The 140240-nt window shown below is 55.4% G+C and overlaps 1 protein-coding gene across 3 annotated transcripts; it reads left to right on the forward strand.

The window, feature by feature from the left end:
* Positions 1–7206: 7206 nt before the first annotated feature.
* On the forward strand, positions 7207–116509 carry ARHGEF10L (Rho guanine nucleotide exchange factor 10 like; the record flags this gene model as incomplete). 3 transcript variants are annotated; one of them, XM_079697396.1, is made up of 27 exons in its annotated part: positions 7207–7243; positions 12544–12735; positions 13522–13555; positions 27150–27241; positions 29014–29097; positions 32893–33062; positions 37911–38027; positions 40910–41018; positions 43531–43637; positions 45909–45986; positions 46975–47154; positions 48153–48269; positions 49581–49673; positions 50418–50591; positions 55223–55368; positions 57384–57565; positions 60442–60557; positions 61084–61211; positions 62563–62663; positions 71786–71907; positions 77953–78039; positions 79227–79453; positions 81086–81240; positions 88122–88270; positions 106665–106839; positions 114039–114161; positions 115437–116509. In XM_079697396.1, 27 exons carry the CDS (start codon positions 7210–7212, stop codon positions 115973–115975), a joined length of 3831 nt encoding a protein of 1276 aa, XP_079553522.1. In that variant the 3' UTR covers positions 115976–116509. The 3 variants fall into 3 exon arrangements, with proteins under 3 accessions (XP_079553522.1, XP_079553521.1, XP_079553523.1); XM_079697395.1 differs by lacking the exons at positions 7207–7243; positions 12544–12735; positions 13522–13555; ... (3 more) ...; positions 37911–38027; positions 40910–41018 and adding exons at positions 42590–42761; positions 57131–57145; XM_079697397.1 differs by lacking the exons at positions 7207–7243; positions 12544–12735; positions 13522–13555; ... (5 more) ...; positions 48153–48269; positions 49581–49673 and adding an exon at positions 42590–42761.
* Between the last annotated feature and the right edge of the window lie 23731 nt (positions 116510–140240).

The raw sequence follows: 140240 nt of genomic DNA on the forward strand, positions 1-140240 counted from the left end.
CCACCATACAGCTTGCAGACCCTGCTCTTCCTCCTGGCCCCGGGCTTTCCGGGCAGGGCAGAGGACACCTGGGCTGAGGTTCCTATCTGGGCCTGTGCCCCTCCTCCACTGGTCAGGAAGCCCCATACCTGCAGCCACCCCAGGTTCAGGGATACGCCAGCCTCATGGTCTCCTCAGTGAGTGGATCCCAAGCAGATGAAAGTTCTCAGGCTCTGGGCTTAGTTCAGTGAGGCTCAGCTGTTGTCTAGCGTGTGGGTCGGTGCTCTGGGCACTGAGACGAAAAGAAGAGTCCAGTCTAGGAAGGGAGACCGTTCTAATGGGGGCTGTAGGTATCCCAGAATCACCTATGCTCTTTGAAAATAGACTTTCTCAGGCTGCACCCACAAGCTACCAATTCAGAATTGTGGGCCTGGGACACAGGTTTCTTTCTTTTTTTTTTTTTAACATCTTTATTGGAGTATAATTGCTTTACATTGTTGTGTTAGTTGCTGCTGTATAACAAAAGAAGATGGAACGCTTCATGAATTTGCGTGTCATCCTTGTGCAGGGGCCATGCTAATCTTCTCTGTATCGTTCCAACTTTAGTATATGTGCTGCTGAAGTGAGCACAGATTCAGGTATTTTTTAAACCAGGCTTGGGAACCACTGCATGAGATGGGTCTGGGGAGGCCTCACAGAGGAGAAGGGTCTGGGTTTTGAAGGTTGAGTAGGAGTTTGCTTTTTGGTTCTGAGAGAGAATTCTCCCTGGAGGGAACAAACAACCTGAGCAAAGACCCAGAGATATAGAACAGGTCGGCAAAGCGATGGGCCTGAAGCCCTTCATGAGGGCTGGAACAGTCAGGCCGGGCGTGGGAACCGCCCAGACCAGAGAGGTCGGTAGGGAGGGTGGTGTGGCAGGTCAGGGAGGGCCTTGCTGAGGACCTGCATTCCGAAGGCGAAGGTGACGAGGACGAGTCTGAGCCTGTGTGTTTTGGAACCCTTGCTGTGGCAGCAGAGGTGGGCGTGTGTTGGTCAAGCTCACATCTGGCAGGGGCCGAAACCTGGAGAGGCCTCCCGGAGGCTGTGGTTGCAGGAGGAGCTCTGGTCCACACCCCTGGTCTTACCTCCCGTCCCGCACTTTTTTCCTGGCTTCCAGGAGACAGATAGGGTGCCTCTGAGGCCAGAGTTGGAGGTGGGGGCCTGGGCCAGATCCCGGTCCGTTTCCCTCTGTGCAGAACAGCGTGGCATCTATCTTTCCTCTGGCAAGGCTGCCCGACTCGGTTATGCCAGCATCTCCCTCTGGGACTGCCTGCCTGCCTACCTGGGCCCCTGCCCACCCTCCTCTCCCCTCCCCTCCCCTCCCCTCCCCGCTGAGTCCCGCCTTCCCTGTCCTCAAACTCCTGGCCTGGTTTGTGCAGCCTCCCTGATTTTCAGGAGCCTTCCTGGTGTATTTCTCCAAGGCTCATTCAGGGGGAGCTGATGGGGCCATTCACTTGAGTGGGAGGTGGGAGATGGTCAGGGATGGCGTGAATCTCAGGAACTAGTGAGGAGGGGTGGGTGCGTGCAGGCTGGAGGAGGGTTTCCTGCTGGGCCTCTGGGCTGGATGGACCTTGATCTCTAGAGGAAGGAAGAACTGATAAGGGTCTGATTCAATTAGAGCCTGGAAGACACCTGCTGTGGTGAGCAGGGCTGTCCAGGGTGGAGGGAAGTGCTAATCTGGCCGCTCTTGGGTGGTCCCAGTCACTGAACTTGACCTGCTTGGGGAGCACACCCGGAGCTGGGCTTGCTCCTTTGCTTCTCGCTCTGTCTGAACGCACTTGAGAAGTACAGCCTGCTGCTGGCTGTTCTGTGTAGGGTCACGGGCAAGAGCACCGTTCGGGGGTCTGCCTGCCTAGCCAGTCTTGGCAGTCGTTTTTAAAGAGATGAACCCCCAGAGAAGAAAGTCTCCATAACCCTACCACCCACGTGGAGCACTGTGAATTTCACTGTGATAACAGTGGCCACTGTAGGCTGAGAGCTACACCACCACACGCCACGGTCCCGTTTCATGAGCACAGGACCTCTGTGAGGCGGGTGCTGGGGAGAAGGGGGTGAATTGTAACAGCTGGAAGTGGCAGAGATGGGATTCAAACTCAGATCTAGCAACAGATCCCACCCTCTCAACACCATCTTGCAGCTACTGTCTGGTCCGACCTGTGATGTTTTGCCTTAGTCCTCTTTTTTTTTTTTTTTTTTTTTTTTTGCGGTACGCGGGCCTCTCACTGTTGTGGCCTCTCCCATTGCGGAGCACAGCCTCTGGACACGCAGGCTCAGCGGCCATGGCTCACGGGCCCAGCCGCTCCGCATGTGGGATCTTCCTGGACCGGGGCACGAACCCATGTCCCCTGCATCGGCAGGCGGACACTCAACCACTGCGCCACCAGGGAAGCCCCGTAATCCTCTTTTTAAAAGTGAGAATGCTTCTTTTCATCTTCCATCCTTATAATACTCACCGTAGAAGATCTGGAAAATTCAGAAAAATGGAATGAGGGTCAAAAGAAAACCTTCTGGAGCCCTGCCACCCAGGCAAACACTGTTCATATACCTTAGTGAGTTTCCTTCTGTCCTTTTCCTCTCTGCACTTTAGAAACAGTTGGAATCCCTGAGTGTAGATAATTCTGTAGATAATCCTGCTGGGCCACTCTTGGTTTTCAGTCAACGCTCCTTCCCCAGCCAGACTGCCTCTTTTGCCAGAGACCGCTGTGGCAGGAGTGTTCTGGATCGCTTTTAAGAGCAAGGCTCATTTCAGGGGCGTCACAACACATTTCTTCCAGCTTAGCCTCCGACCTTGAAGCTTCCAGACCATGCATAGCTCAAGGAAGACTTAAAAAAAAATAAAAAAAGGAAATAGCCGAGCAACCCCACCTGTTTGCTCATGTTCACACCTATGCCCCGGCTGCTGGCTGTGGCAGCCTGTGGCATCCTCCGGGCGGGTGCTGTCATGCCCACTTTACAGAGATGTAGCCTGGAGCTCTGAGAGGCCAAGGGGGGGGGCCTGGGGTCACACCGAGAGGAGGAGGCAGAGCCTGGCCTGCAGATGGATTTGGCTGCCCCCAGACCCTCACGGCTTGGAAGCCCTTGGGGTTCTCCTTTGAGCCTCCTCCAGGGTATCTCACACTCCTGGGATGCAGAATCCAGACACATGGTCCCATTTGCTGTTTCCCATTTTGGTGGTGACATGTCAAGGATGGGCATCTTGGCACTGACTGAGCCTGCTAGGGCTTTGTGGTTGACCTCAGGGATGCTGCTGGGAGTCCCATGGGCCAGGTAGCAGGAACCCCATTTTACAGATGAGGACACCAAGGCTCAGCTCACCTGCCAGTGGAGATGAGACTCCAGCCTGGATCCCTGACTCCCAAGGTAGAGCTTGGTCATCACAGTCTGTGCCCTGGGTGTTAAATGACAGCCAGAGACTACCGTGTCCCAGGGACCCCTCCAAGAGTGTTGCATGTATTTACTTTTAATTTTCTTAAGAACCCCATGAAATAGGTACTTCTTAGAAGTATTTTTAAAAATTTATTTATTTTTGGCCGCATTGGGTCTTTGTTTCTGTGCGTGGGCTCTCTCTAGTTGCGGCGAGCGGGGCTACTCTTCATTGTGGTACGCGGGCTCATTGCGGATGGCTTCTCTTTGTTACAGAGCACGGGCTCTAGGCACGCGGGCTTCAGTTGTTGTGACACGGTGGCTCAGTAGTTGTGTCTCGCAGGCTCTAGAGTGCAGGCTCAGTAGTTGTGGCACACGGGTTTAGTTGCTGAGCGGCATGTGGGACCTTCCCACACCAGGTCTCGAACCCGTGTCCCCTGCATTGGCAGGCAGATTCTCAACCACTGCGCCACCAGGGAAGCCCCAGTAGGTACTTTTTAATCCCCATTTTGCAGATGAATAAACTGAGGCACAGAGACGGGGGTTAAGTAACTCATACAAGGTATTATGGCTACTGAGTAGTGGGCCCAGGTGGTATCAGGTAGCCTTGAATTCTTTTCTAATTATTGTGCCGTGAAGGTCTAGCAGGGAGTTGCGCTGTTCTGAGCCATGCCTATTCTCTCACTCACATCCTTCTGAGCCTTGGGGCACGTGTGTGCAAAATGGTGGCCACAGGCCTGTGGGTGTGCACGGGGCTTGCTGGCCGGGGCCCTTGCCCGGGGACCTCACTGCCCCCAATTAGTCTGCAGCAAACGCCTCCCAGATGCCAGCCCTGAAGTCCAGGGAGGCCGTGTGATTAAGGGGTTGAGACTAGGGTTTGGGGTCAATACCCCTGGATTGAATCCTAGTGTTGTCACTTTGTTCACTTGCCTCTGTGACCTTGGGCAAATCCTTACCTCTCTGAGCCTTGGTTTCCTCATCTGTTAATGAAATAATGCAGATAAATCTCTGGGCTCCTTATATGTTGATGTCTCTGTTCCTTTCTGGGAAAAGCCTTGGGCTTGGAGGGGAGGGCAGGAATCATCCCTGAAAATGAGGAAAAAGGAGAGGACATTGGACTTTCTGGCCTAGAGGGAAGGATCCTGGGCTTCTGCTTGATCAGAAAACATATATATATATATTTCTTCCCACAGGATGTTTATTAATTACAAAGGAAAATAGTAACTTTACAGTGGAGAAACCTCAGGGAGACATCACTTTAACTAAGTGATCAAAGTTACCATGACTAGTACAGGCGTACCTGGGAGATATTTTGAGTTGGGTTCCAGACCACCGCAATAAAGCGAATACTGCAATAAAGCGAATCACGCTTTATTTTTCCCAGTGCATATAAAAGTTATGCTTATACTATACCTTAGTCTATTAAGTGTGCAATGGCATTATGTCTAAAAACACAATGTACCTACCTTAAAGTAAATATTTAAGGAGCAGTTTGCACATGAACCTGGGCTGGGTGCCTTCCTTTTTCTTCTTGCAAAATGGGTATGTCTCCCTGCTCCTCCTTCAGTGGTTCTGAATGAGCCCACAGGGAGGACGGACCTGCAGGGGGACTGCTATGCAGCTGTTGTTTGACTTTTCAACTTGCAAAGTGATTTGCAGACATTTTAGTTTGCTTTCCCCAACCCTTTGCTGAGAGTTTTCAGTGTGGGTGAAAGACACAGTCACACACTTAGTGGAGAGCAGTTTGCATTCAGTCAGAATGAAAAGTGCAATTCTCTGACCCAGCAGATCCGGCCTAGGAGTGTGACTGACAGGTTCATGCATCCATTCGCTCAAGGCCAAGTGTACGGAGGAAGGCTTTATAACACCAAAGCCTGGAAACAACCTCAGTGTCCCTTGATAGGGATTATGTCAATCACGGTATAGCCCATCCGCCCCAAAATACTACGCAGCCATTAAAAAGGTGAGACTGATTTCTGTGTACTGTTCTGAATTGATCATGGAGATTCTTAAGCAAAAAAAGTGGTTGCTAAGTGAAGTAAGTCAGACAGAGAAGACAAATATGTGACATCACTTATATGTGGAATCTAAAAAGACTGATACAAATGGACTTATTTACAAAACAGATAGAAAACAAATTTATGATTACCAAAGGGGAAGGGGTGTGTGGAGGGATAAATTAGGAATTTGGGATTAACACACTACTATGTATAAAATAGATAAACAAGGACCTACTGTATAGTACAGTGAACTGTAGTCAATATCTTGTAATAAACTATAATGGAAAAGAATCTGAAAAAGAATAGGTATACGCACACGTGCCCGTGTATAACTGAATCACTTTGCTATACACCTGAAACATTGTAAATAAAGTATACTTCAATTAAAAAAATTTTTTTAAAAAGTGGTTGCACCACCGGGTGTGCAGTGTGCTTCCTCCTGTATAAAACAAGGCATGTATATGGATAAACAAGTTGGTGCATACATGGCATAGTTCTGGAAAGATTCATAAGAAACCAGTAATAGTGGTCACTCCTGGGGGATTTGAGAGACTGACTTTTCATTGGACATCTTTTGTATTGTTTGGACTTTGAGAGACAGTAGAGCATGGTGGTTACATAATGAGCACACACTGGGGCCCATGGCCTGGGTTCACACCCTGACTCTGCTGCTTACTAGCTGTGTGATCTTGGGCTACTTACTTAACCACCCTGGGCCTCGTTTTCTCATAATTTGGATTTTCATATTTGTAAAGTGCTCAGAATAATGTCGGAGATATAGTAGGCACTGCGTAGATGTTTGCTGTTATTAATTAATTGCCCTTTACATGCATTCTATTTTTATTTAGGAAACCAGCTAATACAAATAGAAGCTTTAACGATTGGAAAGGAAAATAGGCTTGCAGCCAGTTTGTGTCAGGCGCTGATTAGAAAGGAGGGCTCGGGGCTTTCCCTCCAGAGTCATCCCCTCTCCGCAGGAAGTCTAGAAGGACTGCCTCTAGCTCAGAATCGGGGGTGTGAACCGGGAGTGGGGAGAACTCCTTCTGTCACTGCTTGGCAGGGGGCATCGGGCAAGCTTGGCTCCAGGGCCCAGGAAGCCCGGTGGAGGCACTGGCTTCTTGGTTGCGGGATCCTCCACTGCGAGGCCTGGAGAAACTGCCCCCAGCTCCCAGCATTTGGGATTACACCCCAATCTCGAGGCACCTGTCTCCATGAAGCCCTTTATTTCCCTCACACCCACGTGCTAAGTGGCCAACCTCGTGGGTGCAGCACAGGGAGAGACAGAGAGAGAGTGAATGGCCTTCCGTAGGACCACTGGGGCGGGAGCTGGGAAGAGTGGCTGGACCCAAGGGTGCCCATGGAGGAGGAAGTGTCCGGCCACGTCCATGACAGTTTAGGTGTGATCCAGCTTCTGCAACACGGGGGCTGAGTGTGATCCTGGCTTCTGAGGCTGGAGTTTCACCTGTCAGCCAGTGGGGACCCACCTGTCAGCCTAGCTGGACCCAGCAGGCTCCCGAGGTTCCTTGGCAGAGGAAGGTCCGTGGAGGCAGGGGCCTTCTGGGAAGATGGCTTAGGGTTCTGCCGCTGCTGTTTTTTCTGCAGGTTAATGATTTATGAAGGTGAGGGCTGGGCCCTTGCTGGCGCTGTCCTGTGCTCCCGAAGTGGCTGGGGAACAGGGTGAGAGCTGGCAGGCTGGCGTGCACAGGTCACGAGTCAGTGACCCTTCTCTGTCGCTGGAACTTCAGCCTTGAACACCCTCTGATCAGATTTCTGGCCTTCTGTTTGCAGGCGAGCGCTGGGACGGTGCTGGTGAGCTGCACCCTGTCTGATGGCTTCCTCCCATCCTCCACAGGCTGCCATAGGTATGGTACTCCGGGTGCCTGCTTCTCCCGCTTCTGAACGGGGCCGTGGGGCCTGTCCCAGGGCCACTAGCTTTGGAGTAGGCTGACCTTGGGTGTGAATCTGGCCCTACTGGCGATTAGCTGTGTGCCCTTGGGCAAGTGACCTCACCCCTCTGCCTCAGGTTCCTTGCCTACAACATGGAAATAAAGATTTCCTCCTGCGGGCTCCAGGTAAGGGTTGACTCTTTACGTTTCTCCCTAAGGTCCCCTGGAGAGATGAGCAGATCCCCTCTGGGGACTGAGGTGTGCTTGGGGGTAAAGCTTATGAATTGAGTGGGGAGTTGGGGCTCAGGGGAAGGGCGGGGCCATCCATCTCCATCTGCTAAGGAACGGAGGAAGCCGGGTCATCTAGCAGTGGTGGGGCTGCTAAAGTTAAAAAAAAAAACAACAGAAAAATACATACTTATACTAAAAAAAATTGTTTTTTTATCTGAAATTCAATTTGATGTCCTGTATTTTTATCCGGCAACCCTAACAGTGGGGCCTTGGACACTGCTGGTAGAATCCGGACCCCATCCTGGAGGAGCTGGATGCAAGGCCATTTCTCCCATTGGGCCCAGCTTCCTGACCTCTTGTTCTTTTTGTGGAGTGGCAGGTAGCAGAATGGTAACAAGCCAGGGCTTTTTCTCCAGTCCAACCCTACCACTGCCACTGTGAGCTCAGCTGAGTGACTTGGTGTCTCTCTGGCTCCGTTTCACCACCCACAAACATGGGGATAATAACGACACCCCCTGCTGTGATGTTTCGAGGTTTAAATACAGGTGGGACCCGGGCATGTGGTAATCCATGGCTCTGTACATGACAGCTGCTATCACTGGGGTGTTGGCAGGACGGGCCGCCTGTGCTCTGCTCTGAGCCCCCGGGCAGAGCCCAGGGAGGACTCTCTTCCCCGCCGAGCCTCCGTGTTCTTTTCTGAAGGGTGGGGGACCAGCACGGTGGACACACCTTATCCATAGCGTGGGGTGGCTTCCTGGGTCCCGGCCTTCTGGATTCGCTGGGGACTCGCTGGGGTGGGCTCTCCCGAGGACGGGGCACGTCCATGAACATGACAGGCGTGTGTGGTCACCTCCAGCCCTGCCAACTGTCTGGATGGGTGGGAAGGGCTCAGTTCAGCTCTCAATTATCCGGGGATGGGCCTCCTGATTTTTCCTTTTGATAAGGAGCTGTGTCTAATTGCCCGGGTCTCAGGATCCTGAACAGAATCTTGGGGACAAGGTCATTTCCTGATTCATGGCCATAGCTTTGGGTCCCAGGATGTCCGCACCCCCGACCACTGTCATAGGCACCCTGAACCCTTTCTCCTACACACCAAGGGGCCAGACATGCCAACTGAGAGCAAAAGTATCTTATGATGAAATCAATTCAGTTCCGTTTAGCAAACATTTGATGAAAGTTTACTGTTCTGGGTGTATCTGACATTGCGGGCTGGTTTCATCTGGTTGAACCAGTCTCTTTGTCACTTTCTGATTCTCTGAGAGCTTCCCATGGTCTTCACGAATAAATTCAAATCCCCCCAACACCTCGCAGCCGTGTTCTCACCCCCATCATCCTTGCTCACGTCTTCACTTCCACTGGGCCACTTGCTGTTCTTCTCCGCTCCTGCTCTGGCCTCAGCCTGGAATACCCCCTGACCCGTAACCTGAGCCTGTCAGGCCATTGCTCCCCCTTTAAGGCTCTGCACAGGGGCAGCCTTGTGCCAAAGCCGCGCCCCACATAAGCCCCCTCCTCTCTTTAGCACCAGCTCAGTCTCTGGGCTTTTACATTGTTCTCAGGCTGTATCTGCCTGCCTCACCCTGTAGTGAGCTCCTTGACATTGAGGGGCCTTGTCTGTCTTCTGCTTGAACCTCCCGGCCCAGGGGCTCTCGGGGACAGTTCACTGGATGCGGGCCTGACTGCGTGGATTGCTGGGCAAACTGAAGCTATTGGTACTCTTAAAGGGAGAAGGTGCAGAAGTAACCTAAGTCCCTGGACACAGCCTGGGGGCCTGGGGCTGGGCCTGGCCTGGGAATGGGGAGGGGCTCTGCATCTCACCCGGGGTCAGGGCCAGGGCTATGACTCAAGGCAATAATAACAGTAATAACGATAATGATGATGCAATGACAGTGATGCTAAGTAGAATCGTCACTGTAAGAACCGCTAACATTTAGCGAGCCCATACCTCGCACTGGGTGCTTTAATGTTTGTCAATTCATGCCATCCTCCCAGAAACCCTGTAAGGCAGTTACTATTATTGTCCTCATTTGACAGATCAGGGAACTGCAGCTTGGTGGGGTAGGGGGAAGGGCGGTGAAATAACTTGACACTCGCACAGCCAGTATAAGGGAGACCTGGAGTCTGAACCCAGGTGGTCTGACTGTGAAACCGTAGTGACTACAATGATACAGGCCATGTGCAAAGGGAACCCTCCCCCCACTGTCTGCCCAGCAGATTCAAGAGGGCAGGACCGTGGGCACTGAAGCCCCTTTGGTCAGGATAGGTCTGAACCTGGTGGTCCAGAAATAGTGGGCAGGGACTTTGTGGTCATTTATTCCAGTATTTTTTAAACTTTTAAAACTGCAACCCGTAGGTAGACCTGACAATAGGAGAGAGAGAGAGAGTGTGTGTGTGTGTGTGTGTGTGTGTGTATTCAGCAAATACTTATTATGTGCCCACCATATGTCGGGCACATTACCAGATGCTGGGAATATGACAGTGAAACAAACAAGAATACCTGCCCTCAGGAAGCTTACATTCTAGCAGAGGAGACAGACAGTAAAGTAAATAAAACATACTGTGTGTCACACGCTGATAAGGGCCACAGAGAAAAAGAAAGCAGGCAAGGCAAATCGGGAGCCCCCGGGTGTCACTGGGGGCAACTTTGGTCCTGGCAGCCTCATTGGAAGCTGACATATGGTAAAGACCTGAAGGAGGTGAGAGCAGGAGAAGACGCCTGGGGGAAAGAACATTCTGGACCCCAGGACTGAAAGTGCAAAGGTCCTGAGGCAGGAGCAGAGCTGGCACTTTTCACGGTACAGCAAGGAGACCAGTGTGGCTGGAGTGGAATGAGCAAGGGGAGAACAGTAGAAGATGCTATACACACACATTTTATATGTGTGTGTACATATACATATCCAAAACGGAAGTGTTGAAAGCAATATCAAAAGTAATACCAAATGTGACTGGGGAGGGCCGGTTAGCTCTGGGTTTCTGCTGCAGTCAAGCAGCTGAGGAAGGGTCTTCTTGAATTTGATACACTTGCACCTAAAATGTTCTGCTCTGGAAACCCCAGGTCACTGTGGATGGGGCTGGGGGTGGGGGTTGGATTTTTCTGGTCAGTGAGACTGCTAGAATCAGATATGTCCATCTGTCCATCCGCTGGCCCGTCTAGCTGTCTCTCTGCTCCATCCACCTCCCCACCCATTTACTTATCGATCCATCTGTGGACAGTAGTCCTGTCCTCAAGGATCTCGGGCAGGGAGGGGACAGAAATTACAGCAGGTGTCACTGTGTAACACTTACATCCCAGGCACTATGCCAAGAGCTACATCTGCCAGGGCAGTTCTCCACCAGGGGAAGTTTCGTCCCCCAGGGGACATTTGGCAATGTCTGCAGACATTTTTGGTTGTCATAGCTGGAGGCGAGAGGCCAGGAATGCTGCTACACATCCTATAGAGCCCCCTAGCGCAAAGACCATGCAGCCCCGATAGGAGGCTCAGAAACCCTGACCTACATCTCACGTCACATTCACATCAGCCTTATGAGGTAGGTGCTGTCTCATTCTCCAATTTACAGGGAAGAAACCAAGGTTCAGAGAGGTGAAGGGGACCCAGACAGGACTGGGTGCTCCCCAAGCTCATGCTCTAAAATGTGTGACATGAGCTGTGACAGGCCTGCTCTGGGCAGCCCAGGGAGGGGCGATCAGCTTCAAACCAGCCCACATTGTCCCTTGGGTTGGGAGTGGGTTTGCACGAGGTAGGGAGATGGGCTAAATGGACGCTTGAGGTTCTGTTTAGGCTCAGATTCTAGAAAAGAAGTCTTCTAAGGAAGACGACGGCGGGACCTCAGCTTGCTGAAATGGGCCGAAGGCGAGGGCTTGTTATGCTCTTTAGGATAGAAGATCCAATTCTTCACTTGTTTAATGAAACAAGTGAAGTTCTTGTTCAAGTTTTCTGAGTTCTGCCCATCAACTGAAAAAAAATGCACAACCTAAAAGTAGAGAATTATGTTTTACTTGACGGACTTACTGAGGACTGAAGCCCTGGAGGCAGCCTCTCAGATAGCTCTGAGGGACTGCTGCTAAGAGGTGACGGGGGAGCCAGGATATATAGGAGTTTTTGCAGCAAAGATCAGGTAGTGAGAACATCAAAAGATTACTGTTAACTAAAGAAAACCAGGCATCTCAAGTTAATGAATTTAGCACTCTTCTCTATATGGGAAGTGCAAGAGGCTGTGCTCCTTGAAATCATTCCTTTGATATGCACTTTAGCTATCTGGGGCCAGCATCCTTTTCTTTCGGTCCTGAATCCCCTCAGGGTGCACCACTGGGGTGGCTGCAGTGGCTGATGCCTAGATGGCTGCAACATCCTTTGTTTACTGATGTGGCTGGTGACATACCCCAGGCCAGGACCTGCCCCCTTAAAGGGGCAAAATAAATCATTACACATTTTACAGGAACAGATGAAGAAAACAAGAGGCTAAGACAGAGAAGGGATGCGGGCAGGGGTCCTCCCAGGGGAGAGAAGCAGGGAGTAAGGTCGGGTTGACCTTCATGCTGGGAGCCCTGCCCCAGCCAGTCTGTGCCCTGGTACCCGAAAGCTGGCTGCCTTCAGGCTCCCCTCCCCCATGCATACCAAATAAAGTGCAGGGTGCCGAGCTCATTCGCATATACGCGAAATGCAAAGACGTATCACACATGGAAATACACACAAAGGTGTGTGCCCAGACGCACGTGGGCAGATGCATTTATAAAACCCCCTTGCTTACAAAATAGGAAAGTAGAAAACAAGAAAACCAGAGACTTACATTCAAGTCCAGATGCACACACGCTTGCCTTGGAAGCTTGCTCCCTGCCCTCCGTCTGCTGCCTATCTGCTTAGAGCCTCAAGCCAACCACAGGAACCTCGGGGCACAGGAGGGCCACCTGACCTGGGCATGGGTTTAATCTAGTCTCTGGGAACTGCCCGCGTGCTCTCTCTCAGACCCCCAGCTGCTCCCCACTTCCAGCCCTCTCTCTGGACCAAACCCTGAGACCCCACAGCAGGCTAACTCCTCCTCCCTTCCAGGAGATCAGCTGCTTCCTGGAGGCCCAGACCCCTCCCCCGAGGCAGAGGACGACCCTGGCGAGGCCTTTGAGTTTAATGACAGTGACGATGATGACGAGGACACCAGTGCTGGCCTGGGCGTCCCAGGCGCTGCTCCAGAGAAGGAGGCAGAAGACGCCCCACTGATCCACTTGGACTCCGCCCCCATCGCTGGTAAGGTGCTCTGGAAGCCCAGGGTCTTCCCATTTCCGGGCCTCCGGGGCTACAGGGAGCTCAGGGCTGCGTGGAGGCTCCAGGCTCCCAGTGATGCCTTGTGGCTCCTCCACTGTCCCTACAAAGCAGGAAGGGAAGACAGACCACTGGGAAGAAGCTGCATTCCATCGCTCCCATTGGGAATTGGAGATTCCTAGCATTCCTGCAGCATCTGGTGCACTTTGGCACGTCGTAAATGGCAGTGGTTGGCCGTCAATGGCAGTGGTTGGCCTTCGGTTGTGCTTCAGCGACAGTTACTGCCCAGAGCTTGTCTCTCTGAAGCTCCCGTCTCCCCGCAGCTTCTCCCAGGGAATCACAGCCGCCAGAGCAGCAGCCTCCCAGAGCCCTGGGGGCGGGAAGGCCCTGATAAGGCCGGGGTTAAATGACAGCTTCTGTCATCGGGAGGGACTGGGGACTGGACTGGCAGGGACTTCTTGCAGGCTTGGGGACAAGGGGCTCCTTGAGGGGCTGCGGGTGAGGGCAGGCCCAGAGCAGGCAGCGTGACTGGTTCTGGTCAGAGCTGGGATGTGGGCCATGGGGCTGGGGGTGGGGACAGGCAGGTAGGACTGGTAGGGGAGCTTAATGATAGTGTGGGGCTGGGGGAAGGCAGGCAGGGACGCAGCAGGCACCGGGCTGGCGCCCCATCTCTGGGGCCCCCGGGGAAGATGGGAAAGGGGGCAGGGATGCGCTGAGTCCCTCGGGCCAACCCCTGGCCTGACGGGCTCTGCCTCTGCTCTCCTCCCGCAGACCCAGACCCAGCGGCTGCACCGGCCCAGACACAGTAAGTGAGCCTCGTTCTTTTGCTCTGGCAGCTGGAAAACGAGGAGAGACCGGGCAGGAGGTGTGGGAAGGGGTGGAGCTGCGGCTGTGAAGGCTCAGGGCAGGTCTTTGGCTAAAGAGAAACACATTTCAGGATCCCTGGGCCGGAGGGAAGAGGTCAGTCCCTAAAACGTGTTACTTTTTCCTTTATTTTTCCCACAAGCCTGTGGAGTAGAAAGCAGGCCTGGCTCCACATCCTGGCTTTGTCCCTTGCCAGCTGTGTGGCTAGAAGGAGTCACATAAAGTCTCCAAAGTCAGTCTGTTCATATGCAAAATGAAAACAATGAAGTACCTACCCACTCCATTGGGTTGTGGCTGGGAATTAAACAGCTCTCTGGTGCTCCACGCGGTGCCACCCTCTGTAATTGTCTTTGCCATCGCCACTTGTTTTGCCAGTGCCGTTCCTGCTCCCTTTCCTGTGACTGTTGCTGGGGACTCTGCCCTTTTCCACCTGGGAGTCTGTCTGAGGCTAACACCCCTGGGTGTTGGGGTGATAGCCTGCATCGTACTCTGGGCCCAGCACTGGCCATGGGTCCTTGTGTAAGTCCCAGTCCCCCAGGCCTTGGTTTTCTCATCTGTAAAATGGGCCACTGCTTCCTCCATAGAAGAATGAAGAACTGCTGGGTAAGACACCTAGAGACACGGCAGGCACCTAATCAAGGCAGTTTTACCACCACTCTCTCTGTGGTCTTCAGCAAGTTGGACCGCGCATTTGGGGGTTCGGGGGCTGTGAAAGCTGAGGCCTCTTGGAGCTTTGCTCACTGCTGCTCATTGCTTGGCTTTCAGGACCTGAGTGTTTAGAGAGTCCTCTTCTAAGGGAAGCCTCAGTGGTGGATCTAGGCCCTGGAGTTGATGGCCGGGGCCCCTGGGGTCCTGAGTTTAAATCCTGGCTGCCCTAGTCTGGGGAGGGGTGTCTGAGCCTCCCTTTGTTTTCCTAGAGTGAGCTGAATCTGGGCGGCTAATTCTCAGGTAGGTGTCACCCAGCTGGAGGTCTCAGAGATGCAGATTGTGGCCCTGGGTCCGGGAGCCAGGGCAGTTCTGGATTCAAATTCAAGCCTAGGAGTCCTTGTTTGTGCTCATTTGCTTGTTGGAGTGGGTGGTCCTGGGAGGGTTTCTGCTGGGCTTGCCACTGTGTAATTACGGCCAGAAGAGGGGCCAGGCTCTCCTCCCTGGTTAGGGACCTGAAATGAATCAGCGATTCTGCACCTGGGCTGGGAAGTCCTGACATTGCTGTGATCTCCCAGGGGTTACATCCCTCCAGGCTGGGCCAGGAATAAAGCCACCCAGAAACTCAGTCTGGACAGGGAAGCAGACTCATCCAGGTGGGACAGAGGGTGCCCAGGGAACAGGGACACTGACCGGAGGGGGGCTAGGGGGGTCTTGGCTGAGCAAGGGAGAATAAATTCACCAGTGGAGAGAGAGGAGGACTCCACACGAGGAAGCCACTGAGCAGGGACGGGGGGCAGGGGGTTGGGAAACGGTGTGGGCAGCCAGCAAGTGCACCCCTTCCAGGGGTCTGGCACTTGGTTTGCTCAGGCCATCCTTCTGGAGACCCTGGTTCCCTGACCTCAGAGTCAGGAGCGTAGCCGTCTGGCCTGGCCCTGCTGCCTTCTCTCTGTGTGTCCTGGAGACCTGGTGACTGCGGCCAGACGCTGTGTCTGGCTGGTGCTGGTGCCCTGTGGAGGCCTTGTTGCAGCGGCCCCCAGAGCTAGTGCTATACTGCATCAGAATCACTCAGCGTGGGCCACGCGTTTCTGGGAGAGGGGCCCAGCCTCTGCCTTTAACCCACCACCCGCCCGTCCGTAGCACGCCCACCTATCCTATACCTGGCCCTGGTGTTAGCCCAGCTCCCTTGAACACCATCTCCTGGAGGTTCAAATCCTCACTCAGCCCTTCACTAGCTGGCTGGCTTTGGGCTCCCTGTGAAGCTCTCTGAGCCCCAGTTTCTGCATCTGTAAGATGGGCGTGTTCTCTGCCGCTAAGCATCGTGAGGAATAAGTGAGGCTGGTTGCTTCTGCTCCTGCCTCCTGACCAGTTTGGATGTTTCCAGTGCGATGGGGCCGAAGGGGCGGAGACTGTGTGCCCAGTGCCTCTGACTCCTGGGCTGGGCCTGGGTTGCCAACAGGTGTGAATAAACATCACTTCTGAGAGCCCTTGATGGGGCATTTGTGGGCTGTGAGTCCCCTGCATAATACTGATTGCAGCAGGAGTCCCGAGAGACTTCCTTTCTCACCCCTTAATTTTACAGATGGAGAGACTGAGGGGTGGGGCTTGCCCACAGTCACCCAGTGAGATGCTGGAGGCCTCCTGACTCCTTGTCCGTCAGGTGTCTCTGTGCTGCTCCCAGCTTTGTTCCCTCCCTTCCAGGTCTCCATTTACTTAAGTTCCACCTCCTTCCCCGGATGGTGAATTTCCACTCTGGAGTCCTCTGGGAGAAGAGTCAATCCAGATCGCTTTCCTTCTCCTTGGTATCCAAGACAAAGGGAAAAAAAAGTATCTTGATTTTCTTTCTTTCTTTTCTTTTTAAAAAATTTTTTTCCCAAAGGTAGTCACTAAGCAGACATTGCTTTGGAAAAACAAATCTCCAAGTGGAGGACATTTCATCTCTTCTCACTGCATTTCTTTCACGGTCCCTGCCTGAAGGCTTGGAAATGGCCTTGGGCTTTGCCTGGCTGCCTACCTGGCCTCCAGAAAAGCAAGGGCTGCCTGACTCGAGGCTCCTGACAGCACAGTTAGAACCACTGCCCAGATCCGGGCAGCCTCAAAGTGACCTCACTCCCTCCCCAGCTCTCATCCACAGCTGGGGAGGGAAGCGGGTGGGAGCGCCGTGGGTAAAGTGAAGAAGGCTGGAGTCCTGGTCTTTGAGGGCCTGGGAGCTCGGGCTCTGAGCCGCAGAGAGCTGGCTTCGAGTCTCACCTGTTACTTAATACCTGTGTGTCATTGGGCAAGTTGTTTCCTGTCCCGAGCCTCACTTTCTTAATCAGTAAAATGGGGATAATAAATCTACTTTCTTGCAGGGCTCTGTGAGGTGTATGTAAGTTAACATTTATTCGGTGCTGCATCACTGGTTACGAGGACTGCTGAGGCTGACGGGCAGTCCAGGTGACCTGGGCAGGGGCACCGGGTCCCTGTCTGGCTGTGAGGCCTGTGGACTTCCGGGTCCCTTCACCTGGTAGGTGGGATTGCCCAGAGGAGGCAGCCAGGCTGTTATGGGGTAGGCAGAGTTGCTGGCTTTGCTGAGTGTGTGTGGTGCCGAGGTCCACGGGGTGATTTTAGGGTTGGGCCCCACGGCTCCACAATCCCAAGGAGTGAGGGGGCCTGGGTTCTTGTCCGTCCTGCTGCCGGGCAAAAGAACGTTCAGCCTGCTCGGCTAGCTGCTGCCACTTTCTCTTTCCGAAACAGGACGTATTATCAGATAACAGCAACAATGACAACAATAATAGTGAACGATAATAGTAATAGCAGTGATTGTGTTTACCTGTGTACCAGGCACCAGGCTAAATGCCCAGTCCCATCTCTTGTCTCGAGGAAGTGGACACTTCATTACCCATGTCACAGGTGGGAAATTGAGGCTTGGGGAGGTTAGGTGGCCAGAGTTACATATAGATGGTGCATGTTCATTCAACAAAGACTTAGAACCAGGGCCCCTCCGACAGGAGGCCAGGTGTTTGACCATCACCCGACCCTCCAGGGATGCGCTGGGGACTCAGGACTTCAGACTTCGGTTCATGCTGGGAGGGGTGGCTGGCTCCATATGAACGATCCCCTTCGGTGTGTGTTTATTGGGGTAAGAACTTTGCCTCTTATGAGATCTAACTTTGCCTCTTGAGCTCTTGGGAGAGTAGTGTCCAAGCTGTTGCTGGAATGTTCCATAGACCCCACCTGGGGAGCCAAGCAGAGTGGCCTCGGCCCTGCCTGTGTGTGATTCTGGGTGGCGCCCCTTCCCTTGAGATGGGAGCAGAGTAAAAGCAGCCCCCTCCCCTCTTGCCCCACACAGAGGTCTTGTGATGGTAGAGGGGTGTGGAAGCGCGTCTCCACCTGCAGGACGGCTCCATGGGGACAGGGATTTTTCTTGGTGGGAGAGGCGGGTATTTCGTTTGCTGCCATATCCTCCCGGCTTAGCATGGTGCCAGGCACGGGGCGAGTGCTGAAGGCATCCCCATTGAATGAACGATGGATTCCAAGGGACAGAAGGAGGAGCCGGGTCTGAAAGGCGACTCTCAGTGTCTCCGTGAAAATGAAGAGGAAACAAACCGTGTGGAAACAGAATCTCTGAACCGGGGTTCCGACTCTGGCAGCTGACTGAGGCCAGGACAGAGGCCAGCGGGACGGGAGGCCTCAAGCGGCTGAGCGGCTGATCACGCCATGCCACTCATGTCGGCTGCTGTTTCCTGAGTCACACTCCGAGTTGAGTGCTTCCTGCACAAGATCTCATCTCCTAGGCGATGCAGCCCTAGGAGGCGGGGCTACTGATTATGCCCATTTTGCAGATGAGGAACTGAGGCTTAGAGTTGAAGTAGTTTACCCGAGATCTTGCAGAGCTGGTGAATGGCAGGGCTGGAGCTTGGCCCGTCTGACTCCACAGCCATCCATCCGCTGGAGCTCAGAGGGCTGGCCTTTCTGGTGGACTTTGAAACCTGTGAACTCACAGCCACGCCGAGCACCCAGTAAGTACTTGCTGGGAAATGAGATCGCATAGGTCGCCGGCTCCCTGTGTTTTCCCGGACTCGGGCCGTGTCTCTCACCTCTGAGCGCACCACGTCCTCTGCATTTGTTTGCTTTTCCTGCCCAGTTTCGCTGCCATCCCCACCGGCCCCACTGCAGCCTCAGTATTTCCTGTTGGCTCCTGGCCCAGCTGCAGGGACTCTCAGTGGCTCCCGGGAGGTACTTGTCCTGCCCCTTCCTGGGCTTATCCAGGCAAGATGGACTGTGTTGCCCACTGGCCAGCGTCTCTCACCCGGGCCTGGAGCCTGAGGGAAGCAGCTGGGCAGCTGGGAGAGCCAAGGAGACCCATCCTCCCCGGACGTATCAGGTGCCGAGAAGATCAGACCAGGCTTGGGGGAGCAGTGTTTGAACAGGATGGAAACAGGGCGCTGGAGGGCCTGCCTGCAGCCTGGCCTTGTGGCTTCTGAGGGCCGAGGGTCTGGGAAGCATGGGGGCTCTTGGGGGGCAGCTTGACGAGGCTGGAGTATCCCCTGGCCCCGGGAGGAAATGGAGGTGTCCCTGAAGGTTTGTGAGGTTGCTGCAGACCCAGTCTGGAGTTGTTTGGCATCCTGACCTTGCCCTTAACTTGCTGTTTTCCCAGATCCAGAGCATTCATAGCCTCCTGTGTCCTGTCCTGCAGGGTCTCCGTGGGACCCGAGGACTGACACAGACAAGCTTCCCTCCCAGTGGAGTGCCTCATGGGAGGGTTATGGGGACCCTTTTCCCATGAAAGACCTCTGTCTGGCCCCTTGCCAGTCCCTAAATTGGAAAAGCTGTATTTTTGTTTTTCCCCTTTTCCACCCCTGGCTACAAGGGGTTTCCATATAGGAGCTATGGTCTTTGGGTCACAGACCCTTTGAGTCCCCAGTATGAAGGCCACACAGTCTCTGGCCTGAAAAAATGTACATAGGTTCGCATTCATTACATCGAGTCCCCCTTCAGGAATGTGTCAAGTCCGCCCCTGGATCCCCGCAGTGACAGGACTCTGCCTTATGCATCTTCCATCCCAGTGCCTGGTACAAAGAAGACATGGTACTAATAGTTTACATGTGCACGGACGTTACAGTTTATGTAGCCCTTTCCACGCGCATCTCATTTTGATTTGCACAACTGTGGCAGGCAGATTAATGTCCCTCTCCAAGACTTCCATGTTCTAATTCCCAGAACCTGGGAATGTGCGACCTTGTACAGATGTGATGAAGTTAAGGGCCTTGAGATGGGGAGATGATGCTGGATTATCCAGGCGGGCCCAACGGAATCACAAGGATCCTTATAAGGGGGCCTGTGGAGTCAGAGAGGGATTGAAAGATGCTGTGCAGTTGGCTTTGAAGAGGGAGGAGGGGCCATGAGCCAAGGTTGCTTCCAGAGGCTGGAAAGAAGCAAGGGAGCAGATTGTCCCTTAGAGCTGCCGGAAAGAGCACAGCTCTGCAAGCACCTTGCTTTTACCCTAGTGAAACCCATTGTGGATTTCGGAACTTTATGGCTGTAACATACATCTGTGTTGTTTGAAGTTACTGAGGTTGTGGTAACTGTCACAGCAGCAGTAGGAGACTAACACAGCAGCCCTGGAAAGAGGCAATTCTTATGGGTCCTGCTGTGCAGGCCCAGAGAGGTGCAGTCACTGGTCCAAGGGAGCTGAGTGGCAGGTAGTGGCGCTTGGGTTCAAAGCCAGAGGGCCGGGGCTCTGTTTGCTTTTCCCCAGCAGCCCCCTGCCCACCCAGGCCAGCGTCCTGCTGGGAGTCCCCCTGCCCTTCCCCTCTGTCCTCCATCCTCCACCTCTCTACTGAGTGCCTGCAATGTGCCAGGCGTTGCCGCGACCGAGGCAGACAGTCCCTGCCCTTGGGGGGCTGACATTCTGTGCCTTGGTGTGTTTATGGGCTCTGTAGCCAGATAATCATGGCCTGCGCGTATTCTGCACTTACTATTCACCAAGCCCTGTTCTAAGAGCCTCTCCCGCCTCCAGTAGTGCTCTGACACTCACAGGTGGGTGCTACTGTAATCCCCAGTTTACAGATGCAGAAGCAGGTGCAGAGAACACACGCTGTCAGCCTCAGGACACGGAGCTGAGATGAGGCAGAGCCACGGTTGAACCTGGTTGGCTTCCAGTGTTCTAACCCCTGCCCTCCCGTCTCCCGCATAGATCTGGTTTGGACCTTGCCTGTCTTCCACATCAGCTCCACAACCCAGGACCCGTTCATTGTCTGATCTGCTTAACCTTCCATTTTGTCTCTGTAAAGTGGAGGCTAAATGAAATGTGAGGACCAGATGCTCCAGCGAGCTGCTCTTATCACTGTCCTCAAAGGGTGTGGGTCTGCCTGGAGCAGGACTCCAGGGCACAAGGGACCCCTCGCTGGCCAACGTTGCCTGGGATGTGTTTTCCTTCTCCCTTTCTTTCTTTATTTTTTTCTAATAGTCATGCATGTTTATTGTAGAAAAATTGGAAAGTACAGAAAATGATAGACTAACAGCAACCTTTAATTCTATCACTGTATGTTCCTACCCAGCTTCCTTGCTATAGAAGTATACATATGTATATATACCAATATTTTATAGAACTGTGGTTTTATTGCACATGCTGTTTCTCAGCTCACCTTTTGACCGAATTACATAGGGTGAGCATTTTCCCATGGGAACTTCTTCAGTACCCCACAAGGCTCTTGATAAGTTATTGCTGGGGGTACAGTGCCTGTCCTGGGTCTGACTGCTGAGCCTGGGGCCCTTGAGATGACGGGAGGGAGGTGCGTGCACCACAGAGCAGAAGGCCAAGGTGGGGTCTGGGTTATTGTCTATGGCTGTGGGGAAAGATGGTTCCCTAGGGGCCTTGATGCTTGCTTCCCACTGAGGACTGTGTTATAGATATCAAGTCAGGGTCCCCTCCTCCGACTTCCCTGGGGGCCCCTCCCCACTCTGCTCATTCAGTAAGTGGATTTGTGACCATGTGGGGGATGGCACAGTACAAACAGTCTGGGGCCCAGAACCATTCCGTATGTGAGGGGTGGCCGGGCTCAGTGTGAAGAGGTGAGTGCATACAGGGACCCCGTTAGCTGGAGGAGGGGTGGAGGGGAAGGAGGGGTGGAGGGGAAGGAGGGGGAAGGGAAACAGTGCACCGGGGGTATTTATCATGGGCCAGACCCTCTGCTGAGAGTTTTACAAGCCTTTATTTACTCCTTCCTGGAACCCGAAGAGAGAAGTATTATTGCTCCATTTCACAGATATGGAAACTGAGGCACAGAGAGGTGCCAAGTGCCATATCTGTGTTATCTCATTTAATCCTCACAGCAGGAAGTAGAGTGATTATTCGTCCCATCCCTCAGCAGCTCCAGGATGTTTAGCCACTGTCCTGGTCCACAGCCAAGTGGCAGAGCTGTGATCTTATCCCAGGTCTGTTGGCTCTGGAGCATATGTCTATTCCCACCCTAAGCCCATGATTCCCCCGTTCTCAACCCTGGCTGCACATTGGAGCCAGCAGAGAGCTTTAAAAACACCAATGCTGGGCCCCTCCTGGCCGATGGGTCAGAATCACTGGGGCAGGGGCTCTGGGTCTGTATCTCTGAGGAGCTTCCCAAATGACTGCTGTGGGCAGCTGCTTTGAATCCTCCTACCAGGTGATCTTCAAGGTCCTTCTGCCTTTTTTTTTTTTTTTTTTTTTTGGCTGCACCGTGCGGCATGTGGAAGTTCCCCGACCAGGGATCGAACCTGTGCCCCCTCAATGGAAGCGCAGAGTCTTAACTACTGGACCACCAGGGAAGTCCTTCTTTTTTTTTTTTTTTTTTAAATCTTTATTAGAGTACAGTTGATTTATAATGTTGTGTTAGTTTCAGTTGTATAGCAAAGTGAATCAGTTACACATATACATATATCTACTCTTTTTAAGATTCTTTTCCCATATAGGTCATTACAGAGTATTGAGTAGAGTTCCCTGTGCTATACAGTAGGTCCTTATTAAGTATCTATTTTATATATAGTAGTGTGTATATATCAATCCCAGTCTCCCATTTTATCTCTCCCCCCTGCCCCCTTTCTGGTTTTAACATGCTATATGAACTAGAAAATGGCCAGGGCTAAAAAGAAAACTGGCAGCAGGCTTAATCCGGGCTTGATGTTTTTGCCTTTCTTTTGTGTCTCTTGGATTTAGGGATAGTGGTAGTGGTGCTGGTGGGGAATTTCTTGAGGGGAGTGATGCTCTTGAGTCAGGCCATCCTGGGCAAGCCCTGCTGTCCCAGCCCTCGGTCTGCTGCAGATTGGGTTTTACTCAAGGCCTTATAAGGCTCATGTTATTCTGGTCCTTTCAATTCCCAAAGGTGGAATTCTTTTCTCTTTCATATTTTTCATACCTTGTCCTGGAAAAGGCATCGGGAATACCGTGTGTGCGTGCGCGTGAACACACACACACACACACACACACACCCACACACACCCAGCCACCCTGGTTTTGGGGGTCTTCTCTCTGATAACTCACACTGTGTAGCCTCTGGGAAGGGACCTTGTGGAATCTGCTGAGCAACCGGGCCCAGCAGTAGCAGGGGCAGGGGTGCTGCCATTCTCAGAGTGGGGCTTCTTGTCTTTAAAAGAGGCCGGGGGGCGGGGGCATCCATCATCACTGAGTGTCCTCGTGTGAAGGGGCTGACGGAATGGGGTGACCAGGCCAGAGCAGGTCCCTGCTGTCACAGGACACTCATTCCCCTCTTGTCCCTGGCGTGTCCCTGGAGAGAGAGGAGGTGGGCTCAGAAGGTGCTTTGAGCTCTGTGGTGGACTCCTGGTGTACTTGACCTCAGTCTGGTCCAGTGAACGCTGTCATGGGGGGGCCTCCTCTTCTTTGCCCAGCTTCTTGTTCTCTGTTCCTCTCCACGGACTTGGCTCCTTTTCTTGGCATTCGAGTGGCGGTGGCCTCACTTTGTAAGACGGTGTCATCTTAGTGGCTGGCCTTTCTTGCCTGTGCAAGCTGAGAAGCATTAGAAGTGCAGGAAGCTCAGATAAGGGCAAGATAATTGGCCTCTTATTGCTTTCTTATGGCTCTTTTATTATCCGAAACCTTTGGGGAGGCTCCAGAAGTGTTTGCTCACAAGGAGAGTTAGATTTTCCAGCCAGGCAGCAGCTGGGAGAGGCTGCCCCTGGGTGGGCTCAGGGTGGGTCAGTGGCCTTGGCAGGCAGCTAGAAGGGCCAGGGAGGGGGGAGGCACCCCCAGCCTCATTTCTTGCCATGCCCACTGCTTCCCTGGCCTGGGAGGCTCTTCCCCATCCCGTCTGCCTGGGGAACACCTGCTCCGGTCTGAGGGCAGCAGAGTTGGTGTCAAGAGCAAGCCTTTGCAGGCAAAGCACAACTCTGCCACTTGCTGGCCAGGTGATTTGGGGCAAGGTACTTGCCAATTCTGAACCTCACTTTCCTCATCTTTAAAATGGTCACAATAAGACACACACTTGTCCTCAAGCATTCTGCCTAGGGCTGGGTGCAGAGAAGATACCAGCAAAGTGCAGGGCATGGGTGCTGGTGGTCTCCAACCAAGCCTGAGAAGACCTGTGCATGCACGGGCACTGGCCTCTTCCCTCCCTTGGGGCCCCTGGTGTCTCTCCTTGCCTCAGCCATTGAGGCACTTAGGGTGGGCATAAAGGTGACTGCCCTGCTGTGTGGCCCCTGCTCCCCAGCCCAGGAAGCCAGGACCAGTACCTCGGTGGCTGCTCAATAGAAGCACGAGCCCAGACTAGCTTCTCTAGTAGTGCCGGTGGCTTAGACCCACGCTGTCCTGTTTGGGGGCCACTAGCCACATGTGGCTGTTAAAAATTAAATTACTCAAAATGAAATACAATGAAAAAATAAGTTCACTGTGTTTTGGTAACGTGCAAACTAGAGGCTCATATTTTCAGCCCCATCCTGGCTTTTAGTATGTCATAGCAGTTACAGATCCCTTTTTTTTTTTTTTAATTTTATTTATTTATTTATTTATTTTTGGCTGTGTTGGGTCTTCGTTTCTGTGCGTGGGCTTTCTCCAGTTGCGGCAAGCGGGGGCCGCTCTTCATCGCGGTGCGCGGGCCTCTCACTATCGTGGCCTCTCTTGTTGTGGAGCACAGGCTCCAGACGCGCAGGCTCAGTAATTGTGGCTCACGGGCCTAGTTGCTCCGCGGCATGTGGGATCTTCCCAAACCAGGGCTTGAACCCGTGTCCCCTGCATTGGCAGGCAGACTCCCAACCACTGTGCCACCAGGGAAGCCCACAGATCCCTTCTAAAGCTGTCTGACCTTACCCCAAAATGCCCATCCCGCCTCCATGTCACCGTTAGAGGTTACCTGAGACCTTCTGGGGTGTTCACTGTCGAAACGCACCTCAGCCTTGGAGCTGGTGTCACAATTTCTCCTGGACAGAGCCTCGAACATGCATCTCTGACTATGCCAAGAGCTCTTTCTCTCTTTCCTTTTTAAAAACATGGTTGGGAGAGTAGTCAAGCGAGGTGCAGTGATGTCATGACACAGCGAATCTGTGATGTCGGTGAATGTTTGAATGTGGGTTCCCTACTTGCACATGGTCTGGTGGAAGCAGCAGACTCTGCAGGCGGACAGCCTGGGCTGCAGATCCCAGATCCCTCTGATGAGCCGAGTGACTTCAGTCAAGTCCGTCATCAAGACTTTGTGAGCCTTAGTTTCCCCATCTTAGAATGAGGACGACACTGCCTACCTCACGTGCGCTCTTGTGTAGTGAAATATGCAAATATAGGTAAAGCACAGCAAGCAGTACCTGGCATGTTCTTCCAGTAGTCACCAGCTGTCATGGTTAACGTAGCAAAGCAAACTTTAAAACCAAATTCGGCCAAACTCTCATGTCAGCTCCCGCTGGAATGATTTGGTTCTGTCTGAGCATTTCCGAGCGGCTGGACTCAGCACCTTGAAGCCGTCTCCAGGTTGAGAAGGTGGTGACTCAGGGAAGCGCTGTTAGGGACTGGGACTCAGGTGGCTCCAGCCCAGCACCCCTCCTGGTCCAGACCAGCCCTGTCCCCTCTTGGCCTTAACTTCCCGCTGATGGAAAGCGTTACCCCAGGACTGAAACGTGCTCCTCACCCCCAGGCGACACTGCTGACTTCTGGCAGTAAAATTGGAGCTGAGTCTTGCTTCTCCAATAGTGCTGGTGGCTTCGGCCTGTGTTGTCCTGTTCGGGGGCCACTAGCCACATGTGGCTATTTAAAATTAAATGACCTAAAATGAAATAAAATGAAAAGTTAAGTTCCTTAGCCACACGAGTTCCATTAGCCACCTTCCAAGTGCTCCGTAGCCACGCGTGGCTCACTGGACAGCACAGACGTGGAATGTTTCCATCGTCACAGCCGTCCTTGCTCTGTTACCTGAGACGCAGTCCTGAGAGCCCAGCTCAGGGGCCCAGCAGGCTGGCTTCACTGTCCGGCTCTGCCACTCACAGGCCAGTGATCTTGGGCAGGTTCCTCTGCCTGCCACCTGCCGAAGTGGGAAGGATGCCAGGACCTACCTGTCAGTGCTACTGCGAAGGCGAGGCCAAGGGCCTGCTCAAAGGAGGTGTTCCACACTTCACTCTCCTCCCTCCTCTCTCCCTGCACTTCCTGGTTGTCATCTCCCCCTCCTCCTCCCCTCCCTCCGTTCCCCTCCCCCTCCCTCTCCTCCTCCTCTGTTAAGGGCTTGCATGCTGGCAAGTTCAAGTCAATTCTTCATAACAGTGGCTGCTGCCTTGGACAGTAGAAGGCCTCTACCCTCTGGGTTGCCAGATGTGGCTTTTTTTTTTTTTGAGCGTGGGCTTAAAAAAAAAACAAAACAACTTTTCACTCTAAGGTAGTTTTAGATTTACAGGGATGTTGTAAAAGTAGCACGTAGAGTTCCATATACCACCTCATCCTGTTTTCCCCATTGTTAGCGTCTTACACGACCATGGGATATTTATCAAAACTAAGAAACCAATGTTGGTATATTACCATTCTCTGAACTCCTGACTTTATCTGGATTTCATCAGTTTTTCTGCTTATGTTCCTTTTCTGTCCCGGGATCCCATCCAGGACCCACATGGCATCCAGTTGTCATTTACACTGCTCTGCTCTGTGACAGTTCCTCAGTTTTGTTTTTCATGATCTTGAGAGCGTTGAGGAGTAGTGGGCAGGTGTTTTATAGCATGTTCCCCCATCTGGGTTTGTTTGGTGTTTTTCTCATGATTAGCCTGGGGTTATGGGCTTGGGGTAAGAATCCCACAGAGGTGAGCACCCTTCTCATCACGTCGTATCTGGAGTACATGATGCCCGAGTGACGGCACTGGGGGTGCTCACTTGACCACTTGGTTAAGGCGGTGTCTGCTGTCTCTCCACTGCTTTCCCTTTGCTTCTCTGCTCCCGGGAAGCGTGTCTCTGGTCCAGCCCATCCTCAAGTGTGTGTGGGAATTAAGCCCTGCCTTCTGTGCATGGTCTTGTGAAGCTTTGCAGGTCCTTGTCTCTCAGACGCAAGGCCCCCCAGGCCTCTCCTCCATTTTGCATGTGGAGAATGGGGAGATGGAGATTCCCACTGAGTCTGCCCTGGTGGAGGAGAGACAGGGTGCCCTGGCCCGGAGAGCATCTGACCCTTATCACTTATCACCGTGAATACGTTTGACCTTTATGCTCTTGTAAAGCAGCAGGTTGGCCTTATACGTTTGACCTCTATGCTCTTGTAAAGCAGCAGGTCGGCCTTACAGTGCCTTCTAAAGGTGAGGAAACCAAGAGGGGACGGGGCGTGTCCAAGGCCAACCCAGCTGTGGCCTCCCCAGCTCGGCCTTGGGGGCAAGTGGCGCCGTCACCTGGTGAGGGGCTGTCTGACGCTTCAAGGAACCAGCTGTCCCATCCTCCCGGCTCACTGGCCCTGCTTCTCCGCCCTCAGGGGGCTGGCCGTGGTGAGCAATGGGGATGCCGTGGATGCAGCTTTCTCTGGGGTCCGGCGCTCCAGCTGGAGACGGAAGAGCTCCCGTCGCAGTAAGTCCCCTGCATCCCCCCACCCCGCCCCCCAGGTCTCAGCCCCAGGAGGTTGGTGTCAGGATAGCCTCCCCTTCTCTAGGCTGAGAGAGCTGATGTGGGCTCATGCGAGCCGAGGGGTTGTCCTTGCTGCATGGCTGTTGTGGGCTTGGTGGCAGCTCTGAGGTGGACCGGCCACTGCCCACCCTTGAGAGTTGCCCCCTTTGCCACCCGATGTGAGTCGTGATCCAGGAGTAGACCACACATTCAGCTGCTCATCCGTCCCCCAAATACTTCCAAAGCTCCTCCAGCGGGCCAGGGTGATCTGGGTGGTGGGTGTACACTGGTGACCAAGACGAGGTCCCTCTGGCAGCAGAACCAGACACATAGGCGGGCGGTTACCGTGCAGAGCGCATGTGCTAGGCTGGGGAGGTGGGAGTCGGGAGAGCCCACGAGTCCTGAGGCAGAGAGTGAAGGAGCAGGGGTCCGGGCAAGAGTGTCTAGGCTGAGAGGGCAGCCTGTGCCGGAGCCCAGGGGCGAGGTGATGCCTGGCACCTCGGAAGCAGTGAGCCTTGGTGTGGTGGAGGGGAGGGTCTAAGGGGTGAGCAGGGCAGGTGAGGCTGCCATCTCCCCAGTTCCTCCCAGAGTGTGTGTGGGGTGCCCTCGGGGGCCGTGCTTTCCCCAAAGTGACAGTGAGCCATAAGAGGCCGAGAGGAAGCCATGAAACCATGTCTGCATTTCAGTCCCATCACTGATGCTCCAAGACAAGGTGGTGGGCTGGAGGCTGTCCAGGGGAGGGAGGCTGATGGCTGGAGCCAGGGACCTGGAGAGAGGTTGGGCAGGTCTGAGCCATGTGGGAGGCAGAATCTCTGTCGGTGGGGAGGGGGCGGTGAGGCTCCTACAGGGCTCTGGGGGCCCTGGGACCGCAGGGAGCAACGCAGTTAGGAACGGGGACTTCAGAGTCCATCTGGTCCTCTGTCTTCCTGGAAGGCCTGTGGGGTGAGGACAGGCTACCATCAGGGGTGGGGACTGGTTTTCCATACCCTCGCTCTGCTGGGGCCACATGCCCCTAGAGAGGGCAGAGATTGGGCACACAATTATGGGGGGGGGGAGACCTCTTTAAATATTCCAGCTCAGGAGCTGCTAACATGGGCAGGCTGTGCTCTCTGCCCTGCTCATAGCACACCCAGCAAACTGTTAGGGGAGTGATGTGCTGATTTGCAGAATTTGTTTTTTCTTTTTTTTAACCAATCAGGACCCCGCTGGCTGAGTTTTGGGGGACTCTCCTTAACCCCACTCTCCAAATCCATTCCCCCACTCCCTGCCGTATCCTGTGCTCATTAGATATGGCTGCCTTGCCCTCCCCCGCCTCTGGGTGTGGGGGGGTGACTCCTTTTGGGGTGGTCCTGGGGGCCTGGGCGGCTGAAGAGGCTTCCGGGCCCTGGGGCACAGGTGCTGGGTTTGCTTCATGCTCCCTGCAGGTGCCATCAGTCAGAGGGGCAGGCCTGCAGGTGTCGGGGCGGCAGGGGGCGTGTGCCGCAGTCACTGGGAGGGCGCCTTGGAGGGGCCGGGGAGCGGGAAGAGGCAGGGGAAGCTGCGTCCTCTCAGAGCAGTGGCAGGCAGGGTTCCCCAGGGGCTGGGCTGCAGGATGCTGGCCCAGCTGAGCCGTGGGGGTGCGGGCGGGCGGGCGGGCGGAGGGAGCTGCCAGCTGGTGCAGTCCTGCTGTCAGTCTGGCAGCCGCCCTGGGCCACCACAGCCTCCTTCGTGCTCTTTTCCTCTCCCTTCTCTCCCAGTCGACCGGTTTACTTTCCCCGCCCTGGAAGAAGATGTGATTTACGACGACGTCCCCTGCGAGAACCTCGACGCCCATCAACCCGGTAAAGCCTCTTTCAGGCGTCCTGCTTCTCTCCGGACAGAGGAGGGGTGGGAGGGGCGGCGGGAGGGCGGGGCCTGGGGAGGGTCTCTCCTTCCACTTCCTCCCCGGCCCCACCCAGTCCATGGCCCCTCCTTCTTGCTTTTAAAAACCACGGCCGTCTTCCCGGGAGAGTCAGGAGGTGGCTGAGGGCGCGGCCAGGCTGGGGCTGGGGCGGGGTTAGGGCTCCATGGGGAGGGGTTAGGGCTTCATGGGGAGGGGTTAGGGCTTCATGGGGAGGGGTTAACGCTTCAAGCGCAGGGGTTAGGGCTTCAGGGGCAGGGGCATGCTGGGCTGTGGGTCCCCAGGCAAATCACTCACTTTTCCAATCCTCCGTTCCTCCTGAAAATGGGTTAATAGTCCAGACTTGCTGAGTGGTGAAGCAGAGAAAGCCTGGGAAAGCCTGGGCCCTGCCGGGGAGATTGGGGCCGCAGAGGAGAAACAGGGTGGAGGAGGGTGAGTGCTGCTGGAACTGGGCCCACATTCTCACCTAGCTGGAAGGAGGACTACCCAGGGAGGAGGGATATTTAATATCCATTCACAGTAAGAGCCGTCTTTGCTTAAACACGTTTTGCCAGCTGCTCTTCATGGTTTATCTCCTGTAATCTGCTTTGAAACTTTGACTTAGGGTATTACCTCCTTATTCTTCAGAGGAGGAAACTGTAGAGGCAGAGCTGGGATTCGAACCTGGGTCATTGTGACTCCAAGTCCGTGCTCTGTCCCCTCCCCCCCAAAAGGACTTGGGTAGCATTTTATGAAAGATGAAACGCATTTGCTTCCCCTATTCAGTCAACCCCATGAGGTCAGTAGGGCAGGGCCTATGGCTCCAGTTGACAGTCACATCAGAGAGGTTAAGCCACCAGCCCCAGATCACACAGCCAGAATTTGAATAGACATCTGCTAGACTCTGCTTTTTCTACAACACTGTTCTGCCTGTCTTCAGGGGCTCCCCATCTAGTAGGGGAAACAGCCCCTGCATTTGTGGAGTTCCTAGCCTGACAGGGGCGACTGTAACCATCCTGGGGCAGCATATAGTCCAACGGGAGAGACACACAGACAACATGACAAGGCCCGACGTCCCCCGGGGGCACACTCCTGACACCTGTCCCAGGAGCAGGGTGGGTGGGCCCATGATCCACCCATCCATTTAACAAGCCCTGGAGGAGCCTGGAACCCATTCCTGCTTGTAGCTCATGTGAATCCGGGAGAGTGGGAAAGGGTGGCTGGATGAAGGTCCCAGAGCCAGGAGATCGGAGTGGCCTGAGGCCATTATTTGACCCCTTTGGGCTGTTCTCCCACCTGAATCCAATCAAGCCACGAATCACTTGGTCACAGTATTCACTGGGCACCCTCGGGTCCCCAGGGTGTGGGGATATGGCATGTCCTGCGGTTTACCCTGAGGTGGGCAAGAGCAGGTGGCCTGGGAGCCAGTTGAGCCTGCCAGCTGAGGACCAGGACCCCTGCCCTGAGACCCCCACTCTCTCTCGGGGCTGTGGGAGGGTTGAGTCGGTGAGGCTGGGCCCAGCCCTCAGCAGGTACATCCCACGAGGAGCGCTGTGAGCATCACACCTGCCAGGGCCCCGCACTGACCCGCACGGCCTGTGGGCTCAGCCGGCGCTCGGTGGGGAGGTTGTCCACTGAGGTGCAGGCCGCACAGGCCAGTGGACCCACACAGCCCTGGGCTTTCGTCCCGGCTCTGCCATTAATTAGGGCACAGAGCTCTGTGCTTTGGGCCTTGGCTTCTTTGTATGAAATCAGAATATCGTCCTGACCTCACAGGACTTTGGGGAGGGTCATGCCGCAAAACTTCTGGTTAATCTCTCTGGCTTCAGTCGATGCATCTGTAAAACTGGGCAATGCTAGCTTCCTCCTTGGGTTGTGGGGAGGATGCCATGAGATAGTTGATGTAGAGCAATGAGTGGGTGGTGGTAAGTGCTTTGAAAGGGGAGCCATGTTCCTGAGCATTAGTGAAGCCCGTGACCCCAGGAGGCGGGGGGAGGTGGGGGGCAGCGGGGACCAGGCCACTGTGAGGCCTCTGAAGGCTTAGGAATCTGGTGACACTGTCTCCACTGGAGAGAGTATTTCTGGACGAGCCCAGGGGGTCGTCAGCACAGCAGTGCCTCCGTGGAAGTCAGCACGGTGCCTCTTTGGAAGGCAGCACGGTGAGTGGATGGAGCCCCCTCCCCGCTCACTGCCTGACTTCGGGCAAGCACATGTCTTCTCTGGGCCCCATTTTCTCATCTGTCTGATGGAGGCGGCGATAATTTCCAGCCCTACAGGGCTGCTGGGAGAATCCGGCATGTAGATGTAGGTGGACGGGGCCAGAAGTAGATGCCACGTGGTTCTTCCTCTGGGGCAGCCCCAAGAACTGGGCTCTGCCCCTGGACTCACGGGTTGTGGGGCCTCCACTGCAGTAATAGGACAAGCAGCCCAGTCTTGTGAAGTTCACAGCCTGGTCACCAGCTGCTCTCCTCCCTGGAGATGTTAGTCACTATCATCTTTTGCTGAAAAATAACCCCGTGCTTCCTCCTGATCCTGGGACCTGAGTCTCCAGCTAAGCCCCAGTGTGTCTGTTTTGCTCTTTGGCTGAAAATCTTCCCCGACCCCTCACCCCCCGGCTTTCCCGTGTGGGGGAGGTGGAGGCTTGGGGTCAGTGTGGAGACCTTCAAGCCCACCCAGAGCCCCCGCGACTAATCAGCTGCTCTTTGCTGAGCGCCTGCCATGTGCCAGGCTCTTGGCTAAGAGCCTTCTGTGCAAATATTATATTTACTCCACATTTCAGCTTATCATCCCCATTTTGTAGAGAGGGCTCCAATAACCAAAGTTCTCTGCTCATTAGAATGCATGGTTTCTGAGCAGATTTTTTTTTTTTTTTTTAAACCCATCTCAGTGCCATATTTTGTCTGTGTTAACGAAAAGCATTTTCACCTTCGTGCACTTTTTTGGAGTCTGGCCTTACTTTTGTGAGGCCTGCAGTTCAGTTATTCTCCAGGTAACAGCCCAGGGAGTGAAGCTCAGAGGTGAAGGTGAGGCCGAGAGCTCCCAGAGGTGGAGCTGGGGCCAGGGCTGGGACCCCGTGTTCTGGGCCTGGGAAACTGGCTCTCCCACCTCAGTCTAGAAATAGCATCTCACACCCGAGTTGACAGGAACCCCAAGAATGCCCGGCCCTGGTGGCGTGGCACCTGTCCCTCCAGGCCAGTGGACTGTCAGGTCTCTGTCCCCCAGTTTCCAGTTCAAGGCATTTCCTGTGGGGCCGGGGAAGAAAAGGGAACATTCCTGGACGCTGGGCCAGGCGCGCCCCCTACTGGACCATCCTGGACCCTCACGGGGAACTCAGATATGGGGTGAGGGATCTGAGTCATTCAATGCCCCGGACCATCTTCATTTTCCCCCCTAGGATGCTGAGGCCAGAGCTGAGGGCCCGAGTCAGGACTTGGTCTTAGGGCTTCTCTTTTCCTCTAAAAAATGCCACAGAAGCCCCAGATGAGCATTCAGATCCTAGCAAGGTGATGCGGGTAGGGGAAGTTGTTGAGCCGGTTGTGTGCCAGGCACTTTTCTTGGGCTTCTCTGCATTTTTCACGTCCTCCTCACCCTGTGGGGTGGATGTCGTGTTCTCACTGCCTCCTGCTTATGGACCAGGAAGTGGAGCTGAAGGTCCACTTTGACCCACACCCCCACCTGCCCGCCTGGGTTCAGAAATAGGGGCTGGTGGGCTTGGCCTCAGGGCCTTGGCTCACCAGCCCTGTCTCTTGGCCAGCAGGGGCAGAGAGGAACCTGCTCTACGAGGATGTGCACCGGGATGGGGCACCCCGGGAGACGGAGGACCTAGGCTGGAGCTCCAGTGAGTTTGAGAGCTACAGCGAGGACTCCGGGGAGGAGGCCAAGCCGGAGGCGGAGCCTGCCAAGCACCGAGTGTCCTTCCAGCCCAAGGTGAGGGGGAAGGCGTCTCTCACCCCAGCCAAGGCACCTGCGAGTGGGGTGGTGAGGGCCAGGCCTGAGACTCATACCTAAACCTCAGTGATTCCCAGGAATGTATGGTGAGAGAGGCAGAAGTGGTCCAAGTAATCCCGAGACAGGTAGTGACCCACCCGCATTGCTGATTGGCCGTGGAGAGCCCTAAACCTAGGACGGGCGTGGTTAGTGCCTGGCACAGGTGCTGCCCCTGCTCCAGGCCTGTGGCAGACCCGGCAATTGATGACGATGCTCACGGACTCAGATCTGGCTTTAGAATCCTCCTCAACACAGTGCTTGGGCAGCCTAACCAACTGATTACAGTTGACACATGGATGAAATCAGCTTGATCTCCTTGCCTCACAGGATGCTTCTCAGATCGATCCGAGACCCCCACAGCCCTCTGCCCTGGGGAAGTGAGCAAGCGGGCTAAGTCAGAGGTGCCTGGAAGGCTTCTTTCCAAAGCCTTTCAAAGTGCCATCCATGCGTTGATTGCTTCCTGTGTTTCTGCCTGGAACAGAGTTCATTCTGCTGATTTCATGGAAGGAGGCACAGAAGCCAAGAGGAGGATGGATTGTTTGGTTCCTCCTTTTCTGTGACAGCCTTGCCTGTCCCATTTGTTCTCTAGAAGCCACCAGAAGGCAGGTTCTATCCATGCCGAGATTTGGGATTGAATGGGAGCAGCTTCTTAGAGACAGGCCCTGCCCAACCAGAGGTGACTGGGTCTCTGTAAGGTTCCTTTTGAAAAGACACAGGCAGGCAAGTGGGCTCAACCTGTCAGCGAGTCCTGCCTGCAGGTGGGGCAGGGACCAGGCAGGGGCCCCAGGCCCAGGCTGGATTACAGGGGCCTCCAACTCCCGAGTTTTTCTGAGTGCCCCCTGCCCCTTTCTGAGTTTGGGGATCCCTTCTGGGACAGGGACACAGGCCAGAGCAGCGCCTACACCTAAGAGTCTTCAGACAGACTTCACTCAGAAGAATAGGGCTCGCCAAGTCCTCAGGAAGCCTGGGGGCTGAGCAGGTCTCTCCCGAACCGTGGTCTTCTCTCGGCTGGGCCCCCATGGGCGGTGCCACGGAAAACAGCCTTGACCTCCTGCTAGCAAAAATAGTTAAGCATCTCTGATACCTACTCTGTGCCCAGTCCATATCTTAGAGTGTGGGTTGGGGTATAGGGGGACTGGAAGACCCAGCCCAGGCTTGGGGAGCCTTTGTGGTCTAGGAGGAGATACCGAATATGAAATGATTTGTCAAAAATGAAGAAAACATGCCTTTCTGTGAACACAAGCCCGTGTACCTATAGCCGCCTGCCCGACACAGGTAGGATTTGATGGCCCTAATCACAGGAGGCTTCCTTCCAAGAGAGGCGGGTTGGGAGCTGGGGTGCAGAAGCCAGAGGAGATGGGAAAGGTGTCCCCAGTTGGAGGAATGACCCAGGCGAAAGCCCAGGAACAGGCCTCTTCCTGCTTCTGTCCTTAGAAGGGGCAGCATGCTCTAGTTTAGGGGAGAGAGGGGGCTTTGGTTATGAAGGCGCCACGCGCCCTGGGTAGCCTCTGCATGGGGGGGTGGGACTCGTGTGTCCCAGCCCGGCTCTTGAGGGTGTGAGCAGGTGGGACCCCAGGCCTGGGCCAGCCCTTGTTCTCAGCCTCTGACTGTCCCATCTGATCTCCCGCGGCCACTTCCCCGGCCCCCTGCCTTCTTGCTGGGGACCAAGAGGGAACCGTCAGCACCTCTCAGGGCAGGACGTGTGGGGATGCTGAGTTTGGGCTCTCCCATGGTGGCCCTCGGACTTGCACAGGCATCGGGATCACGTGGGTAGTTGGTTGAAATCGCAGATGTCGGGGCCTCGCTCCCAGGTTCGGGGTTTGGGTGGGGCCTGGCAATCTGCTTTATAACAGCGCTCTGTCCTCCGGGGATGCAAGGGGCCCACAGAGCACTGTGAGAAATGCTGGGTGGGCCCTCACCTTGGCCTGGCCCCAGGGGTGGGGTCTGTGGGGGCTGCCCCTGGGCTTGTGTCCCGCACACCCTCAAGCTGGGGGCTTGGGACTCTTCCTCAGCAGACAAACGACGTGCAGAGTTCTTGGAATTTCTGACCATGAGGACTTTTCTCCGGCCATGGGCCCAGGCCCACCTGTTCCCTGAACAGCAGGCTCCCAGGGATTGTAGGGGGGCATTTCCTCTGACACCCGCCTCTGCCTGGGAACCGCCCCACCTCAGCCCCACCTGCAGGGCTTTGCCCTCCTGAGCTGCTTGGGGCGCACCTGCTCCTACGCGTCGTGCTGCAGCCGCTGCATGTTTCCTGCGCCACCGCTGCTTGCCTGTATGTAGTTTGTGCTGTGGCGCGTCGGGCAGCAGAGATCTGGGCGGAGTCGTGTCCTGTCCTTAGAGTCTAACAGGAGCCTGGCACCCCGTGCAGCTGCAAAAGAACTAGTGGAGCCCCTCCTGCAGGTGTCTGGCCAAGCCAGCCCTCAGTGGGCCGATTTTTGCCAAAGAAAATGACTGGTGGTCTGCAGAGGGACCTCCTCAGGAGCACTTGACCCAGCTGTGACCAGGAGCCTGACCCTGATTAATGAGGGCCTGCTGGTCGCCCCCCATGGTCCGTGGGAGGTTTTGTCTTTTTTTCCCCCAGCTGTGAAATGGGCTCCACTGAACCTTTCCACTTTCTGACTGTGATCTCTTCATAATTAAGGTAACCGTGATCCGGTTGGCCAGGGGCCTGGGCAGCAATGCCAGCTCTGACCTCAGCTGGTTGACTCTGATCCAGCTAAGTCTGCAGTTGACCTTCGAATCTAGTTCTTCGGACCCTGAGAGAGGCAGAGGCCCAGGTCCTTTATGATTTATCATGTCAGTCCTATTTACAGATGAAACAGGACTCCAGTTTCCTGGGGAGTCTGAGTAACTCTCAGAAGGATCCCTGTCCTGCTACTTCTTTGTATAACAATAGTGAATATCTGCCCAGTGTGCTACAGCTGACAGAGCAGTTTCATTTATTGTTCCTAATACCCTAGAGTGGTTGGCATTACTTGCTTTAAGAGTCTCATTTTGTTGATCAGAGAACCTAAGTGACAGAAGCTCAGAGAGGTTAAATGATGTGGTGAGGGCCACACAGCAAGTAGGTGGTGGAACCGCAGCTCAACATCACATAGGATTGGAAAGGAAGTACCTTGTCCATCCGTTCATCCCTCCGTCCGTCCGTCCATCCATCCATCCATCCATCCATCCAGTCAACTGTCCATCCATTCAACAAATATTGAGCATTTATTATTTGAAAGATAGTCTCATATCTAAAAAAGCTTCCATTTGTTTGAACACTCACTAAGCTCTGGGGTTTACATGCTTTGTCCATTTAACCTTCTCAGTGATACTATGAGGTAATTATTATTATGGCTACTTTACCAGTGAGGAAGCTGTCACTCAGAGAGGGAAAGAGACTTTTCCAGCTGGTAAGCGGGGAGCAGTGATTTGAATGTAGGCCCACCTGCCTCTAAGCTCATGCTTTCGATTCCTCTGCTTGTCTACTTTTCTACAAGTAGTCCCAGTCCTGATCTTCTCTATATTTTACCAAATATCACTATTGCTCCTACAGTTCATGCATTTCAATGTCTGTCTGTTTGTCCATTTATCTGTCCATCTTCCCAGATAGTACTTTTTTTTGTTGTTGTTGTTTTTTTTTGGTTTTTTTTGCATTACGCGGGCCTCTCACTGTTGTGGCCTCTCCCGTTGCGGAGCACAGGCTGCGGACGCGCAGGCTCAGCGGCCATGGCTCACGGGCCCAGCCGCTCCGCGGCATGTGGGATCTTCCCGGACCGGGGCACGAACCCGTGTCCCCTGCATCGGCAGGCGGACTCTCAACCACTGCGCCACCAGGGAAGCCCTTCCCAGATAGTATGTAAGCCAGTCAGCCACCTATCCCTCCATCCGGTTGCCTGCCATCCCTCCCTCCATCTATTCCTCCCTCTGTTCCTCCAGTGGTGTGCTCGAGCCAGCTCATCCTAGCTCACAAGAACCCAAGAACCAATTGTGCACATCCCTTTCCAACTTCACACTCAGTGATGTCACATCGGTAGTCTGGAATTGGCTGTGGTGGGCGTGTTCACGCCGTGGAAATACTACAAGGCAGGGCTCTCTTTCCTGGAGAACCACTTGTTGAATATTTACCAGCACAGCACTGCTTCCATCCATCCATGTTTTTATTAATTCATCTGACTATCTCTTCATTCCTCTACCCATTTGCCCAGCTGTACAGTCATCCAACTACATGTATCCATTTGCTCACCCATCCATCCATTTATCTGTCTATCCATCCATCTATGAGCCTGTCCATCTACCCACCTGTCTATTGTCCATCCATCCAACCGCCCCTCTCTGCATTCACCCATCTTTCTGCATTTGCCCACTCATCCATTTATCAACCCTTGCCCACGCATTCCACCCATCCGTCCACCTGCCATTCATCCATCTCAGAAACTTGCCAAGAGCCTCTTATGTCGAGAGCCCCATGCGGGCTCCTGGGATGGGGAGATGACCGAGACACAGTCCTTGTCCTCTGAGCACTGGGAGGGGGCCTGGGCTGTTCCCCTCCCACCTCTCCTCCCCCACAGCTACAGAGACCCAGCCCTCAACTGCTTGGCATGTTGGGGTTGGATGCTGCTGGAGCTCACTCCAGGCAGGAGCCTGGTGGTCCCCAGGTGCCCCATCCCTCCTGCCCCGAGTTGTCTATCCACCACCTCACCTGAGTCTCCTTTTTACTCTGTTGCCGGTGTTTTGTCTCCTGCCCTCCCCGCCTGCTCCTCTCACCTGCTGTCCTTCTGCCTGGCTGCTTGGGGGCTCCAGCTTTCTCCAGACCTGACTAGGCTAAAGGAGCGATGCGCCAGGACTAAGAGAGACATCTTGGCTTTAAGAGTTGGGGGGAGAGACATGCAGGAGCTGAAGCACAAGTACGATTATAAGGTATTGTCTGTCTGTCCCTCCAAGTCCTGGGGGCTCCCGGGGCCTTTCCTGCTGCTTCTGGGGCTGCAGGGGAGGGGCCGAGTCCCGGAGCTGCCTCGAGCCCTGGAACTTGGTGGCATCTTTCGTCGGCTGCGCAGGCTGATGCGCAGGGCTGGCTCGCTCCTGTCCATGTCCTCGCCTCTCTTTCTTCCCACCCTCAACTGACACCTTAACCGTCGATAAGAATTCCTGTGTGGGCTTTCAAACTTTAGGGCCCTCAGAATCACCTGAGTGCTTTGAAAAATGCAGATTCCTGAGCTCCACCCCCAGAGAGGCTGATTCTACAGGTCTGGGCCAAGGCCTAGGAATCTATGAATTTGGTAACTATGGCAGGTGGGTTTGGGTTACACTTTGAAAAATATGACTGTTGGTGACATTGGACGTTCTGCCTCGGAGCTGTTCAGAGAGGTCCGGGGTAAGGAGGCCAGTAGGAGAAACCGCAGTGCCTTCTTCTCAGATGGGACTCCGACCTCTGCATAAGGATGATGATATGGACAGCAGTAGCTTCCATTCCTTGAGCACCTACTGTGTTCTGTGGGCTTTGGAGGCCTGCAGGCCTGGATTTGAATGCCAGCCCCACCACCTCCTCGCTGTGTGATCCTGGGCAGGCCTCTTGACCTCTCTGAGCTTCAGTTTCCTTGCCTGTGACATGGCGGCATGAACAGTACCAGCCCCCAGGGTGGATGTGAGCTCAGAACCGTCAGGTGCTTAGGGCCGCACTGGGCACAGCCTAAGAGTTTAGTGGATGGTGACCATTACTACCTGTGTGCCTGACCGTTTTCTCCCTGAGACGCCCTGGGAGGCCGCTGTCATTCAGCGTTAGTGAGGCCAGCAAGTGAGGCAACTGGCTGGTGGTCCCACCAGCGGTCAGTGGCAGAACTGGGGTTCAAGCCTGCGTCTGTGCAAACCAGAGCCTGCCCTCCCTCTGTCCTGTAGCCCTGCCCATTTTCTCAGAACTGGAGGCCTCTCTGGAGGAGGCGGAGAGACCCTTTACAGTTTGCAAGGCCCTTATACGGACACCCTCTGAGAGCCCTGTGTGACTGGAGGTGGGGGCAGATTTAACTTCTCAGGAAGCTGCGGCCCAGGGAGGAGCAGGGAGCACGTGGAGGGTGGCGTCGAGACCAGGGTGCTTTCCCCAGCCCGGCCCCTGAGTCGGCCCCCAGGTCGGGCTCTGTGCTCAGTGCTGTGAGCCAGTGGAGGTGGCAGGTTGACCCCGGGACGCCTTCCAGGTGCTCACCTGTTGCTCTTTTTTGGCCCAGGAAAGGTCTCTGATGGTTCCCCCACAGACCACTTTGGGGGTTCCTAGGACAGCCCCCCTGATGGCTTTCTGCTGAGACAGGAACTGGGCTCCAGGAGAGAGGTTTCCAGTCTGGGGGTCATGACCCCCTCAGAGGAGGAGGAGCATCTTCGTACGGTTTCTGGGGTCTGGGGTCGAATGTCCCTCTCGTTAGATTCTCACAGGTGTTTAGGACAACCCCACCCACCTCTCCGAAAGGCCAAGAACTGCTGCTCTAGAATCATACCATTTAGAGGCAGGGAGGGGCCCGGGACTTCCCTTTCGCCTGCTGGCTGTTGGTTGTTTCCAGAAAGTCGTCTTGTTCCTGAAAAGTTACCACCCTGCCCCCAGCCTCAGCACCCACTCGGTGTTCAGCAAGCCTTCCTGACCCACACCCTTGAGAAGTGCCAGGGCCCTTATGCTGGGGACCAGGGCGGATGTTTGGAGGAAGGTGATGGTGAGAGCAGACACCAGGGACCCCCAGATGAGTGCTTCCCACCTTCAGCAGAGAGCTTCAGGAAGGAGGGGGTTTCCTGGAACTGTACCGGCCATTATGATGGCCACCCAGCTCTTTACATTTAAGTTAATTAAAATTAAAGATCACCAGGACTTGGGGTCCTCAGTCGCACTCGCCAGCTCTCAAGTGCCCAGTGGCGACGTGTGGCTGGCCGTTGCTATGTTGGACAGCGCAGACAGGGAACATTGCCAACCATGTGGAAACTTCTAGCACTGGCTGTGCGTCAGGCAAGCTTCCAGGACTGGGCTGGGGGCTGAGGGGACAAAGCAGTGAGTTAGGGGACGGCAGCTCTGTTTGCAAGCCCAAGGGGCCGCTTCCCCGTCCTGGGCCTGCCTCCGCCCACGCCCCGTGTCTGCTTCGCTTGCTGCGCCCGTGCTCACAGGTCCTCCCCACCTGAGGGAAGCTGCGCCCGGCTCCGTGGAGGCACCAGCCTCCCCCTTGTTCCTGGGCAGAGGCTCAGTAAGAAACCCGGCTATTGGGGGGGCCGGGGTTCCACTGAGGGGATGGGGGTGCTTCCCTCCTTTAATACTTGCTCCTGAAGTAAGCTTGGGCATCTGTGCAGCTCATTTTACTGTTCAGCATGCTTCCCCAGACACTGTTTAGTCCTCACAGGCTCTGGCGGGTCTCAGGGAGGAAACTGAGGCTCAGTGAGGTTCAGGGTCTTGTCCAGAGTCACGCGGGGTTGGGGGAGTGGTAGGGCTGGGATCTGAACCAGGCCTAGGACTCCAGGCCTTGAGCCTTTTCCCCAATGTCACCCCATGTCCTTAATTTGACACCCAAGGGGAAAAAACTGGGTTAGTAAAGAGGGTTACCCCCGGAAGGTCCCCCAGGGCGTGAATGCCCTTCCACCGCTTCCCAGGAGGTCTCGGGGTGGCACTGCCCTGCTGTCTTTCTTGGCCTCTGTTGCCACCTCCCTGGGAGGCACTGGGCTCCGGGGTCCTCATGTTTGTAGCCCCGGCCGGGAGGCCTGGATAGGGCTGGTGGCCCTTGGTAGCAGATGTCGCAAGGCCTCCTTCCGCTTCTCTGATGAGCCCCCCTGCCTTTGCTCAGATGACCCAGCTCATGAAGGCCGCCAAGAGCGGGACCAAGGACGGGCTGGAGAAGACGAGGATCGCAGTCATGCGCAAAGTGTCCTTTCTGCACAGGAAGGATGTCCTCGGTGAGGCGCTGCGGGCCGGGCCAGGGGCGGGCTCCGTGCTCGGCAGGGGTGGGTGGGCGAGGTTACTGGGTGTCCGGGCTCCTCTGGCGGTGGGGTTTGGGGACTGATCCCCAAATGTGCCAGCTTGTTTCCTGGCCTGTGGCAGGTGGACCCCATCTCTTCCGGGAAATGTGGGCCTCTCCCTTCAGCATCCCTGCCCTTGGTCTCTGTCGTGGCCTCCTCCTTGGCCTCTTGCCTCCCATGCTCACCTGACCTCATCTTTGAATGTGCCTGTTCATTCCCTTCTTTATCCATGCACCTGTCTCTCCACCAGCCAACATTTATTGAACACCTACTAAGTGCCATGCCCCGTGCTGGGTGCAGGGACACCAAGATGGGTTAGGTGGTATTGCCTGCAGGAGCACCTGGGACAGTATGGAGACAGGCATGCAAACAGGAAATGACCAGCCGCATGGTGGGGTGCCACGGTGGGAGCGTGGGGGAAGTGAGCGTGGAATGTGCAAATGAAAGGTCAGGGAAGGGCTGAGAGCAGAAAGAGAAGGGGACCCAGGTCCATCAGGCCAGGGAGCGGGGCAGGGAGTGGGTGCTCCGGGCAGAGGAGCCAGCATGTCCAACGGTCCGGAGGTGGGAAGGTATGAAACGTTCAAGAAGTGATTTTCATGATGGTCATCGTTTATGGAGTGTCTGTTGTGTGCCAGGCACTCTCCTAAGAGCTTTACAGTTTCTCATTTAATACTTATAAACACCAGACAGGGACAGAGGGCTGTCTTGTTCCCATTTGGAGATGGGGGAACAGGCACAGAGTGGGTCAGTGTCTCGCCTGGGGACACACAGGCGTGGAGGGGACGGAAGAGGCTTCCTCTGGCTGGAGTGAGGGCAGGGGTGAGAGAACAGGGCCCCGTTAGCACAGGCATTCAAGCCAGGGAGGACTTTGAGGCTCTGCACCCTCTTGAAATCTATGTATTTTACCCTCTCTGTGCCTCAGTTTCCTCATCTGTACAATGGGGCTAATCTGGCATCTGTCTCAGGGGGCTTTGGTGAGGATGACCGAGCAGCAGTAGTACATGGAAAGAGCCCAGCACAGCTCCTGACCCCTGTGTGGCAGGTGTTATTCCCAGTGGCAGCCACAAAAAGGAGGTGTTTGGTGCTGGGACAGCATCTTGCTGATCTGGATCCGATCCTGGTTCCACGGCCTCCTGGCTGTGTGACCTTGCCCGCTTCTTCCCCTCTTGGACTTCCAGGTTCCTCATCTGTGAAGCGGGTTTAATTAACCCCACCACTGCATATACTTGATTCAGCGCCAAACTTTTGGGGAAGCCCTACCCCCCGACGAGGGAGGGGACGATGGGCCGAGGAGCCATTCCGAGCTTGGAGTGGCCTGGAGAAGGGACAGGCTGGACATGCTGGCTGGCTGGGAACTCTTCCTGGTCACCCTCCCCATCCCCAGGCCAGCCGGGCGGCCAGCAGGCTCCCTCCCCACCCTGCCTGTTAGCCCAGAGCCTTTCCTAAAGCGACCCTCCCACCAGAGGCGTTATTAATAGCCACAGCAGGGCTCGAATCACCGGCCAAGAATGTTACCCAGTGGCGCATGGGGGAAGAGGAAGCCGCGGGGCCAGCGGCTGGGGTGGGTGCGGAGTGATGCCCGGGGTGCCATGTGGGCCAGGCAGGAGGGCCTCCACCACCCTGACCCCCGTACTGTCATCCACTGTCCCTCCTCCTCCTCCTCTTCTGTCTCCTGCTCAGGTAAGGCCCGTCTGCGTGTCCCTGTTCCCTCGGCCCCCGGGAGCCACCGCCACTTCTCTCTTCCCAGCTTCCCCATAGCACCCGCTTCCTGCTGGGCAGCCGGGTTTCAGGGCCGCAAGCAGCGGGGTCCCGTCTCCCTGTGCCTGTGCCTGTAGCTCGTGGGGCGGGCGCCCTGCACGGCCGGGTTACTGCGCTCTGCCTGACCTCCGCTCTTTCTCTCCGCCCCCGCCTCCGTCTGTCTCCATGTGTCCTCTGAGGTCTGCCCCGACTCATGTCTGCGTTGCCCTATTGGACACCAGCTGGACTTCTTCCCTGTTGGGTCTCTTTTTTTGAAAGATGAAAACACAGAGCCAAACAGCCCTGTTCTTCTCGGGGCTTTACTTTCTCCCCCCTTTTTGGCATCCAGAAGAAAACTATTTTTAGTGCCTAGTGATGGGGACATAGGCGGCCTGGCCTTTGCCAGCCCAGAAGCGGGCAGGTCTGAGCGGGGACAGAGACTCCTGGCAGAGTGGGTTCTGAGAGCCGAGCCCCTGCTGCATGTTGCTTTCTACTCCCTCGCTCCATCCCTCCCTCACTTCCATTTCCGGGTGGACTGTTCTAGCAGAGTATAGCCAGGAGGGCAGTGAGTAGGCCCTAATCCTCTGTGGCCCCAGGAGCCGCCCATCCCAGGACCCCGGTCTGTGGGGGGAGGGTGGTTTCCAGCTCCTGGAGTTTGAGCAGGTGTGTCATCCTTGCCTTGTATGTGTCACCAGCCCATCTCACTTTCCAGGTGACTCGGAGGAGGAGGACATGGGGCTCCTGGAGGTCAGCGTTACGGACATGAAGCCCCCAGCCCCGGAGCTGGGCCCCATGCCAGACGGCCTGAGCCCGCAGCAGGTTTGTGGGAGGAGCGGGGTGTCTTCAGGGGGAGGGATGGTGGGGACCCCAGCCTGCTCCCTGGGACCATGCAGGTCTGGGTCTGGAAGGGGAGGTGATGATCAGGGGGCTCTTGACAGAGCCCCAGCTGGGTGGGGGACCTCCTGGGGTCTCTTCTCGACCTGCTGCACAGACTTTCCAAATCGGACCCTGCAGGTTCCACGCCATCATCCGGGGTGGCGGTGGGGCTGCGTGTGGAGCTCTTGCTTCCCAGCCCTGCGGCAGCCAGAGCAGCTCCCGTGTAACTGGGTCAAACGAAGGTGTTTGAACAAAGGGCCCGCAGTCCCTTTCTGGGAAGCATCGAGCTAATCCAGTTCAGGGGGGGACCCTGGAGGTGCCCGGCCCCCCTCCCCCATCCACCCACCTGTCATCAGTTCAGACCCCAGAGTCACCGCAGGCTTCCCAGGAGCGGGGCTCTTCGGGCGATGTCTTCCTTCTCCAGAAGTGTCACATTGAGATCGGGGTGGCTGTGCTCTGGGACCTTCCTCGGCAGAGTCAGGTCTGAGTTTTTTCCCACTGGGGTTTCCTTAGCCATGAGGCAGGGGGAGAGACCCCTGCCTCCCTCTGGTCATGAGGGCTCTGAGCAAGACATGTCGGGGCAGCAAATGCAATGAGGGGCTTGGCCGGTTTGGAGTTGGCAGCAAATCCTGATGATGGGCCCCTTTTGAAAATCGGAGATACGGCCACACCTCTCGTCTTGGGAGTCCATCCGCCTCCTTCCTTCCTTCTTCTCCTGCCTGGCCCCTGGCAACACTGAGGTGGTGACCCCCCTGCTCCCTCCCCTATGCAGTGAGTCACTGTCAGAGCCATCAGAGCTCAGAGCCAGGCAGGACCCTGGGCTGCCAGCTCATTATCCGGGGTTCCCCTTTTTGATGTCGGCCAGGTCTGTCTCCTCGGGAGCCTTTTACATTTCTTGGATCAGCAGTGTTAGTTACTCTAGGCCAGTGGCTCTCAACCGAGTTTGTTTTGTCCCCCAGGGGACATTTGGCAATGTCTGGTGATGCTTCTGGTTGTCACAGCTTGTGGGGGGGTCGGGTGCTACTGGAATCTGGTGGGTAGGGGCCAGGGATGCTGCTACACATCCTACAGCGCACAGGACGGCCCCAAACATCAGCATGCTGGGGTTGAGAACGCTGCTCTGGGAACACCTGAGAAACTGGGGATCGTTGACAAAGCATCCCACTGTGGGGCAGCTTGAAGGACAGTGGCCTGGCTTCTCACACTGCCAGGGGCCATGGTCAGGCCTGGGCACAGGCAGGGTGGTGGGAGGAGATGCAAAGGGTGTGCCAGAGGCAGGAGGGAGGAAGCAGAGGGGAGAGCAGGGGAGATGGTGGTGGGCGCCTGGATCGATGTTCTCAGGATGGCTTTGGGGGCACAGTGGGGGTGAGTCACCCTCCCAGCTCTGGGCCAAGGTGGATAGGCTCCCCCCTCGGACGCCTCTCATGTGCGATACCTTTCATGAGCTCTGTCCCAGCTTTGCTGCACGATAGAACCACCTGGGAAGCTTTAAAAAACACTGTTGCCGAGGTTGCACCCCATAGCAATTCATTCAGAATGTCTGGGGTGGGAGCTACATGATTCCAGGGTGCAGCAAAGTCCCCCCACCAGCCCCCCTCCCAGCCCGCAGGCTGCTGTATCCAGGTGAGGGCTTCTTGACTGGGTGCTGGTCGGTCTGCACCTGAGAGATGCACTAATTTGAGCTGAGGAGAGATAGGGAGGGCAAGTGGGGAAGGATAAGGGGCTGGGATGTTTAGCTTGAAGTAGAGACCACTTGGTGGGGATGGGAGAGGGATTGGTTAAGGATTGGAGCTATAAGTGTCGAGAGCTGAGATTTCAATTTCATCTAAGAAAGAATTTTCTGCTAAAGTTGTCCAAAGATGGAGGAGGCCGCCCGTCCCCGTGGAGGAGAGTGGTGGTTTCCCATTCCTGGATGTGTGGGAGCAGAGACCAGGCAGGGGACTCGAGTCCCGGCGTCCCCTGCCCCCATGCTGCAGTCTGGGGAGCACGGGCATTTGTCTGGGGTTGGCAGGGGCTCTGGAAGGGAATGCTGGCCTGCCAGGCCCCAGTGGTCCAGGAGCGGCTCTGGGAAAGACGAGTTCCTTCTGTCCTGCGGCCGGCAGCTCCACTGGGCGTCATGACTCCTCTCCCCATCACCTGGGGCTCCGCACACAGCCGGTGCTCGCTCTGTGCCATGGTTGGCACAGGTGCTGACTGTGCTTTCCGCCCGAGCAGGTGGTCCGGAGGCACATCCTGGGCTCCATCGTGCAGAGCGAAGGCAGCTATGTGGAGTCTCTGAAACGGGTACTCCAGGTAGGACTCCGGGGGATCTGGGGGGAGGGCAGGGGAGACCCCGGAGGGACATTTTACAAGGAGCGTTTGGGGACTGTGGGCATTTTTAAGGGGAAGGAGCCAAAGGCCAGGGCTTTTATGGAAACGGCAGGACCTCCAGATGGGGGACACCAAGAATTCCAGATGCCTTGGTGTTCACAGGATGACTGCATTTTCTGAAACCATGTCGGGGTTCAATAAAATGAGCTCTATCCTATGGACTTGAGGGCATGTGGTGCCTCTTGTGCCTTCCTCGCCACTCTGGGAGCCCCCGGGGCAGGGGCTAGTGTCTCCCCGTCATCTTGGAGCTCCCTGGGTGCGCCCTCTCCCCTGTGATCCGGATGCACAGGAATTGCTAAGTAGATGCTTGCGTGACTAAGGTGTGCTGGCCTGGTCTGTAGTTTGCATTCCTGAAAAGGTGAGCCTTCTGGGATGTTGTGGGCTCTCGGTGAGGACAACAGGGAGGGGAATTGTAGGGGGGGGAGGATGCTAGTAACAACATTTCCCCTCCTGAGTTTGGATCCACAGTGGAGGAGCCCAGACCTCAGGCAGGTGGAGACAAAAATACCCCATGTTTCTGACAAAGCTGGTTGGAGAGTGTGGCTCTAGGTCTTGCTATGACATCACTGCCACTGCTCCGTTAGACAGACTGGCTCACTTGTGGGCAAAGCCGATCTGGGCCGGCCCCTGGAGACTGCCTCCGTGGAGCTCCTTGCAGGCAGGGGTCCGCCCGAAAACCCAGCTTAACACATAAGTCACGGGGGTGGGTTATGGATGGGCAAAAGGGTCAGGAGTGTTACGTTCATGGAGATGCTTCCAGAAGGACAGGTGAAGAGTGAGGGGTGAGTGCTCCCCCCGCAGGAAGGTCTGCCGAGTTCTGCTTGGCCCGGTCCAGGTGGCCATGAGGGCAGTGGGGGCAGGGGCTGTGGCCTGGCCTCGGGGCACTCACCCCACCGCCCCCCGGCCCCAGGATTACCGCAACCCCCTGATGGAGATGGAGCCCAAGGCGCTGAGTGCCCGCAAGTGCCAAGTGGTGTTCTTCCGTGTGAAGGAGATCCTGCACTGCCACTCCATGTTCCAGATCGCCCTGTCCTCCCGCGTGGCCGAGTGGGACTCCACCGAGAAGATTGGGGACCTCTTTGTGGCTTCGGTAGGTGTCCCCAGACTCTCCCCAGCCTGCCAAGGTGCCAACCGCGGCCCTGACCTGGATGTTCTCCGGGCCAGCCTCCTGCCTCCACCTGGTCGCCTCATCCCAGCCAGCGGGGTCAGAGGGTGGCCGGGCCTGAGTCGTCCTGGCCTGCACGGGGGTGGGCGTGACACCTTGCAGCGTGTCCTTGGAGGTGTCTGCCGGCGTGGCGCCCGCTGACTGTTCTGGCTCCGCCTAGGTGGCAGCGCCTCCAGGAGACGGGCCACTGTGGGCAGCCACCTGGCCGATCTCAAGCCCCCCCTGCCGAGTGCTCGCAGAGGGACCACTGTGCGACGCTCACACAGAGCATGGCCTTGGCCCCAGAGGATGCTGCAGGGTGTCGGGGCCAGGCCACTGGGTCAAGCTCCCGGAGACCTGGCCTGGTCCCAGCTCAGCTGTGCAAACATGGGCAGCTCCAGGGCTCTCTCGGGGCTCAGGTCCCCATCTGTGGAAGAAGGGGGTGTGCTGGACTCATGGTTTTTGACACTGAAGTCTGTGGGCCCCAGAGAGATTCATGGGGTGAGAGATGGTCAGATCGGTGGAACCTGCTTCGATATGTTGTAGGCAATTGGGTTCTGCTAAAAGACAAAAAACCCAGCACCCTGGTCGGTGTGTCCATGGGGCTCAGGTCAGGAGCACCATCCTTGAGGGTGGGGGGCTGGGGTGTGTAGCAAAGGGCCGCCATGCCCCCCTTTGCCTGTGGGCCAGGCTGCCGTGCTGGGGGACGAGGGACCTCCCCGGGCTCTCCTTAGCACCACCTCTTCCTCCCTGTGACCTTGGTGTCTCTGTGCCTCTCTGAGCCCTGTCCCCTCCCCTCACTGGGTGACAGGTTTCCTCACCTCAAGGCTAGCTGAGACCCTCCAGGCAGAGGAGGACTGTGGTCGGCGGTGAGGATGGGGTGCTGGTCGCCCTCCTCCTCGCATGGATGTGACCCTCCCGGGCCACGCCCACGCCTGTTTCAGTTCTCCAAGTCCGTGGTGCTAGACGTGTACAGCGACTACGTGAACAACTTTACCAATGCCATGTCCATCATCAAGAAGGCCTGTCTCACCAAGCCCGCCTTCCTCGAGTTCCTCAAGGTGGGCCCAAGGGTGGTCCGGGGCCCCTCTCAATGGAGCCCCGGCCGTCGGGGGCGGGGGCAGGGAGGTTTCTCAGGAGGGAGGGATCACTGCAGCATCACTTCTTTGGCCCAGACACCTCTCTTCTTTCCTTTGGGCCATCCCCAGTCCCACGGGAAGAAAATTTGCCTCTCCTTTCCCCACTCCCCCAAGGGGAGTTGGAAAAAGAGTTAAAGTTTCTGTAAGCCACTTGGGATCCTGGAGTTTTGACAGGTGGAAGGGTAGGCCTGTGACATCTGCAGATGGTGGCTGGGCTTGGTGTGGCTCAGGTTGTGGCCGGGATGATCCCTTTTCTTAAAGCAGTGCTTTGGGGATCACGTGGGAGAATAGAGTTTAAAGGACTATAGGCCTCAAGTAGCTGTGGGACCAGGTCCCCAATCCCCATTTCCTAGGCGCACACTTAGGTGAGTCAGAGACATGCCACCCAGCAGAAGGCGCAGGTGGGCTAGGGCCCCCGGCCTCAGCTGAGGAGCCTACAGCCTGGATCCCAGAGGGTCAGGGGGCTTTCTCAATGGGGTGCCATCTGACATGGGTCCTGGGGGGGTCAGTGGGGTTGAAACGGGGAGATGGAGAAGAGGGTGTTCCAGGTGCAAGGGTGATGGGGCAAAGGTCAGAGGCAAGTCTGCTTGCATCCTGGGAACACTGGGTGGCCCGGGAGAGAGGCCCAGAGCACTGGAGTTCAGTTTGGGCAGATCTGGACCTCCTGGCCCAGGGGTTAGGATGTTGTATTTCAGGCAGCAGGGAGCCACTGAAGTTTTGGATGGAGGCAGATGGAGGCAGAGGCCGGTGGGGAAGCTGTGGCGGCAGCCTGGGTCGCAGGGGCTGAGGGCCCGGGTCAAGGTGACAGGTGTGTGGATGGAGAGGTGGAAACAGAAGCAAAAGACAGGACAGTAAGAACCATCCCCGTGCCCGATCCTCACCCTGGCCCGGGCCCATCCGCTTTAGTTTAGGTGGAAGAAATGGTTGTCTCAGCTACTTTCAGTAGCCTGACTTCTTGGATAAGTTGCTGAAATGTCCTACTTATGCTTTTAGTCCAGAGACTTTAACGTGATACTCTAGGCTTTCCAGGGTGAGGGGCTGTACAGGGGAGCCCTGTGGTGGCAGGGACCCCTGACTGTGGAACCAGGGACCTCCTGGGCTCTTCTCTTGGGCCTAAGGCTGAGCAGGGTCCTGGGCCCGGGGAGGGGAGCCCGGGATGGGCCGCATCTGTACCCCAGGTGCTGGGCCCTTGCTGTGGAAGCTCAGTGAATTATTCCCCCTCATCTCCAACAGCGGCGGCAGGTGTGTAGCCCCGACCGCGTCACGCTCTACGGGCTGATGGTGAAGCCCATCCAGAGGTTCCCGCAGTTCATCCTCCTGCTTCAGGTACCACGGGGGATTCCGGCGGCCACCAACCTGCAGGGTGGGGCGTGGGATGGTGCGAGCCTCATGGGGTTGGGGCAGGAGGCCTGGCTTCTCATCCGTCACCCACAACCCACGCATCTGTGCACGGTGGGCAGGGCCTCGGCCCCCCGGCCCTCTTTCCCCACTCCTAGGGTGGAGCCCATCGAGCTTACTTTCCCCTCCCCTGGTGGGAACCTGGTGACTGGTGGTGACATTAGCCCAGGTTGTGGGAAGGCACGTGGAATCCGAGCGCCTGTGGGGCCCCTGGCAGTGAGGAGATGCCCCGTGGACGCTCTGATCTCGGCACTTCAGGCTTCCTGAGGGAGCGTTAGCCTCCACGCTGGGCCCTGAGAGCTTGAGGCAACCCCCTGATTGCCGGGGGTCCTCAGTCAAGGGGTGAGTCCCCCTAGGGGGAAGGCTGGCTGCCAGCCCAAGGGCCGCAGCAGGGTTTCCTCTCTGTTCTCAGAGCAACCAGCAGCAGGAATGGGTCTCATCTCAGTGTACAGTTGATCAGTGAATCAGGGATTGGTCCACACAGCTATTTTATTTTAGTTTTTCATTCACTAGCTGCTTCTTGAGGCCTTGCTCTGTGTCAGGCCCTGCCTGTCCTGGCTACAAGCTGGGCCCTTCTCAGGCCCAAGTGTGGAGGCGGAGGCTGTGACCCCAGCCAGGGGAGGGTCTGCTGGGGTGGGGGTCTCAGTCGTGGCTCCCTCTGGGCCCCGGCAGGACATGCTGAAGAACACCCCCAGGGGCCACCCGGACAGGCTTTCGCTGCAGCTGGCGCTCACGGAGCTGGAGACGCTGGCCGAGAAGCTCAACGAGCAGAAGCGGCTGGCCGACCAGGTGGCCGAGATCCAGCAGCTGACCAAGAGCGTCAGTGACCGCAGCAGCCTCAACAAGGTGCGTGCGTACCTGCCCTGCAGCTGGAGTCGCCTGTCACTCTGCCTCCTGCCTTGTGGCACCCACCAGGTGGCAGTGTTCTCCGAGGGAGGCGACTCCTTGCTTCTCTGAGCCCGCAGACCTTACCTTAAGGATTAATCTTGACTAGACCTCCACATTCGTTATACTCATGTGATTTTAGGATAAAAGCTGATTTTATTCAGCAGTGTAATTGCCAGTAAAGATGCCAGAAATGATAGCCTAGTATTGTGCTTAAACTAGTGGGCCATGGAGTCAGAGTCTGGGTTTGAATCCAGATTTTGCTGCTGGTGCTTACTGTGTGGCCTCAGGGGAATCACCCAACCTCTCTGAACCTCAGTTGCTTCCTCTGTAATGAGAAGAGCTCGATGGCGCCTGACCCTCAGGGCTTCTGTGAGGCAAATGAGAGAGCTGGCAAACTGTCAGACCCAGAGCCCTTAATACAAGGTGGCAGTTGTCATTATTAGTGTTATTTTTTAAGAAGCAGAAAGAAAAATCCATGCCATGTTTTGGAATTGCAATTTAGGAACATTCTAGCAAAAAAAAAATCTTGAAAAAATTTCAAATGAGTCTATTAGGGAACTCTGTTTTTAAAACACAAAATTGGTACAAAAAAATTAATCACCTCCCAGAGTCACCTGTTGGTGAACTTTATTTTTTTATTTTTAAAATTTTATTTATTTATTTGGCTGCGTTGGGTCTTCGTTGCCGTGCACGGGCTTTCTCTAGTTGTGGCGAACGGGGGCTACTCTTCATTGCGGTGCGTGGGCTTCTCATTGCGGTGGCTTCTCTTGTTGTGGAGCACGGGCTCTAGGTGCGTGGGCTTCAGTAGTTGTGGCACGCGGGTTCAGTAGTTGTGGCTCGTGGGCTCTAGAGCTCAGGCTCAGTAGTTGTGGCGCATGGGCTTAGTTGCTCCGCGGCATGTGGGATCTTCCCAGAGCAGGGCTCAAACCCGTGTCCCCTGCATTGGCAGGCGGATTCTTAACCACTGCGCCACCAGGGAGGTCCTGTTGGTGAACTTTAGTCCTCTGTTTCCCTAATGGCTTGTGACATGAGCCGCTTGCAGCTGCACCCACATCTGGGAGGTCCTGGGCCCCGCCTTCTTTCACCCACCAGAGTGTGGGGTTTGGCCCCGATGGTTCGGGGTGAGGTGACCCCCACTCCAGGGTACTTGGCGAGGGCAAGCGTTGTTCTTTGGGGAAGGGACATCCTGTGGGGTCACAGGGAGGTGTTCAGGTATTCTGGGGGAAAACTGGGAGCCTCCTGGCTCTGTGGCCCCAAAAGCAGAACTAAGGCCAGTGACTAAGGCCGATGAGATTTCAGCCAGACGGGGTGGAACTTTCTAACGTTTGGGGAGTGTTACCAGGAGCACCACGTGGCCCCGCCCTTTACAGTATATGATACTCTCTAACCTGCGTTGTCATGTTTAATTTTCACCACAGGCTTGCAAAACAAGGCCCGGACAAGTTAACTTGCAGGGTCCCTTGCAATTCTAAGCTTCAGGGTCCTGCATCTTAAGACTGTCCCACCTCAGGCCAAATTCAGGCTGCACATGTGTATTTAGGCCCATACGGTATTTTTAGGAAAATGGAATTAATTGCCAACATTAAGAAATGGAGAAATGTCCCACAACATTTAGACTCATGTGTCTTCTTAAGGGTCGGAAGAGCTGGCACTCTGGCCCACCTTCCTATGTGGCACCAGTCACCTGAGTAGCGGCTGCCCTTGACCGCTCAGTCCACATCCAGTTCTTCCCACTGAGGTTACTTCTGGCCCTGCAGGCACCTGGGTTTGCTTTGCCTGTTCCAGGAGTATAGAGCTGGGAAGAAAAGATGAGGCAGGGGATGGAGCCCCCTCCCTGGGGTGTATCCCCATCCAGGATTGCTCAGGGTGGGCCTGAAGGGTGGGGGTCATCCCCCCTCCCCGCCTCCAGGCAGGACTTACCCAGCCAGTCCCACACGAGCCTTCTATTTTTTTAAAAAAATTACTTATTTATTTGGCTGTGCCGGGTCTTAGTTGCGGCATGTGGGATCTTTAGTTGCGGCAGGCAGACGCTTAGATGCGGCATCCAGCTCCCCAACCAGGGATCGAACCTGGTCCCCCTGTGTTGGGAGCGCGGATTCTTAGCCACTGGACCACCAGGGAAGTCCCAAGCCTTCTATTTTGAAATGTCTCTCGGGTTAAAAAGACCTCAGCCCAGCCATGGCCACCATGCTAGTGTTTGATGGTCTTTGCACTTGGGAAGTATCTTCTTCTGTCTTTAGCTCCTTTCCTGTAACCAAGAGGGTTTCTCTTGTTTTGGCTCACACACTTGTGAGATCACTTGGGAGAAGGAAACCCTTCTCCTTAGCACTTGCTCTGGGAAGAGCTGTCTGTTCCCTTCTGCTCTGTCCGCTGGGGAGGACCCGGGCTCTGAGGAGCAGTGGTCACTGGCTGGAGGTCAGGGGGACCTGTTGGGTGTTGGGCGAGGAACTGACAGCCCCAAGCCTCAGTTTTCCCACCTGTCAAGTGGGTGTGTTGGATGCGTGTGGGATGGTGTCATGGAGAGAGTGATGGTGGCTGCACACCACGCCTTCTCCTGCCAGGGCCCCCCTGGGGCAGTCTCGGCCAGCTCTGAGGCCAGTGCAGTGATTTCCCTCTTGCCACTCATCACCCAGAGAGAAGTGGAAATGAAACTGGGTGTGCCCGAAGTGGAACCGTGTCGGCTGTTTCAAAATGTGCCTGCTCAGGACGTGACTGCAGGGGGCTGTTTGTGCAATATCCGAGTTTTCTTTTGTCTTTCTTTTTTTTAAATCTGCTTAAGTGGCAGGAGGATGGTTGTTGGAAGCCAGGGGACTTTCCTCTCCCCTGAGGAAAAGGGTCACGGCACACTTGGCTGTCTTCTGAGGGGCCTGCTGTCTGCAGGGTCCCAGCTGTGTTTACACGAGCTGGCAGTCAGCTTGCTGGTGGAGGCTGTGGGCTGGGGGAGCCCAGTCTTAGCAGTCATGGGGGTATCCCTGGGGTACCCTGAGACTTTCTGTGTGTGTTGGGAGCAGTGGGCTTCCTCTGACTCCTCTAACCCCCAGTCAGGAGCCAGAGGGCGTGTGGCTGGCTGTCCGGTGCTGGGAACAGCGTGTGTGGCCTGGCTGTGTCCTGCCCTGCCGCTCAACCGGCATTGGGTCTCAGCAAGTCACTTTACCTCTGGAATCTCCGTCCCCTTGTCCAGGAATGGGGAGGCCTCAGCGTTCTTGAGGTGATTAAATGAGAGGTGGACTATCTAGTGGCATGTGGTGTCACTGGGGCTTCCGTGTCGCCTGGAGAGACACCGTTCTTCCCAGAACAGAAGGGCGTTCTCTCCAGGAGAGGTTTTGGGATGATCCGCCCTTTCCCTTGTGAGGATGGGGCGGAGAGGCGCTAGCTGTTGTTATCAGAATCATGGGCTTTGGGAAGGAATTTTGCTGAATACTCCTTTTCCTCCTCAGCAAAATCCTTAGTTAGTAAAGAGATGTTTTCCCAGCGGGTCTCTGGGTCTGATGGTGGTCCGGTGCTGGCAGCATTCTTGGAATCCAGCCCGAGATGGGCAAACGGCTGTTCGGATGCTGGAGGCTTGAAGGCCTTCAGCCTTGTCAGAGGGTTTCCTTGTCAACCAGCAGATTTGTCCCAGCCCCACACGAGGCCTTCCACGAGGCCAGTAGCTGAGACTGTTCAACAGGTCAGGGTGGGGAATGGGACCTACTTTCAGGCCAGGAGTCTCCCTGCTTGAGGCCACACGAACAGTGGCAGCAGTGGGGACAGTGGCCATCTGTGGGGTGTCCCGTCGCAGGGCCGGCTCCTTGGGTGTGTGTCCTGTGCCGTCACGCAGGGCGGGCACTCAGAAGGGCCCCACGTTTGGCTTAATGCTCTGCCATCGCCATCTTGAAATTCATTTTTTTTTTTTTTTTTTTTTTGCGGTACGCGGGCCTCTCACTGTTGTGGCCTCTCCCGTTGCGGAGCACAGTCTCCGGACGCGCAGCCTCCGCGGCCATGGCTCACGGGCCCAGCCGCTCCGCGGCATGTGGGATCCTCCCGGACCGGGGCACGAACCTGTGTCCCCTGCATCGGCAGGCGGACTCTCAACCACTGCGCCACCAGGGAAGCCCCTGAAATTCTTAATAATTCTGAGCGAGCACCGTGTTTTCCTCCTCTGCTGGGCTCTGCGGATCATGTAGCCAGGTCCGGTCACACGTTGCCTTGGTGATGTGAGCAGTTGAGGTATCGCCCACTTGACAGCTGAGAAAGCTGAGGTGTGGAGAGGTGACACGGCACCTGCCAGAGGGCTTCACAGCGGGTGCTCCGGGAACCAAGGTCAGAGCACAGGTCTGTGGCTCTGGAGCTGTGCTGCTGGCAGTGACATAGGGACAGGCTGGCAGTGGCTGGCTCACCTGAGCAGGGGTGCTGGCTGCTGGGGCCGGTGGGTGGTCGGTGCCTCTTGTTCCCCGGGGATGGAGGGCGTGGCCCTGCCTCGTCCTCCACGTCTCCCAGCTGTGGTCCCCTTTGTGTGTGGAGGGAGAATCCTGGGTCTTTGGCACAGTGACGTCTGTGGAGCAGCCCGTGTACGATGTTGGTGTTGACCTTGCTCCGTCCCCTCCCCCCAGCTTTTGACCTCAGGCCAGCGTCAGCTGCTCCTGTGTGAGACGCTGACGGAGACCGTGTACGGTGACCGCGGGCAGCTGATCAAGTCCAAGGAGCGCAGGGTCTTCCTGCTCAGCGACATGCTGGTCTGCGCCAACATCAACTTCAAGTAAGCAGGCCTGGCCGTCGCCCCTCCCTGGGGACCCCTCCTCTTGTGTCCCAGTCCGTCATAGCTGGGGTCCTACATGAGCTCATCGGAGGCCTCCAACGTCCTGACTTCCTCTTCTATCCCATTGTGCCTGCTCTGTCCCTGGTCCCCAGAGCTAGGAAGCACCTGCAGAAGTCACTGAGGGCAAACAGCTGTCTGTTGCACAGGGTGGACTGTTCTGGAACTCTGCCGTCAGAACTGCACAGTCTGCTGAGTTTTGACCACTTTGAAATTCAAGAGATTCTTCCCTGTTCCCAGCCCAGATCCCAAATCCCTGCTGCTTTAAGTCAAATAGATTTTCCTCCGGCCAGATCTGATTGTTTCTCAACAAGAGTCTTTGCCTTTCCCCCCGACTCCCTGCAGGAGCCTGGTTTCCCGGTTCTGGGTCAGAGGTTGTAGCAATGCCCACAGGCAGGCTGCTGCCTGGAGTCGGGATTGGAGTTGGCGCCCTGCAGTGGGGAGAGGGTGATTCTTTAGACCAGAGTCTGCGAACTCATGGCCCATGGGTTGCACTAGGCCTCTGGAAATCTTATGTTTGGCTTCTACGGGGAATTCACACAAAGGTTGAGACATCTGGCTTCTCTTAGAAACGTGAAGATCTCGCGTTCTGGGCCCACACTGCCTGGGGCCACACGGGCCTGCAGCTGGGTTGCGTGAACTCTTTACTGGGGCTCCCACCTGGTCCGGGTCACTCGCATCCACTGCTTGGTCCTGTGGGCATCAGGGATTGTGACCCTTTACCAAATGAAGGCCAGCTGGGACCTTTCCAGCCATACTCGTATCCACTCGAGTGGAAGAGAATCTCGGTTCTCAATATTTGGCAGCGGTTTCAAAACCCACGGAAACAGCAGGATGGCAGCAACAGCCCAGACCCACGAGGGAAAGCAGTCACCCGTAGCTGGGCGTTAACCCCAGCCTGGCTCTCCCACCGCCTGGCTGGAGCACGTGTGGGGCGGGGGGCGCCCGAGGAGCCTGATTTAGATTCTGCACCCAGAGTCGGCTGTGCCTTCCTGTGCATGGCCACGGAGCAGATTTGGGGATTATCCGTGGTTGTGGATCACATGTCCTGGAAGGCGGGGAGCAAGCAGGGCTATGTGGGGACTCGCACACAGCTTCTACCCACTCATCCTTCGGTCTGTTAATCCATCAAATGTTTACTGAACTCTTACTTGGTGTCAGTTCACAGGTCTGGACAGGATCCGGCCCTGGTAGGGGCCTGGGGCAAGGAAGCCTCTGTCCCAGATCAGTGCAGTGGTGCTGATGGCTGACTCATTCATTCATTCATTCATTCACTCCCTCCCTCATTCAAGCACTATAATTTTTAAGTCCCGTTTATATCCTGGGCTCTGTGCAGGTGCCAGGGATCTGACCTACACCCTCTCTGCCCTCCTGTTGCTTGGAGCCTAGCATGGCGTGAAAGTGTGATGAGGGTGTTAGTGGCCCACTTTTGGGGGGTCATCTTGGGTGACTTGGGGTGAGTCATGTGACCTGTCTGAGCATCAGTATCCTTTTCTGGAATAACACAGGCTTCCTAGCAGGGCCACTGTGGGAATAGGTGATGGAAGGCCAGTGCCCAGTCCAAGGAGAAGGCCCTCTGTGTGGTCCCCTCTGCCCACACCTGGCCCAGCCCAGTGGCCGACCCCCAGGGGCGTCTCAGCGGCTGCAGTGGTTTTTACGGAAACCACTCTGTAACGATAACGACCCTTCTTGTCTTTTTCCTCAGGCCTGCCAACCACAGGTAGGGGCGCCAAGGCTTGGGGTGGGCGTGTGGTTCTGGATCTGGGGCTGGGGCCTGGACGCCCTGATGCTTCTGCCCCCTCCTCCGTTCCCCGCTCCGCCTGGCTTGGTTTTGGCCTGAGGGCTTGTGCTTGGGCTGTGAGGTGCCTGGCTGAGCTGACCTGCTGAGGAGCGGCTCTGGCTGGCCCTGGGGCCTGGTGCTGCAGGCTCTCCAGGGCCGTGTCCTCTCTTCCTGGCAGGGGCCAGCTGGAGATCAGCAGCCTGGTGCCCCTGGGGCCCAAGTATGTGGTGAAGTGGAACACGGCGCTGCCCCAGGTGCAGGTGGTGGAGGTGGGCCAGGAGGGCAGCTCCTATGACAAGGACAACGTACTCATCCAGCACGCCGGCGCCAAGAAGGCCTCGGCTGCGGGCCAGGCCCAGAGTGAGTACCTGATCGACACTGCCCTGGGAGCACCTGCCGGGGCTCGGCCCCCAGGCCCATGGGCACTTTGCCCAGAGACTTTTCCTGCTGTACATAACTGTACACAAACACACACCCACATCCCTACCTGAGTGTGCAAATGCATGCTGCACGCAGTCACACCTCACAGCCCCTGCCCACCCCAGTCCTGTACATCCTGGCGAGCATGCACACACACACATGCACACACGTGCACACGCATGCATGCACACGCAGTGACCTTGGATCAGAAAGGGTGACCTCCAGTGCCTGCCTGGCCATTGCTTGCCTCCATGTGGGACCTCAGTTCGCCTGTCTATACAGTGAGGGGCCCCGGTGACACTCACCCTGTCCCTGAAACCCTCAGGGCCCAGGCTCAGGGCTGCCTGGCTCTGCCTGGATCTTCTTTTCCCTATGCTATCCCCTCAGACTGTTGGACAGCAAGGACAATGAGAACTCGGGGTGGCAGGCTCCCCCGTGCGCCCCGTCCTCTCCATCTCCGCGGTGCTGGGGCAGGAACTTCCTGGTGCTGCCCTTTCCTCCCCTTTGCCCCTTCCTGTCCTGTCCCGTCCCGTCCTCTACCCTCCCCAGGCCGACTCTTCAAAATGCACATCAGAGCTGTGTGTCACCCTCCACCTGAAGTCCGCCGGTGGCTTCCCACTGCTCTCAGGGTGAAGTCCCAGGTTCTCGCCTGGGCCCACACTCCCGTCCTGGGGGCCCACCTGCCGCCGCACCTCAGCCTACCCCACCCCTTCACTCCCTGGGCTTGGCTGCCCTGACCTCTCCGTTCCTGGGGGGTTGAGCCCCCTCCTGCCCCAGGGCGTTCTCCCGGCCTCTGCCCTTTTCCAGAGTGTTCTCCTGCCATCCTGTTTTTGTCTATCTGGCCCTACTCATCTTAGCTCAGGTGACACTTCCTTAGAGAAGCCCTTTCTGATTCCTTTGGACTTGCCAGGTCCCCGTCCAGTGCTTTCAAGGCCCGGGTGTGTTTTCACCTTTATGATGATGGTCTGGTTGCCATCTCGTCTTTCCCCTTGGTGTGACTGTAGCCCTCCGGAGCCTGGTGTGTGGTGGGTGTTAATAGACATTTGTTGAATGAACGAAGGACATAACTGCATGGCCAGCAGGAAGGCACTTGGCTGTCACCCCTCCCCACTGGCCAGCTCTGTCCATCCCTGACCTGGGAGGTGGCTCTGAGGGAGGGACTCACCACACACTCTCGTCCTCAGAAAGCTGCGCCCGCTTCAGCGGCTGTGTCCCCCTCCCCAGGCCTGGGAGGCATGGGAGGCTGTCTTGTGTTCCTGGCTCTCTGTTCACAGAAGCCCCCTGGGAGGGGCTCCTGGCCCATCTGCCCCCCTCAGAGGTGCCTTTAGCCCTGGCTCCACTCCACTCTCCCCCCTCCATTCGGGCTCTTGCTCTGGGAGTGCTCCTTCAGCCACTGTTTTATCTGTGGCCACATTTCTCAAAAGTAGAGTACGAGGCTGCCTGACCCCCTTCAAAGAGGAAAAAAGAAATCCTTGTTGAACCGCAGTTGGCCTTGAATGATTTTTTATTATACTGTTATTCAAATATGTGCAAGTATAAGACTAGGTATAATAAACTCCATATGCCTATATCCCTTGAACAACTGTAAAACCAAAACAGAATCACAAATGGAATAAAAGTGATGCTACAAAATCATAAAATTCAAATGAACAGCATTAATGTAATGTGATGGATGATGTTGTTTTGCTGGCGCCAAATTGCTCTCAACATAGATGTGGTCCTCTTATGGGGCAGGTTCTTTTGAGTTCTCTGCACCTGTACCCCAAAGTGCCTCATGGTGATCTCCATTTCCCACCAGCTCACCCCGTTCGGGGGCACTGCAGAGCCCTTCTTTGCCCTTCGTTTGGTGTGAGCGTATCTCTTACCGCCCACGCCCACCTCGCTCTGTGTTCATTACCTGGTGACCATCACGTGGTACCGAAGTCCACGGAAGCCCTGATACCGAGCAGCAGGATGTGGGTTTATAGTCATTGTATCCAGGTGACTGAGGATGTGCATCTGATTTTTAGATAATCATCTCAATGAAAATCCAAATTAAATGCCTCCGCCCCTCCCTGGGCTTCTGTAAGATCTCAGCTTGAGTAACCATGGTGTAGACGACACAGCCCATATTCCCTAGCCTGGCATTCAGGGACCTCCCCATCCAGTCCTGCTGGGCCCTCCTGCTCTGTCTCTTGCTGCCCTCCCTCCACGTCCCCGACACTGCATTTGTATCATCACCAGAGATCTGGGCACCCTCAGCCCCCATCCCATCTCTGTCCTATCACCCCGATATCTTTCTCCCCAGTACCTCCCGCCATCTGCAGTTGTTAATTGACTCCTCCCTGACCCTGACCAGGTCATAAGCTCCACAAGAACAGGGACCCTGTCTGTCTCAGTTGCAACTGTCTCTCCAACATGTAGACTAGAACCTGCCATATAGTAGGTTCTTAGTACATCTTTGAACAACTTACTGTTCCTGGGCTTCCTTATGCCACAGTGCCTTTGCACCTGCGGTTTTCCTTTTTTGGCAGTGCCCACCGCTCTCCTGGGCCTGTGAAGTCTCCTCACCTCTCATGGGCACAGTTGGTTCTCAGTCTTCTGGTCTCCTGTGACCCTCTGTATAGACTGAGAGTGGCCCAGATCCTAGGCGCTAGACTTTACCCGTGATTGGATTTGTCCCCGCTAGTCGACGAGAGCCTGGTAACATTTCCTTCTGTATCTCTAGTGCCATATCTCCAGGGCGACAGCTCTTCTTTTTTGCAGTGAGTACCTGCTTGGGCCCTTGGTGGTGCCTTCCCCACCCCTGAGGCTGAGTAGGGTCTCTCTCTGCCCAGATAAGGTGTACCTCGGGCCCCCGCGCCTCTTCCAGGAGCTGCAGGACCTGCAGAAGGACCTGGCTGTGGTGGAGCAGATCACGCTCCTTGTCAGCACGCTGCACGGCACCTACCAGGTACCCAGCACCGGCCTCGGCAGGAAGGTGTGGGTGGGTTCCTCTCCCGCCCGGTTCCCCGATGCGCCCTGGCCTCTGGGCTCCCACTAGCGGCAGTACTGGCTGAAGCTCCTGTCGCTACCTGGAAGTCTGGTGGGCGGCCTCTGGTTCGGGTTGAAGCTCTGGTTCGAGTTGAGCAGGGCCTGGCTATGGGCATTTTTTTTTTTTTTTTTCGTTCTCTGCTCAGTGTCTGGTCTGTCCTGCAGCTCCTTCCCGAGCCTCGTCCCAGGCTGGAGAGGAAGCTGGCTGGGAGGGTGTGTCCCTCTCAAAGGAGGGGGGCCGTGGAGGGGGGAGGTCTGAACCAAGGCCTGGAGCCCGGGGCGTCGGCATCCCCCCACCGCTTGTGGCCGAGTGAGCCGCCCAGGTCGAGCTCCCGCGCTGACCCCCGGTTCCTCTCCCCTTGGGGCCCCGACTGCTGTGGGATCTGGGGTGGCTTTCGGGGAGCCAGAGGGCTGTATGGTGACCTCCTTGGCCTCCTTGACCCTAGAACCTGAACATGACCGTGGCTCAAGACTGGTGCCTGGCCCTGCAGAGGCTTATGCGGGTGAAGGAGGAGGAGATCCACTCGGCCAACAAGTGCCGCCTCAGGCTCCTGCTTCCCGGGAAACCCGACAAGTGAGAGGAAGAGGGGCCTTGGAGAGGGGTGTCAGGACCAGCCTGCTTGCCAGCACTGCGGGAGTGGGCGTGGGCATACACGCATCGTGGGCCGTGCCTGGCAAAGCATTTGACACAGAGCAGGTGCTCGTGGTCAAATGAATGAATGAATGAACAAATGACCTATTTGTACCTGGGGTGAGCCTGTCCTCTGTTAGGCTACTGGGACACCCTGCCATCGGTTGGTAGACTGTGCAGTCCCCTGGGACCAGGCCCTGGGTCTCCTCTCATGGATCCAGCCTCCCCCCAAATGCTCCCACGGGAGCTCATGCTCAGTTGCTCCGCAGCTGATGTTTGTGGAATTGATGCAGAGATGGGGAAAGCGATCTGTCTGATGATCCCCACTCTACAGAGGAGGAAGGTGAGGCTCAGAAGTAGGTGGCAGAGCTGGGTTCTGAGGAGTCTGACTCCGAAGCCTAGGCTGGCGCAGTGAGGGGCTCAGAGCCCAGGTTTTGACCTCTCGGTTGGGCGGGGACAGTGTTACAGGCACAGTGGCTGCAGAGGGGGAGACTGGGCCGCTGTGGTCTGAGGCAGGTCCAGGAACCAGGATGCAAGGCCCAGGACTGGATGGAGTCTGAGGGTCAGCAGCCTGGAACCTTCTGGGTGCCCTCGCACAGTGGCTCACAGTGCCCTGCTGAGCGGCTCTCTCCCCTTCTCTGCGCCCCTTCCTCACCTTCCTGCCCACCTCCCGGGGGCTGGGATGGCTCACAGTGGGGAAATGGGCCCCGGAGAACAATGAAGGGGCTTCCGCTGCTCTAAGGTGAGATGACAGTGTGGTGACAACAGGGACCTCTGGCCACCCCAAGCCTGTACATACCGCCGTTCATTCATTTTTTCATTCATTCATGTGTCCGTTCAGGAGACATTTACCAAGCAAGTGCCCTGTGCCAGGTGCTGGGAACAGGCCCGAGTCAGAGGCTCTGGGTCAGGCGTGTGCAGGTGTCTGACGAGGCCTGTGGAACCCTGACCAGGTGGGGCCCTGGAGGGCCTCTCGAGTCGCAGCTTGCGGAGGGCCAGACTCCCCCATGGCCTTGCTAGGCACCCACGCCGGGGTGCCTGGGCCGGGCTGGGGGCCGTGGCCTGGTCGCTCGGGGGAGTTACCTGCCCCCTTCCCGGGGCTGTTGTGGGTGGAGGGAGTCCTCCCCCAGGGGACTGAGGCTTTGCCAGGCCACTGGCCTCTCTGGCCATGCTTTGATGCTCTGCACAGACCTCGCTCTATCTCCAGGGCTGGTGGTTGTGGGGGGAGAGCTGCGTACCTCCTGGGTGAGCCAGGCCCCGTTCCAGCACTCATGCTCCTGCCCTCTCACCGCAGGTCTGGCCGCCCCATCAGCTTCATGGTGGTCTTCATCACCCCCAACCCCCTGAGCAAGATCTCCTGGGTCAACAGGTTGCACTTGGCCAAGATCGGACTCCGTGAGTAAAGCCCCGGGGGTCGGGAGTGCGGAGAGGGAAGGTCTGGGGAGTGTATATGTGAGTCAGAGAGCGTCGTCCAGTCTTGGGGGGCAGGGAGGCTTCTGAGTGGAGGGAGATGGTGCAGCGGAGAAACAACTGGGGCCAGAGGCTCTGCTTCTTGACCTTGGACACGTCACTTCCCCTCTCTGAGCCTCAGTTTCCCCATCTGTAAAATGGTGGGAGTTGACAGAAAGTAAATTAGTGGTTGCCAGGGGCCTGGGAGGAGGAGGGAATGGAGAGTCACCACTAAAGTTTTTTTTTTTTGGTGAGAGTGATGAAAATGTTCGCAGATTAGATAGTGGTGATGGTTGCCCAAGTCTGCGAATATACTAGAAACCAGTGAGATGTACTCTTTAAAGGGGTGGGTTTTATGGTAGCTGAATTATATCTCAATAAAACTGTTACATAAAGAAAGGGCTTCCCTGGTGGCGCAGTGGTTAAGAGTCCGCCTGCCGATGCAGGGGACACGGGTTCGTGCCCCGGTCTGGGAAGATCCCACATGCTGCGGAGCGGCTGGGCCCGTGAGCCATGGCTGCTGAGCCTGCGCGTCCGGAGCCTGTGCTCCGCAATGGGAGAGGCCACAACAGTGAGAGGCCCATGTACCGCAAAAAAAAAAAAAAGAATGATGCAGGTTAGACTAAACTGATTCTCAAGCAAAGGCCTCTTTATAATTCTTTTCTCCTATGCACCCCCTAATAACAGTACAGATAAATAATGGGTATTTCTATTTATAGAGTGCTTCCTGTGTGGCAAGCATTTTTCTAAGCATTTTACACACACCTCTTTCATTTCACGTTCACAGTAACTCTAAGAGGTAAGTCTGTTGTGAATCCCTTTGTACAGCTGAGGATTCTGAGGCCCAGAGATGTGCAGTGGCTTGCCTGAGGTCACACAGCAGGGAGGAGTTCAGAACCTGGGCAGTCAGCTCCCAGAGCCCACTCTCAATCCCTGTCCATTCTGCTTCCTCAAGTTGGTGAGCTTCTGTCTACCAAACCACATTCATTAAATTATAATTACTTTGTGCTTTTTTTGAATTGACAAAAGGCCTAGTTTCTTGCTGATCAGGACCATTATTTGCTGTGACCTACCAGAATTCCCATTTGCCGATTCCAGTCAATAGCAGTGATTTCTGGAGTTTTGTTTGTTTTTATTTCTGGAGTGATCTTTATCTAGATAAATATGTATTTCCGATGGATTTTAAAACATTTCTGGAAAGGAGTCAGGACCTTTGTCAATGGCTTTCATCAATTAAAAAACTATTTATTGGGCTTCCCTGGTGGCGCAGTGGTTGAGAGTCCGCCTGCCGATGCAGGGGACACGGGTTCGTGCCCCAGTCTGGGAAGATCCCACATGCCACGGAGCGGCTGGGCCCATGAGCCATGGCCGCTGAGCCTGAGCGTCCGGAGCCTGTGCTCCACAACGGGAGAGGCCACAACAGTGAGAGGCCCGTGTACCGCAAAAACAAAAACAAAAACAAAAACAAAAAACTATTTATTAAGTCTCTACAGTAATTTTAGGCATAGGGGAAAAGAACAATGACAAAAACAGAAAGGTCGCTGTTCTCAAGGAACTTACAGTTTATGAGGGGCAGGCAGAGATTTACACGAGGAACAAATCAACAGGGAGGGGTCGGTGCTGTGAGGGGGTAGAACCGGATGCGTGACTGGCACCGAGCCTGGGGGCCGGGACTGCTGTCAGGAGAGCCTCTGAGGAGGTGACGTCTGAAGCTGTGCAGAGGTCTGGGTAAAGCGATCCAGGCTTTGGAAGAGCAAGTGCAAAGGTCCTGAGGTAGCCAGAGTTGGTGAATGGTGGGGTGTGGGGGGAGACAGGTGGAAGTGGGGAGCAGGTTTTCCAGAAAGCCAGGGTGAGGTGCATGGAACTCTTTCTTGACGCGTGGGGGCTGTGGGTTGCAGAGCTGAGAGAACCGGACAATGGCGTGAACTGATTTTTAATTAAGTGGATCATTATGGCAGCTACTCGGAGAGAAGCATGTGGAGACTGGGGAGGGAAACGGGGAAGAGGTTGTGGCTTTGGAGGAGCCGGCATCAAAGCCTTCTGCTCAGCCAGCCCCTTCTTGGATCTGGTGTTGACATCACACAGGCCTCCGCTGGATGTTTCTGGGCGACCAGGAGGCCTGCGGAGGGTGGAGGAAGGGTTTTAGGCAGAGGCTGCCCCGGCCCTGGCAGAGGGCTTCGGAGATTCCAGCTGAGGAAAGGTTAAGGTGGCCTGCCTGCTGGGCCTCTGGCCAGCCGCTCCGCTCTCTCCCCTTCCCACGGAGCAGTGCGTCTAGGGCAAGCTCCTGAGCCCTGTTTGTACACCCGCTAAAGGCAGGTGCATCTCCCGTTTGAGGCCCAGATGCTTTGCCGAGTGGGCCTTGGCGTTGGTGGGAGAGGAGCCGACAGATGTGAGCATCTCCGTTCTTGGCGGCCTGTGAAGACGTTCGGCTGCCTTATCTCCACATGGTTTCACTGCAGCAAAAGTTTTAAAGGAAAGAGAGTCATTTGAAATCTATTCTGAATGCCTGGATTCCCCTGGGGCTTGAATAATCTGTTTCTTCTATTTTGCCAGTTTTTTTAATCTTCAGTGCCTGGTGCCGAGGAAAACAATATAAGCCCGTTAGAAATAGGCCTGTTAGAAACAGAACCATTAAAAACATATATTCACAAAGGATGTTATTCCTTTAATTTTTTTTTTTCTGCATCTTTCTCTCTCCCTGACTCCAGCGTGCTGAGATCATAATCCACTGAAGATTGGGAAAGAGAGGGCTGGAGTTGGGGGTGCCTGGGATCCGAGATGGTGGGGGCAGTTCTGTCCCTTGGAAGGGCAGGGGTCCTGGGGAATCTGGGGACCCAGTTTACATCCCAGTGTGGCCACTGCTGTGCTGTGCGGCCTGAGAAAGGCAGGCTTCCTCAGTAACTTGGCCTAGAGTTCCATGGGCCTTTTCCCTGTTGCATTTCGGGATCTTAGCACCGTGTGAAAAGGGGCCAGAGAGCGTGGGTTCAATTCCCGGTTCTGCCGCTTGTCAGCTCCGTGATCTTGGGCAAATGATTTCACCTCTGCATGCCTTGGATTCTCCATCAGAAAATGGGGATATTCATAGGGTATCGTGAGCATATGGGGAGATGGTGCCTGGAAGGCGCCTGGCACACCGGAGAAGCTCCTAGGAAAGGGGCGTCTGCATCTCACAGTGGGGAAGTGACTGGCCTGGGGTCACATGACATTTAGTCATGTGCCAGGATGTCCTCCCCCTCTCTCTGCCAATTAGTCTCTGTTCATTAAGGCTCCAGAAAAGAGATGCAGACAGGAGGCTCCAGGGGTGGCGGTGGGGAAAGGGGAGATTTGGGGCTTCCAGCTCTCCCTTCCTGTGTCCCCCCCAACCCTTACAGCTCTAAGTGCTGCATCCCTGGCCCAGGGACCCCTGCAGCCTCTCCCTCCATGGCCCTCCTGGTTCCCACCCCTGGAGGACCTGGGCTGGGCAGGCCCCAAGCTAATCCCACGCTCCCAGGGACAGGTCCTCGCTGGGCGTGGCCTGGCAGGCTCTCCCCACTGCTTGTGACTTGGTTAGTTTTCCAGCCTGGTTTCCAGATCTGGTTACCGAGTCCTGAGCATGGCCCAGGCTGTGTGCCGAGCATGTTCTAACCCTCATCTCTCATCTCCATTAGCCCTCAACTGTCCCAGAGCCAGGGACCTGCCCAAGCCCTTGGCCGGAAGTGGTAGGTCTGCCCTCCAGGAGGGGGACCGAGGGTACTGGCCTAGGAGCTCGACTTGGGTTTTACCCCAGCTGGGTGATCATGGCCACTGCCTGGCCTCCCTGGACCCCAGCATCTCTCTCTGCAGGATAAGATGCATGCTGAGGTCCCAGCAGCCCTGATGTCTGTGGCCATGGCCAGTAGCATCTCCGTGGTGCTGGGAGGTGTGAGAGGGGCCTTGGATTTAAGAAGGAAGAGAAGGACAGTGCAAACTGTCCGCTGGGGCAGCAGTGACAGGAAGGGCATGGCTCTGGGACGCAGGTGGGGCTGGAGAAGCAGGGCAGGGCCAGCTCAGGTGGTGGCTCAGCCCAATGGCGGTGGGTGGTCTGACCTCAGGCATAGTAATAGGCAGCTTTTTAACCCTGAGGCCAGTGGTCATAATGGGTACTATTTCTTGAGTGTCTGGTATACACTAGGTATTAAATATAGTCTTTCCAGTGCTCACAACAACTCCAAGTGGTTGGAATTATTCCCCCCATTTTCCAGACGAGGTCACAGGCTAGGAGAGGTTAAGGGTCCCGCTCTGTACCCCCCAGGGCCCTTCTGGCAGAGTCAGCTTCCTGCGGCCGGCAGGTGGTCCTGAGGGCTCAGGGGGTGGGGGGAGCGAGCGGGGACGTGGGCTCCGGCCCTGGGGCTGCTCCCACTGCCCCCTGGAGTGCTCTCGAGTTCGGTGGGCGCCGGCAAACAGAGCCGGAGGCTAAATAAGCCCCCACTTATCGTCAGTTGGAAATCGCAGCTTTGCCCTTGGTGCCTGTTCTTAATGTCACTTATCCCGAGCGGGCTTTCAATTTCCAGTGGTAACAGCCTTCTAATTTGGTCTCAGCTGCTCCGGTTTTGTGACGGGAACAATGGCAGTGGCAGATGGGGAACAACAACTCCAGTTTCTTTGAACGTTCCCAGTCTCAGGCAGGGAAGGCACCATCTGAGACGAGAAGGTCAGATCATTAAAGGAACGTATAGTGATAAGTTGCCAGGACTTGATGGGCTGTGGGTGCGTGGTGGGAGGAGAGGGATGAGCTCGGGGCGACGTGGTGACGGGTGGGCACGGGGGCTTATGTCCACCTGCTGAGCTCCAGGCGAGCAGGTGGGCTTGCCTGCTCTCTCGGGCTCCTGCCCCTGGGGAGGCGAGGGTCTGCGTGACCGTAAGCTCCTTGAGCGCAGGGCCAGACTCTCCAATCTCGATCATCTTTGTTCACTGCCCGGAGGCTTGTCCAAGAGGCAGCGCGGTGGCTGTGATGTGAGCTCACGTGTGAGCTCCTGCCAAGGAGAGGTGGTGTCCCCCAGGGCGGGCGGGCTTGTCTCGGCTGTCACGGCCTGGCCGCGGGCGCTGTGCAAGGTGCCCCAGAGGTTAGTTGCTTGGCTCCTGGGCCCTGTCTTTGACTCCCTGACCTCCGTTTCCCCAGTGTAGACGGGGATGGGAACTCCGACTTCCCCTGGTGGCTGTGGGATGACGTGCGGGACAGCGCTGTGTAAACTGTGAAGTGAGGCGCGCATAGCCGTTCTGTTTCGGTGATGCCCATCCTGGGCCATCGTTGTCGTTTCCTTGATGGCCTCTTCTCCTCGGTGGCGGGAACTGGGTTTCATGCAACTCTGTCTCCAGGGCTCAGTGGGGCAGAGGGCCTGACACCGGAGACGCCTCTGGCCCGTTTAGGGAGCGAGCTCCCCGTCCAGCACCTCCACTGCTTGAGGGGGTGGGGCAGGCACCGGAGCCTCTGTCAGAGCCAGCTGTTCACATAATAATTCCTGACATTTGCGGATGTCTTCATCTTCTCAAAGAGCCTCCGTACCTGCCCCCGCATTCCGGCTCCTCTCTGCTGTGACCTACACGCAGACATCACCTTCTCTGTTGGCAATGGCATTTTTAAAGCTCCTTTATTGCGGTGTGATTGACATACAAAGAGCTATCCATATTTCAAGCATACAACTTGATGGGTTTGGAGGTAAGCATACCCCTGTGAACTCCATCGCCACAGTCTACGCCATAAACAAACCCACCCTCTGAAAAGTTCCCTCCTGCCCTCTTCCTTATTATTGTTATTTTGTGTGTGTGTGATAAGCACGCTTAACATAAGATCTATCCTCTTAGCCAATCTTTTTTTTTTTTTTTTTGCGGTACGCGGGCCTCTCACTGCTGTGGCCTCTCCCGTTGCGGAGCACAGGCTCTGGATGCGCAGGCTCAGCGGCCATGGCTCACGGGCCCAGCCGCTCCGCGGCATGTGGGATCTTCCCAGACTGGGGCACGAACCCGTGTCCCCTGCATCGGCAGGTGGACTCTGAACCACTGCGCCACCAGGGAAGCCCCTCTTAGCCAATCTTTAAGCACGTCATACAGAATTGTTAGCTATAGGCTGTACAGATAATCTCTAGGATTTACTCACCTTGTAAAAACAAAGCTTCGTACCCTTGGATTGGTTCCTCCTCTTCCCCCCACCCCCAGCTGACCGTATTTCTCCAGTGTTGCTCTGTGCTGGCCGGGGGTTGGGGGTGGTGACTGCTCCTGGTGGCCGTCATCCCAATTTGACAAATCTGGAAAATGAGGCTCCAGGAAGAGACTTTGTTCATGCCACACAAGGGTGTTGATGGTCTGCTGTGTGTCCAGCGCCACGTGAGGGGTTTGGAGGGTACAGAAGGAGACGGTGTGGAAGGTTTCAGCCGTCATGGAACACGGGCGTTGTAGGGGAGCCTCTGGGCACACAAGCACAATGAAACACTCACATGTGCACATGCATGCACACACATATACACGTGCACTCGTGCACGCGCACACACACACAGAGGATAAAAGAGCCAAGCCAGTAAAAGCTGGAAATTGTGGTCAGGGCCATTACACACACCAGTAGGGGCTGAGACAGAAAGTGATGGAGGTGGGAGATGGGATGCTGGTCAGTTAAGGCCTTTCCGAGAAGGCGGAGGCGTAACCTAAGCCTCGCAGAGGAGCAGAGCCAGCCCTGGAGAGAGCCGAGCGCACCTTCCAGGCGGAGGGAGCTTTGCGGGCTCGTCCCGTTTAAGCTGCTGAGGAAAGCGTAGCACGGTGGGGCCTGCAGCCGAGGGCTGAGGCTGAGAGGGAAGGAGGATCCTTGCAGCTCTTGTGGAAGAGTTTGGATTTTATTCCAACTGGTCCGGGACTCAGTAGGTATTTTTAAGCAGGGGAACAATGAGGTCCAGGGGAAGTTTAGCAGGATGGCTCTGGCTGCTGTGGGGAGGACCAACTGTAGGGGGCAGTAGTGAGCACAGAAAGATGGGTCAGGAGGTCCCCATGTGGCCGCAGGGCACCCTTGGGCTGAGCTGACCCTCCCTCCTTGTAGCTGAGTAGATGTGTGTGGTGGTGGGGGGGAAGGCTGCTGTCGGACCCTTTGGTTGGTGACCTCTGCTCCCACCTGCAAAGCTCTAGGCACCCCTCATCTTGATGTCATTGCGTTAAGTGGCCTCTCTCACCTGGGGTGCCCTGTCCAGTGCCTCTGGCTCTTCGGGGCAGAGTACCTCCTCATTGTCTAGTGTCACCATGTCCAGGGTCATGCATGCCCAGGGGTGTCACTGGGGGTCTGATTGCTGGAAGATTGCCTGGTTTAGTGCAAAGAACTCAGCCTGTCAGTCAGACAGACCTAGGTCCGCATGTGGACTCTGCCACCTAGCCGTGCGCATGACTTGGTCAACTTACTTAGTTGTCAGTCTCATCATCTGTAAGGTGAACATTGTTATTCTGACTGTGCTTGGTTATTGTGAAAACTAGCCAGGGAGCATATGTAAAGCACTCAGAGTGTGCCTGACGCCTGGACACATACTGGGCGTGTCTGAGCTGCACCCTGCCCCTGCCGTCATGGGATCCCTGGAGGGCAGCCATCAGTTGGAGTATAAAGAATATGGGCTCCTTAGCAGGGAGAATTCCTCAGGAGAGATGACGGTTTACTCACTTGCTCACTCATTCATTCTTTCAACCCATGTTCGCTGAGCACTTACTATGTGCGGGCAGCGTGCTGGGTGCCAGAGAGATAGTGGCGGACAAGACAACCCAGATCCCTGCTGCTTTGAACTTACATTCTAGAGACATATAGAGACAGGCTGTAAGCAAGGAAACAGAAAACATGATTTTTGATTGTGAAAGCTGTATGGGAAATAAGACAGGATGTTTAGTGTGGTTTCTGAGAGAAGGGGGCCATTGTAGCCAGGGTGGTCAGGGAGGACTTCTTGGAGGTGGTGGCATGTGAGGGAGCCCAGACCCATGTGAAGGAGACTCCACAGAGAATGTGGTTGAGCAGATGCTCTTGAGCGCAGCAGTCTCCAGGTGAGGGTCCAGGGTCCAGGCTTGGCTTGGGCCTGAGCATGTGCACTTCCTTTGTTTTTTAACTTATAAATTTATTTATTGGCTGCATTGGGCCTGTGGCCGTGCACAGGCTTTCTCTAGTTGCGGCGAGTGGGGGCGACTCTTCATTGCGGTGCACGGGCTTCTCGTTGCGGTGGCTTCGCTTGTTGCGGAACATGGGCTCTAGGCGTGCGGGTTTCAGTAGTTGTGGCTCGTGGGCTCTGGAGCACAGGCTCAGTAGTTGTGGTGCACGGGCTTAGTAGCTCCACGGCATGTGGGATCTTCTCGGATCAGGGCTCCAACCCGTGTCCCCTGCATTGGCAGGCGGATTCTTAACCACTGCGCCACCAGGAAAGCCCAGCATGTGCACTTCTAACAGGCTGCCAGGGGCTTCGATGCCAGCTGGACTGGGGGACCTGGAGGCAGGTGACCTCCTAGGTTTCAGGGTAGGTCTTAAAGGGAGTAGGAGACAGAGTCTTCCTCTTGACCATCGTCATCACAGGTATAAAAGTGTCATGGCTGCGCTGTCACAATCCAAAAACCTCTTGTCCGCCTACTTGTTTTTGGCCGCCTCCCACCTCTAGAAGGTAAGGTCAAGGCAGCAGGGGCCTGGACTGCGCTCAGTGTCTTAATGCTTTTTGAAACTCTGTCACATGTGCTGTTTCACTGGATCCTCGCAGCAACTGCAGGAGGAAGGCATTTTCATCGTCCCCATTTCATAGGTGAAGAAATCGAGGCTCAGAGAGTTGGGCGGATTTGCACAAGGTTGCTCAGTGAAAAGGTGGGCAAGCTGGGACTGAAGCCTTAGGTTTTCCGACTCCCAGCCTGGGACCCATGGCTGTGACCGTGGAGTGAGGCTGGATTTCATCTCACTGGGCAGGCGTGGGGCTGGGGGAGCGGCTGGCTGGGTCCGTGGGGCATGCGGGCCAGGCCTCTGGGGCCCGCGGTGGCTTCCCGGGCTTTCAGGGCCCCTCACAGTCCGCTTGGTCCTCGCTCTCTGACCAGCTCCTCCCACCTCCTTCCTCTTGCCGCAGGGGAGGAGAACCAGCCGGGCTGGCTGTGTCCGGACGAGGACAGGAAGAGCAGAGCCCCGTGCTGGTGCCCAGTCCTGGCCTGCTGCATCCCCGCTTTCTCTTCCCGGGGCCTCCGCCTGCAGGTGAGTGGCACGCGTCTTGCTGAGCCCACCACGAAGGTGGCTCCTGGGACAACCAGAGTTTCCAGGTGGTGCCCACAGCAGGGGAGTCCTGGCTTCCAGCTTCAGCTTCTAGACCTCTTGCTGACGGAGTTGATTGAGCCTTTTTGTTGTTCTCTGAGTCAGCTTTCCCCCCCAAAAAAGGGGGCAGATGCCCTCTGTGGGTCATTGAACAGAAAATTCCATCATTTTGAGCTAACAAATAGCAATGATCTCATCAGTTGATGGTGTGACTCCAGCTCAGAAGATAGACTGTAATAGGCCCACCTGGCCGTGCCAGACTTTGCGGGTTTCACCCTTTATGATGCTGCCGTGGGGCAGCCAGCTTTGGCTCCACAGCCATCATGCCTCTTGGTGCTTTGCTGTCACTGTCTTGTTTTAATATTTATAAGAACCCCATGAATAGATGTTTCTAGATCTGTTTCACAGGTAAGGAAGCTAAGGCTCAGACAGGTGACGTGATTTTTCTAAAAAAAAACACCGCCGGTAAGGATGAGTTGTAGGAATTGGAACCTTGCTGACCCCAGCGCCCCAGGTTGTAACCACAAGGATGTTCACTTCCAGTGTCATCTGTCCCCGATGTCCCGGCTGAGCTCACTCCTCCACCTGGAGTAGTTACTGCCCATCCCCCTCCCAAGGAGATGAAGTCATCTGAGCTCCAGGGAGGGGACCTAGGCCCAGGTGAATCCCCAAGAGACAAACCGGGCTGTAGATAGGGGCTCTAAACAGCTAAAATACCCTTGAGATGCCAATGCATTCATTCATTCATCTGTTCTGAGTATAATATTTGAGGACCTACTGTGTGCCAGGCTCTGTGCCAGGCACTGGGAATATGGTGGTGACCAAAACATACAAGGTTCCTGCCTACATGTAACTTTCAGTCTAGAGGAGAGACAGGTAATACCCCCCTGCCCCGGCAAACAAAAGCAAATAGAAAAGAGTGCTGTGTGTTATAAAGAAAATAAATCCGATATAATAGATACAGAAATGGAGCCATGTAGTTAGGGGGTCAGAGAGGGCCTCTCAGAGGAGGTGGCATTTAAAGTGAGCCCCAAATGGCGAGGAGGATCCAACCCCTGGAGGCCCCAGGGGGAGAATATTTCAAATATTGCCAAGGCAAGACAGACTGACACAGAAGCCCATGATAGGAGCAGTTGGGGCAGCTGGCATGGCTGTAACTCGGTGGGCTGGGAGGGGAGGCCCAATGGTGGGTGAGCTGGGCCACACCGGACTCACAGGCTGGGTCAGGTTTGGATTTCATTCTTGGCAATGAAAAGCCAAGCATGGCTCCAAGCAGGGGACTGGCACGATCTGGTTTATATTTTGGAAGGATCATCTGATCCTTCTGGCTTTTGTGTGGGAGTGAACTGTGGACACGGAGGGAGCAGGACTGGAGACCAAGAGCCCGGAGCAGAGCTTGGCGCTGGGGTCCTGCTGAGATGGGGTGGGACTTGGTGCAGGTGGAGGCCGGGGAGGAGGCCAGGGTGGAGGTCGGGGTGGACTAGTGCGAGACGAGTGAGGCACTCATGGTCAAAATAACTGATATTTAAACACAATACTTAAAAAAAAATCAGACTGGCAAACTGGCCTTGGTTTGCCTGCTTTTTTTTGGTAAATAAAGAGCCAGCATTAGGGTGAGGCAGGGTCAGGTCCTGTCTTTATTTAAACTCTTAGTAATTGTTCACTATGGATTTTTTTTTTGCATTTTTATTGTAAACAAATTGTGTTAAAATATTTTCTTGATTGTGTTAAAATCTCTGAGTGTTGGGCCCCCCCGAAGATGTGCCCCTGGCATGAGTGACCCGCTCTCCTCACCCTGGTCCCGGCCCTGGTGGGGAAACAGTGGGGCAGTGCTCTGGGGTAGGAATGGCTGAACTGGTGAGAGATGAGACGGGGGCTGAGGGTGAGGGAGAGGATGGATGAGCTGAGTATTTGGCTTGCGCTCCCGAAAGCTGGTGTCAGCGGTGTGGGCTGCTGTTTCCTGTTCCGCAGCCTGATTTAGGGATTCAGTGGGAGAGGCTGGGTCAGGTTTGCAACACTGAGCTTGACTGGTAGCGGGTGCTCAGTAGACAGTGGCCGTAATAACAACAACAACAGCAACAGCGATAAGACCTAAAGTCCTTTAGTCTTGACAACTTGGGGTCAGGCCCTTCCCAGAGGCATCTGTGCCAGGCTCCGTTCTGGGCACTTCCCAGCAATGAACTCTGATCCCCGCAGCTGCCCTCAGAGGAGGGGCTGCTAGTCCTTGCAGCTGAGAGAAGGGATTCAGGAGTGCTAAGTTGCCCGCTGGGCAAGGAGGGTGTTCTTGACCCCTGCCCTATCCTGTTCCTCCCCGCCTCTCCCTGGGGCTTGGCTGGCATGTGCCCCCACGCGATCCCCCCACAAAACATTCCCGGCCTTTGTGGGGCTTCAGTCCTTATTTATTGATAACAGGAGGCTCTTACCTCCTGGGGGTTGCCTGTGGGCCTCGGGGTGGGGACGGTTCAGGTCCCCCCTGCCTGCAGCTCTCCTGGCCCTACCGCATCCCATGGAAAAGGACTTCTGGGGTGGGGAATGGATTGTCCCATCTTCCCCCGGGGCCTTGGGCCTCTGGGGAATACAGGACGCGGGCCTGTGCCCTGACAGGCCACACGGGGTGGTGGGGTCACAGACAGGCCGCAGCCTCCGGGGCCTCCCTGCAAGGAACGCCCACCTGAGCGGGCAGCCATCTGCCTCCTCTCCCTGGGGGGACTTGGGCCTGAGAATCTCCTCACGTGAAGCTCATGGGGCTGGGGCCGTGTAGGCTGGAAGCACCCTCAGCCTCCTCCCTGCCCGCTGCCCGACCTCTCCTGAGGAGCACCACCCTCCGCCCCGACTCCGAGTGATCCAAGGGAGCTGTGAGGGAATCCCCGCGAGTGACGGGCCCGTGGAGCTCCCGAGGGACTTATCAGAACCTGCAAGTCCCCGTTTGCTGGGCCCCAAGACACCGTGCCCTCTGCTTGCACCTGCCTCCCACCCTGGACCAGACACATGTGCCCATCAGCTCCGTGTGACAGCAGGTGGATTAGGGCCTTGAGCGCCAGGGCCTTGTCCAATTACCATAAACAGATGTGAGCGTGTGGGCCCCTGCCTACGCCTCTTCCCAGGCCCAGTCCCGGGGGCCCAGGACTCGGGCTCTGCGGCTGGCCTAACGAGAGCTGCAGCCGAGGCTGTTCTCCCGGGAAGGCTTGTTATCCCAGCCCCTCTCCCAGTGTAGATGAGCTCAGACCTCTTGTACTGCCAGCCAGATGGGGGTGTGTGTTGGGTTCTTTCCCTCAAGGGAACAGGGATGCTGGGGCTGAAGGATAGAGCATCTCTCTAAGTGCTGAAGATGGCCGGTCCCCACGCTGGGCTGCACCATGGCCTTCAGACTCATCAGTGAATTGCTTGGGGGAGGGCAAGAGCACCCACGGGAGCCACCCTGCCCTGGGTTTTTTTTTTTTTTTTTGCGGTGTGTGGGCCTCTCACTGTTGTGGCCTCGCCTCTCCCGCTGCGGAGCACAGGCTCCGGACGCGCAGGCTCAGCGGCCATGGCTCACGGGCCCAGCCGCTCCGCGGCATGTGGGATCCTCCCGGCAGGCAGACTCTCAACCACAGCGCCACCAGGGAAGCCCTGCCGTGGGTTTGAATCCCAGCTCTGCATGTCCCAGCTGTGTGACATCAGGAATGCTACTTCGGCTCTTGATGTCACAGCTGTGTCTTCAGTGCGTAAACTGGGGTGGCCGTGGTGCCTCCCTGATTGGGTTATAGTGAGGGTTCAATGACACGATTCTTGTCAAATGCTTATTGTCTGCTGTGTGCCCTGCCTTTGGAGTTCAAGAACTGGAAGCAAATATTTGAGGACATCTTGGTCCCCAGGAAAGAAAAGTCACTGGTGTCTGTTGTGGGGGGTTTCCGATAGCCTGACTGTCAGGTGTTGCGAGGTTCTTCTTGAACCTGGGCTCCATCCGAGGTGTAAGCCTCTCCCTGGTGGGCAAGGCGGGTGGGAAGGGGAGGGCTCAGGGCAAACCCATTCTCCCTTGGGCTGAGGTCCAGTTAGAGGCCTGGCTGGGGACAGGGCCTTGGGGAGGGGGTGGGGTACTGCTCACTCTGGGGAGATTTAACACGCAAGCATCTTGGGGGCCTGGGGGCTGCATCCCAGAGCTGCAGAGGGTCTTGTTGGCAGGCTTTCCTAGGCCTCAGTACACTAGCTAAGTGAGTTCTGTCCCGGCTGTCACCCTCCATCCGCCGGAATTGCTGTTCGGGGGTCCCTGTCTCCTGTGTGTTACAGCGCCTCGTGTGGAATAGCCCCTCCCCCATAGTGTTGTCCTGTTGTTCTGCTGACAGCGTTACTGCTTATTGAGTGCTCACGCGTCCCCCAGGAAGTCCTTGTAAGCAGTGGCCGCTGCCGGGCTTCATGGCCACCATCTCTAGTCCCCAAGTCCATCCTGACAAGATGTCAAGGTCCCCATGACCACGAAGAACGGGTTTGTGGGGTCACCCAACTGGTAGCGGCTGAGCTGGGACTGGAGCCCGCTGGCTGCATCCAAAGCTGGCCTCCTTTCTACAGCCTGTGCTCTCCTCTGCTCTTTATGGGGCACCTCGATTTTGGGGAGTCGGCTTCCTGGCATGGACAGGACTTCTGGGTCCAGGGCCTTCCCCCTCCAAGGAGCCGTTTGAGGTTTTTTGCCATCGTCTTGGACCCAGGCTCTGTTGACCGGGCTGACATCCGGCCCGCTGGAGTTGCCATGGAAACGTCTGAGCCAGGGCTGCGGTTGCCCCCTCCCCGTCTGAGAGGACAGGAGCAGCAGCCTGGCAGAAAGGGCCAGGCACCCAGCTGGATGTGGCCCCCCAAGAAGCAAAGTGATGGGGAACAGGGGCCTGAGGGTGCCCAGGAGGCCTGGCATAAGTTGTATCCCAGAGTGCCAAGGTCTCCAGCCTGGCAGTCTGGCCTCTGGGTAGAGTTCAACCAGAAAGAGCACTAGGCTGGGATTCGAAACTGAATTCCAGCCCCGACTCTGCCATTAACTTGCTGTGTGACCTTGAACCAGTCACATCCCCCCACCCACCAAACTTCAAGTTTGCCACCTCCTAAATGAGGGGGCTGGATGCGGTGACCTCTTTGGGTCCCCTCACCCATGGCCATTAGAGACTTTCGTAGAATATTCTAGCAGGGCTGGGATTGGCCGGGCCTTCAGGACCAGCAGAGGGCAGCACCTGCCTGTCAAAAGGTCCGGTGGTGCTGCATTTCTCCTGGGGGCACCTTGGAGCTCTCCCCACTCAGCCTCCTTCTCCTTCAGTCCGGCTGGAGTTTCCAGCAAGGCCCATGAAAGGGCCAGGCCATCTCCTCACGTTGCTGTCCTGGCCAATGTGGACAGGGAGAGACAGACGGGCAGATCTAGCTCAGGAAACAGGCCCCAGAGAGCCACCAGGAATGGGGTTTGGGGCAGCAGATGCACAAGGAACAAGCGGCTGGTGGTTCTCAGTGACAGTCCATTACAGACGGAGCCCCCAGACCGCGGACCCAGCCCTCTGGTCCTGGAGGGGTCGTCTGCAGAGGGGCTCTGTTGACCTGAGGATCCCCCTCCATCGTGCTTCCCTGGGGGATGCACTTACCGTCCCCGTGGCCTCGGGCAATTGCGTGTCTTCCGTGGACCTCATTTTCCCCGTTTGTAAAATATGGGGGGTGGGCATTAGTGGTTTTCAACAAATCTTATCTGGAAGTTGCCTGGTTTGAAAATCCCTCTGCTGGCGCAGAGTTTCATTCAGGCCCCTTTTGGCCAGAAGTTTTTAGGAGAGAGATGGTCCAGTGCGAGTGCACAGGAGCTGCCTGGAGAGGAACCTGCCCCTTTTCTGGCTCCACCCTCAGGGGCCTCACTCGGGGCCTGAAGGGGACCCAGGAATCTGCAGGTTTAACAGCCCCTCGGGTGGTTCAGACCAAGGTCTTGCTGTCAAATGTCAGCATCTCAGTCACCTCGACACTTAACCCTGTGTGTGCTGTCTGTCTCTGCAGCTTGGGGCCCTGATCCACAGCCCTGTCAGCTGTCCCCTGCTGGGCTTCTCGGCTGTCAGCACCTCCCTTCCACAGGGCTACCTCTGGGTGAGTAACCCCCAGGCCCAGCCAGGGATTCTGGCCTCAGGGCATGAGCAGGGAGGGTGGCACCCAGGGTGGGTGCTGGAGAAGGCTGCCTGCCTGTGGCCCCCATTTTCTGCACCTTCAGCCAGCAAGGTCTTCCTGGGAACTTCTGTGCCAGGCTCTGTGCTCCGAGTTGGCAGGTGTGACCTCACCAGGGACAACAGAAAACCAAGGGACAAATAAGCTCACTTATTTGTGAGCTTGGAAGTGGCCTTGGTGCCATGATGGAAATGAACGGGAAGCTGCGTGGAATATCTGGATGGCAGGGTGTTCACTCCAGGAGACAGGGGGCAGGGCTGCCCATCTCTCACGGAGATCCCAGCCCACCTTTCTGCCCCTGGGGTTCCTGGCAGAGCCTCCCTGGATTCAAATAGGTGTTCTGCACCTCCCATGCTCCTGGTGTGCAGATGGTGACCTCCCATAGATTCTCTGAGGTTCCAGCCTCACCACCCCTCTGGTCATCCTCTACTTCCTCTTGCTTATTCCTGTCTCCAGATACTTAAGCAGGGAAACTCTGGCTCACCCTTCAGAGTTCAGCCCAAATGTCCCTTCTGAGGGTGATTTGTTCTTCACTGTTTCCTCAGTGTCTAGCACATGATGCATCCATCCATCCATCCATCCATCCATCCATCCATCCATTATCCTTCCATCCATCCATCCATCCTTATAATTATCTGTCCATCCATTCATCCATCCTTCCATCCATCCATCCATCCATCCATCCATCCATCCATCCATCCATCCATCCACTCAGCAAGTATATAATGAGTGCCTGCCATGTGCTAGACACAGAGGTAAAACAGTGAACAGCACAGAGAAGGACATTTTAAAGAGCAGAGTGTATGCTCACTATTTGTTGGTTGAAATTCACCCTGGAGATAAGGAAATAGAAAGCTGACCGGATATCTAGTCCACCTTAGTTCTTTACCTGATTTCCTTTGGGCCCTGAATCTAACTTGTTGCCATGGCAGCTGGGACCCAGCGACCTTCAGTGACAGCAGGATATGTGTGGGCAGGAGGGCGGACATTTCTCTTGATACCTAACCCCAGTGGCAAGTAGAGGTTCGGGACGGGTCCCTGGGAGGCAGGGCTGAGCTCTGCCTCTGCTCTCATGGTTCTCCCCTGATGGCCTCTCTGGGTCTCTGCCCCAGGTCGGGGGCGGGCAGGAGGGTGCAGGGGGCCAGGTCGAGATCTTCTCCCTGAACCGGCCCGCGCCCCGCACCGTCAAGTCCTTCCCGCTGGTGGCCCCTGTGCTCTGCATGGAGTACATTCCGGAGCCGGAGGAGGGGGAGAGCAGAGACGGAGACAAGAAGTGCTCAGCTGCTGACGCCTCGGCTGGAGTGCACCCCACCGTCTGCCTCGGGCTCCAGGATGGCAGGTTAGGGGCCTGGGGAGGAGGGGCTGGGAACAGCCTGGGGCAGGGCTGGGCAGGTGCATCGGAGGCTGTCCGTGTAGCTTTGGCTTGTCACCCACCAACATTCTCCACCCCTGGTTGAGAGCAGAGAGGGGGAGCCAGGGGTGCCCAGTGTCAGGACCCTTCAGTGGCTGCTTCGTGCAAGCTGGCTCTCTTCCGGGTAGTGTGGTACCGAGGGCAACGCTGACTCCAGTGTCAGCCAGAGCTGGGTTTGGATCTGCTATTTCCTCATGCCATTTAACCGCTCTGAGCCTCAGTTTCTTGTCTGTAAAGTGGGTGTTAGCATCCTTCCATGCAGGGCCGCTGTGAGAGTCCACTAGGACATGGGACATGTGAAGCCTTCAGGTCCCTTCTCTGTCATTGACAGCATCCACCCAGCTGTGGCCTCAGTTAGCTTTGCAGGGCGGGTAGGCATCCTGGGTGTTCCCAGGTTATGAGACCTGCTGGCAGAGGGGGCTCCCCCAGTAAGACCCTCCCGGAGCTGGTGAGTCAGCAATACTTCCTTGCAGCAAGGGGCACTCCCGCCAGAGTTTAGCCTGCTGGAGGGTCCAGCCGTGTGGATGGAGGATGAATATTCATCCCACTTAAATGGAAGGTGAAGATGGTGATGAACAAGATCCTGAGATGGGCTGCACCCCCACGTCCTCCTCATAGCTCCAAGCTTTTCATGCCTGTCCTAGAGTCAGGGGAAGCGGGGAGAGAGGATGTTTCCTGAGCACCTACTGTGTGCTGCTCCCTGGGCCAGGGGCCGTGAGCCTCACAGTAGCCCCACTATGAAGTGTTTCCCACACAAGCAGCTGGGGGAGGAGCTAAAAGCTAACATACATAGAACCAACTTGGAGACACTAGAGGCTCTGTGATGTCCTGGTCTGGGTCGACGGAACCCAGGGGTCTGGTGAACACTCTTTGCTTTTAATGAGATCAAATTCAAGCAACATAAAATTCACCACTTTAACCATTTAAAATCGTATAATTCAGTGGCTTCCAGTACATTCATGATGGGCAACAATCACCACTACATAGTTCTAGAACATTCTCACCACCCCCAAAAGAAACCCTGTATCACCTCCCATTCCCTGCCCCAATCCCTGGGAACCACTAGTCCACTTCCCATTGCTCTGTATTTGTCTCTTCTGCACATTTCAGGCAAATGGAGTCACACAGTGTGTGGCCTTTTGTGCCTGACTTCTCTCGCTCCCCATAACATTTTCAAGGTTCACCCATGTAGCACATGTCGGTGCGTCATTCCTTTTTATGGCCGTGAGGTAGGCATCACGGCCCCGTTTTTTGGAGAGGGCTGAGGCTCAGCAGTCCAGGTCAGTCAGCTGGATGGGGCACGTCTGAATTCACCCTCGGGTCTGTGTGACCCTGAAAACTGTTCTCTTAGCCCCTCTATTGTGCTGCATCCAGAGCCCCCTGTTTTCCACGGGCACCATCCTCTAAAGGCCACCCATGGGAAAGTCCGAGCATCGGCCTGTTCACACAGCAGGGAGGCTGGCTGAGCTTGGTTGGGGGGGCTCGGAGCCTCTCACCAGGGGGGCACGTGGGGAGTGGGCACCTGGGGGGCTAAGTGAGTCACTCAACCTCTCCCCACAGCATCCTGGTTTACAGCAGCGTGGACACGGGCACCCAGTGCCTGGCGACCTGCAGGAGCCCAGGCCTGCAGCCCGTGCTCTGCCTGCAGCACAGCCCCTTCCACCTGTTTGCCGGCCTGCAGGATGGGACCCTCGCCGCGTACCCCGGGACCAGCGGTAAGGATGGGGGGCTGGGGGCGATGGGGACATCTCTCTCCCTGACTGAGAGCCACATGCTGTACCAGAGCGTCTATGGGAGGCAGGCCAAGGAGGCAGCTCAGAAAAAAATCAGGGAATCGAAGTGCTGGGGAGATTGGAGATCCCTGATCCCCACAGAAACGGGGTGCTCACTACCATACAGGCAGCTCAGCCCACTGGTGGGAAACTCTGCTGGAGAAGAGCAGGGTCTCTGGGCTCAGATAGATCTGGCTGCATGTCCACACTCTGCCCTGATGACAGATGTGTCCATGGGTGAGCAGCTTCTTCTCTGTGCCTCAGTCTCCTCATCTGTAAAATGGGAATAATTGTAACACCCACAGCTCATGGGTACCTGTTGGGTAAAAGGTTCAGTGAAGGCAAAGCATAGGACCTGGCACAGCGAGTGCCCAGTGGGGTGAGGCATTTCAATCTCCATTATTTTATTAAGTCATTGATGGCACAGATAATAACATCTGGAGGGCAAAGCTGACAGCGTTTGAGCTGCCGTATGCCAGGATGGGGTGAAATGCTTATGCAGGCGCATTATCTTAATTCTCACCGCGACCCTTGAGAACTGCCTCCCCTTTACGGATGCTGATGCTGAGACTCGGGGAGGGACACGAGTGCTGTGGTCCCCTGTCCCCTTGTGACTCATTCAGCTCTCAGTCCAATGACAAGGGCTGGGCAGAGCAGAGAGCTGCCCCCAGCACCCCCAGAGGTGGCTGATGTGCCGAAGCCCCAGCCTCCCTCCCCCTCCCATGCGCCTCTAATTGCTGCGTCATCATAGCCTGTTGCAGGATTATAAACGGATATTTGTACTGAGCTTTTTTTTTTTTTTTTTTTCTTTTTGCCACTTGGCACTGTGTTGGTATTTTAAATTAGCTTTCAATAAGGCATTTATACTTTTTAATTAAAGGGGATAGAGGGAGGAGGAAAAATCCCTCTCACCGTCAGACAGACTGTGCGTGTGAATGTCAATATGGGCTCAGATTTTTGGAGCTTTAGATCAGGGGTTCTCAGGGGACTTTTACCCTCTGGCTCCCACGGGAGATTGGGAGCCCTGCCCTGCCCGCGCTGGCTTCTCAGCCGCCAGTTCGGCTGCCTGCAGCCCTTTCCGTCTTGGTTCCTGACTCATCAGTTTGGGCGTCCGGGTTGGGAGGAGGCGAGGGGGGTGTATCGGTTTGCTGGGGCTGCCATGACGAAGTACCACAAACGGGCTGGTTTATACAGTGTAATTTATTGTCTCACATTCTGGAGGCTGGAAGTGCAAGATCAAGGCGTCGGCAGGGCCGTGCTCCCTTGGAATGCACTGGGGAAGGATCTGTTCCAGGCCTCTCTCCCAGCTTTGGGTAGTTCTTTGGCTTGTGGCCCCATAACCCCCATCTTCATGTGGTGTTCTCTTTGGGTGAGCCTGTGTCCAAATAGCCCTTTGGAATAAGAACCCCAGTCATAGTGGATTAGGGACCCACCCTCCTCCAATATGACCTCATCTTAACCAATTACAACTGCACCAACCCTGTTGCCAACCAAGGTCACGTTCTGAGGTGCTAGGGGTTAAGACTTCAATGACTGAATTTTGGGGGACACAATTCAACCCATAGGGGGATGGGCTCTAACCATTGGCTTTCAGCCTGGGATTGGAGTCTGGTGGTTTGTCACAACCAAAAGAGCCATTGGGGACCATCAGATGCCACACCCTCATCTTCTGGGTGGGAAGGGACTGCCTAGAGTCCCACAGGTGAGCCGAGACCTGAACCTAAGTCTCCTCCCTCCAGGGCTGGCCGGGTACTGTCTTGCCTAGAGGAGGAGGTTGAGGTGCTCCACTAGCTGTCCCACCTTGCAAACATTTGTCCCCCAAATATTTACTGAGCACCTACTGTGCACCATGGATATGGTGGCCAGCAAACCAGATGTGAGCCCACCCTCACAGTTTATAGAGGGAGACAAGTTAAATTTATACATGAGTCAAATGAACAGGCAGGAAGCTTACAATTACACATCGTGCTGAGGGTCCTAAGAGGAGGAAGAGGGTGTCGGGTGAGAGCCTGACCCCCTGTGCGTTGGGTGGGCTGGTTGGCGAAGGCCTCTCTAAGGAGTGAGATCCTGAAGGTGAGACCTGAAGAAGGAGAAGCGGCCAGGCCAGTGAAGAGTTGGGGGAGCAGTGTTCTCGCCGAGGGAAGTGTATGTGCAGAGACCTGGAAGCAGGAGAGTGGTTGGTCTGGTGGGGAGGCTGTCTTGCTGGACAGTAGCCGGAGTGGGAAGCGGCACCAGGCAGGGTCCGGGAGTAGATGGACTGGACCCTGCGGGCCTCGGGTTTGTCTCGGTCGATGGGAAGTGGAGGGAAGTGTTGGGAGTGGCCGAGCACTGTGGCTGGTGGATGGAGTGGACGTCGGCAGGCTGTCTGGGAGGCTGCCACAGCCAGCCGGGTAGGGGAGTCTGGGTCACTCTGTCCATGGGAGCCCACCCTCTGGCTTTTGGTTTGGCTTTGGCCAGGGAGGCCTCTGGGAGAGACCTTGGCCTGGTGCCTCCCCTTCCTATGGTGTCCTCCAGAGGTGGCCAGGGCAGCAAGGGGGGCTCTCAGGACCACACACCTTTCATCTGGGCTGCATGTGGCTGGGTCTGGAATCATCAGCCTGGCCCATGACCCAGCCGTGGGGCCTTGGATACCCCTCAGATACCCCCACTCCATCCCAGCCCTGAAGCTGGAGCTGGGAGCTGCTCCCAGGCCAGCCTCCCTGGCCTTGGGCCCGCAGAACCCACCTCTGGTGCCCCATGGGGATTGTGAATAATCCAGACCCTTATTCTGGGCGCGGAGCAGATACTGATAAGATATGTGTCAGTGTTCATATGACAGGTTTGCCGTCTTGCCTGGGTTTGGCTAAGACCAAGACCAGATAAAGCTGGCATCCCTGGCCCAGCTTTGGCTCATTGGAGAAGTGCAGGACCAGAAATACTGGGTGAAACAGGCAGAAACCAACCTGGGGACCTGCTGAGTCCTGGAGGTCCTGTGAAACCAGGACCAGCTGTGAGGTGACTGTGAAGATTCTAAGGTCGTCAGGCCACTTGGAGTCCTGGGCTGTCAGAGCTGGGGGGGCCTTGGAGTCCAAGCTTCAGGTGACAGATGGAGAATCCGACTCCATGGCAGTGTGGCCGTGGCAGTCAGTCTGCTGCCCCCAGGAGCCTCCGCTTATCAGCATTCATTCCCTCATTCGTTCATTCACTCACTCAGCAAATACACGTTCAGTGCCCACGAGGTGGCTGGCACTGTGCTGGGACATGAGCCAGGCAACCCCTGCCCCTGCCCATCCTGTGTTTGGGTGGAGCTGCCTGGACCCCCTCTGTCCGCCCCCACCCCCAGCTCCGAGCAGAGACAGGAGCGTGACCAGGACTGGTTTGGGGTGTGGGAATGTCCCTGGTTAGATGCTGGGGACGTGGGCCAGGGTCACCCCCCTGGAAGAACCGGACGATGGAATGGGTGAATGATGGTCTGGGGTGTGGTCAGGCTGTCGGGATTGGGTCCCTGCTGTGAGAGATCGGGCCTGTTGCTGCTGCTCCTCTTGGAGCCTCAGTTTCCTCACCTGTAAAATGGGGATGAATTCAGCCCCACTGCAGCGGGTGGTTGTGAAGGCCAGGTGTGGTCAGTCACACAAGTGCCCAGAATGGAGCCTGGGCACAGAGACTCACGGCTGTTACCTTTCCACCATCACCACTGTTACTGTTGTCATTACTTCTGGGGTACCGGCTGCCCTTTGGGTCCCCCTCGATCTCAACGACTTGCACTCTGTGTCCTAACTTCTGGTTCTGGCTCGATCTGGACCCCCAAGGACACCGGCTGGGCTTTCTCCCCTGCAACCTGGGGGAGGAGGGACTTCTGCCTCTTGAAGTTGCTCTTGCTGAGACAGGGGCTTCATCTCCATTCATCTGGCGTGAGAGCTGATGCCGGGCCCAGCTCTCACGAATGGGCTGTCATGCAGGGGCCGGGTGTGAATTTGTAGGCGTGCATGTGTGTTCTGGAGTATGTGTACCTAGAGCCTCTGGTGGGCAGGGAGCAGGTGGAGGGATGGATCCCCTGGCAGGCTTGGGGTGGGTAGGGGTCTAGCCCTGCCCAGAGCTCACAATGATTATGTTTAAAGTCTTAGACTTGTGGCCTGTGGAGGCTGGGAAGAACCTTAGAGGTCAGAGTTCTGTCCCCTTGGGGTGCAGATTGGAAAACTGAGTCCCAGCAAGGGGAAACCTCTTGTTTAGGGTCCCACCATGGGCCTTCGGATCAGGGGCTCCTGTCCTGTGTCCTTTTTGATATAATGATATCGGTATTATTACATTTTATCAGTTAATCATTCTCTCCTGGAGTCAGGGCTCTCAGGAGACACCCAGCAGGCGGAGGAGTGGTCAGTGCACATGTGACCCTCAAGGGCAGCAGACGCTACCCCCTACCCCAGGCAGCCATGCTATTCCAGGAAGGTAGAGAGTAGAGGGTGCACGGGCTTTGCTGGTCATCACTGCCCACGGGACAGAGCTCGCATTTCCGTTTTGGGGGTGTGGTTCCAGTATCCCAGCTGCTTCCATCCTGGCAGGGGTCTCAGCCCCCACCTTAGCCTTAGTGGCGGGAGCTCCAGCTTCTGGCCACAAGCACCACTCACCTCTGGCCACTGGAGGGCGCGCAAAGCCTCTTATTTTTGTGGCTCTGGTGTCCTGATGGGGGTCAGCGTCCCTTGTGGAGGCCTGGCTGCGTCATGGTCACTCTCCCCAGAGACCTTTGGAAACCCTTGGAACCTGAGAGGGCAGCAGGGACTGGGGAAGGAGGCCAGGACCAGAGTTAGCCGAGTTCCAACCCTGCTTGGCCCACCCTTCTTGGGTGGCTCTGTGCAAGCTCTGGGCTCCCTGGGTGTCTGCCGTCGCATCAGTCAGTGCCCTTCTGCGGGCTCTCGTGTTGTGTCAAAAGACAGCCAACGGCCAGAGCTAATGAGCAGCGGGTCCTGTTGAGCTGTGTGATTCGGACTGGTTCTCTAAACTCTGGGTCTCAGTTTTCTCAGTTGTAAAACAGGGATAAGAATAGAATCTTCCACATAGGCTGGTGGGAGGTAATGAAATAATTCATGAAAAGAGTGCCTGGCATGCCCACGTGTAACAGAATGTGGCAACAGCTGTCAACGCTTCTCACTGGGTGCCCACCCTGTGCTAAACATTCTACACATTTAATTTGATCCCTCCAACATCCGGTGAGGTGTAGGCACGGTTATCGTGCCCACTTTACAGATGAGGAAACTAAGGTTCAGAGAGGTGACGTCACCATTACCCATCCAAGTTAATGCAGAGGTTGAGAGGCCACAGCTTCCCACATGCTCCTATTCATGGGCTGGAAAGAACTGGATGTGTGTTGGTTGGGCGGGGGCTGGGGGGTGTATTTTCCAACTCTTAGCTGAGCTGGGAGTCTGCCACATTTAAGTAGGGCTGAAGGGGAGAGGAGAACCTGCTTGACAGGAAGGGGAGGGGAGGGTGCTGGTGGGGGAATCTGGTCTGTCTCCCATGGGTCTTCCTGCCACACCCCTCCAGCTCTGCAGACAGCTGTGCTCCATCGCACCACCCAGCAGCTGGCTCAGAGGGAGGCCCTGTGCCGGGGCTGCTTTGCACCCCTTCCAGGGACCCTGTGGAGGGGGGGATGGGAGTGGCCGGGCACTGGCAAGCCAGCGGCAGGCTCTGTCCTGCCTTCCACTGCTGACGGTATCTCAGAGGTGTGCCCCACATCCTGCTCAACCCTCCTGTCCCATCTGGCACCCTGGCAGACAGGACAGCCTGTGGGGTTCTGTGTGGCATCGGGTGTAGCTTCAGAGAAAAACCAGTCTCCGTGGGCACCGCTCTCATGCCAGGGAAGATCCTTGGCATGTTCTTGGGTGAGCCGAGCATCCCTGAGGGTGGTGGGAGAGAGCCTCGTTCAATGCTGGGCCAGATCCCTTCATCTGCCTGTCTTCAGGGATGGTGGGCTGGGGACTGATGGCCTCTCAGGACTTCCTCCTTCCATACCTGGGGTGGTGGCATCTCTGGAGGAGGAAGGTCATCAGAGATCTTGGTAGAGGTGACAGAGTGCCTTGGAGTAGGCGAGAAGATGTGTGAGAAGGCGAGACTCATTTTCAATAAGTTACGGTGTCAGAAATGTCCTCAGAGACAGTCTTATTCGCAGCACCCTCCTCATTTTACAGATGGGAAGACTGAGGCCTTGAGAAGTAGAGAGGTGCACTCAAGGTCCTTAGTTAGCTGCTAGCAGAACCAGGGCCAGGACACTCCCCACCATGTGCCACCTTCTTGGCAGGGCTCTGTGGATGCTGCCTCTTTGGGGAAGCCTCCCTGGAATTCTCCTGTGCAGAGTTGGTTCCTTCCATCTTAACAGCTCTCAAGGCCCTCTGTGCACGCCTGGCCACTTGGGCTTGGCACTTCATATGGTAACTGCTGTTTAACCCTTTGTCTTCTCCATCCAGCAGGGATTTTCTTGAGGGCAGGGTCTGTGTCTGATTTATTTCTGTCTTCACAGCACCCAGTACGGGGCCTGGCATGGAGTAGGTGCTTACTAGGTGTGTGTGGAATGAATGCACAGAAGAGAGGGAAAGGGAGAGAGGAAAAGAGGGAGGGAGAAGTGGGGAGTACAGCCCCCAGAGCGGGTGGAACATAAACAGAGGCAGGTGGGAACAGCCGCCATGCCACTGGGGAGGGTGAGGGGCAGAGAAAGGGGCCAGAAGCTGTCACGGAGCCAGGCTTGGCCCACCGCTGTGGCCCGTGGTTCCCGAGGGTTGAGGAGCCCTGGGCCTCTGACCCGTTTGCCATGCCCCACCCCCTGCTGCTGACCTGCTTCCTTCCTTTCCCTTCAGGAGGTGTCCCCTGGGACCTGGAGAGCCCGCCCGTGTGCCTGACTGTGGGACCTGGGCCCGTCCGCACCCTGCTGAGCCTGGACGACACCGTGTGGGCCAGCTGTGGGCCCCGGGTCACTGTCCTGGATGCCACCAGCTTGCAGACTCAGGTACCGGCCCTGCCTTGTGGCTCGTGGGTCCAGGCCCTTGGGGGGTCATCTCCGGGCACACTCTCGCAGACCTTCTTGCATTCTACCTGGCACCGCTCTCGGCTCCCAGCCACGTCTCAGGGATCATCAGAGTTTGCTGGGCAGCAAGAGGGGGCCAGGATCCCTGTGGGGCCCCACCTCCTGCCCTGACACGCACCCTCGGGGCTGCTGTGAGGGGAAGGCTCCCCAGCCCACTGGGCAGTGATCCAGCTCCTCCGTTGTGTCTACTGCTCCCTGTGGAGGTGGAGCCGGGGTCCCTGTGCTCCCACTGGTACCCAGGACCCAGCTGTGCTGAGGGGATAGCCAGTGTGGACGCAGCCATCCTGGGCACTGGGCTCTTTAAACAGTGTGGACGTGGAGCCTGCTGGGTCCGGCCTCGTCCCGTCACAAGCACTGCTGGATCCTCAGCCCTGGGATGAGAGCCTGGTCCAGGGGCTTCTTCCCATCCCCACGTGGCTCCCTGAATGGTATTTTGGTGATGTTTGCCATTCTTTGATTTGTTTGGATTATCAGCTTGAAATGAGCGGCCACCAGGCCCAGGGGGGAGCTGTGGGTGTGGGCTTGGGGTCAGAACACACAGGCCCCCGCATGCCTCCATGTCTTCTCTCGCCCGCTCTATCCTCTCTCGTACAGCCATACATCAGCTACTCAACAGCCAGGCGACTGTAAGATCCCAGGGGATTGGGGCCGGGTCCCGGATGACACTGTCCTGGTTTGGCAGATGGAGAAACTGAGGCCCAGGGAGCTGTGGGTGAGCTCTGAGACCCGGGATTGAACCTCAGGGTCTCGGCGCTAACTTTCCCATCTTTGTTGAAGCATGAGGTGCAGCGTTCGGAGCTGTGCATGCATGGCTCTGCCTTCCGGTTCCCCCACTCACCTGCTGGGGCCTTGGGGGACCCCGTCTGTGAACACAAGTTTTCCCACCTGTAAAAGGGGAACAAGCATACTTTCCCTGCGGTCCTTTCACCGCTGAGTGAGATAATGCTTGGTCAGTGCCAGTGCCAGGAGATATTGGATTAGCGGCTCTTCTGGGTGCTGGAAAGGGAGGTGGGGTGAAAGGCAGCGCCGTGGGCAGAATCAGAGGATTTGGGTTTTGAACTATAATCAACCTTTGAGGAGAAGAGGGCTGGGGGCTGAAGGTGACCCACCCTTGAGGGGCTGCTTGAACAGGACCAGGACCTTTGACCTCACTGGCGGGGCTGGGCCTGGACAGAGGGGGTGGGCTCTGGGAGGGGCCGGGGAGGCGCCAGCAGGAAGGACACTGCTGCCTCCCCCACCCCAGCTTCTGGATTTCTTGGTCCTCTTTCTCCCAGGCAGAGCTGGAGTAGGAGCGGGGAGCCCTGAGCAGCTGCGGCCACAGACTCCCTTCCCAGCCCCTGGTTCTCGTTTGGGGGCTTCCCTGCTGCCCCGGACCCTGCCCTGTCACTTCCCTCAAGGGCCTGTCACCTTCTCGGCCTTCTGAGAGGAGGGTGAGCAGTGGGGACTGGCTCCCCAGGGCTTTAGAGGTCCCCAACTGACCTGGGTCTCAAGGCATTTGTCAGGAAAAAGGATGAGGCCCCCCTGCAGCCCCTGCCCAAGCATCCCTGCATTGTCACCACGCCAGGCCCAGTGCCCTCCCAGCTTTCTCGGCTGGCAGCCTGCGCAGGCTCTGACTCAGCCAGCAGCTGAGCACTGGGGCCCAGCTTAGGGCAGCGGTGAGAGGGAAGAGGGCCCAGCCCTGCCCTTGGAGGGCCTCCAGTCTGATGGGGGAGACCCAGCCCTGTCCCTGGGCATCTCCAGTCTGATGGGGGAGACCCAACCCTGCCCTTAAGGGGCCTCCAGTCTGATGGGGAGACACAGCTCTGCCCTTGGGGACCTCTAGTCTGATTGGGGAGATCCAACCTGTCCTTGGGGGGCCTCCAGTCTGATGGGAGAGACTCAGCCCTACTTTTGGGGACCTCTATTCTGATGGGGGAGATTCAGCCCTGCCCTTGGGGGGGCCTCCTGTCTGATAGGGGAGACACAGCTCTGCCCTGGGGGCCTCTAGTCTGATGGGGGAGACACAGCCTGCCCTCTGTTCTCCATATGGGAAAAGTGAGCCCAGAAACATGAAGAAGCCAAAAGCGGAGTGCGGACGAGACGGGAAGGAGCAGGCTTTCAGAGCTCCCTGTTGGCCAGCAGACATTCTCAGTGCTGCCAGCAGGGGAAATGGGACAGGAGAGGGAGAAGGCAGCCGAGGAAAGTGGGAGACAGGATGTGAGCTAAGAGTTGTTTTCAAGGAATAATCTTCTAAGAAAGGATCCAGAGGCCGTAGGACCCTGAAACCACAGGCCCGTGGGAGCAAAGTGGCTGCTGGTTGGGGCAGGCGGTGTGGGCAGCAGGGCCTGAGGAGCTGGTGAAAGCTGGGCCCCCAGGCAGCCCCTCCCAGGGCTACGAAACGTTCGGGAGGGGGAGGAATTGGGAGGCATCATCAAAGACAGAGACCCTGTCCCTGTCCCGGCCATGCCCACCTCGGGTCTGCTGGGCACCCCACTCCCTTGGAGGTGACTGATTTGCCAGCAGCCTGCTTCAGATTGGGGAGATCCTTGCCCCGCCAGGCTGTGCACCCTTGGACAAGGCCCTGGGCCTTCCTGGGCCTCAGTCACTTCATCTGTAAAATGGGATGACAGCAGTACTGTGTAGAGTTACAAGAGGACTCAATGGGAGGGTTTATATAAAGGGCTGTTTCACACAGTGCCTGGCACATACTAAGTGTTGGATGAGCATCGGTTATTGTGGTAATTGTTTGCCTAACTTAAGTCCTTATTGCTGTATATGTGGTTTGTTTGGAAAATCAAGCTCCTCCTTTAGAGTCGGCGGTGTTGGTGGGTGTGGGGTGTGTGTCCGCATTGCAGGTCTGCTGTCCCCTCGCTTCGCTTGCTGGAAGGCTTCCTTCTGCTGACAGCTGTCCTAGGAGCTTGAGACAGACGGGCGGAGGGAAGGATGGGGCCCAGGCCAGGCCCTCGCCCGATTGCGACCCTCACCAGCTGCCGTGCAGTCCCACCCAGGCCCTGCAGCAGCCCACTGACCCTCGGGCCAATCGGCCACGAGGCTCCAGCGTGAGGCTGCGATGATTTAAGATTAGTTCTGGACCAGCTGTCCTTAAGAAGGGGATCAATATGACCTTTGCCCTGCTCTGCATACCTGGAGGGCATCGGGAGGGCACTGGGTGGAGGCAGCCGGGATGGAGGAAGGGGTGGTGGAGGAGGCTCTGCAGAAGGGCGGGAGGGAGCCCAGGCCCGCCGCTCCCCCCACCCCCCCGCCCCACCGCCGTCCGCAGCCGGGGAAATTGAAAAGTTTGTGCGTGGCGCGATGCGAGCGGCTCGCCTTCAGTACACACAATCCTTTGCACAGTAACGAGGCGATCGCCATGCATATTTAATAAAACCTCGCTTCGCTGCTGCTTGGGAAAGAGGAAGCCTGCCCATCTCTGTGCCGGGGCTCTGGGAACTGCTCTGTCTGGCTGCTGCTAAATGATCGCCGGACCCAGCCAGCAGCTCCACGCTTGGCTTGGTGGCCAGACGACCCGAGGAGCAGCCTGTAGGCTGGGCTGCTGTCCAGGCAGCTGTGGTCCTGAAGGGGTGCCGAGGGCTCAGCACACGTCCTGCGGCAGCAGCGTGCCTCAGCTCAGACAAGAGGCATTGCTTAGTGGCAGCAACATGCTAGACTCTCCCCCAGGGCTGAGAACCCCTGTGGGGACTGGAGCGCCTCAGAGCTGCCTAGGGCTCCATGCCAGGGGCCCAGGAGTGTCCTGTCAGCTGAAGTGTGGTCGCATGGCTCTGGCCCAAGTGTACAGACATTGAGTGTTCATCCAGGGATTGTGTCAACTCTAAGGTCCTTTCCCTTGCTTCTCCCACCCCCCAGGAAGTAATAATAACCAACATGTATTGAGTGTGTAGTGTGGACCAGGCATGAGGTTAAGTGCTGTACATGTATTAGCTCATTTAATCCTCAAACCACCCTGTGAGATGGCTACTATTATTATTTCACTTTACAGATGAGGAAATAAGAGTCCCAGAGAGGTTAAGTGACTTGCCCAAAGTCACACAGCCAGAAGGAGGCAGAGTTGGGATCTGAACTCAGGCCTCCGACTGAGTTCTGAACTGAGGCATCTTAACCCCTGTGTTGGCTGCCTGGGTGGGCAGAGTCTCGGTCTCCTTTGAGCTGCATTGTCCCCCTGCAGTTTCTGTCCTGTCCTGTGTAACTCTCGGGCAGTGTTATTGTTTAAGTGCCTGCTTTTCCCACCAACACATCTTCTGGGCCAAGGATTGCACCCTGTTCATTTCCCCATGTCCATCTGGCTCACGTCGCTCACGTAGCAGGGACTCTAAGTAAATAGTAAATAGTCGCGGTGGACAGACGGAAGGTGGTGTCCTGATTTGCAGGCCTTTTGTGCAGGGGGTCGAGGGGGGTGGGCACAAGTGAGACCTGCTCTTAGCTCTTCAGGAGCTCGGAGTCCAGAATGAGGAGCAGACCCAGGACGGTCAGTGCCAGCCAAGTGGAAGGAAAGCTGTGGGGCGCGGCGTGGGGGCAGGCCCAGGCCTGGTGGGAACCCAGGGGAGACGCGAGGGGTTCTAGACACGGGGAGGAGGGAGAGGACAGGGGAGGTTTTCGGAGGTCAGGATCCCTGAGCTGGGCGGGGCAGGTGGGTCAGCTGTGATGCTGAACGGGGAGAGGAGGCGGGGAGGATGCCCTGAGCAGAGACAGCACCGAGGGCCAGCCCCTGCCGTGTCCATCAGGCCCACTTGGCCTCTGCCGGCAGCCCCTGACCTTGCTGAGCCCGTCCTGCGGAGCCGGGGCCGCAGTCTGTCTCTGGGCTCGATGCTTGCCCACCAACTGCTTATTCAGCTCCTTGATCCCAGCAGAGGCAGCAGCGAGGCCTGTTAAATAATAATGTAGCTCACCAGGCCCTGTGTCAACACCGCATCCTCCATGTTCATTATCTGGATCGCCACCTTCAAAGTCTAATCCAGTTGTCTGGAGTTCATTTTAACTGATCGCTGGAGGGGAAGTCGGCTGTGGGATGACTGTTGCATCTTAATTTAAAAAAAAAATGAATTAGCGACAGGCTGACAGGAGGCCTTCGGCTTGTGGGGTGCACTCTGCCGAGTCGGCCTGGTCAGGGCACCGGGGCAAGGCTGCTCCCCACCACAGCGTGTGCTGGGATCTCCGTTACCCCGGCTTAGGGGAGGGGGGCAGTAGTGAGAGGGAGGGGTGCTGGAGAAGGGGCTGGGCTGCAAGTGTGCTTTATGCGATTGGATCCTCGCGTCGCTGCAGGGGTCAGCTGGGCCCGTTGTGCAGATGGGGATGCCAACTAGAAAGCAGGCCCTTGACTTGTGGTCTGTGACCTCTGCTCCCCAGCCACGCTGGCCCCTCTATTGGCCTCTGAACATGCCAGGCTTCTTCCCACCACTAGGCCTTTGCCTCTGCTGTCCCCCTGCCTGGAGCAGGACCACTGTGCCCACAGCATGTCCCTCGGGCGGCTGCTTCTCATCCCCCAGTCTCGGCTCAGCTGCCACGTCCTCAGTGAGGCCTGCCCTGGCGGCTCCATCAGAGTCACCTCCACCTCCAGTCAGGGTCTTGACACGTCAGTGGCTTTATTGTCATCAGAGTGTTGGTCACTGTCTGAAATTGTCTCCAGGACTGTTGTTGTCCCTCTGCACTCACCCAGCCATAAACAGATGAAAACGGGGCCTGGTCTGTTTTGTTCACCAGCGCATCCCAGGGCCGGGCACTGCACCAGCTTCTCAGCCAGTGCTGGTGGAAGCGTGCAGGGACCCCCTCCTCTGTTGGGTGGGTTGAGAGTGGGGCTGGCTGCTGCCTTACGTGTTTGAAAATCCAGGCGGGAGGAGGTTTGGGGCTCTGGTGCCAGATGGAGAAGTGCCTTGGAGAAAGCAGGCCGGGAGGCTACACCAGAAAAGAGGTGGGAAGGAATTTGGGGAAAGGGCTGGTCAGAGGGTCTTGAGGCTGGGAGGGGTGGGTCCTGCTCAATAGCAGCCACCACCGCTGGGCAGAGGGACTCGGCAGGTGGGACAGATGCGGGTAGGACAGCTGTGTCACACAAGGGCCCAGGTCCCACCTCTGACTTGCCCCTGCGCCAGCCTTGAGGCGTTTCCAAGGCAGCCCCCTTTCTTCCCAGAACCTCCTGGGTGTGATTGCAGAAGTACAGGCCTGGGGCCAAGGCTCCCCCAGCCCTGCCTGGAAAATGCCGGAACACGGGGCAAGATACGTCTGGTTTGGGCCGTGGGCCTGGCTCCCACTCCACAGGGCTGTTGTGAGGGTTAATCGGGGCAGCTGTTTCTCATTGGGCCCCGGCGCCCCACCCTGGAGAAGCCTGTCTGGCCCCTCATCCATGTGCACTGGGTCACAGCACCGGCACTGGGCCCTTCTCCTCCACAGCACTTGCCACAATGATCAGATTCGCCAGATCGAGGCCCTGTAGGGCAGGACCGTGCCTGGTGGGCTCCCACCACATTCCTGGTGCCAAGACTAGGCTGATGTATAGTGGGTGCTCAGTGAAAGGTTGTGGAGAGAGAAGCAGTTTCCATCAGGGAAGTGGGCTCCGTCTGTGGTGGATCTAAGTGTGCAAGGAGCATGTGGCCAGGGCGGGCAGAAGAGCTGACCAGCTCCAGAGCTCGGTGCTGAGCACGGAAGGTGCTTCCCCAAGTGCGTGCTGTCAATAGTCCCGCCTTGTAGGGGTTCCAGCATCGTCTGCCCCGACTGCTCTGCCCCCTGCCACCACCCCGGCGCCTGGGTGCTGGCTTCTGATACCGGAACTCATGGGTTTTTTTTTTTTTTTTTTTTTTTTGCGGTACGCGTGCCTCTCACTGTTGTGGCCTCTCCCGTCGCGAAGCACAGGTTCCGGACGCGCAGGCTCAGTGGCCATGGCTCACGGGCCCAGCCGCTCCGTGGCACGCGGGTTCCTCCCAGACCGGGGCACGAACCCGCGTCCCCTGCATTGGCAGGCGGACTCTCAACCACTGCGCCACCAGGGAAGCCTGGAACTTATGCTTTTTGTCATTAAGCACGCCAGAGAAGAAACTTCTCTGGTTTCCTGGACACCATCAGACCCCAGATTTCCCCCTGCCCGTCCCAAGCACACCTGCCCTCCCCAGCCTTAACTTTCACGTTTAGTGCCCAAACTTAGTTTGCATGTATTAGCTGTTGTAAATCTATCATAACAGTGTGATGTGGCATGAATAATGCATCACCAGGCTGTATTAGTTTTCCGTCTCCTATCTTATTTATGACACGAAACAGGTGGGAATTTGCAAAAGCGAAATCCAGGCGCAGGGATTCTTGGGTAATGGTATGCAAATTGGTGTGAGCGTGGAAAGATGCACCAAGTCCTCGGGTGTCCAGGGAGCCTCCAAGGCCCAGAGCCCTGGTGTTCAGGTCACCCAAGCTTGTGGATCAGGAGTAATGATACTCCATGGGGTCATCTCAGTTCAGCAGTTTTCTCTGAATTTTTTTCAGTGTGTGTGTCATTGTTATTGTTGTCATCCTGTTTTTCTTTCTTGAATTAAATGTTGGCAGGTGAAACTCGAGAACTCAATTTTCTAAAGGTTGTGGAGACTTCCCAGGAGGAAAGTAACAAGTTCCAGAGGAGTGCAAGTGTTTTCTAGTAGCCTGAAGAAATGAGGTTAGATGTTCAGAAAGTCTTCCTTTCAGGAAGCTTATGAAGGATAGAATGTGGGGGGTGGATTTGGGGATCCCGTGGGGCTCCCTTCCTGGGGGCGCACCGATGGGTCAGAAGTGGTCCAGGGCCATGGTTGCCACCTCTGCTCTGGGGTCTGGGGGTTGTGGGGACATATCTCAAAGGACGTCCTGTGGGACTTGGGTGGCTAAGGGGCTGGGCTCCAGGCTTCCTCTCTTCTCACCAAGAAGAGCTCAGGGCTTTCTTGTCTCTGACGTTTGGTTTCCCCCCGTCCTGGAAGATTTAGGTTGATGAAAGGATTTCAAAGTTAAAGAAAAAATTGTTTGAAGCTGTTGGCTCAGGGAACAGGTTCTGTGAAACCATGGAGGAGAAAAGGGAGATGGTAGAGGGAAGGCAGATGGGAGGGGACGTTGGAGAGAGAACAGACTGGGACTGGAGATGGTGCAGGGCAGACGATGGCGCTGGGGGTGAGGTGTGGGGAGTGGGCGGTCCTCTGTCTTCTGAGCCTCTGTCCCCCAGCATCTCTGGCTGTCAGTCTGTCCTGCCCTCCACCATGGTTACTCTCCCCTCTGAGCCCTGCTGCAGGATTAGTGATGGGGACACCATAGGAGCAGTTGTCCAATCCCCTGGGGTTTGGCAAAGACACAGAGAGCCACGGACGGACCCACGGAATGCCAGGCCTTGGGCTGGGCCTTAATACAGTGGAGGCTGGGAGCGCTGGCGGGAGGGGTCACACCAGGAGAGGTTTAGGCCAGTGCCCCGTGCTTAGGGTGCACACGGTGGTTATGTCATGGCCTTTGGAAGCCTGGCCACTGGGCTGGGGGAGGGTCTGCCCTGTGGGAACCTCGAGACGCATTGCCGGCCGCCCCTGCTGTGGTCTGAGCAGACTCGGCTGATGGTCAGTGTGGACTCAGGAGCCAGGTTGGTTGGTTTCGACCCCCAGCTCCACCACCTATTGCCTCAGTTTCCCCACCTATAAAATGGGGATCATTACAGAACCTACCTCAGGACTAAGCAGCGTGATGTACGTAAAACTCCCAGGGCTCTCTGCCTGGTGAGGAGTCAGCACGGCGGGCAGGTGTCAGCCACTGTTTTATGGTGACTACAGGACCTGCTCAGGATCACAGGGACCCCCCCCCAGTAGGTGGTGGAGCCCAGATCTCAGGGTGCTTGTGACTCCAGTGCCTGTGCTCACGAGCACATGTGCATGTGAGTGCACATGGGTGCATGTACATGAGAGAGAGGGAAATAGGTTGAGTATATTAATGTCATATAGGTCCTTGTCTGTGATCTGAGAGTGCTGACGGCACCCTGTTGGGACCTGAGGGCCTGGGTCAAGCCTGGAATCAATCCCCCCTCTCCGTTATCCCCTGGCCCCATCCCCAGCTCCCACCCCCTCTGGACAGTCCCCATGATCTCTCACATGGCTGCCACAGCTCCCCAGCGCCTTGGGTGTGGACCTGCGCCTGGTCCGAGAGGCGGCCCTCTGCAGAGCCTTTCACTCATACCCTGAGCGGGACGGCAGGGAAGACGCCTTGGCCGAGCCTGCTCACCTCTGCTGCTGAGCCCAAGGGGAATCTGGAGTCCAGGCCGTCACAAGGCAGGAGGCCCCCCTCTGGTTAAGCAGGGGCCACAGGTGCTGAGCAGATGCCGTGTGAAGGGGTGGGGGCCATGGAGGGCTGGGTGGGTGCCTGGAATTGCACCACGCAGGCTCGCTAGGGCAGGGCCGGCAGGTGTAATGCCATCTGCCCCTTGGAGCTGGAAAGCATTGCTGAGCCACCACGGGGGTTCTTTCCAGAACAAAGCTCCCTCACACCTGACCCTGCTTCAGCCTGACCACCCAGGCTGCCTCTTCCCTGGCTCTTCCAGCCCCCAGCTCAGGGGTCGCACTGGCTGGGGCTCCAGTCCCTGTGCAGGGCCCTGGGCTCCAGCAGCGGCCCCCACCCCCATGGACCTGCCGCTCTGGTGTGGGTGTGGTGAGGGGGTCACGGGGCTGACAGAGACCCCCACTCATGAGTTAATGCTTATCGAGACTCACCCAGAGGCTGGTCCAAGCTCTTTGAGAGTAGCGACCTGTATAACCTTCACAACAGTTTAATGCCGGTGGTCACCTCATTACCCACCCTGTGAAAGTTGAGGAAACCGAGGCAGGAAGTGGTGGAACTGGGACCCAGACCCTGATGGTCTGGTCCTGAGCCCATGGCCTCAATACCTCTCGGAAGCAGGAGGCAGGTGACAAGATGACCTCAGGCCACAGCGATGTCACACCGAAGGTGAGCCAGGCAGCCGAGCTCGGCCCCACTACTTCCAGAACAGGCCACCCCCCTTCTGAGTCTCAATTTCCTCATCTGACCAGAGGCTCATCAGTCCCACCAAATCTCGGGGCTGGCGGGGGCTCCCAGAGTTGAGCTGAGCTGCGGTGAGCGCAGCCCAGATGCACACAGGTGCCGAGCTACATGTCCCCGGCTCTCCTGCTTGGTCTTCACCGGGGTCCCTGTGGTGCTGGAAAGGGACAGGCACCAGGCAGACCCCGGTGCAGCCCAGCTCCTGCTAGTCCAGAGCAAGGCTGGAGCAGACCCACAGCCAGGGTGCTCGGTGGCCCCAGGTGGCCTGCAGTCCGGCTCCCTCTCAGGTGTCCGCACTGCATCTGCTGGCTTGTATAATTGAAGAAAACAAAAGGAAATTAAATAGGACTAATGAGGAGACTATCCATAGCCCACACTTTGAGATGTTTTTTAGCCAGATACACAGGTGGATGTCAATTCGGTTTAGTTTTTTTTTGGTTGGTTGGTTTGTTTTCTTTTCCACTGTAGTTTATTACGGGATATTGAAGTTTTGTTTTTAAAGACAAAACGTTGGTGTGGCCACAGCAGGACAACCATCCCTGCAGTGGCGCTTTCTGTGGGCCTTGCTCTGGATGTGGTGGGTGGTAAGGAGGGTCTGTGCCCACCTCCTTATGTGCCTAGTGATAAAGAAGTTTCAATGCAGGAATTTTTAACTTGGCGGCGGGGGGCAAGAGTGGTTTACAGACTCTTTTGAGATGTTGGCAAAAACTATTGATCATCTTTCTAGAAAAATGCACCAAACACACCAAATTTTGCACAATCAATTCCAAAATGGGTTGTTGACGACAGGTTTGGGACCGGCTATCACTCTTAGGGCAGAGACGTCGTCCTTCCCTTTGTCCCTTCTAGGTTCCCGGGGTGGCCCTGAGCCAGGAGAGCCCAGCACCCAATGAAGTCTCTTGCTAGACAAGAAGGGCCTCGCCCCCACTTTACAGATGAGTAAACTGAGACCCAGAGGTGTTAACTGACTTGCTGGTAAGAGGTAGAGGTGGATGCCACATCTTAAGCCTCCCCACTGGCACAGCATCCCCTGGCCTTGACCAGGTCCGATTCTGAAGGCAGAGTGTTAAGCTTTGGACGGAGCCCCACAAAGGTGTCTGTCCATGGCTGAGAGGTCAGATGTAGGCTTTGGAGTCCCATTAGGGTGACCGACTGTCCCGTTTAGCCCAGACAAGGAGTTGGACTTCCAGTGCTACAACTGGGGTCTCTCTGGGCAAACTGGGACGAGTGGGTCACTCTAAGCTGGAATCCTGGCTTTCCCCCCATTTTCCAAGCACAGTGACTTTGTGAACGGCACTCAGCCTCTCAATTTGTTTTCTCAGCTGTAAAATGTTGGTAAGAATAAGATAGATAAGGGAAGGGAGTTGTGTCCTAATTGTCTTTAAAAGACTGCCTCTGCCTGCCCAGTGCAGCGGCTTGGAGCATGACCTCTGGGTCTCAATCCTCAGCCTGTCCCCTGGCTGGCGGAGTGACCCCACGCCGCTTTCTCTAAGCTTCGGCATCCTGCCTGTTAGGTGAGGATGGAAGGGTGGTGTCCTCATCCCAGGTTGCAGGGGTACTAAGCGGAGCCAGAGCTGGCAAGGTGCTGGTGAGTGCTCCGTGGATGGTCTCTGGGGCCATGACCGGGCCTCCCAGGCCAGCTGGTTGTGGTGACCGAGCAGCGAGTAGGAGGCAAGAGCCCCTTCACGCCCACACCCTGCTGGGGAGCTTGGCAGGAAGGTGTCGGGGGCTAGCGTGGAGCTTGGAGTCCACAGGTCAGGCCCACACCCCAACTCTGCCCCTGTCTGGCGGGTCACCTGGGCTCATCGCGTCCCGTTCTGGGCTCTTTCCCTCTTCTTTCGTGAAGGCCTCTGGGAAGATGAAATACCAGACATGGCATGGCCTGGCACACGGTAGGTGCCCAGAGAGCAGTAGCCTTCTGCCATTTCCTTGGCAGCCCCTGGCCCCCGAAGGCCCCAGCATCCCTTCCCGGCTCCTGGCGATATCACAGCTCTAATGACTTTGAGTGCTGAGCTGCTCACGCCAGGAATTTATGGAAACCAGGCCCAGAAGCATCACCTGGAGGCACATAAATATTGTAAGACTGAGGCTGGGCTGTGTCAGCACTACTTGGGATGGAATTACTCACCTGAGACCCTCTGAGCAGACGTCTGCTGCAGGGCTGCCCTGAGGCTGCTGGGAGAGGGTGAAGGGGACGGGGCTCCGGGGCGGCTGCAGGACGCTGGCTTGTCCCTGCTCCCCTGACCCGCTCCTGCCCACAGCCACATGCGTGGGGCGCTCACGGTGTGCTGGCTCCGTCCCATGAACCTCCCAGCACCCCATAAGGCAGGTTCTCCTTGTATCTCCGTTGGCAGATGAGAGGGGAGACCGAGTGACCCTGCCAGAGATGAGCTGGGAGCCGGGAGTCAGGCCCGGGCCCTCCCCTCCAGCGACCAACCTTTTTTTTTTTGAAAAATAACTTTACTCCCCTGACTCCCAACTTTCTAATTTAAAAGGAGGTTGAAAGAATAGTACAATGAATGCACAAATTGTCTTCACCTAGTAAACCAACTGTTAACATTTTACCATAATTTTCTTCCCCTATTATATACATATACACACACACCTTTTGGGGCTAACTCACTTAAAAGCTAGTTGCAGACATCATTGCCGTTCATACATAAATACTTCAGCTGGGCTCCCTTATATAACCTCAGTAGCAGTATCGTGCCCATCAATCTACCGACCATAGGCCCGTTTTCCCAGTTGTCTTCAAAATATAGCTACTCCCCATCGCCACCTCCGGCATCCAGCTGGGAACACATGTTGCATTTGGTTGTCATGTTTCTTTTGTCTCCTTTTAATCTAGAATAATTCCTCTCCTTTTTTTTTTTTTTTTTTTTGGCCTCCATGATAGTGACTTTTTTGAGGGATCCAAGCCAGTGTCTTCTCATAGGTCCCACCAGCTGGAATTGCCCCATTGTTTCCTCCTGATGAGATTGGAGTATTTAGCCAGATTCGGTGTAGGAAGCCGTGCCTTCCTATCGAATCCCTGGGGAGGAGGGAAATGCAGGCTGGTCCCATCCTGCATCACTTGGTTAAGGTGGGATCTGCCAGGTCTCCCCATCATAAAGGTACCAGTTTCCCTTTGTAATTACTGTGGGGGATTCTTGGAAGATGGGAGACTATCCTGTTCCTCAGTGAACTTTCACTACAAACTTTATTTAAAGAGGAGTTTCCTCCCCCCACTTAACCCTCCTCCTTTATTACTACTGCAAATTCAAAGAGTATTTTTAAAATCCAGTGTGCTATCATCCAGGACCATTGTTATTACTTTTGATGCTCAAATTGTCTCAGATTTGCACACCAGGAGCCCCTTTGTGCCGGGTCCTGGGTCCTGTGGACACTTCCTCATCATTCTTTGAGCACTTGCTTGCTTGTCTGCCTCTAGAGAAGCTCTAGGCTCATCTGGTACTTCCCCTGCCCTAATCAGCCATTTCTCCAGGGTTCCCTTTCATGGGGAATGGTGTTTAGAAACCAAGAAGTGGTGTGCTCACTGCTGCCGGGGTGTCATTGCTTCCAGACCCTTTCAGTGGACAGAGCCAGGAGAAAAATCTCAAGTTCATACTGATACCTCTAATTCAGGTCCAAGGTCATAGAGCTCTACCCTAACTTCTCACTCTACACTTGACTCTTCTGTTTACCCTGGTTCCCAATAATAACATCAGCGTACTTCAGTCACACTGTGTAGTTTCAGAATCACTGTGCCTGTTCCATTACCACCACCAAGCTTACTAAGTAAAGTTCAGGACTTTTTTTTTTATTATTATTATTTTTTTTTGCAGTACGCGGGCCTCTCACCGCTGTGGCCTCTCCCGTTGTGGAGCACAGGCTCCGGATGCGCAGGTTCAGCGGCCATGGCTCATGGGCCCAGCTGCTCCGCGGCATGTGGGATCTTCCCGGACTGGGGCACGAACCCGTGTCCCCTGCATCGGCAGGCAGACTCTCAACCACTGCGCCACCAGGGAAGCCCTGACTTCTCTTTTAATTAGATTCTGACGGCAGCACGCCGGGCTGACTGGCTGCAGACTCAGCTGCCGCTTTCCGTGGGCCCAGGTCTCTGGGTTATAGCGTGGTTTGGCTTTTTCGGAGGCAGGAAATGCTTCTGACCTTCCTCTGGGAGCCGGGCAGGAGTCTCGCTGCACGGGTATGAGCATGCGCACACCTTCCTGTTGGTATCTATGTGTTTGTGCATTCATGTGCAAGTACGTGCGTGCCGGTTTTTGGAAAAGTCTGCAGACGAAGCACGTTGGGTGCCCCTTCCATCCCGCTGCCCCATCCGTTCAGCCATCTGCTCGTCGACGGCGGGCATTGCGGGACTGTGGATCCGGCCTCAGGGTCTCATCTGTGATGGGGGTTGGTGGTTCCTCGGCTGGACTCTCCCAGCAAGGCCCCCCTCGGGGGAGCGTCCTGTTGTAACCATGGGCTCGGCCTGGGTCTGAGCCTTTAGGAAAGCTGAATGCAGGCTGGTGCAGGAAGATAACCACCACTCACCCCCGACAGCGGTCTCTTTCCTTGAAGGAGAGCTCCTCTCCGGAAAGGAGCTGCCGGCCAGCACTGCCAGGGCAGGGGACAGTAGACGGCGGAGCAAAAGGCCAGAGACTGGACATTCCTCCCCTTGCCCTGTGCTGCACGGACTGAGCCCAGCTTTGTGGAGGCTGTGAGAGGGCCAGGCCTCTCCCCACATCCCAGGGCTGCCTGGCTGAGCCTCCAGCGCCCGGGCCTTTATGGGGGCACCGTAGGGGAGCCAAGGAAGGAGCAACAGAGACACCCCCCCAGGAGGCCCTAGTCTGAGCCCCCAGTCTGAGGGAGGAAATCGCTCCCTGCCCTCTGAGTGTGCCCGGCCTGATACGCGACCCCCTCCTCTCCACTGGAGCGCCCACTTTGATGGAGATGAGGCACTCCTGCCCCAGAGGGAGCTGCAGCTTCTGCTCGAGGGGCCCCCCATCAGGGGTGAGTTGCGTGCTGGGACCCTGTCTCCCAAGAGCAGCCCGGGGCCCTTCCTCTGGGACCCTGCACCTTCCTGTCCCCCCAGCCCATCCGTCAGGCCACCCCACCTGGGCTGCAGAGCTCAGCCTGCAGGGACTGGCTCAGAAAAAGCCATTTCATCAGCCGTCTCACAGCCTTTTGCCCTCCGCGGGGCCCCGTGTTCTTTTTTTTTTTTTTAATTTATTTATTTTTGGCTGCATTGGGTCTTCGTTGCTATGCGCGGGCTTTCTCCAGTTGCGGCGGGCGGGGGCTACTCTTCCTTGCGGTGTGTGGGCTTCTCACTGCGGTGGCTTCTCTTGTTGTGGAGCACGGGCTCTAGGCGCACGGGCTTCAGTAGTTGCAGCATGTGGGCTCAGTAGTTGTGGCGCACGGGCTTAGTGGCTCCGCGACACGTGGGATCTTCCCAGACCAAGGCTCGAACCCATGTCCCCTGCATTGGCAGGCGGGTTCTTAACCACTGCGCCACCAGGGAAGCCTGGGCCCCGTGTTCTGATCGGGAGTGAGTACTGAGTTCATTGGCTTGGCTCCCCCTTGGCTCCCCATGGACCCCCCCCTGCCCCCGCTTCTTTATCTCAGTGGGAAACCTCCAGTGATTTGAACTGGGATGGAGTTGGGGCTGAGCCAGGGCTGGTGTGACAGCGGCAAAAGAACACGAGTCCTTTCATTGCCACTTCTCACTGGCTAAGCCCACGCGAGGCCCAGAATTCCAGCCCGCTGCCGCACAGCCCTCGAACTGAACTTCTTTCGAAGGTAAACCTGAACTTGTCACTTAGCAGGCTCAGCCCCCTCCCGCACTTAAATACAATCTAAACTCTTCACTGTGGACTTCAGGGCTGCCGGGTGTGATCTGGCCCCTGACCGCCTCTGCCACCTCTGTCTTGTCACCGTGCTCCCCAACACTGACCACCTTTCTGTTTCTCAAACATGGCCAGTTCATTCCTGCCCCAGGGCTCTTGCACTTGCTGTACCCTTTGCCTGACATGCTCTCCCCTCCCCCATCCCACATCCCAGATCCGATTCCTTCACATTTTTATTGTCTCTGACAAATACTACCTCCTAGAGAGACTTTCTCTGGTCACCCAATCTTAATGGCACCCAGTATTTTTCCCAGTATTTTTACTATTGGGAGTAATCTTTATTTGTTTTAACTGTGTGGGCCCCTTGTTTATCTTGTTCATCACTATATTCCCAGCACCTAGACCCACGCCAGGAATACCATAGGGGCTCAAGAACATCTGTTGGATGGATGAGGCCGTATTAGGAACTGGATTTGTGCTAAGCTCTCCCTCACCCAGGAGTCCCTATAACTCTCACGACAGCCTCCACCTACAAATGGGGAGACTGAGGCCCAGACCTGGGAAGTTATTGAGGAAAAATGAGGTTTAACAGCAGGCCTGATTCCACACTGATGTTCTGGCCAACACCTCCTGCTGTCCTGGGCTTTCACGCAAGATCTGCTCTTTATAGAACAACAAAAAAGGAAAATCAGACAACTGGAAAGGAGGAAAATCAGCAGATACGGCCCTGGAATAATCCTCAGTGCGCAGGTTTCACCTCTCCTGCCCCTTCCCCTCCCCCAGTGTTGAAGGTGGCCTTTTGCTTTTGTTTCTTTTTGCAATGACTGCTATAACATTCACATTCTTCTACGTTCATCACACAGTCTCTGTAAACATGACGTTGAATAGATGTAGGACAGCCCACTGGCTGGAGGCACCAGAGTTACCTGACTGTCTCTAGTGCTTGGGCCTCTATCTAGCCTGGTGCGCTGGGGTTGTCGATGTTTAAGTAACAACTCAATGTCATGGCTGGAATTCAAGCATCCATCCATTCGCTCTTTGACCAGATTTCACTGTGCGCTGGGCCGTATGCAGAACAGGGAGGGTGTTGACGGGCCTGAGGCTCAGTGTCTGTCCTTGGAGTTCATGGACCGGTGTGGGAGGCAGCCAAGCAGGGCCAGAGTGGAATAGATGTCATCAGGCTGGAATGTGGCAGGCGGAGGAAGTGGCCGGTGCAGGGGTGGCTGGAGTGGGCTTCATGGTTGAAGATGGTGAAAAGCTTTTCCCAGGAGGGCAGTGGGTGGTGCACGTTGCCGACAGGCCATCTCGAGGCCAGAGGCGTGGCTGCATAGTGCATCCTGAGCATCCTCCAGGCCTGGGCTCTGGTTGGCCTGGAGCATAGGGAGCCTGCCAGGAAAGGTGGGAGTTGGGGCAGAGCTGAGGCCTGGAAAGCCCAGCTAAGGAACTGAGACTTTCTCCTGCAGTAGATGGGAAGCCTGATGTTTATCTCCTCTCTTTGTAAGAGTTTTTTTTTTTTTCTTAAATTAATTAATTAATTTATTTTTGGCTGTGTTGGGTCTCTGTTGCTGCACACGGGCTTTCTCTAGTTGCGGTGAGCGGGGGCCACTCTTCGTGGCTGTGTGCGGGCTTCTCATCGTGGTGGCTTCTCTTGTTGTGGAGGACGGGCTCTAGGCGCGCAGGCGTTAGTAGTTGTGGCTCATGGGCTCTAGAGCGCAGGCTCAGTAGTTGCGGCGCATGGGCTTAGTTGCTACGTGCCATGTGGGATCTTCCAGGACCAGGGCTCAAACCCGTGTCCCCTGCATTGGCAGGCGGATTCTTAACCACTGTGTCACCAGGGAAGCCCTTTTTTATTAAAGATCAAAATTTTATTTAAAACTGTAAAAAAATGTCAAATAGCACGTAATGGTTTACCTGGAAAGGCCCTTCCTACTCCCCGTCTCCAGTCCTGCTTCCTGGAAGAAAATACTTTCACCTGTTCTGTTTTTAATCCACCGGGCACTTTTCTTGTGACTCAATTGTGTGCTCCACTGTTTCTGGATTTATCAGTTTTGGGACATTATGTCTCGCCTCCCTGCAGTGAAGACGAGGGTTTGGCTCACGCCACCCACCTGCCTTCCCCGATAGTTCTGTTCTGTTGGTGCCTTCAGACCTTTAGATAATATACGTAAGCTCTCACTTCCTCTTCCGTAGACTTGCAGCTCTGTCTTTCCTTTGCATCAGTGTCATGGTAGAGCCTGGTGTGTGCTTGTCTTCCCTCGCTCCACGTTTGGTGCTGTCACGTGGGTAGCTCGAGGTGGGCCATGTTAGAAGTATTTACACCACGGGAATCAGACACAACACACCAGGATTCCCCCCGCCAGTTGTTAAAATGTTTACCGACACAGCACTGCCGGGCTCCTGAGGCTTCTTCCCTCTGACTTGGGTTCAGGAAGAGGCCAGGTTAGCTTGGCTCCCAGAGGCTTGGCTGGCTGGCCCCGCCCAGCACTGACAGCCCTCCCTCTGTGCTGCAGCAAAGCTTCGAGGCACACCAGGACGCCGCCGCGAGTGTGACACACATGGTGAAGGCGGGAAGCGGCGTCTGGATGGCCTTCTCCTCCGGCTCCTCCATCCGCCTCTTTCACACGGAGACGCTGGAGCATCTGCAGGAGATCAACATCGCCACCAGGACCACCTTCCTGCTGCCAGGTGAGGCTGCTGCTGGGCCGTGCCCTGCTGTCCTGGGGCTGTGAAGGGAGGGAGGGAGCAGACATCCGGGAAGCAGCTTCCACGGCCAGGCCAGCCCATCTCATTAACCCTTGAGGCAGCCTTTGGTCAGCCTTGAAAACTGGGCCTCCCAGAGGGGAAGCAGTGGGCTCAGGATTTGAACCCAGGCCTGTCCTTCCAAAGCCCTTCTGGCTGTCACCACAGCACAGCAGGCGGGGGCTCGTGGGAAGTCAGGCTCTGAGCTCAGGGGACTCCCCCAAGTCAGGCTGCCACTAAAAAGCCACGCTGGGCAGGAAGCCAGGCTCATCTATATCTGCCACTCCTCAGGTTGACCAAAACCCCATTTCCGCCTCAAATCGCCTTCAGAATAAGGCAAAGGGAAAGAGAGACAGTCAACTAAGGGTCTCTTTCCTTAGAGATTTTTAAAGAAAGGCAATTGTCCCCCTTAGTTTGCCATCAGGTTTGGGGCAAGGGAGGGTGAAGACCTTGGACGCCACCCCTTGGGGCCCGTGCTTCCTCCTGCAGAGCTGTTTGTGAGACCCGAGGAGAGGATTAAGATCTGAGCTCACCTAGCACCCCCGCTGCCACCCAGCATCTGCCGAGGCCTCTGTAGAATCGGCTGCAGGCATCTCCCCTACTGTCTGCTGCCCCAGTCGCTGCCCAGATCCCTGTGGGCTGTGCTGGGAGCCAGGGCAGACATGTGCTCAGGGTCCATCCCTACCCCCAGCGGGCTTTAGAGCAGCCCTCAGGGCTGGCAGGCCTTGGCCTGCCTTGCCCTGACCCAGGGCTGGTCTGGGAGGGTATGGGGACTGTTCTGTTCAAGCTCAGACGACTGGGCTGGATGCAGCAGCTGGGGGCGCCGAAGGGCCCCAGGGCCAGGGAAACAGAGAGGCGTGGCAGGCTGAACCCGGAGCTGATTGTGAGAGGGGCTCGGCAGATGGGCCTTGGCAGAGGCTGGAAGCGGCCCGGGGGTGGGGTGGGGGGGCAGGGTTGGTTACTAACAACAAGATCAACAACAACAGTGATAGTATCTAGTAGCTGCCAGCCTGCCAGGAGCCCTACAGTGAGCTAGGTCCCAAGGGCTTTATGTACAGGATCTCACTGTCCCCATTTTACAGATGCAGAAACTGAGGTTTGTTCAGCAGGGTAAAGTGGCCAGAGGCAGGACAGGGAGTCACATGAGGTCGGACTCAGTTCAGAGTCCCACTGGGCGTAACAGGGGAAGAGATGTTTTCAGAGGTGGCCAGAGTCCTGGCTTGGCCACTGTTGGGTCTTAGCAGGTCTCTTTGCTTCCTGGAACCTCTGGTCCCTGTGTGGGATGGAAAGTGGTTCCTGGCTCAGGATAAATGGCGTCAGGCATGGGAAAACGCCTTGCCTAGGTCTGGGGCATCCATGAGGAGAATGAACGGCTTCCTAACCTGCTCCTGGGGTCTGGGGTAGGGGCTTGGGGGACCTATGTTATGTTCCTATGTTCCTCGCTCCCTCCCTCCCTCCCTCCCTTCCTTCCTTTTTTTTAGCTTTAGCTTCATTGTCTTTCATAGTATTTATATATGAGGTAAATCTATTTTAATTACAGTACACGTTTCTCAGTATCACAGAAATATTTCCACATTTATGCTGATAGCTAAATTATTTCAAGCTAGTGGAACAATGGAAGAAATAGATAATCTTATGGGCCTTTTGCATCTTCTCAGTCTATCTGTGGGGATGGTGGAAAGTAGAGAAAGAATCAAGTTTATCAAGCGGTCAGAGGCAGGCTTTGTGGACAGACCCGCTGCAGGCGGAAAACCAGCAGGTTCCCGCTGCACAACTCCGACCCCACTGTGGGTTTAAAATGCATTTTCACGTCCACTGTCTTGACTTGTTCTTTGCAGTTACCCTTAAAGAAGAAAGGACATTGGCTTTCATGAGCAGGTAAACGGAGGCCCAGGAGCTTAAATAACTGGTCTCAGGTCACTCCGCTGAGGGTCCAGAGCCAGGACCCAAGTCACAGCTCTCTCACAGACTAACTGGGCGGCCTCCCCCTTCCCGGGCCTCCGTTTCCCCATCTGTACAGCGAGGGCCATAGATCTGAGTCGGAGCTTGTAGGGCAGACCAGAGCCCGGAGTTAGACAGGCCCTGCTGGGATCCTGGCTCTGCCGCCTTCCAGCTCTGTGACCGGGAGCAAGTGGGGTGCCTCTCCCACCTTCCGTCCCTGCCTCTCAGGGCAGGTGTGGGCCTTACCTGAGGTGGTGAGGACAGCGCCCCATGGTCCCCGGCTCCAGTGCGTGATGGTGTCATCCACCATCGTTATCTTCATGGCAGTCCCTGCCCCTCATGGCACTGGTCCCCTTAGGCCGTGCATCACCCCCCAACCCTCCAGTCAGGGCCCCTCCCACCACATCGGCACAGACAGAAGCCACCTGTCCGCTTGCCCGACCTCCCGGAGCTGGGCCCTGGACATGTCAGAGTGGAGGCTGAGCTTCCTGCGTTCAGGGCTTCCCGAAGGTCCCGAGGAGTTACTGTCCTGGGTCGCCTTCCCCCAGGCCTGACCTTTTCTAACACTGGGGAACTCGGGCCCCTACTGGCCAGGACACCGTGAGCCCAAGAGGAGCCAGCCCTGGGTGGAGGGGGGCGTCAAATCCACCCTACGCTGTGCCCTGGCAGAAGAACAGAGCAGGATTCTTAAATTCTTTATTAGAGATACTTTAAAAAGGCTTTTAGGTATTTTTTCTTCCCCCATACCACCAAATGAAATAATTGTGTAATTACTAATAAATTTGTTCCCCCTCTAAGTGCGGATTTTTTTTAAGGGCATGTTAAAAATTCATCGCGCTTCCTTTTCCCGACCCCTTTCCTCCACTTGCGGCCCAACTGGTATTAATGCATTTTTGAACCTAAACTCCCTCCTCCTCTTAACTAGACAGGTCATTAATAAAATGTTCTCTGAGAGCCTGAGCTTTTTAATGTTGTATATCTCCAGATAGATGGCTTGGGTGAGTTGAACACTGCTGCATTAAGTCTCTGTGATGAAATATTTATCCACCATTAGACTTTCTTTTTTTCCTTTCGTGCTGTTTGTGAAGTGCCTTGCTCTTTTCCTCGAGGCAGAGTGGGAGGAGGAAGGGCCTCGGAATGAGGTCTGCAGATGAAGTCATTTCTCCATTCCAGCATCTCTTTTGGTTTCTCGCTGCCTTCCTTTCATTTGCCAGGTTTCTGCTGTCCAGTGGGGGCCGAGGGGAGGCAGGGGCATCAGGAAATGGTCTCCTGCTGGTCCTAAGGCCCCAGGGGCCCTGGAAAAGGAGGGGAGGCATGTGAGATGAAACGTTTGCCACTGCTCCCTCTCTTGGCTTTTATTATTTTTGTGGGTTTCTGGCTCTGATGGAGCTGATCTCAAGAGACTAGGTCCTTTTAATAATCACAAATATCGTCCTAATAGCCTCCATTTTTTGATTATATGTTATGGGCCAAGAGCTGTGCTCAACTGTGTGTATATATTATACTGTGTGTATAGATATATATATATTTATATACATACTCCCTATGTATATGTACATATATAATATTGCTAATAATCATAAAATTGAGCAAGGGACATTTGTAATACTCATTGAACAATGAGAGGCAGTGGCTTGTTGATTCATGCAGCTGGTAAGTGACAGCAACACGTGTGTCCTTACTCACTTCTCTGCTTTCATGCATTCATTCTTTCATTCATTCATTTACTCATAGGTCCTTTTTAAAAATATTTATTGAGGTACAGTTGATTTACAATATAAGTTTCCGGTGTACAACATAGTGATTCACAATTTTTAAAGGTTATACCCCATTTATAGTTGTTATGACATATTGGCTATATTCCGTGTGTTGTACAATATATCCTTGTAGCACATTTATTTTATATCTGGTAGTTAGTACCTTCTAATCCCCTTCCTCTGTCCTGACCCACCCCCGGTCCCTCTCCCTACTGGAAACCACTAGTTTGTTCTCTAGATCTGAACTCACAGCTCCTTTTCGAGTGTCTACCATGAACCAGGGTATTCGGCCGGGAGCTGGGGAGTCAACTTTGAGACACAGATAAGCTGCTGCCCTCAGGAAGCTTACATTTGGGAAGGCAAACAGTAAGTGAGCAAAGGGAGAAATAGAGGAATTACAGACCTTGAGCAGAGCCAAGAAGAGAAGACAGGTGGTGACGTGAGAGGGCTCACAGCACGAGCCTCCTGCGCTTTCTGATTTCACGAGGGCTGGGAGCACCCACGGTTGGACTGTCCTCTGAGGCTGTCCTAGCAGTTGGGAGCCTACACTCTCTGAGCTGATGAGGATGTGGGGAAGAGTCCCTGCTCCCCCAAACCCAGATACTGTTTGTGAAATAGCCCCTGACAAACTGGCTTTTTTCCCACCGTGGTTTCCATTTCCGCATTGAATCAACACTGTGAATAAGACTCGCTGAGTTTGCATCACGTCGCCAGGTTCATATATCCCGCTGCCTGCTGACAGCTCCACTTGGGTATCTAATGTGCATTTCAGACGACATCCAGTATTGAACTTGGACTCCTACCCCAAGCCTGCTCCTCCTTGGTCTTGGTCCACAGCACTGCCATGCACCCAGCTGCTTGAGACAAAAAACTCCGAGCTGTCCTTGATTCCTCTCCCCTCCCCCCTCCCCTTCAGTCTGTCAGCAGGTCTGTCTCTAACCTGTTGGTTTCTCACCATCTCCCTGCCACCACCGTGTCTCGGATGCCACCATCCCTGCCTTGCTGGTCTCCTTGCTCCCCCCATCACCCCAGTCCTCCGTCTCATTGCAGCTAAAATGCTCCTCTAAAATCCGGGTGCATCACTCTCCTGCTTAGACCTGCCAACTCCTCCTCATCACACTCGGAATGAACAGTCAAAGCCCTAGCCCTGGCCCATCCACTCTTCTGACCCTCCCCCCGTCGTCTCACAGAGCCCTCATCCCCAAGCTGCACTGGCTCAGTCCTCCACAGACTGCGAGCTCATCTCGTCACAGGGCCTTTGCACGTGCCGCCTCCAGGGCTTTTGCTTGGGTCTTGGTGTGGCTGCCGCCTCCTTGTCATTGGATGCAGCCTCCCCATCCCCCCAGGAAGCAGAGTAAGGCACAAAACCCCGGCATCCCCCCACCCACTCTCTGCCTCACTGCCTCATTTCACTCCTCTGCCTAGTAGCTATATTCCTTGTTTCTGTTTTCTTTTCCTCTTCCCCTCCCAAGGCTGCATTAGTACGGTAGCTACCATTAAAATTAAAATGAAAGGAAATTACAAACTCAGCCCCTCAGTCCCACTAGCCACATTTCAAGTGTCAGTAGCCATATGTGGCTAATGGTTACCGAACTGGACAGTGTGGTAGAGAACCTTTTCATTATTGTAGAAAGTTCTAGAATGTTTGCTCCTTAGGAGCAGAACTTTGTGTGTGTGGTTCCCCCTGTGCCTCCAGCACCGAGTGCAGCGTCCTGCACACAGTAGGTCCTGGGGATGTGCTGGGGTGCCGAGTGAATGGATGGGTGATGGTATAGACCAGTGTGTTAGGAAATGCTGTGTGAACCCGAAGATAGTAACCTTCCTTCTGGGGTGACCATGGAGCCACGCCATTCTGCTCTGAGACTCTGCTCTGTAGAGGAAGCCCATACACCTACAGGTATGGAACTCAAGTAATTTGCTCGAGAGTAGAGAGGCAGTGAAAGCATCAGGTTGTAAGAAGCAGCAGACCTGAGCTGTGCTCCTCCACACTCCCCACCCCGCACTCATCAGCTGGGTGACCTCTTTGGACCTTAATATGCTTGTCTGGAAAATGGGCACAGCATCCGGGTCTTGCATACCTCTCAGCTGTTGCAAGGCGTATGTCAGGCTAAGGCAGGTATACGAAGTGCTTTGGAAACTGCAAAGCAGTATTTCTCAAAGTGTGGTCCCGGGCCCAGCAGCATCGGTATCACCTGGGAACTTGCTGGAAATGCAGTTTGGGGGCTCACCTCTGGGGTTGGCCCCTCAGTTATCAGCCCTCCTGGTGGTGCTGATGCATGCCCAGCTTGAGAACCCCCTGTTCTAAGCATCACTTCACGTCATGGCATGACTTTGAATTTGAGGAGAGAATAATCTTGTCCTTGGGCAGAAGAATTCAGGCCAGAAGTGAGATGGTCCTTTGGAGGGGCAGGAGTGGGCCCCCAGCTCCTCCCTCATGCCCATTCCCGTTGACCGGAATTGTTAGCAATGGATGCAGCGAGGATGGCAGACGGCCCCTACCTGTGAGTGCCATGTACCAGCCACTGGATTATGTGATTTACAATCATTGGCACATTTACTCCTCAGGACAAGGCTTTGAAATATCATCGTCGCCTTTTGCAAGTGAGGGAGCCATGCCACAGACAGGTTTTGTTTCTGGCCCCGGGACATGGAGCTAGGAAGTAGCAGAGCCGGGGTTTGAACGCAGCGCCTGGCCCCGCAGCCGTGCTCGCAGCCGCCATGCTGTGCAGCCCACACTGTGCTTCCTCCCTGTGAAGAGCAGAGGGACCCGCCTTCCCTGCTATTGCTGTTCTCACTAAAAGGAAGAGACAGCCCCGGGGATAGCCAGATAAGAACTAATCTGGACTGGCATCAGAAACATGCTAGTTCCTGGTGCTGAGTGCCCGTTTCACTGTTGGGCCCGGGGACTGCAGGGTACACTGCCCTCGCCAGAGGAAGGGCCCATGTGGGCAAAATGTTAAGCCCGGGCTGGAAACCAAGGGGCTGCAACAGACTGCTAACTCACCTGGACCCCTCCCCATGCATCCCTTCTGCACCATCTGCTTCACCCTCAAACCCCCACTTTCCCAGGCCTCCCTTCACTCCCCAGCTGGCCAGTTGTGTCCCTGGCATGGGCGGCCCTTAGCGTACACCTTGTGCCAGATAAGCCAGCCATGCTCACATGGGCCAGTACCGTGGCCTTCCTTCATAGCATCCCCAAGGCAGCCCCGCTTTACATAGGAGGAAATGAGTCTGCATCAGGGGAGCACTCAGCTGGGGGACCCAGGGGCCACACCCTAGCCAGGTTAGCCTCCCAAGCCCCATATCTTAATCACAACCCTGTCCAGCTTCTTGCTTATCTCAGGAGAGGAGCCCAGACTGTGCCATTTTCTCACCTGCAGTGGCCCCCATCCACTGCCCCCTGCCCCCAAGAGAATGTACTGCTCATGCTGGCTTCTCCCTCTGCAGGCCAGAAGCACCTGTGTGTCACCAGCCTCCTCATCTGCCAGGGTCTGCTCTGGGTGGGCACTGACCAGGGTGTCATCGTCCTGCTGCCTGTGCCTCGGCTGGAAGGCATCCCTAAGATCACAGGTGAGACTCTGGGAGCCAGTCCTGCAGGGCCCGGGGAGTCAGCTGCCTATGGCCAGGGAAGGGTGGATCTTGTGCCCAGATGTTTGCACTCTCTTCTGATATGGGGGTGGGGGGTCCATTCTCTAACGTCCTCTGTCATCGCAGGTGGCACTGTGGCTCAGTGGAGTTAAATCACCTTGGCCTTGCGGTCTCCTTCTGAGTCTTCTTTCTGAGTCTCAATTACCTAATCTAGCAATGGGCACAGTAGGCATACTGGCCAGATGGTTTGGGGATTGGCTGAGACACCTGACTAATGGTAGAGGATCTTCGGGGCCCCTTCTGCCCCCTCCCCACAGCAGCTTCAAAGTGTCCAGGCTCCAGTGGTAGAAATAACTGAGGACTCCTGGGGCTGGGGGTCCATGTGCAGCTGTGTTTGCATGGATTAGAGGGAGGGCTGCCCTGACTGTGGCACTGGGGTCCAGGATCAGGGAAGACCCCGGAACTCTGGGCCCCTCTCTGCCTCTGCCCTGAGGGTGAGGACGAAGTGGCCTCTTTCAGCTGCTGCCGGAGGGCAGGGCTGAGTGCAGTGGGAGGGAGAAGTCCTGAGGGAGACCAGCCCCAGGTGGATCTCAAACCTCTCTGCCAAAGAAGACTCTCTTCCTAAATTGTAAGATTTCCCATTTTCATGATTTTATCACATAGGTCAATTTGTTCATCCCAGGCTTGGTCCTGGGGTTGCAGGGATGCATTGGGCAGAGACCCTGCCCCCAAATGCTGAGAGTCTGGTAGGGGCAGCTTGTAGCCAGGGTAGCAGGTGCTATGATGGCAGGTGTCCTGGAATCTGCATTGCATAGAGACAGGAGTGATCATTTCTTCATGGCTGAAGGCAAGAAGGGTGCCCTGTGGAGGGGCTGAGCTGGGCTTCAAGGCTGAGCTGTAGAGTTAGGTGGATGGGAAAGGCTCTCTAGGCAGAGGCAATGGCTTGGGCAAAAGCACAGAGATGTGAGGATGGCTCAGGCAGGGAGCTGCAGGTGCTTTCACACCGAGGTTCCCCATGTGGTTTATAAAGTCACTTGTGTTCCCCTGCTCCAGTTCTCCAAAAAAAGTAGCCCTGGAGCATGAAGAGCCCTCCCCCAGACCCATGGCCTTCTGGGAAGATAACAACGTAGATCGCAGTAACCAAAAACAAAAAAAACCAAAAAAAACAAAAACAAAACCCAGAAATTCTCCAAGAGACTTGTTGGGTCTTTAAAACTCTGGGCCTTTGGGCCCCTTCTCTCTGCCCTCTTCCTGCAGGGAAAGGCATGGTCTCGCTCAACGGTCACTGTGGGCCTGTGGCCTTTTTGGCCGTGGCCACCAGCATCTTGGCCCCCGATATCCTGCGGAGTGACCAGGAGGAGGCCGAGGGGCCGCAAGCCGAGGAGGACAAGCCGGACGGTCAGGCTCATGAGCCAGCACCCGTGCCCGCGAGCCACGTGGGCCGAGAGCTGACCCGCAAGAAGGGCATCCTTTTGCAGTACCGCCTGCGCTCCACTGCCCACCTCCCGGGCCCGCTGCTCTCTGTGCGGGAGCCGGAGCCCATGGACGGCTCAGCCCTGGAGCACAGTGAGGAGGACGGCTCCATCTATGAGATGGCTGATGACCCTGACATCTGGGTGCGCAGCCGGCCCTGTGCCCGTGACGCTCACCGCAAGGAGATCTGCTCGGTGGCCATCATCTCCGGAGGGCAGGGCTACCGCCACTTTGGCAGCGCCCCGGGCGGCAGCGGGAAACCAGCCCTCTGTGGGGAGACGGACAGCGCCCTCCTCATCTGGCAGGTGCCCTTGACGCTATAGCCCCCACCCAGGCCACGCAGCTGCAGGCCTGGCCACAGCCAAGCCAGTCTCTCGGCCTGCTATGGACCCTCCCAGTGGTCCAGGGTCCCCAGGGAGCACTGGGTGGCAACGCCTTCCAGGGACGTGCATGGCACCACGCGGACGGGCCTGGAACTCTGGTGACTACCTGAGCGGGGCAGAGGAAAACCTCTTCCTTTTTAAGAAAAAAAAAAAATTCAGAGTGTTTAGGGGAGTGGTTTGGGTTTGGGGAGAGGGAGGACACCTCTGGAGAAGATGGCCTTCTTTTTAAAAGCAAAAAACACAAAACCTCACAATTGCCTGGCAAGCCCAGTGCCTCTTGTCCAGGCCCGAGCAGGGCTCAGGGGCGGCCACGCACCCTTCCTGGAAGGGTGCGTGTGTGTGAGTGTATGAGAGTGTGTGGGCTGGTGTGTGAATATATATAAATACGTATATATGGTGTATATTATATGTGTATAAAGTCTGTACATATTGGAGCTCTGGGAGATGCTGGAATAAAAGGCAAGAATAACTTCAGTACTTGGATTGAGGGTTGTTGTTGTTTTGTTGTTTCGAGATGTGATGGGGGAAGAGACAGAGCAGCTGTCACTGGATAGGGTTTGTTCTGGAACCAGCAGGAAGGATCCAGGCCAGGCACCGCGAGAACAGGCCCTAGAACTGTGCTGTCCGGTGCAGTCGCCGTTGGTCACATGTAGCTGTTTAATTTTTTAATGAATTAAAATGAAATAAAATCACAGATTCAATTGTTCAGTCCCATTAGCCACATTTCTAGTGTGGCTCAAGATGCCCAGGTGGTGAGTACCAACCTCATCAGCACAGGTACGACTGTTTCCATCACCCCAGAAAGTTCTCTTCTGCTCAGGGAGGGGCTCTTGGGAGTTTCTTTTCTGAAAGTTTTTGGAAGAGAAGGCTGGGCCCCGGCTCTGGGATGGTGTGGAGGCACAGGCCTTGGCGTCCATCTGGCAGACCTGGGAGGAAAAGAAACTGAAGGGCTTCACTGTGTGGAGGGTGAGGGTCTGGGGCTGTTGCTATGGGCAACAGAGCCACGAGGGAGGGGGCTGAGGTCCCTGGGTCTGAGGGAGGATGGCGTGAGTTCCAGGGGCTGGGAGCAGAGCCTAGGCTGTGGGGTGGGATTGGCAGGCGAGGACCTGGCTCAATCTCCATCCTTAAGTTTCTAGAGCTGCCTATAGAAAAAACACCAAAACCCAAACCCACCACCCAGAAGGGAAGTGTTCCCTCCGTCTTCCCACCCATCCATCCACCCCTCTGTCATCTGTCGGCGTGTCTGTTCGCCCACCACCCACCCACCCACCAGTCCTCCCTTCCACATGTAACGGCGGCCACGCTGGGATACAGGGAGGAGGGAAGCCGAGGCGGGAGGCAAACCTCGAAATGAGACCCGGCCTCACGGCTTGATGCGATTCCATGGGAAGCTCCGCGAACCCAAGGGAAGAGCCGCCAAGGAGGGGACATTTCAGCCATGTCCCGACTACCTGATGGGATCTCGTGCACTGGAGGAGTCACTTCCTTGTTCACTCCTTTCACACGCCCCTTGAGCCCTGCTGTACTCGGGCACCATGCTGGTTGCTGGGGCCACGGAGGTGAGCAAGGCCATGGCCATCCCTGTCCCTTGTCCTCAGGAAGTACATGCTTAGCGGGTCGGGCAGGCATGAGCCAGTGGGCGAGGGCTGGGGGAGGTCAAGGGTGCTGCAGGGAAGGGGAAAGGCCTTGTGGAGGGAAAAGCCTGTGCACAGGTTGGCTTATTCCTGGGGTGGGGGTGCGGCGCGGGTGAGTGTTCCAGCATGGTTGCCCAGGAGGAGGAGGGGGAACCTGTGTCTGGAGGAACCCTGGCCCTGGACACTGACCAACTACATCCACTCCAGATGAACCCGTCTTCTCTTGGCCTCAGTTTCCCATCTTGTATCAAAGGGAGGCTCGTTACCTCCCATGGGAGAGGAGAGTCCTTTCTAAGTACAAATGGGATAAAGAACATGTCTTCATTTTCATTGCTTAACTTAATTACTGAGTGCACTGTCTGGGTAGGGCTCCCCGGGGGAGCTGGACGGGACTTTTCCTGGGACAGCGACTGGTAGGTAGAGGCCGCTTGGGACAACGGACAAGCCTGGAGTCTAGGATCCGGCAGGCCTACATTCATGTCCAGCTCTGCCACAGCCCCGCTGTGTGTCTTCCAGGGCGTCCCTTCACCTCCAGGCCTCGGTTTCCTCACCTCTAACATGGGCACGATGATGCCTTGAAGAACTACTGAGGACAAGTGTTAACAGGTCCATGGAAAGCACCAGAACGGTCCTCCAGCGGCAGCTCTGTGATGATTGCTCATGTCGTCGTAGCCTGCCTTGTTCCAAACGATTTGAGGCAGGCTGTTCATATTAAGAAGTCCCCCCCTTTTGTGCAGGAGTTAGCGTCTGAGAGCTTTGCGGGTCTGTTAGATCCTAGCCCTGCAGATCGCTCAGCTGAAGAGGGCCCGGGAGATGTGATGGGGCCCGTGAAATCTGTCACTGAGCAATTGACTGACTGCTACTGTAGTGAAATTATCATATCAGTCAACAGCTCCTCTCCCGAGTCTCTGACAACAGAGCGAGGGAGGATCGGGGAGCGTCAGAAACGGCTCCCGAGTCGAGTGGTGGATGTGCCTCACATAGGAGAGGAGAGGCCCTCACTTTAGATATTCATCCGAGTAATAATAACCACAAGTGCTCTGGGTGCACCAGCTCATTTCATCCTCATAGCCGCGCCCTGAGTAGCTGCTCTGTTTGCCTCATTTTGCAGGTAAGGGATCTGAGGCTCAGGGAAGTTAAGCAGCTTCCTGAAAAGTGTCAAGGCCAAGACTGAGGTAGGTCTGTCTGCCGCCAGAGCCAGACTCTTAGCCACCAGGTGACTCTGCCCCCAAGAGCAGAACTTGGGAGACAGAGCAGAGTTCCAACTGTGCTTTAGCCACTTACTAGCTGTGTGACACCAGGCAAGCACCTTAACCTCTCTGTGTCTCAGGGAGGGGATGGTAAACAGTTCCTGCCATGGGAGCTGGGTACCATTCATTCAGGATTTATCGAAAGCCTGCTATGTGCCAGGACCCGGATCCAGGTGGGCACTGGGTAGACGGGTGAACCAGACACCCGGTACACACCTGCCCCCCATTCTACGGGGGTTGCAGAGGGAACAGAAGATAAATAAGTAAAATGTGTCCGATGGCGTCTGTGCTCTGGAGAGGAATGACACAGAGAAGGGGGTTAGAAAGTACCGGAGAGGGGACTCTGATGTTAAACCGGGTGGCTGGGGAAGCCTCACTGACAATGTGACATTTGAACAAAGAGCCGAAGGAGGAGCAGACATGAGGCCCTAGAACATTTCGGGCGGAGGGAACAGCACGTGCAAAGTGCCGAGGCAGGAGGGCACCTGGAGCGGAGGGAGGGGGGCCGTAGGAGACGGTCCTGTGTTACTAGGTCAGTTCGTGGAGGGACCTTGCCTTTTCCTTGGTGACATGGGGGGGTCATCGGAGGGTTTCAAGCCGAGGAATGACGCCATCTGTCTCTGGCTTTCTAACAATCACTCTTGGCTGCTAAGTTGAGGAGAGCGCGTGGGGGCAGGTGTAGAAGTGCGGAGGGCAGGAGACCACCTGTTGTAATCCAGGTGCAAGATGCTGGAGGCCGGGACCACCGTGGGCGTGGTGGAGGTGAAGGGCGCCAGTCAGCGTGGATGGGTTCTGATGCTGGAGCCCCCAGGGTTAGCTGATGGGTAGGCTGGGAGGGAAAGGGCAGTGAGGGATGACCCCATGCTGTCCGGCCCGAGCAACTGGAAGGACGGAGCTGCCATTTACTGAGGTGGGGCGGAGGTTGGAGATAGCTGCGAAACGGCTGGTTTTCTAGGGGGAGACCAGGAATTGGGTTTGGGGCTTGTTACATTTGAGTTGCCATTGGACATCGGAGTGGAGAAGCAGGGGGCGCGGTGGCTCTGTGCGTTTGGAGCTGTCCAGGGAGAGGTCCAGGCTAGAGGCAGGTGTGAGCCTGGCTGTATCTCAGGGGAGCAGACGAGATGGAGGAGACGTGAGAACAGCACAGGGCAGGCGGGTGTTGGGAGGTCCGGGAGATGAACGCGACACCCAGGGAGCCTGAGAAGGCCCGGCCCAGACGAAGGGGAAAACCAAGAGGGTGAGACGTCCTGGAAGCCACGTGAGCGTGTTGGAAGGAAGAGGGAACGATCTTCCACGTCCAATGCTGTGGAGAGGGTAAGACGAGGCCTGAGAACTGACCTTCAGTTTAGCCACGTGGAGGCCATTGGTGACCTTGACAAGAGGGATTCAGGCAGAGTGGTGGGGAATGGCCTGATGGAAGGGGGATCAAGGTCGAACAGGAGGCGAAGAACTGATCGATTGGTCTGGGCGAAGAGCCCGGGGAGCAGGGTCTGGGGTGGGTCTCTGAGGCCGAGGCAACCTGGGTGGTCCTTGGGGCCCCTGTGGTTGGGGTGGAGGGAGCGACAGGTGTGGATGCCATAGCTCCGAGGGCCCAGAGCATATCAGTCCATGTGCCTTAGTCCCTTGCCCTTGCCTGAGGGAAAACCACTCTTTTCTTTACCCCCGATGAGCAGATACAGCCTCTTGATGAGACCCTCATCAGGAGGCAGCTGTGACCTGGACCCGTCTCCCAACTGGGGTTCTGTGCAGCTGCTGATTGGGGATCTCAGGCTGATGGCAGGCTGCTCGCTGCCCACCCGTGGGTTCCCCAGCCTGCTCTCTCCCTCCTGCTGTCCTTCCCTGCACACAAGGACACTCACCACCTGGGCCATTGCAGACCCACAGGCCCAGACCGTCCTCTGCCCTACTGTCCCCCTCCCTCTCCCACCCTGGTGGGCATGACAGGGACACACATCCCTGCCCACGGCTCTGTCTCCCTTCATCTTCCTGACTTTCTCCTGGACTTGTGAGGCCCAGGGTGTGGGCTGGGAGTGCGCTTCCCTCCCCGGGAGCCCACATAGTGTCTATCCTCAGGCTTGTCTCCTCCAGTCTCCCCCATTTCCAACTTGCTGATTAAAATGGGATTTCTGGCCTGGGAAGAGCTGCTCTGTGGCCTGTGGGGGTCTCTGGGCTCAGACGTGGAGCTTTGCTCTTGCTTCGTCAAAGGAAGTGACTTGGTCTGGGTTTCCCCAGAAGCAGATCCTGAGACAAGGATTTTGATGCGAACTGGGGACCCTGGGATGGGATGTGAGACAGAGATGGGACGGAAGCCAGAGCAGTGTGTGTTAACTGAGCAGGTGACCTGTGCTGGGGAGCTCAGGAGACATGCAGAGCCTCAGAATTCCCCGGCTTCAGGGTGAGGACACTGGGCATATATCCCCACCTCTCATCAGTAGGGTCCCTGGCCGAGGCTGCTCCCAGAGCCGTTCATCCAGCCCTCCAGCCTGCTTCACTGCAGCCAGAGAGATGGCCTCGGGCTGAGCATCCCCCGTGCCCCCAGTAGAGCATGGACTGCCATAGTGAGTGCCCAGGAGAGCTGGCTGTGGCTTTTAAAATTTTTAAATGTTTTCTTCCCCAACAAAGCCAGGTTTTCAAGAAGATAGTCTTGCTATGGACACAAAAATAACTAATTTGGAACTCAAAGCTGGTTGTTTCTTTTAGGTTTCATCCCCCATGTCTTAGTCAGCTTGAGCTGCTGTAACAAAAGACCATCATTGGGTGACTTTAACAATTTCTTTCTCAGTCCTGGAGGCTGGGAAGTCCCAGATCAAGGTGCTGGATGATTCAGTGTCTGGTAAGAGCTCTTTTCCTGGCTTGCAGGCTGCCTTCCTTCTGTATCATCACGTGATGGAGAGAAGATGCTCTGGTGTCTCTTCCACTTATTATAAGGGCATTAATCCCATTCATGAGGGCTCCACCCTCATGACCTAATCACCTCCCACAGGCCCCACTTCCAAATGTCATCACATTGGTGGTTGGGACCCACATTTAGCCCATAACAACTTCTCTCTCCTCCCTTGCAACACACACACACATGCTATCTGGCATTGTTTTAGTGGGATGGGGGCCAGGGAGATGTTGACTCATCAAGATTTATAGGGGATGAAAATAAACCTCGGGCTTATATCTCAAACACATCACCTTGCTATACAACTGGGTACTTTGCACTAGAATCACTGGGGATATGAAATTGTTCTTGTTCTCATGGAACATGCAGTCCAGCAAGCAGGGTACTGGTGCCAAGGAGATTCAATCAAGGGAGGCTTTCTGGAGGCAGTGAGGTGTGGTGCAGCAGATTCAGGCTTTGGAGTGATGCAGATTTGCGTTTGAATCTTGGCTCTATCATGTATTTACTATGCGGCCTTAGACAAGGGACAGGCTTCTGTACTTCCACGTCCTCAGCTGAATAAATGGGTTAATAATGCCTTCCTTGCAGGGTGGCTGTGAGCGCTTAGTAGATGTTAGGTATTAGCTATTACTATCATTACTACATCTTCTAGTCCTGCTGCTACTGCTACAACCATTATCTCAGTGAATCTTCAAAATTAACTGGAAAAGGGGACTTCCCTGGTGGTCCAGTGGTTAAGACTCTGCACTCCCAATGCACGGGGCCTGGGTTCGATCCCTGGTCAGGGAACTAGATCCCACATGCCACAACAAAAAGATCCCACACATGGCAATGAAGACCCTGCATGCTGCAGGTAAGACACAGCACAACTAACTAACTAAATATTAAAACAAAACAAACAAACAACAACAGAAAAACCAAAAACCAAAATTAACTGGAAAGGGAGGGAGATGAAGAAACGGAGGTTCAGAGGGTGCAGTAACCTGCAGTGCACACAGCCCGGGGAGGGGGACGAGGATGGGGGGGCAGAGGTCTGCCGTTCTGGGAGGTCTGGTTCCAGGAGGGACAGGGGCTCGGCTAGGGGTCGGGGCTGTGTTGTGGCCCAGGCTCTCCTGGCCTGTTTCCAAATCCTAGGCTCAGCCCAGGGGACCTCAGCTGTCCCTCCCTGAGGCCAGAACCATGTGGGGCTCCTTTTCGTCCTGTCTGAGGGGAACCAGCCCTCCTGACACCAACATGTTTTGTGTGACCCTATGAAAGTCCAGTACACACACATATAAACTTGCCCCATTATTCCATGGAGGTCACAGAACCTCTGAAACCTGCTTTCTTGTGGGTCTGATCCTGCTTTCTTTGGACTGCCACGCACGTGCATGTGTGTTCATGTGGGTGGGGTCCACACGAGGACGGAGTCAGCTTCAGCCACAGAATATGAGGATGTTAACAGCACTGACCCCACCAGTCTGATGGGCAAGACAGAGCCAGACGAGAATGTTCCCAGTCTGATGGGGGAGAGGTCCTTGTTCTCAGGGAGCTCCCAGTCTGATGGAGGACTCACAGCCTTTCTCACCTAGTTTGATGGGGAAGTTGCTAGTCCAACAGGGAGACATGGGCCTGTTCTAGGGAACCCCAAACTTGATGGGGGAGACCCAGCCCAACTCTCAGGGATCTGCCAGTTTGATGGGGAAGATACAGTTTCTCCCCAGGAGGAGACCCTAGTCTGATGGGGGAGATCTATCCCTTGCCTTGGAGGATTCTGCAGTCAGATGGTGGAGACCCCCAGCCTGAAGTGGGAGATAATCCCTTGCCCTTGGTGAGCTTCCAGGCTGACAGGGGAGGCAGGACCCTCAACTGTGAAGAGATCTGACAACAAGACACACAACAGAAACTTTTTCACAAGACAGACCTAATTACAGCGCTGCTGAACTGCTCTCAACTCCTCGTTTACACTTTCCTGGGGCAACAGCAGATAGCAAGAATGTGTAAATTGAGGAAGATTAATAGAATTACCTGAGCTATTTCTTGTTATCTTTTCCTATCAACAGAAACCACAAACCTTTCCTGTTGAGAAGCCTGGCCATTATAGGCTCTCTCCCTCAGGCAGACAGCTGGCTCCTTTTCTGCAGGGAACAGATTCTTACAGGTGTCCCATCCTGGAAGCCAGCCCCCCCCCCCCCCCCCCCCCCCGCTCCCGACGGATGGGCAGGCTGTGTGGTGTAGAGGGTGCTGGGCCTTTAGTCAGGAGATGTGGGTTTGAGTTTTGGCTCTGTCACACTTTGTGTGTGACCCATGTGTCCCCACCTCTGTGAGCCCAAGCCCTGCCCAATAGTAATCCAGAGGTGCTGAGCTCTCGTCCAGGTCCAGGCACCGTATTAAGTGCGTTATAACCTTGATGGCAAGGAATCGGCACAACCACCCCCCAAGGAGGTTCTGTTATTATCCCCACTTTACAGATGAGGAAACCGAGGCTCAGAGAGGTGAAGTCACTTGCCCAGGGTCACACAACACAGAAGATGACCCCAGGGCTGTGGCCTTGATGCCCATACCCTTAACCCTGCATTCCCTGCCGCCCTATCCTCAACCCCTGTCCCGGCCCCGCCCCCTCCCTCTGCTGCCTGAGGACAGAGGTGTGAGAACAGGGACTCAAGTGCCAGTGCAAGCCACAGAATGTTTGCGGACCTTTAGCTTCGGTTGCCTCTTCTAGGACGTGGGGATAGTAACAGCACTGATCGCATGAGCTGGTTTGAGGATGAAATGAGTTAATTCATGTAAAATGCTCCGAGCAACCCCTGGCCCACAGTGAGCCCTCATTGACTGGCTTATTATCATCTCACACAGGAGCCCTGCCAGGCGTCCGTAACAGAGATGCCCCTCTTTAGAGCGTTAAATGCGCCAGGCACGTTGTGAGCCCTTAGCACCTCCTTTAGAGAGGCATAGCTCGGAGAACTCAGCAGTGTGTGCAGAAAGTCTTACTGGTTCTGCTGCCTTAGGACACAGAGAAACTGGTTCCTCTCACCAAGTGTTTTTGGAAAATAAGGGCAAAGTGCAGTGAAAACTGTCCTGATAGGCATCACATTGTGAGCTGTTTAAGGGGTCCATAAAATAGGCAGTTTAAGTTTGCAGAAAACATACCTGTGTTTGAGCAAGTGATACCGCAGAGCGGGCTTCATTCACTGCTGTGCCCCAGGCTCTGGGCGGGGCTCCGGAGCAGATACAGTCCTTGCCCTCCTGGAGCTAAGCCCCTAGCCTCGAGACCAACACAGGTGTGAAAAGAAAAGGGCCTTGGAGACCCAATGTGTAGGGGAGAGAACGCTGGGTTGGTGGGGGGGGTTGTCTCACAGATGTGGGGCCTCCCACTTGCTGGTCTCAGTTTCACCTGTTGTAAGATGGTGATAACAGTTCCTTATCCTGGGCTGCTGCCAGGAGTGAAGGAGCCGTGTGTGGAAAGTACTCAGCACAGGGCCTGCCCATTCAGTGGTGGCTCTTTTTAATTGAATGATATTAACAATGTGCCTGATAGGTAGCGAGCCTGTGGGTATATGTGGGCAGGGAGGTGGGGTCGGGGAGCATGCTATTCCAGGGCCCCATCTGGAGGGAAGGGAGACCCTGGGAGCTCAGCTGCAGGGGAACAGGGCACCACTGTGAAGCTGGGCTCTGTTGGCAAACCCAGGGCTGGGGGCTCCTGGTTGCAAGGGTTGGGGGCAGGGTCTGTGGCCCAGGGTGATTAGGGATCCCTCAGCTCCATTCCAGAAGGCTTCCAGAGTTCTTTGAGCCTGAACCTAACTCTGACTGACAGACACAATTTTATCCCCCTGTTATTTCTGCTAAATTAGGTGACTGGGCCTTTTTCTTTGGCAAATCCAGGGACATACATTTGCATGGTATTTTGCATAAATCAGGGATCATTTGCATCAATTTGCATGCTTCTCTGGATATGAGGTTCAAGAGGCCCGAACTCAGTGTGTGTGAAATGAAATAAGTATGTTGAGTCCAACGCCTCTGAGCTGGCCTGAACTCCACAGGCAGGGATGGAGGAGCTCAGAGGGGCCAGTGCTCTCCTGGGGATGGTTAGACCAGGGAAGGACACTGGGGCCAGCTCCTCCAGGGATGCTCAGGACTGGGGGGAAGGAGAGCTTAGGGCACCTGGGTATGAAGAAGCTGAATCGGCTGAGATGAAACCACAGGGCAGGGTGTCCTTGGAACACAACACAGACCTTGGAACAGGTTGAGACATTGGGGAGTGGTGGTAACCTGTCTAATAGGGCCTCATTATTGAGCACCTACTGTGTGCCAGGCACTGTACTAGCTTTTCTACATGTGAGTCCATTTTCTGCTTAGAGCTATATGAGGTAGGTAATTATCAACCCCATTTTAGAGATGAGGAAACTGAGGTGCAGAGAGCCAAAGGGACCCATTCAAGGCTTCAAGTCTGGCCTTTGGAGGCCCTGAACTCAAACACAGGCCAATTTGGTTCCAGAACCTTTCTGCTCTGATGAGAGAGAGTGAGAAACCCCACTCTTTGACAGCTCAAAGAGTCCCCCTCGGAGCCCCTGAGCATCTCTTTCCCAGGGAAAGGCCTTCTCCTCTTCTTTTCTCATGTTTCACTGGACTGCCTCATGGGGAAAGACCTGTAGGAGCACCTGTGCCTCCAGAATGGCTTGGCTCCCATGACAACAAATACACAACAGCCCAGTCACAGGACCCTCCTCCTGACAAGGGAGGGGGTTGTGGGGAGGTCCAACTTCAGGTCCAGCCCCTGGCACAAGGCCTGGCACTGAGCAGGGCCTCCATGAGTGCTTCTGGAGTTAATTCACAGCTGAGTGGACATTAGGGGGCATACCTGCTGCCATTGTTTGCTCAATCCTCCCAGGATGGGTTAAAAATGCTGAAGATTCTTTGTCACTGTCCCCACTGAGAAGTTTCTTACCTTCCTCTTGAATCTGAGTCTGTCTTTCTGCTTGACAATGGAATATGATGGACGTGACACTATGCCATTTCTGGGCCTGGTAGCTGCTTCTTTCAGGCTTTTGGGAGCCCTGAGCTGCCGTATGGGAAGTCCAGCTACCCTGCTGGAGAGGCAACTGGGGCAGACCCACAGAGACAGAGAAGACCTGAGAGAGAGTCCTGGCCTTGGGCACCACGCACTCAGGTGAGCTGTCTTGGGCGCTGTTGCCTGGTCAAGTCCCCAGATGACTACAGATCCAGATGATGTCACATCGAGCAAAAGAACCAGCAAACTGAACCCAGTCAACCCACAGAATCATGACATCATCATAAAGGGTGTTGTTCTAAGATGCTAAACTTTGGGATGGTTCATTTTCTGTAACCACATGCCTCCTCCTCTTCTGGTAGTAAAAGCATCCTTTCGGGATGCCCCTTCACCTGCTTTCCTGGTGGGGGTGCCAATCCTATTAACACCTTGTTCCTTCAGTCCCAGGAATGGGTTGGGACCCAGGCCTAGTCAATATAATATTAAGCCACCTGGCAGTAGTGATTGGCTCAGAGATGGGCATGTGACTCTAGATGAACCAATCAGGGCCCTTCCCTGGACTTTATATATTGATGCTGGGTGAGAGAAGCTGTTTCTTCTGAGGTTGCTAAACCGGGACCGACGTGAATCCAGAAGTTGTCTGTGGTCATGTTCCCCACCCCCATCCCCACACCAGCCCGTTGTGGAACAATTCCAGCTGCGGTGGAATAGGACAGAAAAGATAGTGTGGTCACATCGTTGGACCAGCTCTTCCTCTGGACTTCCAAGTTTCATGAGCCGATAAATGTTCTTTTATCTCTAAGCTGGTTTGAGGTGATTTCTGTCACTTGAACAGACGGGACACACATCATACTGACTCCACTTCTTGGCATTATCAAACTTGTTCTGTCTCAGAGGCTTGGTCCTCATGGGAAAGGAAAGATATACCTGGTCTGTCTAGGCCCCGGCGTTGGGCCCTTTACCCTATCCTATTACTGAACTCCCACCACTGCCTTCAGGGGAGGTGGATCCTGACCATTTTGCAGGGTGGGAGTGGGTCACAGGCCAAGAGGCAGATCCCCACCCAACCTCTCTCTTCATGTGGCAGCTCTGCTCTGGGTCAGAGCAAGGCAGAGACCAGGCGGGGGAAGAGCGGGGGAGGCAAGGGAATCCCATTAATTTTTCCAGCCTTAAATCAATTTAATGGGAGCCTCCAATGACTCTGATTTGATTTTTCATTTTCACTATTACAATTATCCGCTGATATTACCGGCAGCTCTAGCTTGAAATGGGACAGCACAGCAGAGGCTGTCAAAAAGGGAATAGTACCAGATTACACCAATTATCTAATATTTTGCTAATTAGATACCCAATGCATCTCTTTCATTTACAGCGAGGGGAAAAAAAGGCTTCGTGCTATCATTGTTATTCTTCTTTACTGATCAGTGGTTATCACATACCCCAGCTTGGGGATTTTACATCCCAAGGAGATCTTCCGTTTCCAGAATCTTTCATCCCCACGAAACTGCCTCATGTGGAATCAGGGAACTCCTGAAGTCTACCTTTAGTCCTTTGTGCTGCTCTCTGAGGAGACGGAGCGCAGGTGGTTCAGGTGTGCTCAGCCTCTGTGGGGTGACACTGTGTCGGGGTGCAGGATGCATGGTGAGAAGTTTCAGGCACCTCCAAACCTAAGAGCAGGTGCCTTAGAGGAGGACCCGTGGAAGGAATTGGGCTGGAACATTGTTTAGAGTCAGAAACCTTCCTTCCTCTTTACAGATGGTGAAGGGGCTCGGAGAGAGGATGTGACCCAGCTAAGGGGCCGCAGAGAGTTGTGGCAGAGCTGTGCCTGGACCCGGGGTCTCCTGATCCCCAATATGACAGATTTTCCACCCACTGCATATGGCCAGTGTGAACTCAAGCTTGTTGAAGTCCCCCATGCAATTGACGATTGGTAAGAAGGAAAACATGGTCAACGAATGTGTTCAGGTGTAGCCATCCGTCTGCAGGCTCACATGTCTGCACAGCTGCCCCTCCTTAGCACATGGTATGGTGAGAAGAGCTTAGCTTTGGGGTCAGAAATACTGGGTTCAGATCCTGCATCTACCACTTACCAGCTATGTGACTGACCTTGATCAAATTCTTCAACCCTTTGAATCCCAAAGGGAACAGAAAGCCCAGAATGAGAGAAGTCTCATGAAAATCAGGAGTCAATCGTTTATCCCATAGAACCATTTTCCAAATGGATACACAAAGTCAGTGAAGGGGCTTCATTATTTTATTTCAGTAATAATAGTAACTGCTACTGTTTACTGAGGACCCACTATGTCCAGGCTCGTGTCAAATGCTTTATGTGTATCTCATTTAACCAGTGCCAGGAAGTGGGATTGTCATGCCCATTTTACAGCAGAGAAGAGTGAGGCTCTCAGAGGTCAGGTGACTTGACTTCTGTGGCACATGGCAAAGCCTGGATTGAAACCCAGCTTGTTTCCAGGGACCTTTAGGTCCCCTGGGTCCTTCAGTCTAAGGAGGATGAAATGCATGGTGGGGGTTGGGGGTGGCGGAGACCACAGAGGAGGGACAGCTTGCTTTGGAGTCACCGGCCACAAGCCCTTTCACCTCTCCCTAGATCCTGATTCGTAGAGCTCAGGGCAGCTGCTCTCAGAATCGTGGTCAGCTCTGCTGACCAGTGTGGTCATCAGAGCCAGTGGTCATCTATTTAAGACGTTTCCCAGGGCCTGTGCCAGCTGCTTAATGATACGGGAGCGGCTGGCCTTATGTTCAGAGTGTCCTGGAGTGAACCAGGGAGGGGTGTCAGTGCGTGACCCGACCACGGTGGGGTTCCTGCTCCGTCATGGTCTGGGGCTGTGAGTGACCACCCCTGGTCACTGCCGCCACCCCCTGGCCACACTCCAGGGCTTCTTGGGAAGGAGGGTGTGCCGTGGCCTGCAGTGCCTGAGTTCCTTGGAGTTAATTTTGTAAGTGACAGGGGTAAGACTTTCTTTTGTGCCCGATAATGGCTCAGCCCTGTGACAGCATGCCCCCAATTTGGCTAATGAACTTTTCTGTTGGTAAATGAGATTTTTAAGATGAGAAAGGAGGATAGGCAAGGGAGGCTGCAGCAGCATTCCAGGGGAGTGAGGGTCTGGCTCCGAGGGAGGAGGTTTGGTGGTTGATGGGAGAGCTGTTCCTTAGGAGGTGGGATGGATGGATGGATGGGGGTGAGAAAAAGTCAGGAATGGCATCCTTTTTTCTGGTTTGGGCAACTGGCCAGAGAATGGTCAGCCCTGCCAATTCATTCATTCATTTATTCACTCATTCATTCAACACACACACACACACACACAAACACACATTGCTCACCTATTTTTTTAAATTTATTTATTTATTTATTTAGGCTGCGTTGGGTCTTCATTGCTGTGCGTGGGCTTCCTCTAGTTGGGGTGAGCAGGGGCTACTCTTCGTTGCGGTGCACGGGCTTCTCATTCTCTTGTTGCCAAGCACGGGCTCTAGGCGTGCGGGCTCAGTAGTTGTAGCACACGGGCTTAGCTGCTCCACAGCATGTGGGATCTTCCCGGACCAGGGATTGAACCTCTGTCCCCTGCATTGGCAGGCGGATTCTTAACCACTGCGCCACCAGGGAAGTCCCTCATGTATTTCCCAAGTCCTGGGTGCCAGGTACTGGGACTAAAACTATGAACAGAACAGACCAAATCCCTGTCTCACAGAGCCAACATTGTAGTAAGGTTTAGTCTTAAACTCGTGAGCCATGTAGAAACATAAAATCTGGAGCCTTGGGTTCACCGCATCTTAAAATCAGAGACTCTTCACTCTAATTCTATTAAATTCCATTAAGTGAGTCCTGACTCACGCAACGTCTCATTCAATCATTGCAATGACCCTGAGGTGGGTTCTAGGGTTCTCCCCATTTTACAGATGGTACCACTGAGGCTTAGGGAGTTTCATAACATGGCCCCTAAATGGCTGAAGCCAGGATTGATCAGGCCTACCTGACACCTCTCCCCTCCTCTACTGCCTCCCTCATCTTACAAATTGGGTACCTTCCAACAGGCGTGTTTGAGCATCCCAGAGCATCCACTGGGCCCTTCAGATGCCCTCTGTGGCATGTCTTGGATGAGGCAGCCCCCTTTGGCTCCATGCTCATTCTTGTCCTGATCCCAGGCCCTCAGGCCCCTCTTCCTCTGCCCAGCCCCTCCCTATGCACCCCAGCTTCTTCTGTCTCCAGCTGACTGGCTCCTTCTCTTCTGGTCTCAGCCAGATTCTTGGAGCAGGCATCTCTGTAGCCCCCACCCTTTGCCTTCAATCTGCTAGGTCTGCTTATGTTGACTTCAGAGCTATCATGGGTCATAACAAGGAAGGAGTGATAAGGATAAAAACAACATAATCGCTGGCCCTGTTGTGGGCTTGCTCTGTGCCACACGCTGCCTCATTTCATCTTCCCAGTGTTGTTAATCCCAGCAGGTAGATGCTGTCACTACTTCCATTCTGCAGACCAGGAAACAAGGTCCAGGGGCATGCAGCTAGTAAGTGGCAGAGCTGGGATTTGAACCCAGGACTGTGGCTCCAAAGCCTACATGCTTAATCAGCATTGTGTGGAGTTGGGAAGCTGGGTGAGAAATCCCCCTGAGTGAGGCTGCAGAAGATGAGTCTGATCTGCAAGCAGCTGCCTGGTTTGCAGTGCAGGGAGGTGGGGGGAGAAGCCTGGAGTGGCCTGCTGATGGAGCAGCCAGCCTTGTGGTCCGCAGCAGACTGTGCCCTTTCCTCCCTCCTCATACAGGTATTACTGGGGTGTCATCCCACTGTGATCCCCCAATCTCAGGTAGGCTTCCCTCCCAATCTTATTTATTTATTTATTTTTTTGCGGTACGCGGGCCTCTCACTGTTGTGGCCTCTCCCGTTGCGGAGCACAGGCTCCGGATGCACAGGCTCAGCGGCCATGGCTCACAGGCCCAGCCGCTCCACGGCATGTGGGATCTTCCCGGACCGGGGCACGAACCCGCGTCCCCTGCATCGGCAGGCGGACTCTCAACCACTGCGCCACCAGGGAAGCCCCCAATCTTATTTTTATCACACTGGTCAGTACCTAAAATTGTCATGACTTACTGGTTTACTTGTTTTTTCTTTCCCTCTAGAATGAAAGCTCTAGGAGGGCAGGGCCTCATGTTGTTCCCTTGGCTGAAGCCCTGACACCTATGATCCTGTGTTGGGTCCCTTATTCATCTGCAGAGAGGACGATGCATTTTCTTTGGAAGAGACAAAATATCCAACCCCCTTGACTGTGGTATGGTCTAAATGTGGGCCTGCACCCATCTAGTCATTTCAGATCCAATGATTAAACAGAAGCAAATAAACAGAAGCAACCACCAGTCGGGCCCACATCACCTCTTCTTTCTATACCAGAATGGATGCTGTCGAAAGCTCCCTCCTTCCCACTCCACACAAGCCCAGACCCCAGCTGTGATGTCAGTGTGGCTGCCCCTGGGATCCCGGCCTGATTTGCCTTTAAATTTTACAACCTTGTTTATGCAGCCCAAGACCCGTGCATTAAAGACCACATACTCCACTGAACACTTATGGCTGCAAATGGCTCCCAGAGTGGGCAGGGGAGGGGGCTGTGTACAGATGGGGTGGGGTGGGTCCAGGGGAGACCCGTCGGCTCGCAGCCTTGGCTTCTCCCTCTCAGAATTCTTCCCTTGGCTGACTCGCTACATCTTTTTCTTGGGCATCACTCAGGTCAACCATTCCCCCACAGCGACCATGCAGCTTGTGTCTGGGCGCTGTGTTAAGAGTGAGGTAGGGACTTCCCTGGAGGTCCAGTGGTTACGACTCGGTGCTTCCACTGCAGGGGGCACGGGTTCAGTCCCTGGTCGGGGAACTAAGATCCCGCATGCCAGAAAAAAAAAAATATATATATAGTGGGGTTAGAGGTGGGCAGGACACCTGCCACTGCCATAGGTGGCTTCAAGAGATGAGGATTTGGGTGTAAGAAAGTGAGGAAGGCAGGCCAGGGTGGGGGATGGCTGGGGGACTGCCAAGCCAGAGTGTGATTTCAGGCAAAGCCCCGCAGGGAGCAGCCTCAGCCTGATCCCTCGGGGGACTCTGGAGTATAAGTTACACCTCACAGTTGGTCTCAGCTGGTGACCTGTCAGTCTCTGGCCAAGGGCCAGCCTTGGGCTTGCACAGGCGCAGGCAACTCGGCTCTCTGTAGACGTGGGCAAAGCAGTCCAGCCTCTGGAGGAGAGCTGTGGGTGCAGACTTCACAGGGGGAGGCCAAAGTCAGCGGGGAGGCTCACAGAAGCTGCGAAGGGGCTCCATGGGGGTCTGGGAAACGCCCAACCATCTTCGCGACAAGTGTCAGTGAGTTCATGAGCAGGTGGCAAAAGACATTCTGGTAAACAGACAACATGGAGTGACACTAGTGACCGCTAATAAAAACCACTCACATCTGTGAGCGCTCAGAATGTGCCTGGTACCACCCTGTGTGCAGTGCTTGTCCCCTGACCCCTCACAATTCTCCTTGGCAGACACTATTATTATTATCCTCCTGTTACAGGTGAGGACATGGAGGCACAGAGAGGTTATGTCACTTGCCCAAAGGCACACAGCTAGCCAGTTCAGAGCCAAGGCTTGGACCCCAGAGCCTACACTTAAAATAGTTGGGGGTTTCAGGGGAGCTCACATGAGAAGCCCTTAACCCAGCCTGGGTAGAGGGTCAGGGAAGTCTTCCTGGAGGAGGGGCTTCCTGGTGGCAACTTCCTGAACCCTGTTTTTCCTGTTGGTTGATCATTCAACAATTATTCACTGAGCTCATGGGGGTCCTGCTCTAGGCCTGGAGGGCCACAGAAAAGGGGGCTGGGAAAAATGATCCTGAGGAAATGGACATTCCTGACTCTGGGTTCTGGGAAGACAAGGGGCAAAGGGGCAGCAAGTTTGTCCCTGGAGCCTCACCCTGAGGAGGGGGAGGGATTCACAGGGCTGGTGTACTGGGGGCGGGCCCAAGACTTGGGCTGCTTTTCCACAGGAAAAAACCCCACATTATTGAGCCCTTACAAAGTGCCAGGGGCCACCCTCAAAACAGTCCTGGGGGTGTGGCTTTATCATCTGCAGGTTCAGAGGAGGAGACTGAGGCTCAGAGGGGCTGCCTCGGGGCGGGACAGCTGGTGGGGAGCTGAGCAGGTGCCGGGTGTGGAGATGGGAGGCGCAGAGGGGACCGCCGTGGATCGACGGCTGCTGGGGACAGAGGAAGGAACAGAAAGTTAGACGGCTTTTAGAGGCGCTGGGAGTCTGCAGAGATGGTTCCCCCGTTGTCCCAAGGAGCTTGTAAATAGTCACTTCTGCCTGCATCAGACTTGGAGGGGAGCGTCTGGCCTCGCGCCTCTGTGTTTCCACATCCTGAGAACCTCAGCTGCACAGAAGCTCCAGATCCCCCCACCTTGTCAGACACTCAGGCCCTGCAGGAAGGTGCCTGTGCCTCCTCTTAGCTGTGGAAGGTCAGAGTCAGGAGGGACCGGGCTTGGGGACACACCTGGGTTCTAACATCTCCGCTGCCTCTGGCCAGCCAGTGACCAGGGCCTGCTGTGGTCCTTTCTGAGCCTCCGTGTCCTCATCTGTACAACAGGTATCCTAAGCCTCTCAACCCTGCCCAGGCCTTGCAGGGGGGCAGGATTTCCCATCGCAGGCCTGGGAGACATATGTGGGAACCAAACGCTGGCTGATTTAGTGTGGGCAGTCCTGGGCAGGGCCTGTGAGGGAGAGGGAAGGAGGAGGGGTCGTGCCTGCCCATGTCTTTTGGTTCTGACTAGGCACCCGAGAGGGAGGCTCCTGGTGCTGGGAAAGAGGCCGGGCTGCAAGTCTAACGGGCTCCCCGGCCCAGCTGCGGGCGAGCTGCTCAGCCTGCCTGAGCCTCAGTTTCTCCAGAGTTCAGGTTCAGTCACCACAGCTGTCGTGATGTTTGTTTCTTGGTGTCCAACGGGAGGGAACCTCCCCGATCTCCTATTTCTTTCTTTAAAAAAAGAAAAAAATTTAATTAATTAATTACTTTTTGGCTGTGTTGGGTCTTCGTTGCTGCGTGTGGGCTTTCTCTAGTGGCAGCGAGCGGGGGCTACTCTTCATTGCGGTGCGCGGGCTTCTCATTGCAGTGGCTTCTCTTGTTGCAGAGCACAGGCTCTGGACTAGGCACGCGGGCTTCAGTAGTTGAGGCGCACGGGCTTAGTTGCTCTGCGGCATGTGGGATCTTCCCGGACCAGGGCTGGAACCCGTGTCCCCTGCATTGGCAGGCAAATTCTTAACCACTGTGCTACCAGGGAGGCCCTGATCTCCTAGTTCTGATCTGATTCTGGAACTTTCCAGGCCCTTTTAGGCCTTCTCAGGCCCTCAGCCACTCTCCCCTTGACGTATTCACGGTCTGCACAGGAGTAGGGGGCATTTTACTGGTTCTGAATGAGCTGCCTTGCGGGGAGGCAGTGAGGTCCCAGGGACAAGACCCACACTCCCCTGTCCAGCTTCCAGGAGCCAGAGACCCAGCGTCCCCGACCAACAGGCCTCGACTCCTCTACCTCTCGTCTCCCATCTGCCTGAGCCCCTTCCCCACTGATCCTCTGGGCCCTTCACTCTTCCCTAGCTCGACCATTTTTCCTCAAGCAGCAGCAACCGTCTAGTATTTTATATATATATATATAAATATGTAATAATAGCAACAACAATATTAATGAATGTTAACCTTTGCCTCTAAACCCGCAGTCCAGTCTGCTCTGGGGCTGCCTTCATCTCTTTCCCCATCGGGGTGTGTCACGAGCTCATTGAAGCCTCTCATCACCATGAAAGCCACCTCTGAGAACTGTGAAGGGAGCATGGCCCTGGAGTTCGATGGATCTGAGTTCAAATGCTGCTTCAGCTGCTGCCCCTGGGGCCCTGGGGCCTTTGCCTTCCCCATCACCATGGCAGCCCTCAGTTTCCTCATCCGCCCAAAGCGGAGAATGGCGATGGCCTCCTGGTAGCTGTGATGCTTAGACACAGCAGGTCCTAGGATCCACTTATGCACTGAAGAAGGATTTGGGGCACATGGCTTACCTCTCCACCCTCTCCAGAGCACAGAGGTGAGTCCTAAGCCCTGGCTGCAGGGAACTTGCCACCAGGCTCAAGCAGGCAAAATGCAACACTCAATCAACAATTCAGTGATAATTCAGGTTGTTGCAATAGATGCACAAGGCCAAAAAACTCTGCCTTCCCTCCACCTGCACCTCCCACCAAGGAGCTCACTGTCAAGCCTGGGAGATAGGTAATAATAACCATTTCTGTAGTAACAATACTGTTAATAAATAATAAGGATCGTTTGTTGAGTTGGGCTGAGAATTGTAAAGTGCTTTACATGGATTTTATTTTAATTCTCACAAAAACCTGAGAAGGCATCCTCAGAGAGGTGTAGCTGCTTGCTCTCAGGGTCACACAGGAGAGCTGTGATTTAAACCCAGAGGACTCTGTTCTATGCCTCTGTGTACAGGTCTCTGTGCACAAGGTTGCAGTCTCCTGAGTGTCCTCTACGTGCCAAACCAGGCACTGTCCCTGCAGTAAGTGATACCCATCTTCAGTATGTACTGCAATTTGGGTTGCCAGGGACAGAAAACCTAACTCAAAGGAGCTTAAATAATAAAGAGAATTCACTGGCTTACATAACAAAAAAAGAGGTAGGACTGCTTCAGGCAAGGATTGATCCAGCCTCTAGACACTGTTTGGTATGGATAGGACCACCGATGCATTTTCCCTTTCTTCATTTGTTGGCTCTACTTCCCCATTGTTGCATCATTTTCAGCAAGCCTACCCCTCCTGCCTCTAGGATGGTCACCAGCTGATTCCTCCTTTGCATCTGTGATAAACAAGAGTCCGAGTCACTCAACAGCTAAATCCAAGTCCCAGAATTTGGCCTGTGGTTAGCCAGATTTGGGTCATGTGCCCATTCCTGTACCAATCACTGTGGCCAGTCAAACCCTCCTGTGGCCAAACCACATCACCAGGAAATTTAGGACAATGAGAGGGAGAGGGAAAAGGATGCCAAACTGTAAATAAACATCCACTGCTTTCTTCCTACAAAAAAGGTGTTCTACCCATTTAATGGATGAGGAAACTGAGGATCAGAGCAGCCATGCACCAGGATGGTGCTCTCTGATGGGGGAGGGAGCTTTCCCAGAAGAGGAGAGCCAGCTAGCCATTGTGGGCATCTTACATAAAAAATCCTGTGCACACACCTATGCTTAACAAGGGTTTTGTTATCCTAACGTTCCCACTTTCCCAAAACCCACTGTTGCACCTCACTCTAGTAACTGAAGAATGCAAATGGAAACAGCCAGAGTCTCATTTTTGGCTGAGCAAATTGGCAAAAGTAGACAAAATAATGATCCTTGATGCTGGGGTGTGTGGAGTGAGGCAGGCTGTTTATCTCTGGCTGGTGGCGTAGAAATTGGTCTGAGCTTTCTGGAAGAGAGTGTTTCTATATTGTGTTAAGAGCCCTAGCAGTTAGTAGCCTTTGACTCCCAGCAATTTTACTTCTAGGAATCCATCCTTAAATGATGGGGACCACCCAATAAAGAAATATGAAGTTGTCCAGTGCTGCGTTGCTTGTAGCAGGGGAACCCTGGTAACACTGCGTTCTCAGTTGCTCATCTACCCATGGTAGTGTGCAAAAAATGCAGCCCTCTTTATTGCTCTAAGCCTGAGCTTAATTTCTATTTCAACTTTCCATTCTGACCAGGGGCAGAAACCTAATCTCTGTGGCTCAGGCTCCCCATGCCCGCTGCCTCTTTCCCTCCTTGGGATGCTCTTGGTCTTGTGTGGTTGTTAGTTCTTGATTCATTTAATCACTGCCTGTCCCCCGCATTCCTCTCCCACCTTGTGGCCTTCTGTGTGTGTGGGAACATTCTCCTTCTGGGAGGTAGGGACCTTGCAGACAGCAAGCTCAGGCCCTCTGCCTGGACCCCGCAGGCAGACATGTCTTCTGCTCTCATTCTGTGTTGACGCAGGGATTGGGGAGTGGCAGCTGGGTCCTCTTTGCCTTAGATTTCCATACCTTTATAGAGTTTCTGCTAGAATCTAGCGTTTTCCTGCCCTCTCGGATACTCTTGTGCTCAGCCCAGGGATTCTTCCTTAGCTGGTCTGGGGTGAGAATCCTTGCTTTTATACCTTCTTGCCTTCTTCCACGTCTTTTGCCTTATGTCAAAAGCCAAGACAGTGCAGGTGTCTGGACTGGGTGTGAGGTGGGGTGGAGATGCTGGTGCATGAAGGAGGATTCTGGGGGGAACTTTGGTTAGAGCCACAAATAGGAACAGCTAATATTTATTGAGCACTTACTATGTGCCAGACCCTATTCTAACCGATTTACATGTATTAGCTCATTAATCTGTGTTAAAACTGACTTTGGTTGTTGAAGAAACTGAGGTTCAGACTAGGGATTTTTTTTTACCCAAGGTAAAGGGGCTAGGAGGGGTGTTGGTGGTGAGCGAGGGGCCGAAGTGGTTTGAGCCCTCAGGGCTGGTTAAGGAGGGGGAAGGAGTTCAGGATCAGCCCCCCTTCCCTGCTCCCTGCTGACCTTCACCTGGGGAGGGCCGAGCTCCCCATTGGCAGATGCGTGGGCCAGTGTCCTGCTGTGGTTGACCAAGTCTTGGGCCCCCGGCCTTGACCTCAGCTCTGCCTGGGCAGTTGGCCGAGCTCCCCATTGGCAGGTGCATGGGCCAGTGCCCTGCTCTGGTGACGAAGTCTTGGGTCCCCTGGCCTTGACCTCAGCTCTGCCTGGGGAGTCGCTGTATGACCACCTCTTGAGGCATCCAGTAGTGGATGAATTTTGCACAGGAGCCTTGGAGGCTAGATTCTTCTATGATGGGCCTGGGAAACCCAGCCTCCTCCCACCCCACATCCAGCCCCACTCCTGTCTGAGCCGGTGGGGGGGCCCTAAGCACCTACTGTGTACTCTTTCTTTCTATGCTGTCTCAGTGGATCTCACATCAGCCATGTGTTACAATTCACCTTTTACAGTTGAGGAAACTGAGGCTCAGAGAGGTGAAGTCACTTACCCCAGGTCACACAGCCAGTAAGGGGGCAACCTGGGGTTGAACCCCATCTGGTTTATGCTCATCACACTCCATCAGGGCTGTGAATAGGCGATATGATTCCTGCCCTAGAATTCTAGCCCTGACCAGGCCCTCTAGGGGACAGGGCCAGGGTTTGGGTTATGGGATTGGAGGTGTGGAGGAGGCAAAGGCTCTGTGAGCACCAACCTGAGGAACCTGTGTGCTGTCGTCTGATGTATCTGGACAGTTCAGCTGTCGTCTGAACTTCCTATGGGGATTCTCTTAAAGGAACCATGTGAGAGAGAAGGGACAGTGACATGGATAAGTCTGCTTTGGTTTTCAGGTGATGGGCTCTGGGATCACACAGACTTGGGCTGAAATCCCAGCTCTGCCTGCTACCGGCTATGTGGTTTGGGACAAATCCTTTGTTATCTCTGAGTCTTGGGCTTCATATCTAGAAAATGGGTATAATGGTGCCTCCCCTGACCCTATAGAGATCACAATGTACAAAGTCCACACGTAACTTTTGCCAAATTCATTGAGTCTTTTCTATGTACTGGGCACCATCCTGACCCTTCACACCCTTAACTTCATGTGATCTTCACTATGATCTGATGGGGGGCATGCTCAGTGAGGTGAATCACCTGCCTAGGGTCACACAGCATGGAGGTGGCGGAGCAGGACTCAGCTGGCCTGTCTGCCTCGAGCGCCCACAGCTTCCCCTTCCCTTCTCGTTCTCTGTCCCTTTCTTGCTCGGGCTGGGGCCCTGGTACTTCTTATCCTGTGGTGCCTGCAGAGGAAGCTGACTCAGGGTTTTGCAGGAATTCTCTATCAGCTTCCACGTACTCCTGGTGAGTGTGGACCACTGAGGGGTGAGGGCCTGGGTCCTCTTGACTCTCCTTGAGACATAACCACCACTTGCCTCAAAGCTTTCTTCCCTCCCACCCTCCCCCAGGCCCGTGGCATCTTCCCTACAGGGATAGTGATGCTTCCCTGTAGTTTGCTGTAGTCAGCTGGTGCTCCCAGCTCTCCTTCCCCCCTCCTGCAGCCTCGTGGTGGCTGGTGGCTGGTGGCTGGCGGTGGGTCCTGGGATCACCCCAGGAGACTCTTCGAAAGCCTTCTAAGCAGGCAGCACCAGCAGGCTCATCACTGCAGAGACCCGTCTCCTGGAGCACATCTGTCTCAGCTTGGGTCCCCCACCCAGAAGGCAGACTCTGAGACAAGGCTGGGTGCAGGTGGTTTATTTGGGACCAGATCCCAAGCACCAGGGGAATAGAAGAGAGATGGAGGCAAGCGTTATCAAGTTAGTCTTTGGTACGGGGGATCGGTGTTCCACCTTGCTGGAACCTTCTGAGAAGACTTAAGAAACACATCTCTGAACTGTCCACCTAGGG

The sequence above is a fragment of the Hyperoodon ampullatus genome, assembly GCF_949752795.1.
Source record: "Hyperoodon ampullatus genome assembly, chromosome: 2".
Lineage (NCBI taxonomy): Eukaryota > Metazoa > Chordata > Mammalia > Artiodactyla > Ziphiidae > Hyperoodon > Hyperoodon ampullatus.